The sequence below is a fragment of the Diabrotica virgifera genome, chromosome 8 (genome assembly GCF_917563875.1).
Source record: "Diabrotica virgifera virgifera chromosome 8, PGI_DIABVI_V3a".
In the NCBI taxonomy this organism is placed as follows: Eukaryota; Metazoa; Arthropoda; class Insecta; order Coleoptera; family Chrysomelidae; genus Diabrotica; species Diabrotica virgifera.
The window spans coordinates 170,172,096-170,316,274 of NC_065450.1; the positions used below are offsets into that span (position 1 = coordinate 170,172,096).

General features: G+C 31.4%; 1 protein-coding gene and 1 long non-coding RNA gene across 2 annotated transcripts; one reads left to right on the forward strand and one right to left on the reverse strand.

Annotated features, from left to right (window-relative positions):
• The first annotated feature begins 7,589 nt into the window (after positions 1–7,589).
• On the forward strand, positions 7,590–74,511 carry LOC126889882 (uncharacterized). The gene is made up of 3 exons (XM_050658588.1): positions 7,590–7,761; positions 10,597–14,251; positions 73,249–74,511. The coding sequence occupies exons 2-3, from the start codon at positions 10,705–10,707 to the stop codon at positions 73,308–73,310; spliced, it is 3,609 nt and encodes a 1,202-aa protein (XP_050514545.1). The 5' UTR covers positions 7,590–7,761; positions 10,597–10,704; the 3' UTR covers positions 73,311–74,511.
• Positions 50,998–52,665, reverse strand: LOC126889887 (uncharacterized). Its single transcript, XR_007700205.1, has 2 exons — positions 52,150–52,665; positions 50,998–51,402 (listed from the first exon to the last, which is right to left on the reverse strand). It is a non-coding gene; the product is annotated as an uncharacterized LOC126889887 (long non-coding RNA).
• Positions 74,512–144,179: the final 69,668 nt, after the last annotated feature.

The following is a 144,179-nucleotide window of genomic DNA, read 5'->3' on the forward strand; positions in this document are numbered from 1 at the left end:
TTTGTGTTTTTAACGTTAAAAGATACACTTGTAGTAAGTTTATCTAAAAAAAGTCTACAACTGGAAAAAATATGTAGTTTTCTTTTCTTGTAAATAAATTAATCTATTATAACATAACAAAAGCAAGTTAAAGACATTTAATAAGGCGTTAGTTAGATGGCTCTACTCCAGTTACTTAAGAGCAAAAAAAGAATGAAGGTTTGCTCCATGGGAAGTCGAGAAAATGCATTTTTTTAACGTATACCGATTTTGAACTTTGATATTACATTTTCTCCAACCTAATTTTTGATTGGAATTTTGCTATTTTTGGCAATTTTTTACCGTAATATCGATAGTTTTTATTATAATAATATATGTTATGAGTATTTTAAAGATATGAAAATTGGTGTGAAGAAAGAAGATAAAAATAAAAAGGTGATGGTGTAAAAATTATGATCATATTATTTATATCTTTGCCGTAAATGCCGGTCAACTTTGACCGGTTGTATCTCAGGAACCATTCATCACAATGAAACGTTTTTTCTTTTAATAGAAGCGTCCTGCCGCTTTTTTTCCAGTACCGTTTTCATTATTTAATTTAATTTAATATTTCCCGAGATATTCTATTTGTTTATAAGCCAAAAAATTGTTTATAATTTTAAAATATTCCTGAGGCCGCTTAAATAGTCCAATTTTAATTCTGTAAAGTACGTTAGATAGGTGCAGTGTCTTTTTATACAAAAATCATAGGTATTATTATGTATCACAATTATTTTGGTTATTAGAGCGATCGTACATTTTTAATTAACAATTCAATTGTTGCTAAATGTTTATTCAATTTTCATCGGCTTCTGGAATTCGTAGCACACTATCTGTGGACTTTGCATACCTATATTATTAATATATACAATCATAAGATTCGATTCCAGCAATGAAATTGCTGGTAAATAACTTTTCCCAAAAATGGTCTATTCTCCGATAATCTGCTCAGACTAGTATGTGTCCTAAAAGTTTTGGCATAAAATTCATTGACTTTAATTTTATCAAAAACAAAATAATATCAAGTTGCTTTTGGAAACAAAAGCATGTTTACATTGTCTACTGTCAGTTAACATTTATTTATTTTGAAGTTTTCGCTTTAAGATGTAGTATAAATTAGAAATAAGAAAAAGTATCTACAACTTTTTTGACAGATACTCAAAGCTGATATCTGTCGAATAATTCAGAAGATAAACAATTCACGGAGAACCATTCATAGAACAATAACGAAGTGCAAGCAGGGAATACCATGGCTGAATCTACCAAAATGTGGAAAACCATTAGCGTACTGATAGATCCGTGGGCCCTGGTTCCAGTTGGGGTGCGGGCCCCCCGCCCAATAAAAACACACATTGTATATCAAAAGTTTTTAATAAACATTAAATATAAATCATCATATATTTATAAAAAATTCAAACTAATTTAAAACAATTAATTGGCCAACTAAGTTGGCCACTGAACTTCAATATATGTGTTTTTTTATCAAAATTTTCAACTATGAATTTTATCAAAAAAATGTATAGAATATTTTTTGCTTAGAATCAACGTTTTTATCAACTTTTACGGTCAAAATATAATTAAAAATTTCCTCCCCCGAGATGGGGCGGCAACCATCCCCATGGTAAAAGCGCCTTTCGGCATCATATAGATTTTAATCCTTGGACTATCCACTACCTATTCTCAAATTTTGGAAGGCGAAATATTACCTTGCTAGAAAATTTACGTAAGTCGTACAACACAACAACTACAAATCTTTTTAGAGCAGTAGTACCGATTTAGTGTGCAAGTACAGATTGCCATGATGGTCGCCAACATCCAAAACGGATAGTCACTACAAGAAAAAAAGTTTTGTATTGTATAATAAGAAGTAACATTATTATGATTATATTTATATAACAATGAAAAAATTAAAAATATAGTTATATATTTCATATATTATGTATCATTTTTGTAATATTAATTCTTCAGAAATGAGATTTCACATATAAAAGTTTATCAAGAAAAAAAATACAGTGGTAAATAGACTGTATATTATAAGGGTAATATTATTAAATTGTTTTCGGTCAAAATTTAATACAAGTTACGTAAAAATTTTCCGAGCTCGCGGATTTGAAGCGAGCCGGGCGATTTGCAAAATTCGGCCGCTCGCAAAAGAACCGATTTTAAAAATAATTTTTAATAATTAAATGTAACTATATTTTATAATAATTTTTATTTTAAGATAACATAAGTCTTTCTTTAGTCAATGACTGTAAAATAATTTCTTAATTTTTATAAATAAATGCACTACGATTTAAGAAAAAAGAAACAATTATCTCGGCTTCAGTTGGTTGTAGAAAATTTTTATTTTTTTAAAAATCTTCGTTTCGTCTTCAGCAACAATAGTCTGTAAGTTAGACACTCATAGGATGTACAGGGCCGCTTCAGCTCTAAATGTTTTTAACGAAATTTGCCCCCTTATTTTCAAACCCAACATTTAGCTCGGCTTCAGTCGGTCGTAGAAATTTTTAATTTTTTTATAAATCTTTATTTTGTCTTCAGCAACAATAATCTGTAAGTTAAAAACTCATACGATGTACAGGGCCGCTTCAGCTCTAAATATTTTTAACGAAATTTGCCCCCTTATTTTCAAACCCAAAAATTAGAGGTTTAAAAATGTTTTACGCATTTATTTACATCAGAATATGAAAACATAACTCTTTAGAAGGAGGTTGGATGTTTCACCAACTCTGCGATTTTTTTTTCAAAAAGTTATAGCCTTCGACATTTGACCTCTTGGGATAAACAATTTATAATATCTGAGCAACAAATTCGTTAATCCGGACTTATAATTTTTTTTTTATGTTTGAAATTGAAAGATCTTCATTTTAAAGCTTTAAAATATAAAAAAATTATTTGTACAATAAATAACGCAATTGTAAAAAACGACCATTTTGGACTTTCGCAGGCTGTTTTGCAATAACCAATAAACGAAATTAAACTTACCATAGCTCAAGTTGTAGGTTTTTTAATTTGCTACAACTTCCTATTAAAAAGTTTTTCTCTAGAACCAATATCCTAAGCTGCAAAATTAAAAATCTTTAAAAATTGCAAATTTAACAAATGAAAATCGCAATAAAAAAAAGCTCACAATATTTTTGGTCACATTTTAGTATAAGTTATTCCTGGCATCGTCCTTTACAACACTTGATAGGTTTCAAAAATTCCTGAATTATATCCTGAAATCGACCTATTTTTCACCCACAGCCTGGAGTATTAGAGTACCTATCAAGTGAACTCCAGATGAAATTGATAGCATCACATCTAAGCAAGTTATGATGAAAATAAGAGAACCCTTTTGAATTTTTTAGGAAAAAGTGAAAAATAAAACATACGCAATTTCTATAAAAATTAAAATTTATAGTGTGCAATATACCACTTCTTTAACTTTAACATTAGTAATACCCTTAAACATTTTGACTGGTTTAGACAGCATATTTAAAAAAACAATGATTTAAAAAATCAGAATTTTTAAAATTTTCGTAAATTAAAATTTTCTTTTGATGTTAACTCCAAAAATGACACGTAAAAAATGATAAAAACCAAATTTTAATTTTTTCTTTAGCAAATATTTTACCATTTTTTAATATTTTTGTAGAACAAAAAATAACCGAGATAGAAACGTTTAAAACGTATATAAACCATGCAACAGGGGCCCGTTAATCTTTTATCATTAAAAAAATAAGGGATATAAAAGATTAAGTTTAATACCATTTTATAACCTTTGAAACTACCTTTTAAGCGGTTTTTAGCTAAACTTGATATAAAAATTAATGGAGTTATTCTAAAAAAAAAACAACATTTCTTGGAAAAATTTTTAAAGCATAAATTTTGAAAAATTTTTGGAGCATAAATTTTAATTATATCAACTTCTCCGGGAACTCATTTGATAGACATTTCTGAGTACTTTAACAAGTGTTTAGTAAGTTTATGTCATAAAATACACTAAGGGCCGGTTGTTCGAACGCTAATCAACAATGATCATTATTAAATATTTAATTACTGTCACCAAAACTGTCAATGTCAACTTTTTTTGGGTTGCTGAAAACATAATTAATTACAATTATGAGATTTATTATTAATTATGTTAATAATTATTGTTATATTAATTGATTATAGTCTCAGAATTGTAATTAATTATGTTTTGACAACCCAAACAAAGTTGACATTGACAGTAATTAATTATTTGATAATGATCATTGTTGATTAGCGTTCGAACAACCGGCCCTAAGGGCCGGTTGTTCGAACGCTAATCAACAATGATCATTATCAAATAATTAATTACTGTCAATGTCAACTTTGTTTGGGTTGTTAAAAAGTCTGTGGAGTCTATAATCAATTAATATAACAATAATTATTAACATAATTAATAATAAATCTCATAATTGTAATTAATTATGTTTTCAGCAACCCAAACAAAGTTGACATTGACAGTTTTGGTGACAGTAATTAAATATTTGATAATGATCATTGTTGATTAGCGTTCGAACAACCGGCCCTAAGAATCAAAATTAACGCACCAGCTTAAAAATGGGACATTTTTGATGTCTCGTATTTCCTAAACCTGTTATCCGATTTGAATGATATTTTAGGGTGTTATAGTGTTGTTCTTCAGGAATATCGATATAATAATATTACTGCTAAAAAGGTAAGTGTCATTGTATACCGGGTATAAAAATGATAGTGTGTTTTTTCCTCATAGTTTGGAACACCGTGTGGAATATTCTAGCGTATATAAAATATTTAAATTAAAACTCAACTGTAGCCTTAGGTATTCTTAACATTTTGCTTTTCGATTCATTCGCTTATGTGGGACAATAAAAAAGTTCGGTACTTTAACAAATGTTATTCATCAATACAGGGTGTTTCTAAATAAGTGCGACAAACTTTAAGGGGTAATTCTGCATGAAAAAATAATGACCGTTTGCTTTATAAATATATGTCCACTAATGCTTCGTTTCCGAGATAAGGGATGTTGAATTTTTTCTTACAAACTGACGATTTATTTATTGCTCTAAAACCGGTTGAGATATGCAAATAAAATTCAGTATGTTTTAAGAGGTAGTTATTGCGCTCTTTTTGACATACAATTAAGAATTTTATATTCACCATTGGCGTGCGTACGGGTCATATTACCCGGTCATATTACCCGTATGCATGCCAATGGTGAATATAAAATTATTAATTGTATGCCAAAAAATGCGCAATATTTACCTCTTAAAACCTACCAAATTTCATTTGTATATCTCAACCGGTTTTAAAACAATAAATAAATCGTCAGTTTGTAAGAAAAAATTCAACATCCTTCAAAATTCAAACATAAGCGAATGAATCGAAAAGCATAATGTTAAGAAAGCCTAAGTCTATAGTTGAGTTTTAATTTCAATATTTTATATACGCCACAATATTCCACAGAGTGTTCCAAACTTTGAGGAAAAAACACACTATCATTGTTACACCCGGTATACAATGGCACTTATCTGTTTAGCAACAATATAACCACATCGATATTCTTGAAAAGTAAAGCTATAACATATTAAAAAAATCACTAAAATCGGACAACAGGTTTAGCAAATACAAGACATCAAAATGTCCCATTTGTAAGGTGGTGCGTTAATTTTGATGCTTAGTGTACATTGTTTTCCCGTTATTTAAGCTTGAATACTTAGAATTAAATACTCGCCGAAAAAAATATATATTCAATCACCTATCCTATAACTCGCTTTTAATTAATTCTAAAACGTTTTTCAAGTAAGGAATCTATTTGATCTTTTATTCAATTTTGGTAATCATAACTTTTTTGGCAAAACTAAAGTGAACTTTACATTACATGATTTATTATGTGATATGTCATATGATTTGGTCATGGAGTGAAATCTACATGTTTACACTGTGTGATTTGTCATATGATTTTGTCATAAGCATTGTGTTTTATCATAAGCATTGTCATGCGGCTCGTCATGAGCCAAATCATATTATGATAAAGCACATGATAAATCATGTAGTGTAAAGTCGACTTTATAGTTTTTGAATTGTTTATGGTAGGGGAGCAAAGTATGCTAAATGTGCAGTCACTCGAGCGCTTTGGGGACCTATTGGGTTGTGATTATTAGGTCCTAAAACCAAAAAAAGTTAAGTAAAGTTTTTCATTTTAGTGGGCGCTTGCCATTTTTTAATTTAATTTTCCATTTCCAACAATCGTTTTCTCCGATTATAGCGCCATCTATCCATGATTCGAAAAACGTTTCGAATAAAAGTTGCTTATTTTTACGTAAATAATCCAAATCGGCAATAAAAATTTGGGGCTCCTATTTAAGATTTTAAAGTAACCCCCCACCCACCTACTTGGGGGGTCGTGTTTGGTATCATTCGATAGATTTTTCAAAAATATTGAATAAGTGTATTTTGCAGTTTTTCGATCTGATGTTTATTTTGCGAAATATCGCGGGATTTGTATTTAAAATTTTTAATTTACATCCCCACCCCTCTCCGTGGGGGGTAATGTTTGGTATCATTCGATAGATTTTTAAAAAATATTGAAAACGTAGTTTTTAGTTTTTCGATCTGACGTTCATTTCGCGAAATATTCGCTTTTAATTTGTGAAAGTTTTTGACTCACCCATTTCCTTACGCCCCGCTCAAGTCGTCAGATTTTTTAAATATACACTCGTTTGCATGTACTTAACTTACCTTATCTTAATCTGACAATTTCGAGTATTTTTAAGGATGGATTTTTTTTTCGGGCCCCCCTTAACGAACTCCCCTGTGTTAAGAGACAATATATGGTAGAGGTACATCTACAGGGTACCAGGTTTCTCCCCATATGATAATCTGACGCGCTCGAGTAACTGCAAAAATCCCCGCTTGGGCTCCCCTACCATTATGAAAAAGCGCTTTACACCATGCATTTTTTTTCAAGAAAAATTCAAATATTTGGTCTTTAATAACTCAAAAAGTGTTGATTTATTTTAATGACTTGATATAACAAACTTTGCTTATAATTTATCCCTCTATAGATTTGAGGGGCTATTTTTAATAAAATAATTTTCACCCACGAGAAGGTGTGGCATCCACCCACAGGGTGAAAAGGCTAGTCGGAACCATGTCACTTTTGTTTCTTGAGGTATCCTCTAACTACTTGCCAATTTTCATGCAAATCGATGGAGGTTCAACGAAATATGAGGTGAAAACCTTTAGTGCCTGCACTAATTTTCCCCTTTCACCCCTTATTGCTGCTTCCTGTATCCACTGAGGTGTCAGCCTGCAAGGGATCATAATTATCAATCTAGAATGGACGCATTTCACAGGATAAACTCCATATTACTTATGACGATGATTTTTGGGCTCAAGCGCTTAGTCTATAAGCTTGTCCTCCGAAAGAAACAAAGACTTGATTTCCCTTACATTAGTGTCAATATCTCTAATAAACACAAAAATCAAAAAATGGGCGGCATTTCATCATGTCTTTTGTAACTTATCAGGTTTATCATTCTTATCAATAGACATAAATACATACATATCAATAAATATATAAGTAGGTATATACACAAGATTGGCGCAAAATATATTAGCTTATGCATAATTTTGTAAGACGTTAATAATGTTGAAATTACACAGGTAAAACAAGAAGAATTTTAAAAATAGCAAAATAATTTAAACTTGTGTTCAAATATTTGCGTTCTGTCTGACATTATCGACGTAAAGGTATGTATTAATATCTAATTATGTTCTTTAATGATTTCTTCCTGGATTGATCCAACATTTAAAATTAATTCTTCGTTTTATCTAAAGAGTGTTCTTGGTGATCGGCTATTTAGTTGCATTGTCTTCATTTATAAATTGAAAGTAAATACACTGAACCAAACTTATATGGAATCATCTGATATTTTTTATTATTTTAAGCGAAATAATGCTAAATTAAATTTTCTTCCATCGCACCTTTCAGGAGCCTAACGCCTAACTACAGTTTATAGAACCAAATCAACATACCTACGAGCTATTAAAGTTGGTTGGATAAAAATTAATGGATTTTTTACCGATCATAATGTCTTCCCAGAACATGACAACTTCCTTTTTAAATTTGTCAACAGATCTGGCAGTTTCCGTTCTTGCTTGTCTTCCTCGCCCTCTGAAGTACACGAATTCATTAATCATCTGATTTTACACATCCTACTTTCGTTTGAAAATAGCACACTTTTCCAATTTCCAATGTTCCAGTTTTGGTTATGCTTTGTACAAAGGGTTATGTTTTAACAAAGTCACCAAAATTTTTCTCTGCACAACATACCTAAAATGCATTTAATAATAAGCTTAAAAAGTAATAAATGATAAAAAAATTTTTGAGCTCATATACGGGGTTTTTGGTAAAGAATGGGTTATAGCTTAACCTTAGCTTCCTCCGAGGCTTCTACAATTTGCAAGCCATAACGGATGCTGAGACTAAGGAAGATGAGGGAATTTTACAATTTATAATTCGCGTCCCATCTGATGGGACATCAGTGATTCTCAGTTTGGGTTTAGGCAAGGTTTGGGAACAAGAGAAGCAATAGTAGCAACACAGGTGTTGGTCCAAAATTGTTACGATCAGAGGAAGGACGTATTCCTTTGCTTTCTAGACTACGAGAAAGCGTTTGATCGTGTCCAACATCACAAGTTAATGCAGATCCTCAAGAAGCTTGATATAGACCAAAAAGACATAAGATGCATTGAAAACTTGTACTGGTATCAGGCAGCACAATTAAAAATAGACAATTCTATATCCAAATCCATACATATAAGAAGGGGTGTTCGGCAGGGATGTGTGCTTTCCCCTCTTTTATTTAACATTTATTCGGAAGCCATATTTCAAGAGTCTTTGGAAGATGCAGAGATGGGAATCAAAGTGAATGGAGTATTAATCAACAACATACGATATGCTGATGATGCTGTCTTAATTTGCGACAACATAGCAGATCTTCAACAACTTGTCACTATAATCGGAGAATACAGTAAGCGAATGGGATTAGAGATTAATACCAAAAAGACCAAATTCATGATCATCTCCAGAAACTTGGATGCATTTGAAAACTCCACCATAACACTGAATACTAAGTCCATTGAGAGAGTGAGCAAATTCAAATACCTAGGAACGTGGCTTTTTGAAGACTGGGCATCGGACAGGGAAGTAAAATGTCGCATTGAGCAAGCTCGACAAGCTTTCGTAAAATTCAGGAAGGTACTGAGCTGCTCAGAGTTCGACCTTACACTGAGACTAAGGTTTACTAAATGCTACGTGTGGTCGGTGCTGCTATATGGCATAGAGGGCTGGACACTCAAAACGAAGGATATAAACAGATTAGAAGCCTTCGAAATGTGGCTTTATCGCCGTATCCTAAAGATACCATGGACGGCGAAAGTCACAAATGTGGATGTCCTTAAAAGAATCAACCAAGAACGTCAGCTTTTCGAAAACATCAAGAAAAGAAAAACGGCGTATTTGGGTCACATCATGCGAAACGAAAAATACCAGTTCCTTCAACTTATAATCCAGGGTAAAATTGAAGGCAAGAGAGGAATAGGACGCAAGAAAATGTCCTGGCTCCGAAACATAAGGCAATGGACAGGGATTACCGACATACAATCACTGATCCACATTGCAAGAAACAGAGAGTTAATGGAAAATGTGATCGCCAACATCCATTAGTGGATTTGCATTTGAAGAAGAAGTCCCATCTGCTCAGCGCGGTAAAGTTCCAACGAGAATAGTTCCCTTCCTAGTTGGGTCAGAGAGAGCCGCATATATGCCTCCTGATGAGAGACTAATAAGTTTCTAAACCGGTAGAGATGCTTGCTGCACTCTTTGATTGAACTGGAATAATGTTGCGGCTACAGTTTCGTGTTGCAACGAAATTGAAAATGGTTATTTATTTTTATTTTCCCTACTTTTGATCGCTGCTCTCCTATTAAATTTAAAATCTAAGGCAATTTTTTAGTGTTAAGATATGCAAAATATAGCATCTACTATCTTAAATTTTCTTTTGCTACTTTTTCTAATTCGAACGGTGTCTGTTTCACAATAAATAATTTAATAATCTACATAATATGTTAAAATAAATAGAATTCTTTATTAAACAAATAAAACTTCAAATATACCTACATATAACATCACAATTTTTATTCCCTAAAAACAAATAATCTCTATCAAACACGGTATTGTTGGCTGTTACTCGCCAACTTCCCTCTCTTGAACTTGCCCAAAGATTTCTTAATCAATGCATTTCAGTACATCCTTTCCATTAGTTTCCTATTAGCAATAATTGAGCAAGAAGGTATTATGATAGTGCGTACTTTAGAAATTATTCCTTGTATCGGCATCATTTAGTTTACTGTTATCGCGACCTGACGATGCTTTGCATGTTGTAGAAAGCGAAACCATGTATTTTTATAAAGCGTTCATTTATTCTTATAAAATATACAATCACTTGGTAAGAAGGAAAAAATAATATGATGAGTTTAAATAAATATTTTAATGTTGTTTAGAAAAATTTATTATGGTTTCAGAAATTCACGTTTGGAGGATGGATTACTATACGTAATTTCTATTAATGCTATAAAAAAAAAACGTATTTATTTTATTGAAAATAAAACGATGTAAACTTATAGCTGACAATGAAAAATATGACACAATATCCGAAACTACAAGGTGGGACTGGAAATCACGGTGGTGAATATCAAATAAATTTGTTAACTTATTTTTTACTAAAGGGTTATATCAACAACAAAACAAAATTTAGGCTCTCTACTGAAAATCTACATGCAGAAGGTTTTGATGATGTTGTATATGAAACTTCAAATATGGATCTTCTGATCCAAGCCAAACATCACTTATACAAGACATTCGACCTGTGTCATATAGATCCTCGTAATAAGCTTAACGGCCTTTACAAATATTTTAAATTTTGTGAAAAAACGGAAAATTTTAAGAAGTTTTCAAATGTTAAGCATCTTATATTAGCTACAAATGGAACATTCTTGGGAAAACCGAAACTAATAGAAGAACTTATTGTTAAAAGACAATCTGCCGATAGTCAAAACTATATATTTAATACATTTGATGGAATTGATGAATATTACAATTTTAATAATAATACAGAAAACTTCGATGAGACTTTTAAATATTTTCTAGAAAAATTGATTCTTATTAATATATCTGACGACCATCTAAAAAATAAAATTCAAAAATTTGTTAAAAAAATTATATATATCGACGATGAACATACGAAGGATTTTATAAGGTTTTTGCACGACGAAATCAAAAATTGGTTAAATCAGACCAAAGGAGAATATTTTACTTTTGTCGATGTTGAAAGAATTATAGCGGATTATAATACAGAAAATTATATTGACCATATAAAAAGTAAGTTTAATTGGAATTTTAAAACACATGACGAAACAGAAAACCCCACATCATCAATTATGACCAAAATCCAAGGGAAAAAGAAAGTTTGCTATGAAATTAAACGCAAGGAATATTACGGAATTCATGTCTTAAAAATTTTAGCATGCCATGAAAAGAAAAAAGTAATAGTGGGGAATCCAGGGAATTTATTAAACAGTCAAAAATCTATTATTCCTGCTTTCACTACAAACGCTCCTGAATTCCTAATTATACCTTTGTTTGAACAAGTACCTGAGGATACTAAACATGATTTAGAAGCCATGTTAAAAAGTATATCTGTCAAAGATTACAAGACTGTCATATTTATTACCCACAACAGAAATATTATCAGTCAATTTAAGCCAGACCATACTATTGATGAACCTATTAAATTTGATGATTTTGACTCTGAAAGCCAAACAAGAATTCTTTTCAAAGAACTCGATTTCCAAGGTAGCAACTTAGAATTAAGAGAACTTTTAGAACACCATTGTCTTAAAAATATGCAAGATGAAGATACCCTAATAGAGATATTATCTGATAAGAAATTTAAAATACTTTCTTACGATGATACAAAAATCACAAATTTTTATATACCAAGAATTATCTGTTTTCCTTATTCAGACCAAACTGAAGAAAATTTCGCTAAGTGGGTAGTAAACGAACCAAATAATAAATTACTTATTATTGCTGATGAACCAGGAATGGGAAAATCCACCATTCTGTCAAATTTGAAAAATAGTCTAATAGCAAATCACAAATATTGGTTTCTAAAAATAAACTTAAATATGTGCCAAGGTATTTTAAACAAATATAAACATTGCAAGGATACCGAATATGACATGAAACGATTTCTGTGTGATATCAAACAACTAACGTGCCATTTTGATAAAATGCTTTTTGGTATGTACAAGATAATCATCATATTCGACGGTTTTGATGACGTTAGTCCTGACTATGACGAAGTTGTATTAAACCTAGTAAAACACTGTTTAAACGCTTCAAATATTAAACGAATAATAGTCACAACTAGAAATAACTGTCAACATATCTTCAATTTGCCAAATTCAGTTGTTTGCTCATTACAACCATTGAACAAAGACGAACAGTCCAAATTTCTACTTAATTATTGGTGCGGTCAACTAACTATAGAAAATACACAAACAAACATACAAAAATGTAGCGACTTTGTAGAGGAAATTATTACAAAAATGTCTGAAAACTTAAGATATTGTTTTGTTAACACTTTCCTTAGCAATCCCTTGCACTGTAGTTTAGTAGCTAAAATTTTTGAAAAAGATTGCTGGAACTATATTAACACGGGAGCATTTGATACAACTGCTCTTGTTGAACTCAATATAACGCAATTATATACTAAATTTATCAACACAATCAAAGAGGAATACATGAAGAAGAATGATTGTAACGGTAATATTACTTTAATGCGATCAATGGAATCTTCCTTTAACATGGCAATACAATATCATGGGAAATGCGCCTTACAGTTTCTTTTTCCCGAACATGACGTACATCGAGATTTTAGAATTCCTCCATACTCCTTTAGTGTTCATGATCACGATATAAGTAATAGAATAGGAATTTTGAACACTAGTGAAGCATCATTTAGCTTTATACATAAAACATTTGCTGAATATTTTGTTGCTGAGCATCTAACTCATGTAATCAACAAAAGCTCTGACGACAATAATTTTTTGAAGATTTTAATTACTGAAGTGTTACTGAAACCAAAGTTTGCAGCGGTACAAATATTTATGGAGGGAATGTTGAAAGGGAAAGTACTGTCAGATGAAATATATAAAGCATTTGGTAGTGAATTAACTGGGGCTTTACAAAGTGAGAACGATTTGAACCTTATGGCTATTAATAGATGTTACACTTTATTAGAAATTTTATTAAAGGCATGCGACTGTTTCGAAAAAATTATTACAAAATATTTAATTTGGTCATTATTAGATGATATTAATTTAGTAAAACTATTATTAAAAAAAGGAGTTTGTGTACTCCAAGTTAACCAGGATAAACAAACCTTACTTCACAAAGCAATATTATCAAATAATGAAACAGTAGCACTTTATTTGATTGATTTTGGTTTGGACATTAACCATAAGGATTTTTTGGGTAATAGTCCACTACACTACGCCGTTGAAAGTAAGAATCTAAATATTGTAAATAAGTTACTCTCTAATAGCAAAATAAACAAAAATTCCCGAAATCATAACGAAGAAACTGCATGTCATATAGCGGCTCGAGAAAATCTTATCGAAATACAATCTTGCTTAATTAGTGCAAACGTTGATATAGACACTTTAGACATAAACAATCGGACACCTTTTCTTACTGCCATTATACATAGACATTTTGAATTTGCAAAAGTGTTATTTAATTATATCAGAATCGAAATAACTTCCACAGAGGAGTCTAGCGTAGCCGATGATGCACTGCTTTATACCATCCAAAATGATGCTGTTGATTTCCTAAAGTTTTTGCTAGAAAAAGGATATCCCATCAATAAAAGAGACAATGAAGGTGTTACACCTTTGATACTGGCTTGTCGTTACAGAAGTTTGGGTTGTGCTGATCATTTACTCGATTCTGGATGTGACGTCACCCTAAAGGATAAAAATGGAAAAAATGTTTTCCACTACGTAACGAATAATATAATTTGTTTGGAAGATTGTTTATTTATAAAGAAACTAATTAAAGTATATAAAAGCTCGCTAAGGAACTTGCTGCCAGCAATGGATTCAGAGCAGACAGGTGAGTACCTATTTACATATTGTATGTTGATAGAATCAGCAGATTTCTTAAAAGGGGGTAGGCGCAAAATCTTGGTCCAATGCTATTTAAATGCATTAATTTTTTTCGAATCCTGAGAAAACTAACAAACATTTTTGACAAATTTAAACGCGTAATGAAATATTACATTGTTACCGAGGGCCGAAAGTCCCTACAAACTTTTATAATATTTATTTTAATAATGGTAGGGAGCCCAAGCAGTGATTTTTGCAGTTACTCGAGCGCGTTAGAGTGTCACATGGGAAGAAATCTTAAATCCTGTTAATGTACCTCTACCATATATTGGCTCTTAATACAAGGGAAGGGGGATCCGAAAAAATCTATCCTTAGAAAAACTTGAAATCGTCAGATTAAGATAAGGTAAGTTAAGTACACGCAAAGGAGTGTCTATTTAAAAATCTGACGATTTAAGTGGGGCGTAAGGAAATGGGCGAGTCACAAAGTTTCACTAAAAAGCGAATATTTCGCGAAATTAACGTCAGATCGAAAACCTAATAAATACGTTTTCAATATTTTGAAACTACAAAAATACAAAAATACACGTATTCAATATTTTTGAAAAATCTATCAAGTGGCACCAAACACAACCCCCCACGGAGGTGGGTTGGGGGTCACATTAAAATCCTTAGGTTAATCCTTAGGTTAATCTCAGGTTTAAAATAGGAGCCCCCAATTTTTATTGCAGATTTGGATTCTTTATGTAAAAATAAGCAACTTTTATTCGAGAATTTTTTTCGAATTATGAATATGGCTATATAATCGGAAAAAACGATTGTTGGAAATGAAAAATTAAATTAAAAATTGGAAAGTCCCCCAGTCTATGGAAAACTTAACTTTTTTTGGTTTTAGGACCTACTCTTCACAACCCAATCGCTCGAGTAACTTCAAATTTAGCATACTTACCTCCCCTACTATAAGTTACAGGAGTGAAAAAAAAAGAGAAAATTTAGTGAAATTTTTAATTACAAATATTTCATTAAAAAGAAACTTTTGTTTATTCTAAGGGACTTTCGGCTCTCGGTAATAATCTAACAATGTAATCTTTCATTCTGCCTTTAAATTTTTCAAAAATATTTATTTGCTTTCTCAGGATTCGAAACAAATGAATGCATTTAAATAGCATTGGACCAAGATTTTATGCCTCTCTGTAAAGAGATCTTTATTATTAGTGTAGTCATTGGAGTTTTTATTTACGGGAAAAATCAAACAAGATAGAAATTTTATAATTTCATTAAGAAATGCATAATAAACAACACCAAAAAGTTCTACTCAAAAAGTGGGTGCTTAATTTTTTATTAAACAAATGAACTGCGAAATTAGTTGTTTTTTGAATACCTACGAAAATATAAATTTTAGAAAAAAACTGACTTGACCATTGAAAAATTCAGAAAATTTTACAGAAAAAATCTTTTATAAAGCTTTTTTTAAAACTAAATCTTTAGCTTCTATAATTTTTTATTTATAACGCTCAATTCACCCCTTCCACAAACATTGGCGCACTGTATGGCATCGTTCGTCGGAGCGCGCGATTGTGTTAATTTAATATAATTTTTTAACTAATTGATCAAATTAAATTTTACAAATTGGAAATGAAAGAAAAACATTAAAGCTATCTGATAGTTATAATACAAAGAAAAATAAATTATGTGCATATGTACCGGGTGTCCCAATAAGAATGGCTCTTGGCCATATCTCAGGAACAGTTTATAGTACAGCTTTGAGAAAAAAAAATATAACAAAAGTTGTCTTGGGAAAAGCCTGGAAATTATTTTCGTAATTATGGGTCCACCGCTAGAGGGCGTAATTGAATAACAAAAATTTAAAAACTAAAAATAAAAAATAAAAATGTATACCATTTTTATTTAGTTGCGCACTAGCACACTAGTTTCCCTTAACTTAGTTTACTGGTGACAGTAACAATTATATTTAAAATTTACACGTTTCTAAAGATATATCGAGATAGAAAAAGGTATCGACATGCGGTTTTCGCTATTCTATTGCTAATTTATTATAATTTTATAATACAAAATTAAAAATGCATACTTGTATTTAATATTTTCCAAAGAAAACTAGATTTCTGAAAAAAATTAAATAACGCCTCCTAGCTGGCATATTATTTATTAGGCTGGTTCGAAATTATAACTGTTACATTGATGAAAAAAGTCTGTTTTCAACAAGACCAATATTGAAAAATTTGATTTAGCAGAACCGGACTTACAGCCATTTTTCATAATAAGGTTCCCACTCCCCCACCTTTTATTTGCAAAGGTAGACTTAAACTTGTGAAATCAAATATGCGCAGAATTTTATGAAGAATACCATGATCGAAATTGCAGTGCCCCTTCATTAGGAAAATTTTGTAAAATTTAGATTTTTTAAAAGGTAAGGTAAAGTTTACCTTTAAAACTTTACCTTTCAATTGCCAGATGACGCTAGTCACCTAATCCATTCACGTCAGTTGCGGTGTGGGGATAAACTCTCGTTGTTGTTCACTTAGTATGAAGCAGCAGGCCTACGTCTCTCCGATGAGACTCCAATAAGAGTCGAAAATCGTCGATTCAGAGTGCTGGACTGCGCTCCGTATTTTAAGTGAAAAATAAGATTGTTTTGCCTTCGCATTGCAACTGAATAAAAATGGTATACATTTTTATTTTTTATTTTTATTTTTAGATTTTTTAATTTTTGATATTCAATTACGCCCTCTAACGGTGGACCCACAATAATAAAAATAATTTCCAAGCTTTTCCCGAGGCAACTTTTGTTATAACAATTATTTTCTCAAAGCTGTACTATAAACGGTTCCTGAGATATGGCCGAGAGCCATTCTTATTGGGACACCCGGTACAGTGAGGACGGAAAGTGGGACTTACAAGAATTTTGTTTAAAAATGATTTAAAAATATGTTATTAATACAATTTTATCTATAACACTCTCAACTTTTGACAACTTACTTTTCAAACATCTAAATGTTTTTTTTCAAACAGCTAAATGATGTTTCATAAAAAAATCTTAAAAATTTAATTTAAATGATACGACCGACGACGTCTCAAAAATAGTAATTTTTAAAAACTTAGTAGTTTTCAAAATAGTGCTTCATCGAATATTTCGTAGTTTTCATTACTCAAGTTTAAATCGATATATCACAATTTTATAGCTGTTTTGTTAAGGCTTAGGGCCGGTTGTTCGCACGGTTATTAGACTTTATTACGGTTGTCTTGTCCGACGGTGGTGGGGAGACTTATATTTTTGACTTTACGTCACAAGAGTTTACATTCCCATATTTTTAAATTATTTTCGATCATTGAATGTGTGTTATTGTGTATATATGTGTATTATTTGTGTTATTATGAAATAATAAGACAAATAGTACACATTTTATCTTATACCGGGTGGCGAATCGTAAAAAGGGCCATAGGAAACCCAATGTAAAGTTCTGAATTGTTGAATTCCTGCTTCCCTAATTATTCTACATCAAAAGTCATGAGAGAATACTTGTAGAGAATTAAAATCTGTATTAAAATCAAAAGTTAAAATTGTTCTACGATTTAAATGCATTCCAAAATTTTGAAAAATATGATACATTTGCCACAATAGGTATGCGTGTAAAAGTAAGGCCACACGTTACTATTTAACTGACAGTTCTCACACCATTGACTGAATAAAAAAACCTTTATTATTAATCCTTTCTCCGCAACTGAGGGTATCTTATCAACTGTATTGTTTTACTTTATCGTACTATATACGTAGTATAGTATAATAGATAAAGTTATAGGATCGTGCAAAAAAATTTTTTTCAGATTTCACTTTTTTTCGACGTTTTGAGTCCCCCTTGACATTTCCAAATTCAAAATGGCGGCCAACATGGCCGACCGCCCACCCGACACATTTCCCTACCTATCTAAAAACTTGTTTAAGATAAGTTTAATTTGAAAAAGTCGTTATATAGCCTAAAGATGGGGCTATAAGAAGAATGTTATCGTTTTTCAGAAAAAGTTACGGGTTGCCTATATTTAAGGGGTCAAAATTTGACATAAATTTGAACTAGATTTTCTCAAAAATGGCTTCAAGGAATTTTTTTATTTTTTGACATATTTTTGACATCCTATCGTTAAATTGAATGACATTAGTCAGATTTCTTAACTCCCCATAGGAGAAGAGTTATGAATTTTTTATAAAAAAATATTCGAGTGCCCGTAACTTCCTTCTTAATAGAAACTAAAATTTGAAATTTTGCAGACATATATGGTACTTTATTATCTATTATCACAATAAATTTTACCAAAAATATGGCTTCCGGTTGAACCGGAAATAAATAATAAATCTTAATTTTTTAGATGTATATTTTTAAATATTTTGAAAGAATGCAAAATTACCTTTCCAATGGCATAAAATTCATTGCTGTAGCTCAAAAACTAAAAAAGTTACGCTAAATAGAAATTTTGCTATAATCTTATGTGTGTCCTCTCTCACGCGATCATAGGAGAGCATTATTGTAGGGCAGTCAATGAGGGTATTTGGCTCCGAATTCCATCCTACTACATTGATGTACTTGATATTTTCACAGTAAGTAGGGAATAGCTCAAGAAACAAAATCTACCCTATATACTATGGCGCTTTTATCTTGGGGCGGTTCCCACTTCTTCAAGGGGGTGGAAAATTTGTTGGTCAAAATAAGCACGGAAGTGGCTAAAGAACCTATTTCTAAGCAAAAACTGGTCTATATTTTTTTTGAGAACTCAATACTTTTTGAGTTATGCGTAGTTGAAAATTGGCCATTTTCATTGAAAAATGACACCTTTTCGGACGGATTTTTTGTGAATACCTTAAAAACTATGCATCGAACTAAAAACACTATATAAAACATTTTTTAGATTATAAATAATAAAGAGATTCGTTCCTTCGTAAATGTTCTATTTATAATACAAAAAGCGATATGGTAGGTGAAAATAGTTTGTTTTTTGGTGCATGCTCAAATTGGTGTATTCAACTTGAAATAACAGAGGAACGGTAGGTTTTAGGTGTATGATGCTACCAACACCTTTTGTAGTGTTTGAAAAGGCCTTTAAAACGAGCACCGTTAAATGCCGGTTACATACAAATTAAGCGAGATATGGTGCAAAAAAAATATACGACTAATGTACTTTAAGGAAAAATGAAAAGTATATACATTTAACTCCCCATCCACCATAATTTAAATGCATTGTTTTTCTTTTGCAATACCTTTTAATATAGTGTTATTTCTACTTTCAAAAAGTTGAACGGATTTAAAATGAATGGTTTTTGTAAAAAATGTGATCAAATTATAAAATGAATTTTTAATTTTTCTTAAAAATCTTCCTTTTTCTCCATGTAATTCGAAAATAAAAATATTTCACCCCTGAGAAGTGGTGGGAACCGCCCCCATGATAAAAGCGCCATAGTATATAGGATAGACTTTGAATTAGGAGATTGGGCTACTCCCAAAATTTCATTAAAATCCATGCAGTAGGATAGAATTTGAAGATAATATCTTGTTCTTAATATCGCGCATTGACTAGCGTAATCGAAATAGAATGAAATGCAAATATTGTAAACTATTAATTTCTCAGAAAAATGAACTAATTTGAAATGAAAGTATGACTATAATATTCTATTGATGCAATAATCTATACATCTATAGTGTATCCCCGAAATATGGCATCGAACATTTTCTCAAATGCAGGAATTAATGATGCGTGGAACCATAAAATACTTTCAAGTACAGAAAGTGTTTCTAAAATATCAAAATAACGAGTAACTTTGTTATTTTTATAGAATGCCAGTATCTAGTACCATAACGATAATAGATCGGTACGATAAAGTTCTCGGGCGGCCCTTCCGTCCAGCGTTTTTAAACAATAGATGATAAAATAAAAATATTGACAGTTCAAAAATGTGAAGATTATTGCATTGTGTGTGGCCTAAGTTTGGGCTGAAAATTAAAATGTATTACATTTTTACAAAATTTTGGAATATGTTTAATTACGTAGACCAATTTTAACAGTTAATTCCAATACAGATTTCAATCCTCTTCAAATAGTTTCTAATGTCTTTTGATGTAAAATAATTATTAGGGAAGCTGGAATTCAAAAGTTCAGAATTTTACATTGAGTTAATGCAAAACTTTGACGCATGTCAAAATTCTCAATGTGTTTTAATTGTATTCATTTTTTTCGAACCCTGAGAAAACTAATAAATATTTTTGAAAAATTTAAACTCAGAATGAAAGACTACATTATTACCGAGGGCTGAAAGTCCCTGAAAACTTCTATAATGTTTATTTTAATAAGTTACAGGGCTGAAAATAAAAGAGAAGTGTGATATTTAATTTCAAATATTTCATTCAATAGAATCTGCTTGTTTATTCTAAGAGGCTTTCCGCCCTCGGTAATAATGTAATCTTGCATCCTGCGTTTAAATTTTTCTAAAATACTTGGTTTTCTCAGGATTCGAAAAAAATCATATTACGATTCAAATGACAGTAAACTCTCGTGACGTAATCCCACCCTTAATGTTCATTGGTTAGTCGATTAGGCAACCGTAGTAATGTCTAAGAACCGTGGGTTGTTCGAACGCTAATTAACATTAATCACTATCAAATATTTAATTACTGTCACAACTGTCAATGTCAACTTTGGTTGGGCTGCTGAAAACATAGTTAATTATAAATATGAGATTAGTTAGTCAATTAACATAACAATTATTAACATAATTGATTAACTAATTTCATAATTGTCATCAATAATTATGTTTTCGGCAACCCAACCAAAGTTGACATTGACAGTAATTAAATATTTGATAGTGATCAATTTTGATTAGCGTTCGAACAACCGGCCCTTAATATATAGTCTTTAAATTGAACTAAATTATTTTCTATAGAAATGAAATAAAAAACTTCTTTTTAAGAAAATTAAGAAAGATAAAAAATGTATAGTCCAGGGCGCATCTGTTTTGAGATGGACGTTGAGAGGTGACTCAAATTTTTTTGCAGAAATTGCTTGAAAATAGCTCAAATAATAATAATTGAGTTATCCTCCCACTCAAAAAGGTCCGGAACATTGTTTAAATAATCAAAATGTCAAAAAATTAAGGAAAAATTAGAATTTTTTCTTCGTTTTTTGATTATAACTTTAAAACTATTCATTTCTGAGAAAAGTTCTACTAACATAAAAGTTGCGTAATTAAATTTCATATAATATAGAATTAGTTATAAATTTAAAAAATTGTCACCCTTGTTGCAAAATAGCAATAAATGCAAAAAAACGATCAAAAAACAAGTATTTGCATTTTACGTTTTTCAACCATTTATGCTACACTTAGGACCTTAATATTTTACCCAGAAAAACTTTATGATATAGTAAAACAACACTGTACATTTCATTAAGACCGGTTTAATAGATTTTACAAAATAAATTTTGAAATCCAGCTTTCGCAGAAAAAATTCATTTTTTTAAAATGTTGCAGGACTGAAAATAAAGCGGATAGCAAGTTGAATTTTTTTTGCTTATAGAAGTGTACTGTATCTTTCATTTGCAATTTGCAAAATTAAAATTGGTTAATTACCACGGCGTCAGGAAATTTTTTAAATAAACATTAATTTTTGGTGCTACGCGCAGGACAGCGGTGTTCGATTCACACAAGTTGATTTCCACCAAAATTTCTACCAATCTTTATCTAATATATTATTTTCTTACTCTATATTCTGTTGTATTTTGCATATATGTTTAAAAATAATAAACTTTTATTCTCTAAGTTAAAATATGAACAAAGAAAATTTTTGCTAAAAAAAGTGTTATTTCAAAGGATAGAGTATGTGTTTTTATTTTGCAATAAACAAATTTATTTATTTATATCGAAATGTAATAAAAATTAAAATGTATCAATCATTATAAAGGTCATTGGAATGCCCAATCAGAGCAAACTATCCGCTGTCCTGCGCGTAGTACCAATAATTATTATTTATTTAAAAAAATTCCTGACGCCGTGGTAGTTAATCGATTTTAATTTTGCAAATTGCAAATGAAAGGTGCAGTACACTTCTATATGCAAAAAAAAATTCAACTTGTTATCTGCTTTATTTTCAGTCCTGTAACATTTTGAAAAAATGAATTTTTTTTGCGAAAGCTGGATTGCAAAATTTATTTTGCAAAATTTATTAAACTGATCTTAATTAAATTTATAGTATTGTTTTATTGTATTATTAACTTTTTCTGGATAAAATATGAAGGTCCTAAGTGTAGCATAAATGGTTGAAAAACGTAAAATGCGAATACTTGTTTTTGTATGGTTTTTTCGCAATTATTGCTATTTTGCAACAAGGGTGACTATTTTTTAAATTTTTAACTAATTCTATATTGTAGGAAATTTAATTACGCAACTTTTATATCAGTACAACTTTTCTCTAAAATGAATACTTTTAAAGTTATAATCAAAAAACGAAGAAAAAAATCGAATTTTTCCTTCATTTTTTGACATTTTGATTATTTAAACAATGTTCCGGACCTTTTTGAGAGGGAGGATAACTCAAATATTATTATTTGAGATATTTTCAAGCAATTTCTGTAAAAAAATTTGAGTCACCTCTCAACGTCCAAATGTACTAATATTTTTACAGATGCGCCCTGGTCTAGTATTACAAAACCCGAAACATATGAGTAAAAAATGTTCTACGATCGTTTAATAACATGCTTATTATTCACTATTTTTGAATAGATAATAACACCCATTACTTTACCCGTGAGTAATAGTTCATTACTAAAGGGTCATTACTAACGGGCTGAAGTTAGGTTCAAGTGGTGCATGTTTAGGTTCAAGTGGTGCATGTCGCTTTTAATATATTATGGTTTGTTTTTAAACAAGGAGGAGTCAACTAAAAATACAGATTCACACCCAACAAAGTCACTACAAAAATCACCAAATACATCTTCTTTTTGTTTGATCATGTCGGCCTTAGACGGTAATTCATAAATATTATATTATACTAATACGTCCCTAAAGAGTTCTAAAAACAACTGCTTTTTATATAAAAGCAGACTAAAAATACAAAAATTAAAGGAATAACGCAGAAAACGCAAAAAATCGCCGATATAACTTATTTAATCTATGAAATGCCAATAGTGTCAAAATTTCATAAATGTCAATGGTGTCAAAATTTCATAACTGTGGAGTAAACTTGCCTGAGGTTGACTCAATTACAAACAAGCATTAAAGCGCGGTAAATTTGAATTAATCCTCCTGGTTTAAAAACAGAGCAGAGTCCTTAGTCTTATATACATAAACTGCTAATAAAATTACTTAAACATTAATTTAAATAAATAATTATTAACTTCCAGAATTGTTTAACCTTTAACTACCCGCGAATGATAATATAACATAACTACACGCGTGGCGTACTTTATACGCCACAAGAAAATACACTTAAAAACAGCGGATTTGTTTATATTATTTTTTTTTTAAAATACACTTTTTAGTTGTTTGTTATAATACTCTGGGCTAATTAGCAAAATACAAGGAAAAGTTATTTACCAGCTATTTTATTGCTGGAATCGAATCTTATGATTGTATTTATTAATAATATAGGTATGCAAAGTCCGCAGATAGTGTGCTACTTTTTTTATAAACAAAATGGCGACCGAAAATCGTGTTTTTTTCAATTTTTGCTCTATAACTCCAAAGATTTTAACTTTACACCAAAAACACTCAAATAAAAATTCACCGCAATTAAATTATGCATAGAAACGTGTTTCTCCCGATTCACTTCGATGAAAACTTTCCCCGGAAAAAGCGGGTTATTCCAACAAAATCTTTAATTTTCAACTAAAATTTTAGATAAGTAATTGTTAATCAATAATTAAATAACTTGGTAATGTAAAAGCTCCTTTCGTATAGATTATAATTCCAGAAGCTGATGGAAATTGAATGAACAGTTTAGCAACAATTGAATTGTTAATTAAAAATTTACGGTCGCCATAATACCAACAATAATTATGATGCATAAGAATAACTATGATTTTTTCATAACAAGACACTATACCTATCTAATGTACTTTACAGAATTGAAATTCGACTATTTAAGCGGCCTCAGGAATATTTTAAAATTATAAACAATTTTTAGGCTTATAAACAAATAGAATATCTCGGGAAATATTAAACTAAATTAAATCATGAAAACGGTATTCAAAAAACAGTGGCAGGATGCTTCTTTTAAAAGAAAAAACGTTTAATTGTGATGAGTGGTTCCTGAGATACAACCGGTCAAAGTTGACCGGAATTTACGGCAAAGATATAAAAAATAGGATCATAATTTTTAAACCATCACCTTTTTATTTTTGTCCTCTTTCTCCACACCAATTTTCATATCTTTAAAATACTCATAACATATATTATTATAATAAAAACTATCGATAATACGTGTGAAAATTGCCAAAAATAGCAAAATTCCAATCAAAAATTAGGTTGGAGCAAATGTAACCCTCAAAGTTCAAAATCGGTATACGTTAAAAAAATGCATTTTCTCGGCTTCCCATGGAGCAATTTCCTTCATTCTTTTTTTGTTCCCTAATAACTCGAGTAGAGCCATCGAACTAATGCATTTATAAATGTCAAACTTGCTTTTGTCTTGTTATAATAGATTTATTTATTTATAAGAACAGAAAACTACATATTTTTTCCAGTTGTAAGCTTTTTTTTTTAGATAAACTTACTACAAGTGTACCTTTTAAAGTTAAAAACATAAATATTCTCATTTGAATGCTGCATAATTATTTAAACAATTTTTATTTAAACAAATTAAAATTTTGTGTTATAATAAATAAATTAATTTATTATAACAAAACAAAAGCAAGTTTGATATTTAATAATACATTTTTTCGATGACTCTACTCGAGTTACTTGGGAACAAAAAAAGAATGAAGAAAATTGCTGCATGGAAAGCCGAGAAAATGCATCTTTAACGTATACTGATTTTGAACTTTGAGGGATACATTTTCTCCAACCTAATTTTTGATTGGAATTTTGCTATTTTTGTCAATTTTCACACGTATTATCGATAGTTTTTATTATAATAATATATGGTATGAGTACTTTAAAGATATGAAAATTGGTGTGGAGAAAGGACAAAAATAAAAAGGTGATGGTTTAAAAATTATGATCCTATTTTTTATATCTTTGCCGTAAATTCCGGTCAACTTTGACCGGTTGTATCTCAGGAGCCACTCGTCATTATTAAACGTTTTTTCTTTTAAAAGAAGCGTCCTGCCGCTGCTTTTCGAATACCGTTTTCACAATTTAATTTAGTTTAATATTTCCCGAGATATTCTATTTGTTTATAAGCCTAAAAATTGTTTATAATTTTAAAATATTCCTGAGGCCGCCTAAATAGTCCAATTTCAATTCTGTAAAGTACATTAGATAGGTATAGTGTCTTTTTATGAAAAAATTATAGTTATTCTTATGCATCGTAATTATTGTCGTTATTATAGCGACCGTAATTTTTTAATTAACAATTCAATTGTTGCTAAACTGTTCATTCAATTTCCATCGGCTTCTGGAATTATAATCTATACGAAAAGAGCTTTTACATTACTAAGATATTTAATTATTAATTAACAATTACTTATCTAAAATTTTAGTTGAAAATTAATGATTTTGTTGGAAAAACCCGCTTTTTCCGGGGAAAGTTTTCATCGAAGTGAATCGGGAAAAACACGTCTCTATGCAGAATTTAATTGCGGTGAATTTTTATTTGAGTGCTTTTGGTGTAAAGTTAAAATCTTTGGAGTTATAGAGTAAAAATTGAAAAAAACACGATTTTCGGTCGCCATTTTGTTTATAAAAAAGTAGCACACTATCTGCGGACTTTGCATACCTATATTATTAATATATACAATAATAAGATTCCATTCCAGCAATAAAATTGCTGGTAAATAACTTTTCCCAAAAATGGCCTATTCTCCGATAATCAGCCCAGACTATAAACCATATTCGGCATAATAGCCCAATAAATGACCGTTTTGGAGTGTAAATTTCAGGAGCAACTCCGAATTGCATGAAAATTTGGATTTCGGTTCTACTTACCCTCCACTTCAAAGTTGAATTTGTGCCGTTGGTTGCTTTTACCTGGGGGGCGACAGGCACCCCTTCTCGCGAGGTGAAAAACGCGTGTTTAAAATAAGCCAGGAAATGGATAAACTGACAGATTATAAGCAACTTTCGTTCTATAAAGTTTTTTACGTAAGTCAATACTTTTCGAGTTATTCGCGATTGAAAATGTTGATTTTACGACAAAAAAAAAATACGTTTTCAGACGGTTTTTCGCAAATAACTCAAAAAGTAAATATTTTATCGAAAAAAGTATTCCTATCGAAACTGTAGCTTATAAAAAAACGAAAAAAATGTTGTATCAGTAAAGTCTATAAATTGAGTAAAAGCAAAGCTGTAGCTCATGTTAAATACGTTCTTATTCGTCTAATTCCAAATAAAATAATTCAACGCGAAATCACCGAAAAATTAAGCACTTTTCGGGAAAAGCTTATTAACATTTTTAAAGCATCTAAAAAAAGCTTTATATTTGTGTTTTACAAAATTTTCTGAAACACTAAAAAGAAGTTGGCCCCTTTTTTTGGTAAAAAAATCGTGAAAACCTCTATTTATCACCCTAAATAAAATTAATCGTTAACGCTTTACCATCTATTTTAACTATATGTGTATTGTTTATATGATCTATAACTTTGATTGGTTTAAAGTGCATATTTTTGAAAAAAATTGGTTTTATGGTAAAAAAATTTTCTAAAATTTTTGAAAATTTCCTTTTTTCAAAATAACTGAGAAAGTATTAGTGATAAGAAAAATCTTAAAGAGTAAAGAAATGTAGGTTTTGCTATTATAAATATGATAGTTTTATTTTGTTTTTCCGTGAGACAAGAATTGGTTAAGATATGGCTGTTCAAAATTTTCATACACTCGTGATTATATTGACCCGTTCAAGCTTTTTCAACTATAACCCTTTCAAAAATAAGCACTTTAAACCGGCGAGACTGACAGATCATATAAAAAATAGATAAGTAAGTAAATTGTTTGTAAAGCGGTAGCGATTAATTTCATTTGGGGAGCTAAACACGGGGGGATTTTCATGATTTGTTTACCAAAAAAAAAAGAGGGCCGCTCGTTATTTTGAGCGTAACTCGCTTATTTTTAATGCTAGAAACTTTTGTAAACAATTAAAATAAAGCATTCTATAAACACTTTAAAAAAGTTCGAAAGGGTTTTAACGAAAAGTGCTTAATTTTTCGGTGATTTCACCTAGAAATATTCGATTTGGAATTAGACGAATAAGAGCGTATTTTCATGAGCAACAACTTTGTTTTTACTTGATTGATAGACTTTACACCATTTGATACACCATTTTTTTCGTTTTTTTATAAGCTACACTTTTGCTAAGAATATCTTTTTTGATTAAATATTTACTTTTTGAGTTATTTGCGAAAAACCGTCTGAAAACGTAGTTTTTTTTGTCGAAAAATACACATTTTTAATCGCAGATAACTCGAAAAGTATCGACTTACATAAAAAACATTATATAACAAAAAATGCTTAAAATCAGTCAGTTTATCCATTTCCGGTCTTATCTTGAACGTATGTTTTTTTCACCCCCTAGAAGGGGTGACTGTCACCCCCCAAGTAAAAGCAACCAACGGTACAATTTCAACTTTGAAGTGGAGGGTAAGTAGAACCTAAATCCAAATTTTCATGCAATTCGGAGTTGCCCCTGAAAATTACACGATATCGCCGTATTTCCCGTTCATTTACTGGGCTATAAGTGAATACTTGGAGTTCCTTTTCAGTCAATTGAGATTTATAACTGGAATCTGATTCCATGATAAATAAAATTACTAATAAAAATTTTTTTGAAATGTTATTTTTTACATAGAAAAATATTGCTTATAAAGAAAAATATATTTTTTGCCATAATGACTAAAAAGAAATTAAACGATGTACTTTTATTACTACTTATATTACTACAGGGTGAGTCATGAGGAATTGGACATACTCCTACCTCGTATAGAGGCCAAAAGTGGGGCATAACAAATGACCATTAAAAAGTGTCTGCTCCCGTTGTTTAAAAATATACAGCGCGAGTTTCGCATTTTGACAGACATTTGTATTCGTCATAATTTTTGAACGGTCAGATCGATGTGTCTCTTATTTTGGTCAATCGTTACACTATTACCATCTAATCACCTGATTTATTCAAACTAGAAAAAAATCAAGTCCGGCTTAAAAAAATTAGGTTTGTTTGGGTCCTAGAAAAAAATTTCACCCTGTATACGCTTTTTAAAAACTTTAATATGAATTTTACAAATTAGACAAATAGGCAATTAAGATAGCATATTTATTTTTTCCCCACAAGATTACTTAATTTTTTATAAAAAAAAATCAAATTTGACTATGAATTAAAAGTTTGGTAAAGTGAACCATAGATTAAAAAAAAATAACTTTTATTACAAAAATTAATCTTTTTTTAAACAAATATTTAATATATGTTACCACCCATTCATTTGATTTATTAAAACTAGAAAAAAATCAGGTCCGGCTTTAAAAAATTAGTTCGTTTGTGTCTTAGAAAAAATTTCACCCTGTATACGCCTTTTGAAAACTCTAATATGAATTTTACAAATTAGACAAATAGGCAATTAAAATTGCCTGTTTCTCTAATTTTACCATAAAAATAAAAAAAATTTAACAACGTTTTTCTTAAAATTAAAAGTTTCACCATTATTTTTTCTGTAACACATCCAGATCTAAAACTCCCCATAACACTTCTCTTTGGACTCTATAGTTTAACATAGACGTAATCAAATAGAAAAATTTTAAATTTTTTCATTTAATTTTTGCGATTTATCTTTGCAATTCACGAATCTTTAAAAATTCATAACTTTTAGGAGAAGAAGACTGAAAGTCTATAACAATTTTCGTTCAAAATTTTCTGAAAAAAAATATTAAAATGGAACTGAGTTGTAGCGAGTTAAACAACCGTGATTTCATTTTTTTTTTCATTTTTAGGTTGAAATTCCGATTTTGACAAATTTGATTTAAAAAAAAAATAAGTAATCGTGTGGGGAAAACTAAATATGCCATTTTAATTGCCTATTTGTCTAATTTGTAAAATTCATATTAGAGTTTTCAAAAAGCGTATACAGGGTGAAATTTTTTCTAAGACCCAAACGAACTAATTTTTTAACTCCGGGCCTGATTTTTTTCTAGTTTGAATAAAACAGTTGATTGGGTGGTAACATTAATTAAATATTTATTTAAAAACATTAATTTTTGTAATAAAAGTTAATTTTTTTAAATCTATGGTTTATTTTACCCAACTTTAAATTCATAGTTAAATTTGATTTTTTTATAAAAAATTAAGTAATCGTGTGGGGAAAAATAAATATGCCATTTTAATTGCCTATTGGTCTAATTTGTAAAATTCATATTAGAGCTTTCAAAAAAAGGGTATACAGGGTGAAATTTTTTCTAAGACCCAAACGAACTAATTTTTTAACTCCGGGCCTGATTTTTTCTAGTTTGAATAAATCAGTTGATTGAGTGGTAACATAAATTAAATATTTGTTCAAAAAAAATAATTTTTGTAATAAAAGTTTTTTTTTTTAAATCTATGGTTCATTTTACCAAACTTTTAATTATTCCTAGTTAAATTTGATTTTTTATAAAAAATTAAGTAATCGTGTGTAATTTGTAAAATTCATATTAGAGTTTTCAAAAAGCGTATACAGGGTGAAATTTTTTCTAAGACCCAAACGAACAAATTTTTTAAAGCCGGACCTGAATTTTTTTTAGTTTGAATAAATCAGTTGATTGGGTGGTAACATAAATTAATTATTTATTTAAAAAACATTAATTTTTGTAATAAAAGTTAATTTTTTTAAATCTATGGTTCACTTTACCAAACTTTTAATTTATAGTCAAATTTGATTTTTTTTATAAAAAATTAAGTAATCGCGTGGGAAAAAATAAATATGCCATTTTAATTGACTATTTGTCTAATTTGTAAAATTCATATTAGAGTTTTCAAAAAGCGTATACAGGGTAATTTCTAGGACCCAAACGAACTAATTTTTTAAAGCCGGACCTGATTTTTGCTAGTTTGAATAAATCAGTTGATTAGGTGGTAATAGTGTAACGATTGACCAAAATAAGAGACACATCGATATGACCGTTCAAAAATTATGACGAATAAAAATTTCTGTCAAAATGCGAAACTCGCCCTGTATATTATTAAACAATGGGAGCAGACACTTCTTAATGGTCATTTGTTATTCCCCATAGGAGCCTTTGTACGAGGTAGGAGTATGTACATTTCCTCATGACTCACCCTGTATAATCGTGGCGTATATTGTCCCCCAGCGGAAACAACAAATAATAAACTGTAAATTACTATCTTCCCAGAACGCCGATTATAACGAAACTAAAACCAATTTGTAAAGCACATTCCAGTGATAGGTTAGAGAGATAAACCAGGTCAAAAATTAAAGTTTTAAATATATTTGCAGTAGAATTCTTATATCTGGCGTACAAAATGCGCCAGCGCGTGTAGTTAAAGGTTAAAGGATTTTAACTGTAATAATGGGTCAATATATTTTTTATTAAATCTGACCTCATTTCTGTTGTTATTCTGTGTAGATGGCCGTGTTATAGTTGTTTTATATCAACTTCTCGTCATCCTGTATGTTTTTTAATAGTCTGGGCTAATTATCGGAGAATAGGCCATTTTTGGGAAAAGTTATTTACCAGCAATTTTATTGCTGAAATCGAAGCTTATGGTTATATATATTAATAATATAGGCTACTTTTTTTATAAACAAAATGGCGCCCGAAAATCGTGTTTTTTCAATTATTGCTCTATAACTCCGAAGATTTTAACTTTACAAAAAAAAACACTCAAATAAAAATTCACCGCAATTAAATTCTACATAGAGATATGTTTTTTCCGATCTGCTCCGACGAAAATTTTCCTCGGAAAATCCGGGTTTTCCCAACAAAATCTTTAATTTTCAAATAAAGTTTTAGATAAGTAATTATCTACCAATAATTAAATAATTTGGTGACTTAAAAGCCCCCTTGGTTTGGATTATAGTTCCAGAAGCTGGTGAAAATTAAACGAATATTTTAGCAACAATTCAATTGTTAGTTAATAATTTACGGTCGCAATAATAACCAAAATAATTATGATACACTGATCAAACTTTGAAATCTTATAAAGATGGGATGCCTATTTAACATTTTGTCGACAAAATGTAATTTTTTTATTTTTTTGCATAATCTTTAAATGTTAAAAAAATAGTTATTAACAAATTAACGTTTATCAGAAAGTTTTTACTATATTCTAATTTAAAAAAATAGTTATAATGCGTATTTCAAATATCTTGAAAATTAATGTTTTAAAACTTTTTTACAACCATTTGCAGAAAAGTTATGAAACAGCAAAATAAACATACGATTACTGCGTTTTTTATAATTTTTTTTAATTCTTTCAAAGCGTAAAAGTGAGTTTAAATTACAAGCTAATTACTAACAAAAAATATCGATTATTAGTTTAATGGTTATTATTTAATTAAAGAGTATAAATATATTTTTTTGTAATTTACTCGCGCGAAAGTAGACTAATACAGTACCGTAGCCATGTATTATGTATTATACCCGTCCACATACACAACTCGCGCGAGTTTAAAGCGTGTCAGTCGCTTCGAGTGAACATCTCCGGCTCTGTATCAAGCCTACTTTCGCGCTAAAAATTACAAAAAAAAGTATATTTAATCTTTAATTAAAATAGAACCATTGAACTAATGTTTGATATTCTTTGTGAGTAATTAGATCGTACCACAGACTCACTTTTAAGCTTTGAAACAATTAAAACAAATTATAAACAACGGAGAAATCATATATTTACTTTGCTGTTTCATAACTTTTTTGCACATGGTTGGAAAATTTTTTTGAAGCATTCATTTTCAAGACCTTTGAAATACGCATTTTAAGTATTTTTTAAAATTAGAATATAATAAACAATTTCTGAGAAATGTTAATTTGTTTATAACTATTTTTTTAAACATTTAAAGATTATGCAAAAAAATAAAAAATTTATATCTTGTCGACAAAATATTAAATAGGCATCACATCTTTATAATCTTTCTAAGTTTGAACAATGTCTCATGATTATTTTGGTTTTTATTGCGACTGTAAATTGTTAATTAACAATTGAATTGTTGCTAAAATATTCGTTTAGTTTTCACTGGCTTCTGCAGTTATAATCTATACCAAGAAAGCTTTTATTTTACCAAGTTATTTAATAATTAGTAAATGATTACTTGCCCAAAAAATTTATTTGAAAATTCGAGATTTTGTTGGGAAAACCCACATTTTCCGAGGAAAATTTTCGTCGGAGCAAATCGGGAAAAACATGCCTATATGTAGAATTAAATTGGGGTGAATTTTTATTTGAGTGTTTTTGGTGTAAATTTAAAATCTTCGGAGTTATAGACCAATAATTGAAAAAAAAACACGATTTGGGGGCGCCATTTTTTTAATAAAAAAAGTAGCACACTATCTGCGGACTTTGCATACCTATATTATTAATATATAGGATCATAATATTCGATTCCAGCAATGAAATTTCTGGTAAATAACCTTTCTTTGTAATTTACTAATTAGACCAGCGTATTATAACTATTTTTTTTCAAAATTTAATAATTATCCAAAAAAACGAAAAATTTATATTTTGTCGATAAAATATTAAATAAGCATCTCATCTTTATAATCTTTATAAGTTTGATCAATGTATCATGATTATTTTGGTTATTATTGCGATCGTAATTTGTTAATTAACAATTGCATTGTTGCTAAAATATTCGTTTAATTTTCACAGGCTTCTGGAATTACAATCTATACCAAGAAAGCTTTGATGTCACTAAGTTATTTAATTATTGATTAATAATTACTTACCTAAAACTTTATTTGAAAATTAGATTTTTTGTTGGGAAAACTCGCATTTTCCGAGGAAAATTTTCGTTGGAGCAACTCGGGAAAAACCTATCTCTATGCAGAATTTAATTGCGGTGAATTTTTATTTGATTGTTTTTGTTGTAATGTTAAAATGGAGTTATAGATCAATAATTGAAAAAAATACGATTTGTCGGCGCCATTTTGTTTATAAAAAAAGTAGCACACTATCTGCGGACTTTGCATACCTATATTATTAATATATAGGATCTTATAATTCGATTCAAGCAATAAAATTGCTGGTAAATAACTTTTCCAAGAATTTTGCTAGTTAGCCCAGAGTATAAGTTTTTGTTAAACTCAAATACAAACTAAGGTCCTTTACATTTTCACAATTAAGATTCATAATTCTTTCCGGCGAGGTTGAGCCTTAACTTTTCAGCTTTTCAACTTCATGAAAATTTATTCATGCAAAACTGAGGTTTTCTTTGCTTTCGGTTCCTATTTTTGCGTTTTGTGGTGTGGTTTGGGACATTTATTAAATGTCAGGTAATTTATTGTATGGAGCTATGCTCGCTCAAGAGCGGAATCGGAAAAATGATGTCAAATATTCTCGGTTAAGAGTACCCGATTATCCGGAAATGAAAATGAGAATAAATGTGTTATTTTTTCGCGAAAACTCCGCGCTGTTATTGAAATAGGCGCGACTATACAGTAGGGTGGAACGAAAGGATAGGAAAAAAAATTTCTTTCATAGAACTTTCTAATAGCACTCAAAAGTTGCCTTATCATGTCTCCAATAAAACTACAAAATATTTTTGTTTTAGGTTTACATCTTGAGGCGCCGCAAGAGCTTTGAAAAATAGGTTTTTAACAAAAAAAATACAGAAAAATTCAAATATTTTATATATGTAACCAGGTGCCGTAGCTAACATTTCATAGTCAAATATTCTTCTAATAACAGTTAACATTGCTATCATTGCTATATGTACACAATTGCTATAAGATTTCTTTAGTTACGATATTCATCTTGATACTTACATAAAATGGTTTTTTGTCTCAAATTTGGGCATAATCTTTTGGAAAGCAATCTTTGCTCTAACAAAGTCATTTTTGCTTTGAGACCACAGACACTAAGACATGACTCAGTCACGAGCTTTATGACTCTTTTCACTGCCTTTGTATGACAGGGAAAACACGGAAAATCCACACACTGCACCTGACAACTAGGGTCTCTTGCTTCACTTATTTACTTTTTTAAGTCCTCGTCAGTTATATGTTTTGTCATAGGAGGCTCCGTAATTTCTTCTTCCGTTCAGTTAATTCTATCTATATCAGTGTAGTCATTGGCATTAAAGTTAAGCTTCGGCACAACAAACTTCCTTACACCGTTTATGAGTTCCGATCTTGCCTTCAAAAATCGCCGCAGACCTAGCTCCCTTATGTGTTTTCTCTTGTCACATTACATGGAGAGAAGCACATTTTCTCGGTGAGAGAAATAACTATTCCTTTGAATTACTGGATCAATTATTTGGAGATGTTCCTTAAAAATATAACGTGAATATTTGATGACTCTCCATAGATGTTTTGACCCATTTTCATGAAATGGCCCATTTTCATAAAATGTTTTCAGCTTGATATGAAACCAGACTGAGGCATACACCTTCATCACATACATAGTTAGATACAGTTTTCAGATTATTTGAAGGATTCTCTGTTGCAACATATAACCGAACAAGGCGATTGGCTAACATAAGCCATCGTGAATAAGCTAATTTCCCATGGGTTTTTAAAGAAAGATCAGAAGGGCATACACCACTGGGGATTGCTTTGCACATTTCAAGTAAATATTTTTGATCTGTGCTTAGATTATCCTTAATCTCTAGAATAGGGAGGTTGTTTTGTATAGGAACGAAATTAACCACGCATGAATCTGGTTACAGATTTCAAGTTCTTTGCCTAAAAGTCCTCCAAATTCATTAGGACCTTTCGTTTTTCCATCCAATGTACAAAACAAATGATGGAAAGGCAATTATTCATTGGTACAGAACAAACAAATCAGCCACTTCAGCGTTTTATTTAGGTTTTTTTTTCTATAAAAGCAATTCCACCATTGTTAATACCGGTGTTAATGGCAGTTCCATCAAATCCGACAGCTGTTATATTGGAAATGTTCAAAGGATTGTCCTCTTGAAAATGCTTCATTATCTTTTATAGCTTCACCTGTTCCGGAAGCCGAAGTTATATACCCCAGCAAGGATGATCCAGGTACCTCTACTATTGAAATTTACTCTTCTACTATAGTCCGAATGTTAAATTCTATTAAGGAATGAAATAAATATTTCCCATAAAATATTTCTTTAAATGTGGAAGTTCAAACTTTGCCAGTTTTAGTAAAAGTAAACATTGGATTTTTGTAAGTTAAAACTAAAATTATCTTGGAAGAGTAGTTTTAGAGTGTGTATTTATCATTTAAAATAGGAATTAAGACATTACAATAGCTATTTTTTACCAAACCAAAATCATCAAAATTTGCAAAATTTAACTGAAAATTCTAACTTTCAACCCTTTTGCGGCACCTCTAAAAATAAAATCATTTTTTTCGTTCCACCCTACTATACAGTGATGAACACGCTGATAACCGGCAAAATAGCTTAAAAGGTGGAAAACATAATAAATTACGAAACAAAAAGAGATGAAACTAGTGGAGGTGAAAATTATCGTTATAAACGTATAGGGCTTTTCATCGATTGTCATTTGTTTCGAGCTTCTGTCATGTGTCACATAATATTAATATATCATAAGTCTTTGTTTTGTATAATTTCTATATACCAATAACGTAAGATGTAGATATATTAATATTATGTGACACATGACACAAGCTCTAAACAAATGGCTGTGAATGAAAAGCCCTATTAATTAACATTACATTACATAGTTTTTCATCTTTAGACGTCTGTGACAGGAGTATTTTATAAAATTCTACTGTCACAGTGACAGTTGTCATACTCCTCTGATACGTCTAAAGGTGGAAAACTATGTAATGTAATGGTTTTTTAGACGTTTATAACGATAATTTCCACCTCCACCAGTTTCATCTCTTTCTGTTTTGCAATGTATTATGTTTTCCATCTTTTGAGCTATTTTGCCGGTTATTAGCGCGCTCATCACCGTATACACCGTATACATCAAAGAACAATCTTACCCGAAAAAATAAAGGAAGTTTTACAAACCATTTTACAACCATTTTACAAACTTGGGAAATACCCCTTTCTCGGGGGTGAAAAAATATACATTCAAAATAAGTCCTGAATTGGATAAAATGACTAATTCTAAGCAACTTTTGTTCTATAGAAATTTTTCACTTAGTCAATACTTTTCGAGTTATTTGCGAATGAATATGTTAATATAGCTTATAAAAACGTGACAACAATAGTGTATATGCTACCGGCCAAACCCGATTTCAGGACAAACTAGTTTGGCTGTCCTAAAGGCGTTAGGATAAACTAGTATGGCCTAGGCCAAACTAGTTTGTCCTATCGCGCGTAGGCCAAACTAGTTTCTCCTAGGACAAACTAGTTTATCCTGATATAAATACACACACTTCAGGCCAAACTAGTTTGGCCTAGGCCAAACCAGTTTATCCTGATATAAAGACAGACACTTCAGGCCAAACTAGTTTCGGCTAGATTTCGGAGGTTTCGTTAGATGCAGCTGCAATAAAAACTGCTCCACAAATAGATGTAACTGCAAGAAGGCCGTAATACTCTGCAATTCGAAGTGCCACCCCAAAGTTCTTCATGTAAACATAAATAATAATTTTAATAATTGACCTATAATTATTGATTTTATAAAAAATACTTATTATTTGTTTTAATATTATTGTTTGTTTGTTACGAATAATTATAATTTTAATAAAAATGTTCATTTTTCCAAAAACAAAGTAATTTATTCAATTACTTCTTACAATTACAATTACAATTCACTTCTTATTCGCTTTTTCCAATTATGAGTTTGCCGTTTTCGTCTTCCATAGCGCTCTATTCTCCCAGTCGCCATCTCTGAGGTCTCTATCTACCATAGCATTTCCTATGTAAGTTTTTCATCTCACAGCAGGTCTTTCTCTCCGTCTTCATCCCTGCGGGTCCCAGTCCAGTAATATTTTCGGCCACCTGTGCTCGGGCATTCTTTGTACATGCCCGTACCATTTCAGGCTCTATTTATACTACCACAACTTTTTTGTAATTGAGCATTCTACTTCTATTCTGTTTCATATTTCCTCTGTTCTTATTCTATCCTACCTGGTAATTTGTAGATACCTTCTCATAAACTCCAATTCAACTGTTCGTATTTTATTTCGTATTATTGTTGTCACTGGCCATTCTGCCGCTCTTGTAGGGTAATTTTCAGCACTATACCCTGAAAAATCTTTTTTGTTTTCTTTAGTTAGAGTGTTCTTCCATATCACTCCATGGAGTGCTTTCGTGGCTTGTTTTTCCTGCACTATTTACATGTCTATATCTTTCATACAAGTGACATGTCGGTTTATATCCGCTACCCTAAATACTTAAAAATCTTACAACTCTTAATAGTGTCTTCTAAACTTACGTTTAAACCAACAACCAATCTGTAATCAATTACTTTCGACTAGATTAAATTGGTTTAGACTAGGCTAACCTAGTTTATCCTGATATAAAAACATAAATTACTTCAGGATAAACTACAGTACAGACTTGATACTCCCACGTTTTGCAATCCGACACGCTCGGTAGTCCGACGCACCTCCCGTCAAGGTCGCCGCCGTGTCTGCTTGTACTGAAACCTGCCGCGACATGAATGAAATGTATTAGCTTCCATATTTCTTTTAATAAACATGTTTTAGTTAGCGGAAATGGATGTTTCATTATTAATCTGGGTAGCATTTTACTCATAAAATTTAAGAATATTGTAGGCTACTGCTAGCAAAACAATGCCAAATAATTAACACTTTCAGTAATCCGGACACTTTTGATAATCCGACACCCCTTTGGTCCTATCCCTATCGGATTATCAAGGGACAACTGTAGTTTGGTCTAGACCTCAAAGATGGCAACTGGGAGAATGGTACCCCGTCAAAATAGCCCCGTCAAAAAAGCTCCGACAAAATAGCCCCGACATAATATCCCGCACACAAAATAGCTCCGACAAAATAGCCTGAAGACAAAATAGCCGCGGAATAATAGCCCGCCGACAAAATAGCCCCGACAAAATAGCCCCGACAAAATAGCCCCGAAAAAAAAGCACCCTTCAGAATTCATCACGAAATAATTCCTTAAAAAATTTTTTTTCGGAAATGGTAATTATCCTATATTCAGATGTTTATCTTAACCACATTAAATAAAAATTGTCTTTTCGGAGAACTTGAGTCCTGTCTTTCCTGCCTCTTGGAAGTTTGAACATTTAAGTCAAGCGAAAATCAATGTTAATTTATGATATAAACATTTTTTTCTGTTTTCGGATAAAAGTAAAATGCATTTTAAATTAAATAAATTAAATACATTCTTCCTTTTGTCAAATAATTTAAATTAAAAAAAAGTTTTTGGACACCTTGTATAAATAATTATGTAATTGTTTATAAGAGGCTGTTTTAGCCGGAGCTATTTTAGCCGGGGCTGTTTTGACCGGGGCTATTTTGTGTGCGATCTATTTTGTCGGGGCTATTTTGTGTGCGGGCTATTTTGTCGAGGCTATTTTGTGTTGGGGCTATTTTGACGGGGCTTTTTTGACGGGGCTGTTTTGACCGGGCTATTTTGACGGGTCACGGGGAGGGTAGAGTGCCATGGAAGCCGAAAACGGCAAACTCATAATGGGAAAAAGCCAAGAAGAAGAAAGTAATTCAGCGAACTAGTACGGCTTAATATAAATAATAAATTGAATAAATTAATTTTTTCTTGGAAAAATAATAGTTTTTTTTAATTATAATTATTCGTAACAAACAAACAATAATATTGAAACAAATAATAAGTATTTTTTATAAAATCAATAATTATAGCTTAACTATTACTTAAAATCATTATTTATTTCTACATGGAGAACTTTTGTGGCACTTCGAATTGCAGAGTATCATGGCTTTCTTGCAGTTACATCTATTTGTAGAGCAGCTGAATCTAACGAAACCTCCGAAATCTAGGCGAAACTAGTTTGGCCTGAAGTGTGCGTCTTTATATCAGGATAAACTAGTTTGGTTTAGGGCAGTCCTTACAGTAGGGATCCTGGCCTATACAGAAAAATGCAGGCGGGTGTGGGGTAATACTGCACTTTGGTTGCATTGGTGGTGTATTGGCTAAACGTGCAGGGCAGGGTATGGTGCTGATAGAAAAGGCATTCAGACATCAAATATCCAAAAATCTTTTCAGGCCATAATAATGAAAAGACCTTCTCCAAACCCAATAAAAACATACTGAAATGATGGCATCTCCTGAGGTAAAATGTTCCGGAAGTAAAATGAGCCTCCGTTCGGATCTCCGGGTGAGGACTATCTCAAGGGGAATACCATTACAGGTTAGAAAAATCAGGATAGGGTCTTGGAATCTTAGTCTTACAGGTAAGAGTCTGGAGTTAGTGGATGCGCTCAAACGAAGAAGAGTTCAAATTGCTTGTATTTAAGAAACTAGGTGGAAAGGGCGAAAGAACTAGGTGATGGATATAAATTGTGGTATGTAGGAAGTAGTAACACTAGAAATGGAGTTGGTATAATTGCTGATAGTGAAATGAAAGATAACGTAGTAGAAGTTGTAAGAACGGGTGATAGAATGATGTCAGTGAAATTTGTTATTGATAAAGAGGTATTGAATGTTGTGTGTGTGTGTGTATGCTCCTCAAACAGGTCTGGGTGAGAATGAAAGAAGAGCTTTCTATGACCAATTAGGAGACGTACTGAGTGATATTCCAGCAGAGGAGAAAGTTATAATAGAAGGTGATTTCAATGCACATGTAGGCCAAGCCAAGACAGGATATGAAACAATACATGGGGGATTAGGCTTTGGAACTAGAAATGAAGCTGGAGACGACATGCTAGAATTAGCAACAGCATTGGATATGGCGATTGTTAACACATTCTTTAAAAAGAGAGAAACTCAACTTATTACCTACAAAAGTGGACAACATCAATCCCAAATAGACTACTTCATGATAAGAAAAGAAGACATACGTGAATGCAAGGACTGCAAGGTAATAATTAGTGAGACAGCAAGCCAACAACATAAGCTGCTTGTTCTGGACATCGAAGTAAAAAGCAAAACTAAACAAAAATATCGGAGAGGACCACAAAAAATCAAGTGGTGGATGCTAAAAGATGAGAAGGAAGGTCTATTTAGGGAAATAATAGTAGAAAAAATATGTTGGAGCATGAAAGGAAGCCTAACACAATTTGGAGAAAATGGCCAATATTATTAGAGAGACGGCTATTGAAATACTTGGGAAAACGTCAGGAAAGAAGTTTGAGGATAAAGAGACTTGGTGGTGGTCAAATGAAGTACAAGGAAAAATAAAAGAGAAGGGAAAATTATATAAAACCTGACAAGAAACCAGATCGGACGTAGATCTTCAAAACTGTATGGTCGCCAAAAAGGAAGCGAAAGTAGCAGTAGCAAAAGCTAAAGCAAAAGCGTATTCAAACCTATACGATCAACTTGATACCAGGGAAGGCGAAACAAAGATATATAAAATAGCCAAACAGAGAGCAAAGAAAGCAAGCGATTTTAATCAGATTAGATGTATCCGAGATGAAAATAATAAAATACTAATTCACGAAAAGGATGTCAAAAAGAGATGGAGAAAGTATTTTGACAGTTTATTAAATGAAGAATTTGACAGACAGCCTGTGGAGTTAACGGAGACAGTAACAGCAATGGTTACCAGAATAACAAACGAGGAAGTGGCTCAAGCGCTTCAAAAAATAAAGAAAGGAAAAGCAGTGGGACCAGATGATATTCCTGGGGAAGTATGGAGAGCATTGGGAGAGACAGGAATAAGTTGGTTAGCAGGTCTATTTAATGGAAGTTGCACAAATGCCAGACGAATGGAGAAGCAGTATATTAGTACCTGTCTACAAAAACAAGGGAGACATACAACAATGCACAAACTACAGGGCTATAAAACTACTTAGCCACACCATGAAAATATGGGAGGGAGTAATTGATAGACGGATACGTGAAGAAACCGCAATATCCGATAATCAATTTGGCTTTATGCAGGGCAGATCAACAACAGATGCAATTTTTATTGTAAGGCAACTGATGTAAAAATACAGGAATAAAGAGACCAACGCCCATATGGTATTCATTGATCTTGAGAAAGCATATGATAGAGTTCCTCGAGAGATTCTGTAGTGGGCACTCAATAAGAAAGGAGTCCCTGGCGAATATGTAAAGATTGTGAGAGATATGTATGAGGGAGTAACGACTAGTGTTAGGACAGGTGTGGGAGAGACTGATAAATTTCAGGTGAAAGTAGGATTGCACCAAGGCTCGGTGCTTAGTCCTTATTTATTCTCATTAGTTTTGGACCAGATAACTGCGGAACTACAGGGTAGTATTCCATGGTGCCTAATGTATGCTGATGATGTAGTGTTAATAGGAAATAGTGAAAGAGACTTAGAACAAAAACTGGAACAGTGGAGACAAGCTTTGGAGGAAAAAGGTTTAAAACTTAGTAGGACAAAAACAGAGTATTTGGAATGTTCACTTAAAGATGGAGTTGCTACAAATAAAATGGTATCTTTGGATGGTGAGATGATTGTGAAAAGCAATAGTTTTAAGTACCTGGGATCGGTATTACAGAGTAATGGAGAAATAGATGAAGATGTATACAGTAGAACTAGGGCTGGATGGATGAAGTGGAATGAAGCGAGTGGTGTGTTGTGTGACAGAAAAATTCCAATGAAGCTGAAGGGAAAATTCTATAAAACAGCCATACGACCGGCTATGATGCACGGAACTGAATGTTGGGCAGTGAAAAAGAAAGAGGAACAACGAATGCATGTGGCGGAAATGAGAATGCTTAGATGGATGAATGGAGTGACAAAGAAGGATAAAATTAGAAATGAGTATATTAGGGGAAGTCTAGGTGTGGCACCAATTGATGCCAAAATGAGAGAGCATAGGTTAAGATGGTTTGGTCATGTTAAACGTCGAGACGTTAATCACCCAATACGAAGAATAGCTGAAGTGCAGATTCCTGGAAGGAGTAGGAGAGGAAGACCAAAGAAATCCTGGGGAGACGATAAGGCAGGATATGTTGGTAAAGGGGATTAACATTGCTATGACCCAAGATAGAGTTGTGTGGAGAAATGCAATTAGGGAAGCCGACCCCGCATAGGGATAAGACAAAGAGAGAATGATGAAACTAGTTTGGACTAGGCCAAACTAGTTTATCCTGAAGTGTGTATTTATATCAGCATAAACTAGTTTAGCCTAGACAAACTAGTTTGGCCTACGCGCGATAGGACAAACTAGTTTATCCTAACCCTCTTAGGACAAACTAGTTTGGCATAGGCCAAATTAGTTTGGCCAGAAATCGGGTTTGGCCGATAACATAATTAAAGTGAAAAGAACTATGTATTTAGATTTAAAATGGAAAAAAATTGTTTACTGTATAGGTAATTATCAATATTTCTCGAAATTGATAATTGAAAAGAAAGTTGGAATTTTAATATCTTCATTTCAATACGAGTATATGTGGGAGAGTTTCTCCGAAAGTAATTAGGATTGTCGGAACAAATTTGAGGGTGACTGTTGTTTGTCAAATGGAAAAGTCAATGTTCTGATTCTTGGAATGTGGAAGGGGAAAATATGGATTGAATGATTGAGAGAGGTTGAAAAATTATTCATTGTGTTGTTGGCAGCGAGAAAGAGCGGTCTCGACGTGTTAAGTGCAGAGATAGTTAGCATATATCAGTGGCTGGTTGATAGTGGAGAATAGTGTTGAAAAGTGAAACGAGAGACAGATCAAATCGAGACGAAATACCTCTTTGATTCTGTATTATTGTGAGAAGGAGAGCAGAGAATTTTTGGAGTTTTGTTTGAATCGAGAACGGGTCAAAGAGACACGGTTTGTTGGAGAATAGTGCTGGTATGCTGATAGTTTTGAAGCTGGACAACGGAGAGAGGCTTTGATGAGTAGCCTTTAACATAATCAACGAGGGAGAGCTGTTTGGGGTCACGAGAAGACATCCGAGTGAGGGAAGCAAAAAGGTCAGTCAATTTATGTGAAAGAGATTTTTATGTTCGGGAAATAGATTTTTGAGTAAAAAGCATATGAATTAAAATTCCAATATTTCAAAATATAAATAGTAAATATAGGTAATCTTGCGAAGACATAAATTTGTTTGGTTTAGTTTGTTTTACCAAAATCATCGGGAACAAACCGATAAATTGTTTTTTTTTGTAACGATAATAAATTTAAGTAGTATAAATTTCATTCGGACATCTGTGTCCACAGGTTTTTAGATTCGATAGATTTCATAGTATTAATTTGATAAATAAAAGACAATTCTGTATTTTTATTTTAATATTTTGCTTTATTTCTTTTCCCTATTTTATCCCGATTAGGATCAACTCAGAGATACTGAACCCACGAGCGAAGATAAGTATAACGTGAGATAATTTGGATTTTTTTTTAATAGTATAAAAAACACCCTGAGATTTTTTATTCAATTTTGATGTATGATTTGCGACAATTAAATAATTAATCAAATAAATAATAATTAATATAAATTAAATAAGAAGCAGATCACAACAACATGGCGAGCCAACGTTAGGGCCTTAAAGTATCTCTGGTTGTGAATTTGAAGGGAATAGGAAACGGAAAAACAGGTGAAGGAAAATTTATTTGCCCGTCGGAAAAAGTTGATATATTAAAAATTTTTGAAATATTTGTGTGACATAATTTTTTATCTAGGTACAATTTTTACATATTTATTTTATTTTTGATTGATTTGAGATTTGAGATATTTAAAAATTTGTGGGATAAATTGATTATATTTGGGGAGAGAAAAATTTTCGTCTCGACAGCATACAAGGTATTTTCGAATTTCATATTAGGCGGGGATAAATTTTAACTACATGTCGATAACAACCAGAAGCAAAAGCAAAGAAAACAAAAAACAAGAAGAACATTTGGAACAAGAAGAACTTATAGAACAAGAAGACATTTTCGAAACAACAATCATGGCATCAGAAAATCAGGAATTATCAGGAATAGATAAATTATTACAACTGATGCAACTCCATTCACAAAGAATGGAACAGAAAATGGATGAAACACAACAAAAACTGGATGACAATCAAAGAGAAACAAAACTAGCAATGGATAAAAATCAGGAGGAAACAAAACAAGCAATGGATAAAAATCAGGAAGAAACATCAAAGAAAATGGATAAAGTGGATCAAAAAATGGATGAAACACAACAAAAAATGGATGAAACACAACAAAAAATAGATGAAACAAAAAGAATAATGCAAGAAAATCAGAAGGAAACAAAACAAGCCATAGAAGAGAACAACAAGAAAATGGAGGAACGCATAGAAAAGTATGAAATGAGAATGAAGGATCACATGAAAGAACAAGAAATGAAAATTCAAGATAAAATGGAGGAGTTAACAAATTGCCAGAAAAAGGAACTAGAAAATTTGGAGAATAAGTTGGAAAACAAATTTGAAAATGCTTTACAAGAAGACAAGAAAGAAATAGAAGAAAGATGCCGAAATAATGAAAAACTAATTGATGATATCAGAAAACAACAAAATTTCGGAGAAAGAAGGGAAACGATTATCCATAGTACAGAGGATGTGAAAATAAGATTTGGCGGGGATGTAAAAAAATTACACCCAGTAATTTTCATAAACAATTTGAAAAAGAAAATACGACACATCGGTAACTTCGAGACAGCCAAAGTAACGATAAGGAACCATCTTAAAGATGAGGCAAGTTTATGGTTCGATAGCAAAGAAGAAGAATTGGACAATTGGCATAAATTCGAACAAAAGTTCCTGAGTTATTTCTGGGGAAAAATACAACAGCTAGAAATAAACAAGGAATTGCAAAATGGGAGGTACCATGAAAGAATGGGTATTTCAGAGAAAACATATGCACTACAATTATATAATAATGCAAAACATCTACAGTACAATTATTCGTCCGAACAGCTAGTAGAACTGATAGCCAGACATTTTGAAGATACTTTAGAAGATCACATAACTTTACAAAACTACAAAGATATCGACAGTTTGTGCCAATTCTTACAAATACGAGAAGCAAAAATGAGAGAAAGAGAAATAAGAAGATCGCAAGATAATTATAGACAACGCGAAAATCGAGACTATAGAGATAGAAGACAGAACTTTAGGAGAGATTATACAAGAAGAGAAAACGAAAATAGAGACAACGGAAGAGGAGACTATGAACAAAGAAATCGGCAATGGAACGAAGACAGATATCGAGAAAACCAGAATAGAAATAACACCCGCACAAATCAAGAGGACAGAAATGATAATAGAAGGAATCAACAGGAAAATCGTGGAAACTGATACGGGTCCGACAGACAAAGAGAAAACAGAAGAGCGGTAAACAACACGCAATTATATGAATATGAGGATGAGAGACAAAGCGACGGAAGAAGAAGCGAAGAAGAACAGCAAGCGTCTTTTCACGAAAGCGCTCACTAAAAACAAAAGAGCAAACAGGAATTTTTTGTCACCCGAAGGAATTTATTAAATTAGCAGGAAATAATGATAAAGGAAGTGGATCTAATTTAAAATTGGTAGATGGTTTTAAAAATGAGAAACCGATTAAAATTATGATTGATACTGGTTCAGAAATTACTTTGATTAACAGGAAAGTAATAGAAGAGGTTGATTTGACGAATTTGATTTACAAAATTCCCAGGGTAAATTTAGTGGGCGCAAATAAATGTACTTTGGCAACAATAAATGAAGGAATACGAATAAGGGTTCGATTGGGGAAGAAATTTTATGCACTACAATGTGTTATAATGCCAAACATGGTGCATGATATGATCGTAGGAGTGGATGAATTGTCAGAAAAACATGTGGTGATAGATTTAAAAAATAACACGATGAAAATTACAGATGGAAAAGAAGAAGGACCTAACATTCTGGAAATGGACAAGGAACATGAGAAACGGAAAAAGGATAATGCAGACAAAAAACAAACGGTGGAAATGAATTTGGCAATTAAGCAAGGACAGAAAAAGAAGAAAAGAAAGAAGGAGAAGATAAGTAAAAACAATGAAGCTCGGGATTCCTCGAAAAAAGAGATGAGCCCAGAAGAAGAAAAAGAAGAAAAAAGATCGACAAATGAAAATGAAGCTTGGGATTCCTCAAAAGAAGAGATGAGCCCAACAGAAGAAAAAGAAGAAGAAAGATTGACACAAGAAAATGAAGATTGGGATTCCTCGAAAAAAGAGATGAGCCCAGAAGAAAAAGAGATCAGATTAGAAAAAGAGAACGAAAAAGATATCATGGAAACTGTGGTATTTGACGAAGAAGTATGCAAAATGGAGGACGCAGAATACACAATAAACATGTGTAAAGAATCGGAGGAGAAAGAAATAAAATTGATATGTGGAGAAGAAAAGGAGAAGGAACTGCGTGAAATATTGAGGGAGTATGAAAATTTAATAAATGAAGAAAACAGAGTAGCCAAAAAGTATGAACATTCATTTGAGGTGAAAGATTTAGGAAATTTTCGATCGAAAACTTACCCCATCCCATATAAGTACCGACAGGAGGTGAAAGGAGAAATCAATGAAATGTTAGAAAATCAAATCATAGAGAGATGTGACTCTCCGTATATCAACCCAATCGTGATTGTTAAAAAAAGCAGTGGAGAATTGAGACTATGTTTGGATGCCCGGAATATAAATCAACACACGGTATCTCAATATGAGTCACCTCTCAACATCGAGGCTATTTTTGGGAGAATTACAGTATCACATATTTTTTCTAAAATTGACTTAAAACATAGTTTTTGGTTGATACCTTTAGCAGAAAAATGTAGAAACTACACCGCTTTTTCGATCGATGGTATTGTGTACCGATTTAAAGTAGTGCCTTTTGGGTTACAAAGTGCTTGTGCAGCACTGGTAAGAGCTCTGCATACAATATTAAACAGGTATGAAGATTTTATAGTACACTACATTGACGACTTACTAATCTTTTCACCAGATAAATCGAGTCATTTAAAACACATAAAAATTATATTAGAAGAGCTGGACAAGGCCGGATTAAAATTGAATATTGAAAAATGTCAATTTTTTCAAAAAGAAGTGACATATTTGGGTTTTAAATTGGAAACAAAAACAGTTAGTTTAGCCGAGGACCGGATAAAACTCATAGATGAATACCCAAGGCCAACGAATTTAAAAACATTGAGAGGTTTTCTTGGTACGATCAACTATTTCAAAAAACTAATTCCTGATTTAAGCCAAAAGGAGATTCCATTGATAAAATTACTGAAAAAAGGTGTTAAATGGAGTTGGAAAGAAGAACAAGAGAAAGCTTTCCAAATATTAAAAGAAGAATTCTCGAAAGGAACTAAAATATATCATCCCATGTACAATTTACCTTTCATATTACGAACTGATGCGTCCATCCAAAAATTCGCGGGAGTTTTGTCGCAGATACAGAACAATCAAGAAGTGCCAATTTGTTTTATTTCCCGGGTGACAAAAACACACGAAAGAAAATACAGTGTGACTGAATTAGAGTTTGCTAGCGTACTTTTTTGTATAAATAAGTTAAGGTTTTATCTATTGGGAGCAAAATTTACAATTGAAACAGATCACGCAGCTTTAGTGCATATCATGAAAAATCGACTGGTTAACAATCGTATACATCGAGGAATTTTGTTGCTGCAGGAGTATGATTTTGAGTTTCGATACATAAAAGGAAAAGACAACATTATAGCCGACGCTCTCACACGTGATGAAGACACTGGAAAAAAGGAAGGAATTGTTTTTCAGGTGGGACTAAATATCTTGACACAAGAGGAAGGTTTATTTTCGTTAAACGAAATAAGAATAAATCAAGAAGAACTGGAGGAAAAAGAAAAAAGAAGAGCGGAGAGAGAAAATGACATATTTTTCAAAAGAATCGATGGAAAAGAACTATATTTGGTAACACAGACATTGGCAGAGAGGATCATACAAAAATTACACAATGACAATGGGCATATAGGTAGCAGGAAGGTTTGGCTGGTTTTTCGAGAAAACTATATCTGCCGAAAGGATTACCGGATTGCCAAAGAAGTGACCCAAAAATGCGAAACATGTCAAAAATATAAGAGCAGAAATTTCAGAAATGAAAATATTGCTAAAAATATTGTATCCCGTAAAAAATTGGATATTGTGGCAATAGATATGTTAAGTGATCTGATAATGACCACGCAAAGGAACAAGCATATTTTTGTGATGGTTGATATTTTTTCAAAATACGTAAAGTTATACAGTTGCCGTACAACAAAGGGGGAAGAAATAATGAGAAAGATTGACAATTTTATAGCCACCGTAGGAACACCAAGAAGAATTCTTTTAGACAATGCGACGTATTTCCGGGAGAGATTAAATGTCCAGCAAACGACGGCACTGTTGCCAGATTTACCTTTTTCCTTTTAGCGGGAATTTTAAAATTAGTCTAATGCCTCTTTGGTTTTAAGAGAGAGTTCTGTATTCTTAAATTTATAACCTTACTTTTACAAGTAATTAGGATTATTTTATTTACATGTAAATATTGAAACAAGTATTGTACTGTGTCATAATTTAAAAGTCATGTTGCAGTATTTTGAAAAAAAAATGAAGCTCAAAAGAAATATACTTATACAGTACAAATTATTTTTTAATGGGAATGGAAATTTACGATTTCAAAGGTGAAAATGTGTTGGGATAGTATAGATGGACACTTTTTTATTTTAGTATTAAGTGGTTACATAATTATTCAGAATATTAATAAAATTACTAGTAATTTGAATTAGTTTTAATATGTATTATAATAGTATTAATTCTCATCATGTATCTGGCTAAACAGCTAAGTGCTAAAGCCGCAAAATAAAAAAAAATTGAAAAAACATTCTTAGTGGCCTAGCACCTTTACTTTGCCTGGGGGCGAGGCGAGTTAATAAATTCTATTTTCTTATTGCAGTCATTTTGTGACGGCTTAAGAAGTTACATAAATGATGTCCTTAGGCTGTGAAATTTTAACCGTAGAAAGACATCTCTATGACTTGTATTTACATGATATAGGGCTTTTCACTCAGTCATTTGTTTCGAGCTTCTGTCATGTGTTGTCTAATATTAATATATCTATGTCATATGTTATTGATATTGCCAATGATACAAACTAAAGACGTATGACGTAGATATATTAATATTATGTGACGCTTGACCAAAGCTCGAAACAAATGACAATCGATGAAAAAGCCCTATTCAATAGCGCATTTCATTCACAGTCATTTGTTTCGAGCTTCTGTCATGTGTCACATAATATTAATATATCTACGTCGTATGTTATTGGTATATACCAATGATACAAACCAAAGACGTATGACGTAGATACATTAATATTATGTGACTCATGACAGAAGCTCGAAACAAATGACAATCGATGAAAAGCCCTATTGGCGTCTGCATATCAGGATCCGGTAATACTATATTATTTATCTATGATCAGGATATTGCTGGGTGTACACAAGTAAACAACACTTTTTTGATTAAAAGGTTTATTTCATTAAATCAAAACTTACATGGATACAATTTAAATAAGATATTTTTTCTATTTAAGGCAATATAATATAAGATATATATTTTAGTATAACTCTCCTACATTAACAAGCTTTAACACATTCAGTGGCCATGAAGTATGGGTAGCATCACGAAGGTTTTACGGAAGGTACTGACGACACATAAGTTATGTGAGTAGTACTGTGTAACTAAATAAATGATTTAAGTATGTGGTACCAGCCAAGTAGAGCTTGTTCGAGATGGGTACCAAACATGTTAATCTGGTCATGCACAGAGACTTGTACTATATTATGTTATATCTCATATTGCTCACTCATTACTTCTGGAGTGAACAATATGAGATGTAATATTATGAGATATACCTATTATATATTATGGTATAGAGTATAGCTCTCCATGAGTGCCAAGTTTTAAACTTAACTGATAACAACTAATGGATACCCTTTTATCCAAAATTTTATGAAAATTTTGAATGGTCATATTGGTATTAATTCCACAACCCCTTCCTATAACAATAGGCCCATTGTTGGATGTTATTGCAGTAGTTCTACTGGAAATACTTACTAAAATTGTATGTATCTGCATCACTTAGAAGTCTACCCAAAAAGCTATTAATACTCTCTAAACCATCATTAATACATCTTGTATATATAATAGGATTTTTTTCAGAATCAGATATTTTATTAAGATTTACTTACCATGCTCTATCTATGTGCCAGGCACTTAACAGTCTATTAGGAGCAATACCCATTACATTTGACGAGGCATTGTAAAAGGTGTCATATGAAAACATTTGACTATACATATAATACCAACACAGACATGTATTTAAAAAAATTGGTAAATAAAAGTAGGTATCTTTTCTATTTGAAAATAAGAAAGCAGTACAAAATCCATTCCCAAATTCATCTTTTACTAATACTGTCATAAGTTCAAAGTCATAGGAATTGAGCCCATGAGTTCCATCGATTGCGATAAAGGATTTGCCAAACTTAATTAACATTTCCTTTTGGCACAGTATTAAGGAAAATAAGACAAAAATCATAAATGTTAAATTCAGAATGAATATCCATTAGTATGCCCTGTTGTTTGTAAAATAATATTGGAAAAAATAAATAATCTGTAAGCATTCAACCCAAAAATAAACACTGGTTGCATCATCATTGTACATATACCCATCTTTCAAATCAATGCCATAAGAGAGTTTAATGTTTGTGATATCTCTTCTTGTAAGTAAATTAATTCTTTTTAATTTGCCTCCTATGCTATTATGCTATCCTGGACAGTCTGAAGTTTACTAAAAAAGTAAAATATAGGTATAGGAGAATCAAACACACTAGTTTGAAATTGTAAACTGTAGTAAATATTCATGAGTATAGGCGGGTTGACATTACTAGTGAATAACGAACGTGGCTCACGCTTACGTATTTTGCCCGTGCTATTGTTAGATATTTTATTATCTATTTTCAAACTCAAGCAGTACATTTGTATTTATGCAATGGCTCACGCTTACATATTTTGCCCGTGCTATTGTTAGATATTTTATTATCTATTTTCAAACCCAAGCAGTACATTTGTATTTATGCAATGCATAGATACAAATGTACTGCTCGAGTTTGAAAATAGATAATAAAATATCTAACAATAGCAGGGGCAAAATACGTAAGCGTGAGCCACATTCGTTATTCACTAGTAATGTCAACCTGCCTTAATATTTAAAAAGTGGTTTAGTGGTAACATTCTTGTTTTAAATTATATTGTGTATATCGACGGCGGAAAGGCAGGACCTCATAACTGAAAAAATTGTATAAAATGAGTTACTTCGGTTTTCGCTTTAGAATAAGTGTATCAGCACCTATTAAACAGCTTTTAGAGCTGGGAAAGCCTTTTGGAAGCCTTCCGGAAACTTTCCCAGCTGTAATCGCTGTTTAATAGCTGCCAATAAACTTATTCTAAAGCGAAAACTGAAGTAACTCATGTTATAAAAAATTTTCAGTTACAAAGTTTTGCCTTTCCGCTGTCGATATGCAAATATTTTACTTACATTTTTGAAGAAAGTCTCAAAATAAACTTTGAAGAGATATTTATCTGATTTTGGTATTTATGTAAGTGCTCTATATCATCCTCATGCCCATAATGTGTTTTAAAACAGTTTCATTATTTTTAGATACTATTATTCGACTAGTACACCAAATAGACATTTTGCAGGATCCTTGGGATTTTAAAGCTCATTCTCTATCTTGTTTTGAAAAATAATTTTTTGAGGATCACATACATATACATTCATAATAAGATGTTTCATGTTCTTGTACTCTTGTTCTCTGTTCTCTTCCTGTGCCATCCATACAGTACAAATCTAAAAAAAACAACATAACAGGTGATTACATGGGCAGTTATACTACTTACAGCTTACTTTGTATCTAATCTATTATCTAGTTTATTAGTATTTAGATTACTCTATTAGTATCTACCTACATAAAACTATCTTTGAAATCTAAATTTTTGATATCAACATCAACCTTAATACTTAAAAAATAAATAATAATGTGGAAGTTACACGTACCTAGGTACCTAAAAGTTTTTGAATTGCAATTTTATCAACTGGAAAAGACTTCCAACATAATGAGTTTTAAATTATGACAAAGCCACAATATTTATTGTTTCAATTTACATGTAAATAAAATAATCTTAATCACTTGTAAAAGTAAGGTTAAGATTTTTGACTTGAGAAAACAGAACTGTCAAATTTAAAACCAAACTGCTGTAAAATTTTAAAATTCCCGCTAAAAGGAATCTGGCAACATTGCCGTCGTTTGCTGGACATTTAATCTCTCCCCGTATTTCCGGAGTGAGCGTTTCAAGGGACAGCTTCAAGACAGGGGAATAGGGACAAATTTCGTCAGTATCCGACATCCTCAAAGTAATCCTTCAGAGCGTTTTATACAGGAGACTACGAAATTCCTTCGCATTGCTGCAAATGGACAACATAGACGATGGGACAGGAAAGTGGCAGAAATAGAAAACTACTTAAACACGATTCCAAGTACGGTGACAAAAGAGACTCCGGAATATATCATGAAGGGTGTCATGCCATTACGGCCATGGGAAGAACCTGAGCAGAGGGAATACCAAGGAGTCTTGGAAATTGTGCAGAGGAGGCTGCAGCGCAGTAATGAAAAATATCTCCAAAGACAAAATCATAATAGGAGACGACGCCCAGTGACTTTTCAGAAGGGAGAAAAGATGCTGGTAAGGGCATTACGAGTATCAAATCTCACTGGGGACGTTTGCGCAAAACTAATGCCTATTTTCGAGGGTCCATACATCGTGCACAATGAAAATGGAATAAACAGTTATGTACTGAGGCATGTGGATTCAGAAAAGATACGAGGAGTTTACAATATCCATGATGTGTACAAATACCACGAATAAAGACAAATGCATAAAATTTAAGGTAGGATAAGAGAATTAGGTTAGGATAATATGATAAAAAGAGAAAAGTGTTGTTGTCGAGAGAAAATCAAATTTTTTTTTGTTGCACTTAATAATACGAATTTTATCTCAAAACAAGGCGGGGATCTTATTGTGTTTGCATTTTATCAATCAAAGGCAAAATAAAAAAATTAAATTAAATTTTTTTTAAATAACGCGGGCACATAAATTTGATACACCCTGTATATTGAGCTGTTTTAAAATTTATTAGAATTTAGTGAATGTAAATAGATTTCTCTTTTAATGAGCTTTCAGCGGAACCATTAAAGACTTTTGTGAATAATTAAAGTGAAAAGAACTATGTATTTAGATTTAAAATGGAAAAAAATTGTTTACTGTATAGGTAATTATCAATATTTCTCGAAATTGATAATTGAAAAGAAAGTTGGAATTTTAATATCTTCATTTCAATACGAGTATATGTGGGAGAGTTTCTCCGAAAGTAATTAGGATTGTCGGAACAAATTTGAGGGTGACTGTTGTTTGTCAAATGGAAAAGTCAATGTTCTGATTCTTGGAATGTGGAAGGGGAAAGATGGATTGAATGATTGAGAGAGGTTGAAAAATTATTCATTGTGTTGTTGGCAGCGAGAAAGAGCGGTCTCGACGTGTTAAGTGCAGAGATAGTTAGCATATATCAGTGGCTGGTTGATAGTGGAGAATAGTGTTGAAAAGTGAAATGAGAGACAGATCAAATCGATACGAAATACCTCTTTGATTCTGTATTATTGTGAGAAGGAGAGCAGAGAATTTTTGGAGTTTTGTTTGAATCGATGATAGTAAATATAGGTAATCTTGCGAAGACATAAATTTGTTTGGTTTAGTTTGTTTTACCAAAATCATCGGGAACAAACCGATAAATTGTTTTTTTTTGTAACGATAATAAATTTAAGTAGTATAAATTTCATTCGGACATCTGTGTCCACAGGTTTTTAGATTCGATAGATTTCATAGTATTAATTTGATAAATAAAAGACAATTCTGTATTTTTATTTTAATATTTTGCTTTATTTCTTTTCCCTATTTTATCCCGATTAGGATCAACTCAGAGATACTGAACCCACGAGAGAAGATAAGTATAACGTGAGATAATTTGGATTTTTTTTTAATAGTATAAAAAACACCCTGAGATTTTTTATTCAATTTTGATGTATGATTTGCGACAATTAAATAATTAATCAAATAAATAATAATTAATATAAATTAAATAAGAAGCAGATCACAACAATATATATATATATATATATATATATATATATATATATATGTTACAGTGAAAGTTGACGTTTCAGGGAAGGTTAACCTTTACTAGTCACGGTCGACTCTCGCTGGGCATCTTAGTGAAAGTTGAATTCTGAAATAACAAGATCAACTTTCACTAGTGAAGGTTGACCATTCTTAGTGAACGTCAACCTCCCCTACAGCAGTCTAGGGAAAGTTACACAGACGTACAAACAAGATCAACATCCACTAGTGAAGGTTGACAATTCCTATAGTGAATGACAACCTCCTCTACAACAGTCTAGGGAAAGTTAGAGAGAAATAAAAGACTAATCTTAAATCACGTATACTTTTATAACAAAAGTAAATTTAGAATTTGAAAGATGAACAAATAAGAACAAAATAAAACGTGAAACTATAGTCTACAATTTAAAGACTATAATAGAGACGAAAATACTATAGTCAACAATAATAAAATTATTTGTTGCAACATGATAATGCTTTATGGCATTTGGAATTGCATAAAACATTGTTTTTTATGCAGTAACACTTCTTTGTTTGGCACTTCTTGTTACAACTGCACTTAAAAAATCCTTGCCCACTTCCGGTTGACTGAGTAGTAGCAACTGTTCGTAAAGTAAGTGTCTTTTCCATTGGAATTTCATCTTCTTTTATAATGTTTACTGGACAAGTATTAAACTGGGATCTGCAAATAAAAAGATACTTGCAGGCTTAAATGTAAAATTACTAATTATTATACTATGCGGTATTAAATACGTTCAAACAAGTTAAACTTCATAAAAGTATTAAAAATGTAAACTAAATTGACGACAGGTCAAGGTCGTTCGCCCGCCGTGCACATCCGCCAGATGTTCAACATTCCCTAGGCTGATTCCGTGAAGGTTCACCTTCCCTAGTGAAAGCTGATATATATTTTCTACTATCAACATTCACTGGTCATTTCAGTGAAGGTCGACAATCACTAGCGACGGTACACCTTGACTAATATTCAGCTTTCACTGTAACATATATATATATAGATATATATATATATATATATATATATATATAACAATTTTGAGTTTCGGTGGGTTGGAGTCAATAAAAGGGCTACTAGAAGACTATTTTTTAATTACTCAAGCTTTCGAATGTGTTTACATTCATTTTCAAGAGCTAAAAAGTAACTGATAAAGTGGAACAAAGATCATGTAAAAATACAACTTACCAGATAAATCTAGATTGGTAATTAAACTTGCTTACATAAATAAATACAAATAAGAGAAAAAATGTTAATAATCATCAAATGAATTCTTCCCAGACTGAATATTATAAAATAACTGCCAAAAGATTTAAATTTTTTGAATTTTGAATTTGAAATATAGATATTAAAATGAATTTTCAAAATTTTTAAGTCAATGTCAGTGAAAAAGTATGTCAAACATAGACAAGTAGCTAAAATTGGGATATATTTAACTATATTACTGACATGATAATTTATTAAAAAAAAGAAGATGTAAATAAGTAAAAGAAAAGAAAAAAAAAATTAAAAATTATTTTCGTAGTTTACAGAAGCACAAACGAATGTAACAGGATACGAAAAAAAAAATTTTACATGTTATGGTGCTATGAATAAATTATAAAGAAATTATGTAGTTATAAATTTTACTTAAATTCTGAATTTCTGATCTTTTATTTAAACTATGATCACTTCTGCTTATAGATACCATTTCTAAAAAAGTCCTTTTGAATTTATTATCTTCATTGCACAAAATTTGAATGTTGTCAAAGTCCATTACATGGTCTTTTTTAATCACATGTTCTGCCAAAGCACATGACGGTTTTTTTATTCTGCAATCGCTTTTGTGAGAAATAACGCGATTGGACAAATTCCTCCCAGTCTCGCCAATATATACAGCCTCACATTGAGTACAATTAATTCTGTATACTACATTAATTTTCTCTAATTTATCTATGGGATATTTTGTCTTAGAATACAGAGATGAAATAGTTTTGATGTTTTTCGTTGTTATTTTTATATTGTCAATGGCCTTTAAAATTTTAGTTAACTTAGGTGTTAATGATGGTATGTAGGGGAGTGAATGATAATAGATGACTTGATTAACAGAAGCAGAGTTTTGAGATCTCACAACAGATGGTGTCAGATTATTAACATGAACCATGTTGGAAAAAAGCATCCTGTGTAGCATGTGTGGAGGATAAGAGTTCTCAATCAAAATAGTTTTTAATACTAGAAGATCTTCTTGCAGGTAATCTGGATGAGATAGTCTTGTGACACGTTTTTTTAAACCAGTTATAAGGTTCATTTTCATTTTGTTAGGATGATGTGAGTAATAACTTATAAACCTATTACTGCACATGGGTTTTCTGAACCATCTAGTTTTTAAAATATTGTTTATAGTTCTAACAATTCTCATGTCAAGAAATGGTAGAGAATTATCAACCTCTTCCTCAACTGTGAATTTTATGTGTTCATTATGGCTGTTAAAAATGTTGATGGTTTCATAAATTTTATCTATGGGAAGTGCTAAAACCAAATCATCCACATATCTCTTAATGAAAGGAATAAAAAAATTGCAATTATTAACGCAATCAATAATGACATCATCCATGACATAGCTACTCAGAATGGGTGAAAGACTAGAACCCATAGGGCTACCAAAAATTTGTTTGTAGAAAACACCATTAAAAATGAAAATATTTGAGTCAAAAACAAAGTTGATGAGTGATTTGAAATGCAATAAGTCAATAGTAGTGTGTTGTGAAATCTCATTCCAATGCTTTTCTACACTGTTTATGATTAAGTCTAAAGGCAAATTGGTGAAAAGGGATGTTACATCAAAACTAACTAACATGTAATCGGGTGGTAATTGAAAATTATTGATAAAAGAACTGAAGTCAAATGAATCTTTAATGTGCATGTTGTTATTAACATTATAAGAATTAGTTAAGATGTCAGTGAGGAGCTGTGCTATTTGTCCATTGGGAGTGTCTATAGATGACACAATCGGTCTCATAGATAAAGTGGGTTTGTGTATTTTAGGTAGAGCATAGAAACGTGGAGCAATAGAATTGTATACTTTAAGTTCCTTTGCTCTTTTGTTGTCTATAAATTTCTTTTTGTGCAATTCAGATACTAAATTATTAGCTTTCTGTTGTAGTGTACAAACAGGACTCCTTCTAAGTTTAGTGTAATACTTAGAATCATTTAATAGTTCTCCAGTTTTTTGAAAGTAATCCTCTTTCCACATCGCAACAGTTACGTTACCTTTATCGCTTTTGACAATATAAATCTCAGGATGGTTTTTAAGAAATTGTTTGGTTTGTATATAATATTTATTTAAAAAATGATCTGTTAATTCTTTATGTAAGAAGTTAGTAATAACATTTGTACATTTAGATCTAACAATATCCTTTTGACAATTATTGAGTGGTCTGATCGTTGACTCAATATCAGCAAGTAAATGTGGAACTCTAATATCTGATTTAGATGGACATAATGAAAACTTAGGTCCCAGTGCTAAAAGTTTTTTTACTTCAAAAGGAAACTCAATAGAAGTTAAATTCTTAAACCATTTCTCCTGAAATTGTATCTTATCAAAAGCTTCAATTTTTAAGTTATTAAATTTATTAATTTGTGTTCTTTTAATTTGATGAAAATGTGTGTTATATCTGATCCTCTGTCTACGATTAAATTCATTGAAAGTATGAAAATTTAAAACATTATAAGCTTTAGAACGCAATTGATTTAATTCTTTTTCAAAAAAGTAAATATCAGCAAAAGTGATCTTAATCTCCATATTAATAATATTTTTTTGAAAACCTGTTACATAATCTTTGGGCATTATGGTGAATATTTCCAGTACGGTGATGTAGGACGGAATTGACATTAATAAGGCTATCTGTAACATGTCTAGGGAAACATCCATTGGATTTACATTTAAGCAAAAAATTCCTCTGATTGTGTAAAGCAGCAAGTTTGATGGTAATTCTGGTCCACTCTTTCAGAACTCTGACTGTGGATTGCCCATAATCGTTTCGGATGTCATCGAAAAAACCCATATTCTTCTACTTAAAGTAAAGAAAAAAGAAGTACTTTGTTGACTTGTTTGGATAAAACAATTTTGAGTTTCGGTGGGTTGGAGTCAATAAAAGGGCTACTAGAAATGTTATGGACAAACTTCTGATAGAATGGACTGTAATATATTATATTAAAAACTTCTTGTATTCAGCTAAAAAATTAATTACAAATTGTTAAAAAATGTGATTTTATATTATGACAATCAATCTAATAATTTTAATGACAATCTATATATATATATATATATATATATATATATATATATATATATATATATATATATATATAATTTTGAGTTTCGGTGGGTTGGAGTCAATAAAAGGGCTACTAGAAGACTATTTTTTAATTACTCAAGCTTTCGAATGTGTTTACATTCATTTTCAAGAGCTAAAAAGTAACTGATAAAGTGGAACAAAGATCATGTAAAAATACAACTTACCAGATAAATCTAGATTGGTAATTAAACTTGCTTACATAAATAAATACAAATAAGAGAAAAAATGTTAATAATCATCAAATGAATTCTTCCCAGACTGAATATTATAAAATAACTGCCAAAAGATTTAAATTTTTTGAATTTTGAATTTGAAATATAGATATTAAAATGAATTTTCAAAATTTTTAAGTCAATGTCAGTGAAAAAGTATGTCAAACATCGACAAGTAGCTAAAATTGGGATATATTTAACTATATTACTGACATGATAATTTATTAAAAAAAAAGAAGATGTAAATAAGTAGAAGAAAAGAAAAAAAAAATTAAAAATTATTTTCGTAGTTTACAGAAGCACAAACGAATGTAACAGGATACGAAAAAAAAATTTTTACATGTTATGGTGCTATGAATAAATTATAAAGAAATTATGTAGTTATAAATTTTACTTAAATTCTGAATTTCTGATCTTTTATTTAAACTATGATCACTTCTGCTTATAGATACCATTTCTAAAAAAGTCCTTTTGAATTTATTATCTTCATTGCACAAAATTTGAATGTTGTCAAAGTCCATTACATGGTCTTTTTCAATCACATGTTCTGCCAAAGCACATGACGGTTTTTTTATTCTGCAATCGCTTTTGTGAGAAATAACGCGATTGGACAAATTCCTCCCAGTCTCGCCAATATATACAGCCTCACATTGAGTACAATTAATTCTGTATACTACATTAATTTTCTCTAATTTATCTATGGGATATTTTGTCTTAGAATACAGAGATGAAATAGTTTTGATGTTTTTCGTTGTTATTTTTATATTGTCAATGGCCTTTAAAATTTTAGTTAACTTAGGTGTTAATGATGGTATGTAGGGGAGTGAATGATAATAGATGACTTGATTAACAGAAGCAGAGTTTTGAGATCTCACAACAGATGGTGTCAGATTATTAACATGAACCATGTTGGAAAAAAGCATCCTGTGTAGCATGTGTGGAGGATAAGAGTTCTCAATCAAAATAGTTTTTAATACTAGAAGATCTTCTTGCAGGTAATCTGGATGAGATAGTCTTGTGACACGTATTTTTACATGATCTTTGTTCCACTTTATCAGTTACTTTTTAGCTCTTGAAAATGAATGTAAACACATTCGAAAGCTTGAGTAATTAAAAAATAGTCTTCTAGTAGCCCTTTTATTGACTCCAACCCACCGAAACTCAAAATTGTTTTATCCAAACAAGTCAACAAAGTACTTCTTTTTTCTTTACTTTATATATATATATATATATATATATATATATATATATATATATATATATATATGTAATGATATTTATAGGAATAAGGACAGCTGTGTTGCTCTAGAATAAAGTATTTTATTAAAACATGTTTTAATACAACATTTACAATATTTACCTAGAATAAAGAAACGACATTTAATGTCAATATTCCCAATCTATGATTATTTCTACAAATAAGTGAAAATAAAAGTTTCATAAATGCTTGACATTTCATAAATGACCACGTCTGTCAATCCAATCTCTTCTCAGCTAGTGACGGTTCGGCAGGCCAGGAGTGTGTTCCGAATTTCTAACGTTGGCTGACTGCGTTCCAATTTGAAATTCCAATTTGAGATGACATCTTGGAGCACAGCAATATTAAAATGATGAAAGTATAATATGTAGTTTCATTACATCATCCTTCCCAAAGGTGAAAATATTCAAATATTTTCGTTACCATCTTCATCTTGACCTTCTTCCTGTATAGGGAATGGAACCAGCTTCGAGATATGGAATAGATTAGAGTCTGACTTCTTCCGATTCATATTTACTTTATAAATGGAATTTGATAGTTTTTCTGTTATTTCATATGGTCCAATTTTTAATTCGTCCAATTTTTTTCGGTTTAACCTGTTTCCATTTTCGACAAACACCAAATCACCTATGTTGAAGTCCACATGTTTACGGTTCTTGTCATAAATTTGTTTATTATATTTGTGAGATCTTTTCGTTCTTTCTAAAGCAAGATTTTTGTTTCTTATCCAATCTTTTTCTGAATCTACTTCTTTCAGTTCAGATGGCAGTGTTGTTACTTTTTTGCCATACATTAAATATGATGGTGAGAAACCAGTTACAGTATGTTCGGTATCATTGTATTTGCCCACACATTCTTGTGCTATTGTTGTCCAAGCTTTTTTTTCTTTTGTCTCGTTAATTCTACACCTAATTTTATTAACCAGGGTTTGATTTAGTCTCTCATTGAGACCATTAGAAAAAGGAGAGTTAGCAGCAGTGAATATTAGTTTCGTAGACTTTTTCTCTAAAAACTTTTTAAAATCATTTGAATTTATTCCTGGATATTGGTCTGATAGAATCATTTCGATTTGATCATTTTCTGGAATACTATTTACAAGTTTAATGAAATCATTTGCAGTTTGAGTTTTCGATGTCAATATATATGCATATCGTGTGAAGTGGTCTACTAGAATATGTAAATATTTTTTTGTAGAACGGGAACCTCCAAAACCTCCTACTGTGTCTATACTGACAATGCTGAAAGGCTTTGTGGCTGGTCCCAAATGTGACATTAATCCGAATTTTTCTAATCCCCTTGATTTATTTCTAATGCATACTGAGCATTTTTGGCAGGTTTCTCTAATGTTTTTTGTTAAGTTTTTTGCTGTATAATATGTTCCAATCATATTATGCATTTGTTTCACTCCTATGTGACACAAGTTTCTATGAACGTTTTTTAAAAATTCTCTACTAAAGTCTTCAGTCAAAAGGATTTTTTCTCTTCCTTTTATATTTTTGTAATAAACATTATGTTTATTTATTAATTTATACTTATTTTCCTGTATGTCTCTATTTTTTTCTTGATCTTCCAGTATATCTTGGATAGTTATTGAATTTACAATTTTTAACTGTTCCTCAGTATTTTTATCTGGGCCTAGGACAGGATTTCTGCTAAGGCAATCAGCTTCTAAGTTATGTTTCCCAGGACAATATTTAACATCAAAATCATATTGTGATAAATAATATGTTAGATCTCCTAGTTCCTCATCAGTCCTAGATTTTATATTCATATTTTCTAATGGTTTATGATCAGAAAAAACAGTAAATTTCTTACCAATTAAGTAATGTTGCCAATACCTAACACATTCTTTAATGGCCAAACACTCCAAGTATATGGCCTTTTTTCTTTTTTGAACTTCATTTAATTTTTTTGAAAAATAAGCCACTGGTTTTTCTTCTTTGTTTTCCTGTGGTTGTTTTAATACCCCTGCTACTCCCAATAAGCTGGCATCAGTATAAATATGTATTGGTAGATTTGGATCAAATATAGTTAATACAGGTTGAGTTAACAATATGTTTTTTAATTTGTCAAACGAATTTTGGCATTCTGTAGTCCAAATAAATGGTTGTCCTTTTCTCAACAGGTTGTGTAATGGGTTCAATGTTATTGCAATGTTTGGCACATATTTGTGGTAAAAATTTATCTTTCCTAGAAATTGTCTTACATGTTTTTGTGTTCTAGGTATTGGAAATTCCTTTATTGAAATTAAGTTGTCCTTCAGTGGTCGTACACTATTATTTTGTATTATATGACCCAAGTATTTTACAGATTCCGCAGCAAATGTGCATTTTGTAAGCTTTAATCTGAATCCTTCACTTTTGATAGCTGTAAATAGTTGTGTTAGATGTCTGATATGTTCTGAGAATGATTTTGAAAAAACTAGTATGTCATCTATGTAGCTCACTGCAAAGTCAGCAAGTTTGTGTTTTCTTATTATATTACACATTATTCGCTGAAATATAGCTGGGGATGTTTTCAGCCCAAATGGTAAACAAGTCCACTGAAAATGTCCCTCTTGTGTAACAAATCCTGTTTTGTATCTATCTGTAATACGCATAGGAATTGACCAAAATGCAGAATTGATATCAAGGGTTGAGAAAAATTTACAGTTTCTCGTCTTTTGCATTAAATCTTCAATATGAGGAAATGGTTGTGATTGTGGCACAACAATTTTATTCAGGTCTCTAAAATCAATGCATAATCGTGATTTTGTATTTTCCTCTCTCTTGTAAGCTAATGTAACTGGTGCTGCGAAGGGGCTGTATGATTCTTCGATTAGCTTTTTGTCTAATAGCATTGCAATTTGCTTTTCAATTTCCTTTCTATCCTCAATTGAGTTTCTATATGGCCTTCTGCTGCAATATTTTTCTTCTAATAAATCAATGTGTGCTTCATAATCCTTTACTGTTCCTACATCATACTTATCTTTGGCAAATATGGATTTGTTTTCATTTATTAATTCATCTATTCTTAATTGTTGATAGCGATCTAAATGTTTTACATAAATTTCAAAAATTTGATTTTCAAAGTGTTCATTAAAATTTATTAAATGTTTATTTCCCATTTCATTTGACATATCAGATACCTTTGAATTATCATTTGTTTCCTTAGAAGCAAATATTATTTCTTCATTAATTTCCTTAGAAATTTTAGCATTTGTTTGAAAAGTTTTTTCTATTTCCTTAGAAATAGTATCTATATGTATAGGTGGTTTTTGACTTATTTTCAGGTTTTCATCTTGACATAAATAAAAATTTTTTATAGTCTAAACCAATTAGAAAATCATAATCAAAATTATCCTTGTCAATCACAAAGACTTCAGTTTCTTTTTCTACGTCAAAAATTTTTATACTTAATTTGACCATTCCATTTGTTTTTTTAAGGCCATTAATAGTTTTTAAATTAGTACCTCTAGGATTAATTAGTCTTTCATTATTTATTTTCAACAATTTTGAATTTATTAATGAGACATTTGAACCTGAATCATATATTCCAAAAATCTCAAAATTGCTATTCAGTACTAATTTTACTTTTATTAATGGCAACACTAGCAGTTTTTTTGATTTTCATTTTGTAGTTCACATTCTATTTCTGAGTTGTTGATAAGTTGAATTTGACTATCTTTGTCATTGTGATTATCTTTTGCCTTATACCAACATGCTGATTCTAAGTGGTAACGTGTTCCTTTTTTAAGCTTTTCACAAATACTGCATATGTGTTTTTGTTCTTTGTATAATCTTTGGCTGGTTTTGTATTGTTTTTCTTCAACTTTTTCTTTAAAATCTAAGAATACTTTCTGTCTTTTACCTTGCTTGTTTACCAAGTATTCATTCTTGTTCAACTCACTAAATAGATGAGTAGTTGAAATCAATGAATATTTATCAAGTTTATTCATTATGTCGTCTGGCAAACCTAATACAATAAGGTTTATTAATGTGTCATTGTCGATTGTTTTATTTACTTCCAATAATAATCTTTCTTTTTTTGTTGCATATTCTATAAGAGAACCACTTTGATATTTGAATGTGAATGCGTATTTGATTTGAGACCAACCTTTCTTTTCATATGCATCACAAAAGTTTGTTTTCCAAATTTTCCAATCTGATTGTACTGTGTATTTAATTATCATGCTACTGTACCAATCTAAACATTGTTTTTCAAGTAAGTATTTTAATGACTCTATTTTCTGTTCATCATCTATGATTTCAAATCGTTCGCACTCTCTCTCAAAGTCTTCCATCCACTGACAAGCATTCGGTATTTTTATAGAAAATTTTTCAATCAAAAAACTTTCAGTTACTCTGCTTAAATTTTTTATTGATGGTATTTCTTTTTCATAAGTAGCAACTACAGATTGTGTTTTCTCATCTAAATACTGTTCCCCAAATTGTAAATTCTCACCATCATCTAAATATATCTTTCTCATTTCAATATCTAATGGTACCCATAAATTTCTTTTTTGACCTCTTTTTTTCAAAGAATTTTTTACTTTCATAAATACATTAGATTTCGCTAGGTATGTATGTTTATTTACCTGCTTGAATTCTTCTGGGAGCTCAAAAACACGTCCATCTGGAGTTTCAATTGCTGTTATACATATTTCATTCGTTTTTCCATCTGCGGATCCCTGTATTGTAAACTGGAACTTTAATTTCTCCATTTTTTTGACTAGTAATGTCGTTTTGTAATGATATTTATAGGAATAAGGACAGCTGTGTTGCTCTAGAATAAAGTATTTTATTAAAACATGTTTTAATACAACATTTACAATATTTACCTAGAATAAAGAAACGACATTTAATGTCAATATTCTCAATCTATGATTATTTCTACAAATAAGTGAAAATAATTGATGGATTCGACCGTTACTTGATGGAAGTTCATTTTATCTAACAATAAAAAACTGAAAACGTTTGTTTTCTATACTTCCACAAAATTTATTATATCTAAGTGACTACAGCTGTTTCGGCGGAGTGCCTTTCTCAAGTAATATAGTTTACAATGTGTTTGCCTTTTTAATCTTCAACTGAAGAGGTTAAGGAGTGGGGAGCTGTTTGTCTCGAGTTGGTCATTCAGAATTATATCTGTATTTTTCAGTTTATTAATTTCCATAGATTCTAAAAAAGATAGCTTAAGGCCTTTATTTTGAATATGTAGAATTTTAAACTCTTCATTGAAAGAATGATTATGATCTAGAAGGTGAAGTGCGTATGTAGAAGTGTCTGTTTTTCTATTGTTGAATGCCCTTTTGTGTTCTGCTATCCGTTTGTCAAAAGTTCTGCCAGTTTGACCGATGTACGTTTTCGGACAGTCACCACAAGTTAGTTTGTACACACCACTCTGTAGTTGCTTTCTCTTTCGGCTTTTATTGTTCTTAATATATTTGCTTAAGTTGTTGTTAGTTCTGAAAGCTGGTGTTATTCCTTTCTTTTTTATGTATCTGGCTATTGTTGTTGTTATCTTGCCAGTATATGTGAGAGAGCAGAAGGTACTGGGTTCTTTCTGTGGTGGTGGATACACTAATTTCAGGGCTTTCTTATGGAGTTTTTGGTTTAAAATTTTGTTAACTGTTTGTTCGTTATAGCCGTTGTTTACTGCTATTTGTTTAATGATGTTTAGTTCTATTTCGAAGTTATTTTTTGTCATGGGAATTTCTGTCAGTCTATGTATCATGCTATGGTAGGCTGCTAATTTGTGTTGTGTAGGATGGGATGATGAATTGTGTATAGTTGTGTCAGTATGGGTAGGTTTATGATATATGGAGAACTCATGTTTGTTGTGTAGTCTGGAAATCGTTACATCTAGAAAGTTTATAGAGTTATTCTGTTCTGTTTCTACTGTAAACTCAATATTATTATGAAGTGAATTAATATATGATAGAAATTGGTCAAGTTGTCTGTTAGTTCCTGTAAAGCATACTAGTATATCATCCACGTATCTCCACCAATATAAGAACTGTTTAAATACGGGATGATTAGAAATTGTTGTTTCAAGTTGGTTCATAAATATATCTGATAGCAATGGGCTTAGAGGATTACCCATAATAAGTCCTGCACTGTTGTTTGTGTATATTTGATTATTGAATTCAAAATAGTCTTGATTTATGCAAATTTCAAGAAGGTGTAAAATTTCAGATGCAATGATCGGATTTGTACTATTATGGTCTAAAAGATTCTTAACTAAAACAAAAGTTTCTGTAGGAGGAACACTAGGAAAAAGATTTTTTACGTCAAATGAAATTAGTCTGGAGTTTTTGGGCAATTGAAAATGTTGTATTTTATTAACTAGTTCTAGTGTATTTTTTACGGTGAAAATAATTTTTTCACCGTAAAAAATACACTAGAACTAGTTAATAAAATACAACATTTTCAATTGCCCAAAAACTCCAGACTAATTTCATTTGACGTAAAAAATCTTTTTCCTAGTGTTCCTCCTACAGAAACTTTTGTTTTAGTTAAGAATCTTTTAGACCATAATAGTACAAATCCGATCATTGCATCTGAAATTTTACACCTTCTTGAAATTTGCATAAATCAAGACTATTTTGAATTCAATAATCAAATATACACAAACAACAGTGCAGGACTTATTATGGGTAATCCTCTAAGCCCATTGCTATCAGATATATTTATGAACCAACTTGAAACAACAATTTCTAATCATCCCGTATTTAAACAGTTCTTATATTGGTGGAGATACGTGGATGATATACTAGTATGCTTTACAGGAACTAACAGACAACTTGACCAATTTCTATCATATATTAATTCACTTCATAATAATATTGAGTTTACAGTAGAAACAGAACAGAATAACTCTATAAACTTTCTAGATGTAACGATTTCCAGACTACACAACAAACATGAGTTCTCCATATATCATAAACCTACCCATACTGACACAACTATACACAATTCATCATCCCATCCTACACAACACAAATTAGCAGCCTACCATAGCATGATACATAGACTGACAGAAATTCCCATGACAAAAAATAACTTCGAAATAGAACTAAACATCATTAAACAAATAGCAGTAAACAACGGCTATAACGAACAAACAGTTAACAAAATTTTAAACCAAAAACTCCATAAGAAAGCCCTGAAATTAGTGTATCCACCACCACAGAAAGAACCCAGTACCTTCTGCTCTCTCACATATACTGGCAAGATAACAACAACAATAGCCAGATACATAAAAAAGAAAGGAATAACACCAGCTTTCAGAACTAACAACAACTTAAGCAAATATATTAAGAACAATAAAAGCCGAAAGAGAAAGCAACTACAGAGTGGTGTGTACAAACTAACTTGTGGTGACTGTCCGAAAACGTACATCGGTCAAACTGGCAGAACTTTTGACAAACGGATAGCAGAACACAAAAGGGCATTCAACAATAGAAAAACAGACACTTCTACATACGCACTTCACCTTCTAGATCATAATCATTCTTTCAATGAAGAGTTTAAAATTCTACATATTCAAAATAAAGGCCTTAAGCTATCTTTTTTAGAATCTATGGAAATTAATAAACTGAAAAATACAGATATAATTCTGAATGACCAACTCGAGACAAACAGCTCCCCACTCCTTAACCTCTTCAGTTGAAGATTAAAAAGGCAAACACATTGTAAACTATATTACTTGAGAAAGGCACTCCGCCGAAACAGCTGTAGTCACTTAGATATAATAAATTTTGTGGAAGTATAGAAAACAAACGTTTTCAGTTTTTTATTGTTAAATAAGTGAAAATAAAAGTTTCATAAATGCTTGACATTTCATAAATGACCACGTCTGTCAATCCAATCTCTTCTCAGCTAGTGACGGTTCGGCAGGCCAGGAGTGTGTTCCGAATTTCTAACGTTGGCTGACTGCGTTCCAATTTGAAATTCCAATTTGAGATGACATCTTGGAGCACAGCAATATTAAAATGATGAAAGTATAATATGTAGTTTCATTACATATATATATATATATATATATATATATATATATATATATATATATATATATATATATATATATAATATCGCCGGTCCGGAATAACAATGACGTAATTGCAAAAAGCCACATTTCTCAGGAGAGCAAAAAAACGATTTTTAAATATTTAAAATAGGGATTCAATGAGAAGTAATCTTCCAGGAGCATCGATATGGCGTTTATGGTTAAAATGATGGCTTTTATTTTTATAACTAATGGTTCGAATTTCATTATCTTAATGTAATCCCCCTATTTCAACCCTTTTTACAGTTGCGTCATTTTTCATTTAAAATTTTTTAAATATTTAAAATGGCTATTAAATAAAGAATAAACATCCGGAGCATCGGTATGGCGTTTATTTTTACAATGATGGCTTTTAGTTTCATCCCGATTGGTTTGAATTTCATTATCTCAATTTAATCCCCCCATTTTCAACCGCATCTACAGTTGCGTCATTCTTGATCTGAAAATTTGTCTGTACAAAAAAACTATTTTTACATATTTTCTATGCCGTTTATTCTTACAGCGATGGCTCTTATTTTCATCCCCATTGGTCCGAATTTCATTTTCTTAATTTAGTCCCTACATTTTCAACCCTATTTACAGTTACGTCATTCTTTATCTGAAACAAGGTCTAAAATGGTGCGTATTTGAATAACGACGCAACTACCCTGTGGTGGCTCAGCACATAGTTACAGTTCTGTCGCTTTTGTATCATCTGTACACAGTATTTTAGAAGTTAATTACGCAATAGACAGGAATTGACAAAATTTGCAGTGACGTCATTCTTATTCCGGACCGGCGATATGAAGTCTGTAGACCCAGTAGAAGCAGTTGTAGCTAATGAAAAGTAAGTTCTTATTCGTCAAATCCCAAATAGAATATTTCACCGTGAAATAACAAAAAAAAACGGATCATAAGGTCGATCTCTGCGGGGTGCAAACTCCGCTTTAGCTTTACGTAATACATGGGACTTCACCAATACTACGTTTCGTACACAGATTTTTTAAAGTGTTTAAAAAAAGATTTATTGAAGTGAAAACTTCTTTAGGGACGTTGTGCGATTTTTTTGGATAGGGGAAAAGCATTGAATTCGCGACCGTCATCGCGACCGTCATTGCGACCGTCATCGCTTATGCTATATATTATTTGTATGTACATAATATATAAATTGTATAGAAGTATTCGCGACCGTCATAGCGACCGTCATCTTTTCAGCGAAATAAATTTTGTACGTATCTATAGTATGTGCATGTATACATAAATGGTATAGAAGTACATATTTAAATTTAAAATAAATGTAAAACAATTTTTGGATGGGGAAAAAGGATTTATTACGAGACCGTCATCGCGACCGTCATCGCGACAGTCACCTCTTCGACGAAATAAATTTTGTACGTTTACTTATTGAAGTAAAAACTTCTTTAGGGACGTTGTGCACTTTTTGGATGGGAAAATGTATTAAATTGGCGACCGTCATCGCTTCGAAGAAATAAATTTTTGAAGTGAAAACTTCTTGAGAGACATTGTGAATTGTGCACTTTTTGGATGGGGAAAAATATTAAATTAGCGACCGGCATCGCTTCGACGAAATAAATTTTTAAAGTGAAAATTTCTTTAGGGACGTCGTGCACTTTATAGATGGGAAAACAGTATTGAATTAGCGACCGTCATCGCGACCGTCACCGCTTCGAAGAAATAAATGTTTTAAGTGAAAACTTCTTGAGAGATGTTGTGCACTTTTTGGATGGGTTAAAAGTATTAAATTAGCGACCATCATCACTTCGACGAAATAAATTTTTGAAGTGAGAACTTCTTTAGGGACGTTGTGCACTTTTTGGATGGGGAAAAAGTATTAAATTAGCGACCGTCATCGCGACTATCATCGCTTCGATGAAATAAATATTTGAAGTGAAAACTTCTTGAGGGACGTTATGTACTTTTTTGATGGGGAAAAATATTAAATTAGGAAACTTCATCGCTTCGACGAAATAAATTTATGAAATGAAAATTTCTTTAGGGACGTTGTGCACTTCTTGGATGGAGAAAAATATTGAATTTGCGACCGTCATCACTTCGCTGAAATAAATTTTGTACGTATATAAATTATGTGTATGTATACATAAATATAGCACTTCTTTTTTATGGGGAAAAAGCATTGAGCTCGTAATTTATTTACTATAAGAAGTTTTCACTTCTGTCGGCACTCCCACGAGTGCGTCCATTTTTTTTTGATATTTACAAAAACTCCTAACATTAAAAGTAAGTGAGTTACGCTTAAAATATTGTTTTCCCCTTTTATTTTTTGGTAAAAAGAATCGCGAAAATCACCCCTTAATTAGCATCCCAAATAAAATTAAACGTTCCTGTTTCACAAGTTACTTTATTACTTTATTAAAGCGTGACTTTCGCGATTCTTTTTACCAAAAAATCAAAGGGATCAACAATATTTTGAGAGTAACTCACTTACTTTTAACGTTACAAGTTTTATTAAAATACGAATATTAATCTTTTTTTAAACACTTTAATTTTATAATGAGCTTTCCCCGAAAAGTGCTCCGTTTTTTGGTTATTTCACGTTGAAATATTCGATTTGGAATTTGACGAATAAGAATCTACTTTTAATAGCCTCCTTTAAATTGTCATTTTCTTCCGACATAGAAACGTCAACTCTACTTTGTTTTCGTTTAACGCAACTAAACGTCAACATAAAATTGAAATGTCAGATAAACAAATTTTATTTATTTATGTTAATGTAATGTTAAATTTTACAGTCACTATTTCCAAGGAAAACTGTTTATTTTGTATTTATTTATTTTTATTAGATATCAAATCTATATTATACGAGGTATGTCAAAAAATATGAAGTTCGATCAAGATTAAATTATCTTTATTTTTCACAATATTGAAAAGTGTTATTATAAAAAGTTGTTTGGAGTTAAAAACTATGTTCTAATATGCAATTATTACTTGCACAGCCTTCTAAAGATAAAAAAAATATTTGAAAATTTTTCTCAAATTACGGATACCAATGTCATTTTAATTCATAACTCTTTTATTATTAATTTTACAAAGAAAAGCTATTCCTCATAAAAAGATCTGCTTGGTCTAAAATCTAAGATGCAATCATCATATTATAGAATTTTATCAATTTTATTCGAGGTATGTCAAAAAATATGAATTTCGTTCGAGAGTAGAGTACCTTTTTAGTTCACAATATTTAAATTAGGATATAATTACATATTAAAACATAGCATTTAATACTAAACAACTTTTCATAATAGAAATTTTCCATATTATGAATTTAAATACGTAAATAAACAAAGTTTTCATTATGGTAATGCTCACATTTTCAGCTTGTTTTTTAATCAAATTGCAAAAATCAATATTTTTGGCCCGGACAATTTTTTTGTAAGTTTTTTGGACCATTCTGGATAAAAAGGTCTCGTATAATTTTTCTCTAAAGTTGATCATTTTCGAGTTATAAGCAATTTAAAATTGAAAAAAACGAAAAATGGCGATTTTCAAGGCTTAATAACTCGGTTAAAAGTTATTCTTATGAAAGTCAGAAAGTGACTAAATAAAAGCTTAATGCCCCCCCTACAAGATCCTGAAGAAATTTTTGTCATTATTTTATTACTAAGCTGTTATTCTTAAGTAAAAATATTGGGCGCCATGCACATGGTAGCCGGCCGTAAATGCTGAGTGCGAGAGAGATGCCACTCCGGTAATCCAATTGTGCATCTTACTTGTACTCACATTTACGGACGCCTACCACGTGTATGGCGCTCATTATTATTACTTAAAAATAACAGCTTAGTAATAAAATAATGACAAACATTTCTTTTCACGTGGGCGACTTCTTGAACCTTATTCTGGGATGTCTCACGAATGTAATTATGCAAAAAAATCTCTGGAAATATTTTTCCCAACGGACCCGCAGTTTTCGCCTTGTCTACTACTACGTTGTCGGTAACGAAATCATTCAGCATGATATCTCTTTAGAATCCATCAAAGATGCATCGTTTTAGAGTCAACTATAGTGAAAGAGTGTCAGTGGCTAAAACGTCTACTGCCATCCGACCTATCTACATCACACATACTTTAGTTCAGTTTTTAAGGCAAATGTTTATACATTCATACAAACAATGCTTAACTTAGGTTTAGATACATTTAAAGGAAATTTTTAATTGAATTGTTAGGTACTCCACATGTCATCAGCTTCATTGTCATAAAAGCCGCTTATTGTCTTATAGGCAGATTGAAGATCTCTTTTTTGTTTTGGCATAAATCCTTTAATTGATATTATCTATTTGTAAGAGTGGATACTTCTTTCGCTTATAGTCTTACACCGTTTATAATTCCTACGCATATTTTATTACTTCTTACAATATTTTTTATTAATTTTTATTTATAGCAATACTTTTAGCACTATAGTTTATCTTGTAAGACTTGTTTCATTTCCTTATTTTTATTTTATCAATTATCAACAACACAATAAAAGATATTTTAAAAACATATCTATCTAAACCGTTATAATTTAGTAATATTTTTTTTTCAGAACAAACACAACAAACCAGATACTACCAGGAAAGTACAAATAATGAAATTAGGATAAGTTAAGTATTTATTGAGATCAACAAACACATTTAATTTTCTATTCGATACACTTAATTTTGCCTGCTGACAATGTAATTGCAAAATACTGACATATTTTGTAAACACTGATGACAAATGAATGGATTGAAAAGAAAAGTAGGTACTTTGTGTCATAAGTCATAACATTTATAAATTGTTACATTTAAATATTTACTTACATTAAGTTGTTATATTGTATCACAGCTCTGAACCAAAACATTCAGCTGAACAATAGATGTTTTACACAGTTATAAAGTTGTTTTCTTTTTAATCCATTCACTCAATAAAATAATCATAAAAAGCTGCTGTCTATTAATTGTCACGTAGTTTTGAAAAGTTTTTTGTTACAACAGAACATGCATGTTGCATCGGTGGTTCAGTGGTTCAGTAAGAAAATACATGAAACAAGCTTATTAACTAAAACAACGAGTCATAGATCCGAAAATCGAAAGACTTCTTACATTGAAACCAAAATTCTGGGGCAACCTAGATCCGCGCAACCAAATTAAAAAAGAGACATAATTTATTAGTAATAAATTTTGCAAAAAACACAAACACAAAATACAATTTTTTTGAAACAATTAAAAACTAGGGGGAAATGCAGTTTTTGTTTTTATTTTATTCAGAGTTGGACCATTATCTCCAGATAGTTATTTCTGCTTCTCAGGCATTATCAATGGAGCTATGCAGTCACAACTCTGAACCAAACACCAACAGACTGCCTTATTTAAGGGAAATGACCGCGAATGCAATAAATCCACCTTTGAGACGCAAATCAGCGACATCTCTCGTAAAACGAGGAAGACGAAAAGTCTCAGATACAAAGTTTACTGCCATTAATAAAATAATAAACAATATTTTGAAACTAACACTTTTCGTTAAAATAATCTGCTTTCTGGTTGCATCTGGCAAAAACTACTTTGGTATGTAAATGTAACAATGTAACAAATAAAGAAAGAAACATAATTTATCAGTAATAAAGTGTACAAAAAAGCACAAACAGAAAAAACAACATTTTTGAAAAAATTAAAAGCTACTTGTTATAAAATATTTAATTACATAAGGTGTTCAAAATGACCTCCTAACAAATTTATGCATGCCTGAAAACGGTCAGTGAATGAGTTAGTTACACTACGAAGCATTTGTACATTAACACTTCGAAATACACTCTGTATTCTATTATTCATCTGATCCCTTGTTGTTGAAGATATTTTATAAAATTAATTTTTAACGTTACCTCAAAAAATTAGTCCATTTTATTAAATTCTGGTGATCTGGGTGGCCACGCTACTGGTCCATTTCTTCCACTCCATCTATCAGAAAACCGATCGTCAAGTTCACCTTGAATCAATGCATTATGGTGAACAGAATCACCGTCATGAAACAACATTTTTTCACGTATACGTGGAACGTCTTCCAACAATATGGACAGTTGATTCCCCAAAAAATCTAAATACATTTCACCATTTAGATTTTCTTCAACAAAATATGGCCCCACGACATAGTTACCAACAATACCTCACCACACGTTCAACGACCACGTAGTTTGACTGTGTGCCACAACGTGGTATGGATTAGTCGTGGCATAATAATGAAAGTTATGCCCATTAAGAGTAAACAGTAGCGATCAACAGGTAGCAACAAAATATAACTTCGGGATTTAGTATCATAAACTTTGGCAACAGTGCTATTCTTTGACATTATCTAAGATTAATATTTTGACAATATCATAGTCGCGCTAAATGGAAGTAATAGAAAACGATTTTATTATTAATGAATAGATATTTATAAAAATAAACCAAAATGGGTGAAAATTTTATGTTAAGATAGGTATTTAGAAAGGTATTTGCATGAAATATCTAATAATAAAACAATAATAAATAATCATTTTTTGTTGTGACGCGAAACAAATTTCGATTTTCGCATAATTTTGGCACGGTTTTTAATGAACTTTTTCTTGGAAGGTTTCACTTTATTTTTCGTTTGATTTACTTTTTCCATTTTGTTAAACTATTGATAATATTTTTAGAATAAAAAATCCTACTAAAACTGTATATACTCGCATTAGAATTCGAAACATTTTTACGTAAAATATACTTACCTACCTACATATAACTAAAACTCACAATTAAGAACAATCTATTCTTTCAAAGAGGCCAACAACTTATATAACAACAACAAATATACCTATAATAAATTAACTATCAATAAACACTATACTACTTTCCTATGAAACAACAAAAACGAATTCTTAAATTAACACACTACTGCACTGAACAGATATCGATAAAGATGACAGAGTTATAATATGTTCGATTTCTTGTTAGAAATAAACAATTTCAGTAGTTCCAAGATTACAGAAAATCTAGCCATGGGATAAAAAAGTTTATTTGAAGAAAGTTTATTTTTTTTTCTTCTTAATGGCGGTACAGGTTCCTTCTTTCAATATTTTATTTAGTTATAGAGTAATTTCCACGTACTAACATATTTCTGAAATTGGGCTGTGTACCACCATTATTTATTATATTACGAATGAGTGTGCCAAATATCTCGACAAAATATTCAAAATTAGAGCCGCAATCTTGGAACGCGTTTGTTGCTACCTGTTGATCGCTACTGTAGCCTCTTAACTGAACCATTTTTATTAAACGTAGCTTCACCTCCAAATACCTAGTACATTATCAATGAAATCTCTCTGTTGATTGATTCACATTTACAAAATAATATTTTCTTTTCAAAATCGTCCTGAATTAATTTTTGGTGCAATTAAATGCGGTAAAGGTTCATTCTGTTTTTTGCAAAATTTCTTTATACAGAGTAGTAGGTTAGTTCTTTTTCTTTCGAAATATTTCGAATACTGGTATGTGGATTTTCAGTAACTGCCAGCAACACATTTATTTCGTTTTTATCTGTTCCAGTACTTTTTGTTCTTCCGTGTTTTTCATACATAACTGAACCAGTGCGGTTAAACCGATCCTTCAATCTTTCAAAGCTTGCTGATTTAGGTTGTCGTCTTTCAGGGAATCGTTCATGATAAATTCTCTGCTAATAACGCATTTTTATTGCCCTCCTCCAATATTCAGATCAGATCTACCATTTCATCAACAGTAAAATTCATCTTAATTATTTAATAACGCAATACCCATACAATTAAGATAAACTGTCAGCTTACAATACACAAAAAATTTTGTTATGGTGAGCTGTCAGTTTTACACAATTCAGTCATGGCTTACTTAAAATTTGAAAAAATTTAGACACCTACATAATTAATAATTTGCTCTGAAAAATGAAAATATCTCGAAAACTAATAAATTTAAACATAGGTTATATTATAATAAAAATTAAAGTACGGTAATAGTACTTTTCGATAGTGACATAAAATACAGGGTGTTCCATTTAAAATTACTGAAAAAATAATGTACTTGTGTTTTGACTCACCTTGCATTCGATATAAAGAAAATTAGCAATATCAATAATTTTTGCAAATTTTGACAATAAATAAAAAAATACGGCATCAATAAACCATTGCTGTTGTGCTTATTTTTATATATACAAGGGGAGTTGAACTTGTTCCCATTTTCATAGAAAATTGGTTATAACTTTTGTAAATACCCTGTACAACATAACAAACCTTTATATTTTTGTGATGGGAAATTAAGAAGATTTCGAATATAAAATAAAATACACGGTGTTCCATTTAAAAAACATAAGTTTGGTCTGCCACTATGTTATCGAGCACCCTGTAACATTCTAACTAATTTTATAATATGAAGCTTAAACTTGGATACAATAACAAATATAGTGGCATTTTGAACGTTAATATAGAATCAATTACTACTTTATTGTGCTTACCATATTCTGGCAGCTTATAATGTTAACTATTTAAAAAGAAAAACAAATGATAAAAAGAAAGTGTGTGTACTTTGTACGCACGTAAGAAGTTATACTTCTATTATATGATTTCAACGAAATAAATGTACTTTAAACAGTTTATTTGTATATTATTTAAATATTAAACTAATTTTAATAATTACCACTTTCAAATTTTTTTTATTAAAACAATACCAAAAATTAAAAAAAAAAGGAATATGAATTGTCCGGATTTGAACGCGGTACCTTTAGATCTCTAGTCGAACGCTCTACCAATGACCTACCACGGCTCTGTTTAGATCGCTTCTCCAAAACCAAATTAAAATGGAAAAGTATTAACTCTTAAAACTGGAAACTTAAAAAGGAACGTTTATTTATTTATTACATTTGTACACCTTTTATTCTGTGCTTTTGCAAGAATATGAGGATTCTAAAACTTGCCTTCCATAATACGTCAACTTATCTAGGCAAAAATCCATAGCGAACTGATTTCTAGTACTCATATTATACATGAGTACAGGCAGATTACAATCGAATCATACAAGCCCGAAGAGCTATAGCATGTCTAAACGGAGTTCTATGGAGTAAATAAATATCAAAGAAAAGAAAATGGAACATATATGAGACAATGGTTAAAACTAGCCTACTTTATGGAGCCGAGACATGGAGAATAACCGAGAAATATAAGAAAAAGGTCGAAGCCACGGAAATGGATGCCATCAGAAGATCGATGAGAATATCAAGAGCCGAAAGAATAAGGAATGAAGTAATAAAACAACAAATGGGTGTAGAGGGCACTATAGTTGAGGATATTGAAAGAAAACAGCTCATATGGTATGGGCATGTGAGCTGAATGGGGGACGAAAGATTGCCAAAAAAACTATGATGTGGCAACCCCCAGAGAAGAAAAAACGAGGACGACCACCACAGAGCTGGAATCTGGGAGTTAGGAAAGCGATTAGCGCACGAAATCTAAATGAAGACCTAACTCAGGACAGAATACAGTGGCGTTTGGGAGTCGGACAACGTAGTAAGACGTTATAAAACCGAATATATATATATATATATATATATATATATATATATATATATATATATATATATATATATATATATATATATATATATATATATATATATATATATATCTATAACAAGGAGAGGTTAACGCGAGTTAGTAGATATCGGCATGGCTCGCAACAATGAAAATACAAAATATGCATAAGATGGAATGCAACCACAGACACGTGTTTCTGACTTATTAGTCGTCATCAGTATGGTATAGCCAAACAGGAGCAACGCACCCAATTTGTGGCTGTAATGTTAGAAGACCCTCAGGATTCGAGAGCAACAACCAACACATCCACGGAGGAAGCTACAGCTACCTGAGGAAAGTAATGCCAAACGTCTAAAACGTTTTAAAATCAAACAAGGAGAGGTTAACGCGAGTTAGTAGATATCGGCATGGCTCGCAACAATGAAAATACAAAATATGCATAAGATGGAATGCAACCACAGACACGTGTTTCTGACTTATTAGTCGTCATCAGTATGGTATAGCCAAACAGGAGCAACGCACCCAATTTGTGGCTGTAATGTTAGAAGACCCTCAGGATTCGAGAGCAACAACCAACACATCCATGGAGGAAGCTACAGCTACCTGAGGAAAGTAATGCCAAACGTCTAAAACGTTTTAAAATCAAACAAGGAGAGGTTAACGCGAGTTAGTAGATATCCTTGTTTGATTTTAAAACGTTTTAGACGTTTGGCATTACTTTTCTCAGGTAGCTGTAGCTTCCTCCATGGATGTGTTGGTTGTTGCTCTCGAATCCTGAGGGTCTTCTAACATTACAGCCACAAATTGGGTGCGTTGCTCCTGTTTGGCTATACCATACTGATGACGACTAATAAGTCAGAAACACGTGTCTGTGGTTGCATTCCATCTTATGCATATTTTGTATTTTCATTGTTATTTTGTATTTTCATATTGATATCTATTAACTCGCGCTAACCTCTCCTTGTTTGATTGTTTAAAACGTTCTAAACGTTTGGCATTCCTTGCCTCAGGTAGCTGTAGCTTCCTCCGTGGATTTGTTAGTTGTTGCTCTCGAATCCTGAGGGTCTTCTAACATTACAGCCACAAATTGGTTGCATTGCTCCTGTTTAGCTATATCATACTGATGACGACTAATAAGTCAGAAACACGTGTCTACGGTTGCATTCCATCTTGTGCATATTTTGTTTTTCATACTTATTGCGAGCCATGCCGATATCTATTAACTCGCGCTAACCTCTCCTTGTTTGATTGTTTAAAACGTTCTAAACGTTTGGCATTCCTTGCCTCAGGTAGCTGTAGCTTCCTCCGTGGATTTGTTAGTTGTTGCTCTCGAATCCTGAGGGTCTTCTAACATTACAGCCACAAATTGGTTGCATTGCTCCTGTTTAGCTATATCATACTGATGACGACTAATAAGTCAGAAACACGTGTCTATGGTTGCATTCCATCTTGTGCATATTTTGTTTTTCATACTTATTGCGAGCCATGCCGATATCTATTAACTCGTGCTAACCTCTCTTTGTTTATATATATATATATATATATATATATATATATATATATATATATATATATATATATATATATATATATATATATATATATATATATATATATATATATAGTTTGAATATGATTCTTGAACCTTAATATATTTTTTAATTTGGGTTTCTTGGGCTTAGGTTCACAAAGAAAAAGAGATGGCTATGATGTTATGTCATATCATTTAATCGACGTTTCGACAGGAATATCCTTGCCTTTTTCAAGATCATTACGTGACTAAAAAACATTTCGTCAAAGATACAATACCAAAATTTAAGAAAACATTTTGACTTACCCTGCATGTAAAGTTGGCAGTGAACAATAACAATAATAGACGTCACAAAATAAAACAATGTTAAAAACATAGGGACAGACCCACTAGTAGATACGTTTAAAATTTAGGTACTGTGTCGAATTATTGTGATGTTATATCGATGTTTCAAATATCAATCAATTAAATACCTAGTTGCTTCCGCATCATAGGCGTGCTGAAATTTCTTTTGTATTATATTTTAAATTAGATTATAATATAATTTGTTCAGATGTTTGATGTCCCTTTTGTCATTAATAGCATGGTTGTTCTTTTTTATTTCTATAGACTCTAGGAGCTCCCTCTTTTTCTTGTTGTGTTCAGTTTTTAAGATTTTGGTGTTGTCAAAATCGAATTTATGTTTTTTCTCGTTTTCATGTTTTGTGAGGGCCGTTGAGTTTTTTTTATCATATTTGTGAGAACGTATTCTTGAGTTGAGTAGCTGGCTGGTTTGTCCAATGTATACCCCATCGCAATCTGAGCAAGGGATTTCATATACTACATGCGATTTTTTTGATTGAGGAGTTTTTGTTTTTAGTTGTGTGAAATTCCTTTTCAATAGATTGTACCCTTTATGAGCAACTGTGATGTTGTGTTTAGATAGGAGATTTGCAAGCTGTTCTGATAACCCTTTTATATACGGAAGAGACATATAATTCTTCCTTACCTTGTTAGTTTTATTGTTATTCTGGTTGTTGTAGAAAGTATGTAGTCGCGACTTAAAAGTGTTTTCAATGAGATGATGGGGGTAAGAATTAAGCGTCAATGCTGTTTTTGCCTTTTTTATGGCCTGAGGTCTGTTTGTGGGGTCGGACAATCTGATGGCTCTATCAGCTAGGCCAATAACTACTGATTTCTTTTGGGACAGAGGATGATGTGAGTTGAAATTCAGATATCTCGATGACCAGGTTTTTTTAGTGTACCATGAAGTGGTTATGATACTATTTTCTCTATGTAAAGTCAGGTCCAGAAAGTTGATTTGACAATTTTTTTCTATTTCTAATGTAAATTTGAGTTTTGGGTGGAAGTTATTAAATTCGTTCAATAAAATATCTAGTTTATCCTCTGGTGCTGCAGTCAAACAGTCATCTATATAACGATAGAAAAAAGGAATATCGAAATCTATTTTATTTAGGACAATTTCTTCTAGGTGCTCTAAAACTAGTTGAGCGATAGCACTAGATATGCTAGCACCCATAGCACATCCATCTGTTTGTTGGAAGAACTTGTTTTTATATATAAAGTATGTTGAGTTTAATGTTGTTTCAACTGCTAAAAGAAATTCTTCTAGTGGAATGTCCGTAAATATTTTGATTTCATTCCATTTTTGCTTAATAATATCTTTCGCCAAAGCTATTGGAATATTGGTGTATAAAGATACGACATCGAGCGAAACTAATTTGTACTCTTTAGGTAAATGTGTATTTTTGAGTTTTGATTTCAGGTGATCAGCATCTTTTAAATAGTGTGGATTTTTATTAATTACATTAGAAATGATGTTCTTCAAATATTTTGAGAGGTTTTCAAAAGGGGACTGAATACATGAGACAATAGGACGTAGAGGCATATCTTCTTTGTGTGTTTTGGGCAGACCGTATATTTTTGGAGCAACAGCATTATGTATTTTGAGGAAGTTAGCGGTATTTGGTGAGATGTAGCACTTTTTTTCCCATCTGTCGACTAATTCGTTATTTCTTTTTTGAAATATGTTTGTGGGGTCATTTTTCATTTCACGATATGTTGTTGTGTCATTTAAAAGTGAATCCATTTTGCTGTCATAGTCGTTGGACTCCATAATAACAGTCTTGTTTGTTTTGTCAGGTTTCAGGACAATTAAATTTGGGTTTTCGTTTAAAAAAGCTTTTGTTCTTTTTATTTTTTTATGCAGTGTTTTATCTTCAAACTGATATTTGTTTTTGTTTTTAAAATTTGTTAAAATATTGCAACATTTGGTTCTAATGTCATTCTGTACATTTGTACTTAAGTTAGAGATGGAACTCTCAATTGAACAGATAATTTCGGATGTTGGAATATCATTTTTATTGCGGATGGGAACTGCAAAATTATCTCCTAAACTTAAGTACAAATGTACAGAATGACATTAGAACCAAATGTTGCAATATTTTAACAAATTTTAAAAACAAAAACAAATATCAGTTTGAAGATAAAACACTGCATAAAAAAATAAAAAGAACAAAAGCTTTTTTAAACGAAAACCCAAATTTAATTGTCCTGAAACCTGACAAAACAAACAAGACTGTTATTATGGAGTCCAACGACTATGACAGCAAAATGGATTCACTTTTAAATGACACAACAACATATCGTGAAATGAAAAATGACCCCACAAACATATTTCAAAAAAGAAATAACGAATTAGTCGACAGATGGGAAAAAAAGTGCTACATCTCACCAAATACCGCTAACTTCCTCAAAATACATAATGCTGTTGCTCCAAAAATATACGGTCTGCCCAAAACACACAAAGAAGATATGCCTCTACGTCCTATTGTCTCATGTATTCAGTCCCCTTTTGAAAACCTCTCAAAATATTTGAAGAACATCATTTCTAATGTAATTAATAAAAATCCACACTATTTAAAAGATGCTGATCACCTGAAATCAAAACTCAAAAATACACATTTACCTAAAGAGTACAAATTAGTTTCGCTCGATGTCGTATCTTTATACACCAATATTCCAATAGCTTTGGCGAAAGATATTATTAAGCAAAAATGGAATGAAATCAAAATATTTACGGACATTCCACTAGAAGAATTTCTTTTAGCAGTTGAAACAACATTAAACTCAACATACTTTATATATAAAAACAAGTTCTTCCAACAAACAGATGGATGTGCTATGGGTGCTAGCATATCTAGTGCTATCGCTCAACTAGTTTTAGAGCACCTAGAAGAAATTGTCCTAAATAAAATAGATTTCGATATTCCTTTTTTCTATCGTTATATAGATGACTGTTTGACTGCAGCACCAGAGGATAAACTAGATATTTTATTAAACGAATTTAATAACTTCCACCCAAAACTCAAATTTACATTAGAAATAGAAAAAAATTGTCAAATCAACTTTCTGGACCTGACTTTACATAGAGAAAATAGTATCATAACCACTTCATGGTACACTAAAAAAACCTGGTCATCGAGATATCTGAATTTCAACTCACATCATCCTCTGTCCCAAAAGAAATCAGTAGTTATTGGCCTAGCTGATAGAGCCATCAGATTGTCCGACCCCACAAACAGACCTCAGGCCATAAAAAAGGCAAAAACAGCATTGACGCTTAATTCTTACCCCCATCATCTCATTGAAATCACTTTTAAGTCGCGACTACATACTTTCTACAACAACCAGAATAACAATAAAACTAACAAGGTAAGGAAGAATTATATGTCTCTTCCGTATATAAAAGGGTTATCAGAACAGCTTGCAAATCTCCTATCTAAACACAACATCACAGTTGCTCATAAAGGGTACAATCTATTGAAAAGGAATTTCACACAACTAAAAACAAAAACTCCTCAATCAAAAAAATCGCATGTAGTATATGAAATCCCTTGCTCAGATTGCGATGGGGTATACATTGGACAAACCAGCCAGCTACTCAACTCAAGAATACGTTCTCACAAATATGATAAAAAAAACTCAACGGCCCTCACAAAACATGAAAACGAGAAAAAACATAAATTCGATTTTGACAACACCAAAATCTTAAAAACTGAACACAACAAGAAAAAGAGGGAGCTCCTAGAGTCTATAGAAATAAAAAAGAACAACCATGCTATTAATGACAAAAGGGACATCAAACATCTGAACAAATTATATTATAATCTAATTTAAAATATAATACAAAAGAAATTTCAGCACGCCTATGATGCGGAAGCAACTAGGTATTTAATTGATTGATATTTGAAACATCGATATAACATCACAATAATTCGACACAGTACCTAAATTTTAAACGTATCTACTAGTGGGTCTGTCCCTATGTTTTTAACATTGTTTTATTTTGTGACGTCTATTATTGTTATTGTTCACTGCCAACTTTACATGCAGGGTAAGTCAAAATGTTTTCTTAAATTTTGGTATTGTATCTTTGACGAAATGTTTTTTAGTCACGTAATGATCTTGAAAAAGGCAAGGATATTCCTGTCGAAACGTCGATTAAATGATATGACATAACATCATAGCCATCTCTTTTTCTTTGTGAACCTAAGCCCAAGAAACCCAAATTAAAATATATATATATATATATATATATATATATATATATATATATATATATATATATATATATATATATATATATATATATATATATATATATACAGGCAGATTACGAAAGACAGTTGAGATTTAATTTCAATACAGAGCAATAATACACTTCGCCTGTACGTATTTCATCCTTATAAAATCCTCAAAGCGAACTCGTAGTAAAAGCGAAATTACACGGTCACTTTTACCTTTCAATTTGGATGAAGCAACCAAATTGATCCACGTAAACATAAAAGAGAATCTTCAATGTCAGTGAATGTTGTTTTTCAATGGCATTGAAAGAATTGAACATGCTCAATATTTTCACTTTTAGCGTTCAATGTAATGAGCATGTAATGATGGCTATTACTCACGATGATGAGCGAGTGTCGTAATTCATAAGAGTGAGTAACAGCCATTACATGACAGTGGAATACTATACTTTTTCTGCGACATTTTTTTATTTTATTTTTCATAAGAAAAAATATTTTATATAACTATGGCAACACTGTTAGAATAATAGAAATGTCATTAGTGTCGTGGCATATAATGGCGGTGGCTTTTAAAAATAAGATATATTTTAAGGCAATTACATAAAAAAGCACGTTTGCTCCTAATAAAAATCTATTGTACAATCAACAGTAAGTGAAACATAATTCATTGGTATAAATTTCATATCCCTAAACCCTTTTTCAGAACTAGTAACCATTATTTATGTTTACTTTTTAATAACGTCAATCTTAAAATGTCAAATGTAGAAATTTAAACGTAAAAAATATACTGATCAATTGTTACAGTTAAAAATCCTTTAAACATTTTTCGAAGGTAATTGTTGATACAGTACGTAAATCGTTCAGCTGGACATAGGGAACATACATTGTACATATTTAGATACATAAATACATACATTGTATTATATTGAGATAATTGTGACAACTGAGCTCTCTCGATGACAATATGGCTATTAATATTAAGGGTCATTAACCCATTGACATCTTCGGAGTACGGAGATTATTCGACTTACTTAGATTACGATGATGGGTCAAGCGTGACCCATTCTCATTTTATTTATAAGGATGTTTTAAATAGTCAGTATTATCAAACAGTATCTTTAATTCAACAAAAAACAAACAAAATCCTAAATTATTGTATTTAAATTTTTTAAGATGGTTACCCATGGGCATAATATACTAGTTCGCTCCGGCGCGGCGGCCAGATTTTAATACCTTACAGAAAACGGGCATAGGTTTTGCTCCGGCCATATATTTGAATACAGTGGAACCTCGATAAGTCGGATTAATCGAGACTGCGGCCGATCCGAGTTATCGAAAATCTGAGTTATCCGGAGAATATGGTAAAAATTAATAAAACACGGTATACTTACACATAAACTCCATTATAATTGCAAAAACATGAAATACATAAAATATGCACAATACATCTAAATTACGTACAGTTGTATACAGTATTGTTTATTTCTTGGTAAAAAACTTGGTCAAAGTGAAAAAATGTTTGTTTTGTCTGATGAAAATCGGTTCGGGTTAGCCGGACTTCCGGATTATCGGAGGCCGACTTATCGGAGTTCCACTGTACGTATACCCGTAAACAGAGACGGCTGCGATTTACGTGTACCTACAAACATATTGAAAATATTCTTCGAAATCCGAAGACCGGGTCAGGACTGACCCGGCATCATAGATGTTACGTAGAGGAAAAACTGTAATTTGCATGTTCACGAATTATATACGAAAAAATAGATTGAAACAAATAAGGAGAACTTACGATCAATCGGATTTGTAAAAAAATTATTTCATAAAATATTAAGAAATAAGTGAATTTCGGGTCACGCTTGACCCAGTCTTCGTACTCCGAAGGTTAAGCGTAGACTCAGCATACTCACCAAAAAAGCGTAACGCGTAAACAGCATGGAGACAGTCGATCGGTGGTCTATCTATCTCTTTTAACCAAACTATCCCGCTCATGTGACTGACAAAGATGGCTAGACCACTCAATCCTATGTCGACGTTACATCTCGATGCATTGAGTGGCATATCCTTAGCCAAGTCTATCCTTTTACATGTCCCTGCACTACCCTCAAAATTGACAACTCATTTCGACTGACACAAATAAACGTCAAAATATGACAATGTAGTAGCTAAATATTTTTGGCCTAAGGGAATGAAAAAACTGTTTAGTTTTGAAATTTGTTTTTAAATAAAAAATATTTTAAAAATTAAACTAAAATTATTAACTCATTAATCATAAGCTTTGTTTTTGATCTATTTATGGACAGCCTTGCTCAAAACTCACTCATTCTCTTCGTTCTAACAGCTCTATTGCTTCAGAAGCTTCAACTAATACAGGTTAGAGCAGTTGCCACAATTCTCTCACTGTATATTTCCTATGTCCAGCTTAACGATTTACGTACTATATAAATTACAATGATTATTTTAATAAATAAAGTTTGAGTAATTTTATTTGCTAATAATAAATAGGTATATTAAACGTGTCGACTATTACTCACGGGTAAAGTAATGAGTGTTATTATCTATTCAAAAATAGTGAATAATGTGCATATTCTTAAACGGTCGTAGAAAAACAATATTATTATTGTTGTTATGCAACAGTATACAATTTGTATTAAGAGCGCAGGCGCAAATATTTCACGGCTATCCCTACTTTTTTTTAGACCGCACATTACGTGTAGTAAAATTCTCACTGTATGGAGAATAGTTAGTGAGAATAGTTGACAATTACATTGTCATCGTTAACTTGGATGGACTTTGAATGTTCTTGGATAACTGTTACTTGGTTAATGGCGTAAATTATTAATTCAGTAAATTAATATGATTATTTTTTCACTAACTATGTATTCAGTGATTACAACAATGATTTATATACTATACAATAAAAACTAATACTCGAGAAAAGGGAAAAATTAATTTTTTTATAATATGTATATTTTTACCATAAATATACATTCTCTGCATAAATAATAAACAATAAATAATTTTTATTAAAAAAAAAAAGTTTTCAATCTAATAGCACATAAAACAACATCCAAAAATGTAATTCTACATCCTACCAGACTGAAAACAATGGGAACCTTCTCTGGTAACACCTCCGAGGCTTCTACAATTTGCAAGCCATAACGGATGCTCAGACTAAGGAAGATGAGGGAATTTTACAATTTATAATTCACGTCCCATCTGCTCAGCGCGGTAAAGTTCCAACGAGAATGGTTCCCTTCGTACTCCAATCGGAGTAAACATGTAAATCAAAAATGAATAACCATTTTCAATTTCATTGAAATACGAAACTACAGCCGCCTCATTATTCCAGTTTAATCAGAGAGTACAGCAAGCACCTCTACCGGTTTCGAAACTTATTAGTCTCTCATCAGGAGGCACATATGCTGCTCTCTCTGACCCAACTAGGACAAACTCCGGCGTGCAGTCACGGATTGCAACGAACGAAATGGCAGGGATGCCCTAGCGGCAACTGCTATAAAAAAACTGTAGTTTCGTGTTTCAACGACATTGAAAATGGTTATTCATTTTTAACTTTTTATAAATTTCATGTTTTATATCAATTATTTATCAAACTTACTATCAATATTATTTAATAAACAACTCAAAATATTCCTGAAGCCTGTCAAACATTTAGTAGCCTTGTTTGTCACTGTCTTGTCACCACATTCTGTTCGACTGAGTGCGTTGTATGACAAAGATAGCCAATGTTCGATTTGAAAAGTATCACCACGGACATGGTGTTAACTTTTTTCATATCCTGAAAAAACTAATAAATATTTAAAAAAAATTTAAACGCAGAATTAAATAATAAATTATTACTGAGGGCCGAAAGTTCCTTAGAATAAATAAAAAGTTTTTTGTGAATGAGATATTTTCGACACAAATGAATGCATATAAATATCATTGGAGCCGAAAGTTTGCACCTATCTCCCTAAAGTCGGTGTCTCATTAAAACACACATTCTGTTGGAAATCCCATAAAATTGATTTGGTTGTTTAAATAGTTCGAAATGATATCCCTTTTTACCCTTGTCGACGCCTGTGTTGTTCCTTGCTAGCATGTTACCTAAATTCTCATGTGTCGCGAAGAAGAGGATCGAACGCTTACCGCTTGAAATCCAAAAATTCTTCCCCTATGATATAAGGAAGAGATGCCTTCAGAACTCGAATGTGTACACACGCGAAATAGTGTTGACTTCGTCGTTGATGTCCTGATTGTAAGTTTTTACCATTTATTTGTTATTACCTATATATCTCCTTTGTTTAGTTTTTTGAAATATTTACCAACCAATTAATTTGAATTTGTGTATAATATTATTTTATTGCGCTTATGGAGAACTCCCACGTTTCTCTCAATATTAGCTATCAGAAGGTATAAACGCTCATTAACAGGTGTTGTAATTAGTGTTTATTGCTTGTTTTTTATTTAATTAATTGTCTCGTACAGTACCTACTATTAGTAGACATACACATTCTGATATTATTTTTAAATTTTTCCTACTTTCATTTAATGGGTATAATATTACATTTTTTGACATATTTTATAAATTTCGATCCCTACATTTTTAATATTACAGGTAGTCATAAAAGGTGTCCATATTTTTAGCCCAACAGTATATTATTAATAATCTAATTTTATGTTATGGTTTGGCACCGTTTTATAAATCTAGAGCAAATGATTTGGTTTATAATATACATTAATTTTAACATATTACGTGGCTTAAGGCAAAATATTCAATTAATCAAAATTTGTAAAATTATATTTGACGATCTAATTGGTTCATGATATGCACATTTTATCATGGATTGTTTAAAAACAAGTGTATTAATATCACTAATGAAAGGTGATTTAATGGACGAAGGTTGATTGAGTACAGGGAGTGTCTCAGTCAATTAAATATAATATATTTTACAGTAAAGAGTAATGCCAGCTACTTCTTTGAACCCCTCTTCTATTTAACTCATACCATATATCAGTCATGTATGAGTATCAACTCATATCATATATCAGTCCGCCAGAAAGCCAAGCGGGAGTAGTGTTGCCCAAAATCGGTCTTGGTCTTGCAGTCTTGTTTTTGTTCTTGGGTTTTCGCAAGACCAAGACCAAGACCGCCTAATTTAAGCAAGACCAAGACCAAGACCAAGATTTACCGTGCAAGACCGTGTACATTATAGTGTAAAAATAAAATATTTTGTACAATCTTTCCCAGCAGCCGAATTCTTCGCTCTGAAATTATTAGTCCAGATATTGAGAATAGTCGTCTTCTAATCATAACATAACATTCCTGCATCGCGACGCGACGCCTATAGTAATATCGAATATCGTATACAAACTTTTTAAAAATGTGTCACCTTAGCTAATAGAAAATAGTATGGCGTACGGCAAAAGTATGGCGTATGGCAAACTTTAATGGGTAATTCTGCACAAAAAAGTAATGAAAGTTTGCTTCATAAACGTTTACTTTATAAATGCTTCGTTTTCCAAATAGGGAGTATTGAAATTTTTCTTACAAACTGACGATTTATTTATTGCTCTAAAACCGGTTGAAATATGCAAATGAAATTTTGTGGGTTTTGAGAGGTAGTTTTAACTGTAGTTAGTTAGAACATAGGCAGGTATCACTTAGATCGTGGGTTCAAACCCCACCCGGTGTCAACTGTTTAGGTATTTATTAATTTGCCTAGTCTTTACTATGGCTATAATATTCAAGTTTAAAATGTACCTCTCTGTTACGTTGTTCTAAGATATGCAACGGGCTAATGGGCAACTGCGAGACTTGCAAGACCAAGACCAAGACCAAGACTGTCTAAGTCTCGTCTTGGTCTTGCATTTGGCAACACTAAGCGGGAGGCGGCCGACTTCACGTCGCTTCACTGCGAGGTATGTGAATTTTATTCTGACCCGGTGAACAGAAATATAAAAAAGACTAACGCAGCAGTTTAAAATTCTACCAAATCTGAGACTGAGACTGGAATACGCTGGAATCTGATCGGCCTATGGGGAAGCAGTACGGCAAAGGATGCAAGGGCTTAATACTCCCCATAGATCCATACCGGAAGGGCGTTGATGCCTAATATATCGGTTTATAGGTATATAATATACAGTGCAAATGAAAGGAATAAATTTGATATTTCATAAGCTGTCGACTTTAAGGCAAACTCATAAAACACGTCGATTTTAATTTTTAAATTATGTTTTTTTTTACTTATACATATATCATACTAGTGACGTCATCATCTGGGCGTGATAACGTAATCGATGAATTTTTAAATTAGAATAGGGGCCCTGGTCTAGCTCATTTAAAAGGCTATTCAATTCTTTATTCAGTAATATAAACACTAATATAATAATTATTTTTATACAGGTTTTCCAAAAAAAAATTTAAACTAAATAAATTAACATAAAAAGAAATATGTATCAAATTTATTAAATCAAAATAAATTTTACTGCTCTCAGAAAACAGACAAAAATGTTTATTTGACAAATAACTTTAAGTTTATTTTACTATATGACACACTTTTCTCACAATAAAACACTGAAAACTTTTGTTTTCTATACTTCCACAAAATTTATTATTTACAACTATGTGACTACAGCTGTTTCGACAGAGTGCCTTCCTCAAGTGATATAATTTACAATGTGTTTGCCTTTTTAAGTCTCTAACTGAAGAGGTTGAGGAGTGGGGAGCTGTTTGTCTCGAGTTGGTTATTCAGAATTATATCTGTATTTTTTCAGTTTATTAATTTCCATAGATTCTAAAAAAGATAGCTTAAGGCTTTTATTTTGGATATGCAGAATTTGAAACTCTTCATTGAAAGAATGATTATGATCTAGAAGGTGAAGTGCGTATGTAGAAGTGTCTGTTTTTCTATTGTTGAAAGCCCTTTTGTGTTCTGCTATCCGTTTGTAAAAGTTCTGCCAGTTTGACCGATGTACGTTTTCGGACAGTCACCACAAGTTAGTTTGTACACACCACTCTGTAGTTGCTTTCTTTTTCGGCTTCTATTGTTCTGAATATATTTGCTTAAGTTGTTGTTAGTTCTGAAAGCTGGTATTATTCCTTTCTTTTTTATGTATCTGGCTATTTTTTTTGTTATCTTGCCAGTATATGTGAGAGGAGAGAGCAGAAGGTACTGGGTTCTTTCTGTAGTGGTGGATACACTAATTTCAGGGCTTTCTTATGGAGTTTTTGATTTAAAATTTTGTTAACTGTATGTTCGTTATAGCCGATGTTTACTGCTATTTGTTTAATGATGTTTAGTTCTATCTCGAAGTTATTTTGTGTCATGGGAATTTCTGTCAGTCTATGTATCATGCTATGGTAGGCTGCTAATTTGTGTTGTGTAGGATGGGATGATGAATTGTGTATAGTTGTGTCAGTATGGGTAGGTTTATGATATACGGAGAACTTATGTTTGTTGTGTAGTCTGGTAATCGTTACATCTAGAAAGTTTATGGAATTATTCTGTTCTGTTTCTATTGTAAACTCAATATTACTATGAAGTGAGTTAATGTATGATAGAAATTGTTCAAGTTGTCTGTTAGTTCCTGTAAAGCATACTAGTATATCATCCACGTATCTCCACCAATATAAGAAATGTTTAAATACGGGATGTTTAGAAATTGTTGTTTCAAGTTGGTTCATAAATATATCTGATAGTAATGGGCTTAGAGGATTACCCATAATAAGTCCTGCACTGTTGTTTGTGTATATTTGATTATTGAATTCAAAATAGTCTTGATTTATGCAAATTTCAAGGAGGTGTAAAATTTCAGATGTAATGATCGGATTTGTACTATTAGGGTCTAAAAGATTTTTAACGAAAACAAAAGTTTCTTTAGGAGGAACACTAGGAAAAAGATTTTTTAAGTCAAATGAAATTAGTCTGGAGTTGTTGGGCAATTGAAAATGTTTTATTTTATTAACTAAGGGTTATTCTAGGGTATTTTTTACGGTAAATTTAGCTGATTATTTCATTCATAGGAGATTCTGACCAATAGAAAGCTACAGAAATCTGAATTAAATCGATAATTTTTGATAATCTCCCGTCGTTAAGTATATTACGTCAGATGCCCTTCGTTGCTACGAAAAAATACATTCAGTGACATTAATGACAATTAATGTTTTAAAAATTATAAAAGTGATGACTTCAATCGTCAAATATTTATAAAAACTGTGTGTTTAATGGTACTTACATAAATAAATTACAATAAAATTTTGGTTTTGAACAGTTTTATTCATGAAATAATCGCAACAAATTGCACTCGACCTCTGAAATTAATATAGAATTTTTGCTCTCGTGACACTTTGATATACTTTCACTCGCCTTCGGCTCGTGAAATTAAAACTGTCAAAGTGTCACTCGAGAAAAATTCAATAATTTCAGAGCTCTTGTGCAATTACTACTGAAAATTTATTGTATTCTGTTATATTATCTGACAGTTTTTTTGAAAGTTTATATGACGGAGCTGTATAAAAAGAAACTACAGGCCTTATTGGGTGGTCAGGTTTGTGTAGTTTAATAAAAGAGTATAATTTAGGAGGTTGTAGGTTCATAATATTAAGGTATTTCTGTTCTGTTGGATTTAGTATTGATTTTGAATTTTCAATTTCTAGTTTAATTTGTTTTTGGTATTTTTTTGTGGGATCTTTGTTTAGTGGTGTACTGTTTTGGTTAGTTAAAAATTCTATTGTTTTGTTATTATAGTCTCTTTTGTCGATAGCAATAGTAGTGTTACCTTTGTCTGCTTTTGTAAATATTATGTCATGTTTTATTGATTTACACTTTTCGTTCAGCCATTCCAGTATGTTTGTCAGACTTTGTAGAGTTGAAGTAAATATGACAGGGTCATCGGCATATCTTATATTATTAAGGATTTCACCATTTGTGATCATCCCATCCTAGCGAACGTACATACGAGTGCGGTTTGCCAGCGGTTACGTCGCGTTTTACATGTTTCACCTGATCTCACCCTAAAGCCGCCTTTCAAGTTCCAGGAAAAACAGGTAAAACGAGGTGTAACCAGCTGACAAACCGCCCACATATGTACAAACCGTTACACTCTCCTAAAGCTTCTTGGGAGACTGTTTCGCGATTATATTAAACAGCAGTAGTGACAATACACTGCTCTGTCTTACACCTTTAAGAATTTCTATTTCTTCCTACATTTGATCCTCAATTCTTATTTTCACTTTCTGGTTCTAGTAGAGGTTTGTCTGATGTCGCGGCTGTCAATGTTTTTCAGTAGTTGTAAGATATTAATTAGTTAATCCTGTTGGACCTTGCCAAATGCTTTTCGAAATCAATAAAAGATGTGTAAATGTCTTGGTTTTTTTATAATATGTCAATTGTTTTATCGTCAAAACTGCTTTTTTGAAAATATTCTTCTTTAGCGGCGAATCGATTGAGGGTAAAATTTGATTGATCCGCGCGCATGCGCACACCGATAGTATGGTATTAGTTGTTATACGGGCTCTGATTGGGTGTTGAAATTTTGAAATGATCTGTCAATAAGTGTTCAATATGGAGGTTATCGGTAAACAAAAATATTGTATAATACAGTAGAACCCCTCTAATCCGCCCTCGGATGATCCGACGCTCCGGGTAATCCGACCTGCCCGCATGCCCCGGCAAATTCCTTCAGTGCCTGCTCGCAATTCTTTCAGTGATATTTCGAACCTTGTGGTGTGTACATATGTTTTCAAAATGTCCGCGAAACGTAAACACATTACTTAGTCCTGTCGCCAGGGGGGGTACAACGGCCTCCTTAATTCAGATGGACTTACCCAAGTTTTTTTTATATATTTTGACCCGTAGAATACGAATTTTTTGGGTAACAGTTGATCCGGATGTCGATAAGATTGTTATAGACAAAGAACTTGAGGAATGACATAACAGTGATTTCTCGCAAAACAAAACATATTTTTGTATTTTTTGGGTCATTTTAAGCAAAAAATATTCCTACAAGTTTTTTCGTAGAATGCATAGTTTTCGAGATAACCGCGGTTGAACTTTCAAAAAATCGAAAAATTGCAATTTTTGAACCCGAATAACTTTTGATTAAAAAATAAAGTAGCAATTCTGCTTACCGCATTTGAAAGTTTAAGTCAAATTATATCGGTTTTGATTATTTGCATTGCTAAAAATTAATTTTTTTATTGTTAAATTGATCTATAAACACATAGGTTTCCCGTGCCTAATACATGCGTTTTAACGCATGCTACGTAGAAATTGCCTCGCTTGCACTTGTAGCTACTCTACCTACTCGTTCGATTTTAAATGAGAAATCATAGAAAACATCACTCACATACTAGGTGTTTACTACAGTTTACAGCTTTGTTTAACAATAAAATAATAAATTTTTAGCAATGCAAATAATCAAAACCGATATAATTTGACTTAAACTTTCGAATGCGGTAAGCAGAATTGCTACTTTATTTTTTAATCAAAAGTTATTCGGGTTTAAAATTTACAATTTTTCGATTTTTTGAAAGTTCAACCGCGGTTATCTCGAAAACTATGCATTCTACGAAAAAACTTGTAGGAATATTTTTTGCTTAAAATGACCCAAAAAATACAAAAAGATGTTTTGTTTTGCGAGAAATCGCTGTTATGTAATTCCTCAAGTTCTTTGTCTATAACAATCTTATCGACATCCGGATCAACTGTTACCCAAAAAATTCGTATTCTGCGGGTCAAAATATATAAAAAAAACTTGGGTAAGTCCATCTGAATTAAGGAGGCCGTTGTACCCCCCCTGGCGACAGGACTAACTCTTTCGTTAAGTGAAAAACTTGCAGTGCTTCAAAGGCTGGATAAAGGTGAATCACTACAAAAAATTGCCAAGGAACTGAACGTAGGCGTGACAACAATTAAGGATTGGAGAAAAAATCGGAAAGACATTGAATCATATACAATGACGATAGATGGAGAAAACACTCTTAAGAATCGAAAAACATTGAAAAAGCCTAAACTTGAACTGCTTGATAGTGCATTATGGATGTGGTTCAGCCAAGAAAGAAGGAAGGGAACTCCGATATCTGGCCCAATCATAAAAGAAAAGGCAATAATTTTGCACAAAAAACTAGAAGTCGGAAGTGAGTTTAAAGCTAGTGAAGGCTGGATTGATCGCTGGAAAACCCGTCATGGTATCCGGTTTATCTCAATTTGTGGTGAAAAATTATCTGCTGATGCTGAGGCGGCTAACGAGTTTTCGGTGAAGTTTCAAGAAATCGTAAAAGAAAATGAACTGTTACCTTGCCAAGTCTATAACATAGACGAGACAGGCCTAAATTACAAAATGCTTCCCAGTAAAACCTTAAGTGCGCCAAATGAAACCGTAGCGGGAACGAAACTCTTAAAATATAGGTTAACTGTTACTCCTTGTAGCAATGCCGATGGTACACACAAGCTTTCCCTGTTTGTTATAGGCAAATCTAAGAAGCCCAGGGCTTTCAAAAACATCAATTTATCATCATTGCCGGTTTATTACCGCAATCAAAAATCTGCTTGGATGGACTGCAATATTTTCAAATCGTGGATTTTTGACGAGTTTGTGCCATGTGTTGAGAAGGATTTGAAAAAGAAAAATCTTAGAAAAATCCGAAGGATATGACATTTTTCAAGCCATGAAATCCTTCAACATTAAAGATGCTATCTATACAATGGCTGAGTCATGGGCAGAACTGAATCCTGACACGCTAAGAAAATCTTGGCGTAAGCTTTGGCCAGAAGTTATGACCGAAATTGACCAGATCGAAGATGAGCAAAACGACATGCAGGAAATCGTTAAAAATCTTTAAACCCTGAATAATTCAATCCCTGCTGGTGAAGTTGAAGAGTGGATTGAACAAGGCGACAAAAACTGCGAAACCAGTGAAGTGCTGAATGATGACGGCATTGTTGCCGCGGTTTTGGAACATGATGATGATGAAAACGTGAACTCAGAATCCGACAGTGATGTTGACGAGCCTCCTGTCCAGATTTCACACACCGATGCCAAGAATGCATTTGAAATCGGCCTTCAGTACATAGAGCAGAATCCAGCATCAACACCGATGGACATCTTGTGGATCAAAAATTGGAGAAACATTGCAACTAAGTCCAGAATTTCGTCTCGTGAACAGAAATCTATCACTGACTTTTTTTCCAAGTAGACTACTAATTTTTTCAGTACATATGTACCTTTTTTTTGCAATTACATAATTTAATAAATACATAACAAAGAATTCTGGCATTTTAATGCAATATAATTATGTACATATGTATGGTTATTATATCACTGAAGAGAATAATACAGGCTTTTTTTCTTGTACAGACGTATTTAATGACTTTTTCTGATAATCCGACCTTTTTTGCGTTCCGACCATACTCCTAGTCCCGAGGGTGACGGATTAGAGGGGTTCTACTGTATTAGTTTTTATTGATCTGTGGACAGAAATAAAATCAAATTTATAATTATAGTGACTTTTTAAATAGTTTTGAAAAGCCGCAGGTACGTAATTCTAAATGTATCAGTTGGAAATACCTAATAGTTTCAATACCTATCTATTTGGAAAATGTAAACAAAATAATGTAGTTACCTATTAGTAGGCAATGCTTTAATTTACATAATCTGATTACGAACAAACTTTCTACAAATCTTCATCTCATATATCGTTTTCTTACTCTATATTTTGTTGTATTTTATTTCGACAAAAATCAAACTAATAATTTTATTAAATTCATATAAATTTATGGTGTAAACGTTTAGTTTGTGTATATTCCCACATGACGTATACGAAAGTTTGGTGTAGTTTGAAATGGCGTCAACTTTCGTACGGAGCGGTAGACGTGAAGTGGGTTCAAGCCCCAAGCAAGTTATTATTTTTTTATTTTTTTATAGATTTTATGATTGTAAGTATATTATTATATAATTTTTGAAGATATTCTTCTTTTTTGAAAGTGGTAGATAAGAAAGTTTTAGTTTGATTTTTAAATAAAATAAGTTCAAATAACCTTTTAATTATATTTACTTCGTTTAAATTACCTATTATATAATAGAAGAATATCTTCTTACGTGCGTACAAAGTACACACACATTCTTTTTTATATGTCAATGTTACTACCATATGGTCAGAGTTGCATTATACTCCCGCCATACTTTATATACAGTAATGTTTATTGAAAACCCTGTACCTATGTTAATTATTCTAATTAATATAAAATTATTAATTACTAATTACCATAGTTATGTATTTACATAACCTTTTATTCATATCAAATCAAATATGTTTCCAAATGAGAATTACTTGAAATTAAATTTAGCATTATGCAAACAATTTATTTTATAAATAAACGCTATAACAATAAAGGTGTATGAGTCAGCCAAACGACATATAGTTATTCAAATCAGCTAAATACTAAATATGTACACATATAACATATACAATAAGGATTTAATGATATACATATATTGTAAAATACATTTAGTCCAGGGCGCATCTATTTTGAGATGGATGTTGAGAGGTGACTCATATTTTTTTGCAGATATTGCTTGGAAATAACTCATATAATAATAATTGAGTTATCCTCCCACTCAAAAAGGTCCGGACCATTGCTTAAATAATCAATATGTCAAAAAATGAAGGAAAAATTCGATTTTTTCTTCGTTTTTCGATTATAACTTTAAAAGTATTAATTTCGAGAAAAGTTGTACTTACATAAATGTTGCGCAATTAAATTTCCTCCAAGATAGGATTGCTCGAAAAATTTAAAATATTGTCACCCTTGTTGCAAAATAGCAATAATTGCGAAAAAACCCTAAAAATAATAACTCAAAAGATTGTAACTTTACACCAAAAACACCCAAATAAAAAATCACCGTAATTAAATTCTGCATAGAGACCATAGAAAATTTTCACCGCGTTTGAACCGTGCAGTCACGCCGGGATTTGTAATGGTTGGGTCAGAGAGAGCAGCATATGTGCCTCCTCATGAGAGACTAATAAGTTTAGAAACCGGTAGAGGTGCTTGCTGCACTCTCTGATTAAACTGGAATAATGATGCGGCTTTAGTTTCGTTTTGCAACGAAATTGAAAATGGTTATTCATTTTTGATTTACATATTTACTCTGATTGGAGTACGAAGGGAACCATTCTCGTTGGAACTTTACCGCGCTGAGCAGATGGGACGTGAATTATAAATTGTAAAATTCCCTCATCTTCCTTATTCTCAGCATCCGTATGGCTTGCAAATTGTAGAAGCCTCGGAGGTGTAACCAGAGAAGGTTCCCATTGTTTTCAGTCTGGTGGGATGTAGAGTTGTAGAGTAACATTACGTTCTTTTATTATATGCAATTAGAGTGAAAATTTAGTCGTTTACAATAGATATAGTTTAGAATTACTAGAAAATTACTAACAAGTATTAACGAATTGGTTGCCAAACGATATAACTGACACTTGTTTGGAGGCCAAGGGATATAAGCGTACTCATATCCAATGGCTGCCAAATGATAAACAAACTATTTTCAGGATAAAAGTGAAATATCCATAGATGTCACTACTGGTTTTTAAATTCACTTGTATCCTTTGTACACAACATTAAAATGGGTGTTGACTATCTATTACTGTATTTTTTTGTGAATTTGATGGCCTTGGCCGAGCCAATTAGCCAGTCATTTTGTTATTTAATATTACTGTAATTATCTCCAACTTGACCAAAATTGCACTTATACCCCTTGACTTTTAAACGCCTCATATTATTTTCTTACTCTATATTTTATTGTATTTTAACCCTTTAGTACTAACATCTTAAATCAATGGCGTAAACACTAACTAACCGCCTGACAGACGGGTTTCACATTTTATTGGTTATTTTTCTTTTGTTAAATATTATAATGCAAAAAAATATTTCGATGACTTACTGAAAGTATTACTTATCTAAAAAACACAGTAATTGATCTAGTTTTTCTGTATTTATTAAAATACAAAACATTATAACAAGAATGGAAGGATTGTTTGTGTGACTTTTTATTCCTGAAAAAAAGTGGGATAAAAATGAAACCAATTAAAGAATCTTGATAAAAATTTATAATCGAGTTAAACAAAGAGTAGTAAACATGAAAATAAAAAAAAATGTGTGTGTACTTTGTACGCACGTAAGAAGTTATACTTCTATTATATAATTTTAACGAAGTAATTGTATTCTATTTAAATATTAAACTAACTTTGTTATCTACCACTTTCAAAAAATTTTTATTAAAACAACTAAAAAAAAATGAATAGTAGGGGATTGGAACCCGGGACGTTTCGAACTCTGACCGAACGCTCAACAACTAGACCACCGAGGTCATGTGATTGAGTACGTTTCGGATATAATTATGAGTGCAGCTGATCTCACTACTACCAACTTTGTTAAATTTCGAAACAGTAATTTCACTTTTATTTAATAATGGTACGGCAAACAATCCTCATTTTTTAATATGTTATTCCTTACAAAAATACCTTTAATTTAAGCACAAATAATTAAAAATCGTAAATTTGGGTCAAAAGTTATTAACTTTTTAAGAATTCCCATAAGAGCCCATGTTAAAACTTAACTTTGACCCTTAATAGTAATTAAACGGCACGGTAAAACATTTTTAAAAAAATCAAGTCTTAGTTTTTTGAAGTAAACTATAACATACTAAAATTTCATGCAAATCCTTAATTCTTTGCCGAAGGTGTAGAACGTCATTAAACTTGTGATATTTTGAAAATTGATCAAATTATTTTAATTTTGAATTGAAATGATTTAAGTGCACTTTACATCAACAATAAATTGAACAAGAAATCGACAAAGTTATTCAAGGCCAAATTTGACGAGTACAAAATGTATGGTTTGTAAAAGAAAATGAAGGAATTTGATGAAATAGAACAATTGGATATGTTTTATTTTGTCAAATTTCTTTATTTTCTTTTTATTCACGGCAAAATTGGATGTAGAATTGTGTTTTGTATAAGCCAAATTTGACCTTGAATAACTTGTTGTCAATTTCTTATTCAATTATTGTTGATGTAAAGTGGACTTTAGAATTGAAAAAAAATACAACAAAACATATACTTAGTAAGAAAACAATATATTAGGTGAATATTGATGGTAATCAAATTATATAAATAAAAGTATTACATTATTATATACTATGTATTTTGGCAGATCAAACAGGTAGGTTTATACCCATGATACATTAACAATTATTACGTACCTGTTGCTTTTAAAAACTATTTAAAAGTCACTACAATATTATAAACTGTTTTATTTCTGTCCTCACAACAATAAAACTAATATATTATACATTTGTTTACCTTTACCTTTTCCTCCAAACCGCAGCTGTCCTACAGCTGCCATATTGGATAATTTTTGACATGTCATTTGAACATCCAATCAGAACAAATTTATAATGCGCGTATGCGCCTGGGTGATGCGTATGCGCCTGGTTTTAACATATAAAAATTCACCCTCATCGCGCGTAAAGAAGTATAACTTCAAAAAAATTTAAAAAATATTAAAACAAAAAAAAAACTGACAGGCACTAAAGTTTGTACAGTGTAGCAATGGTAGTCAGTGGCAACATTTTCATCACAAATTGATCCCACTTCGCTTACGTCGTCTTCTACCTCATCAAGTCATTTCAAAAGAGTTTCCTCATAGTCTTTATCCCCTTATTTGAACTTTTTGACGAACTGGGGCACATTATGTTTAATGACGAACTGGGCACAAACACTAACTCCGTCTATTAGACGGAAATCACACTTTGAGTCTAAATATCTTTCGAATAACAACCTGCAGCAAATTGCCGAATTCATTACTAGTAAATAACAACCCAACTTGAAAAGTCGTAAACGGATGACTTTCAAATTTTTCTAGGAAGGGAAATATCCCACTTTCAACAAACGATGCCGTCTAAGAGACGGTGTGTTAGTACTTAAGGGTATTTTAATTCCACAAAAATCAAACTAATTTGATTATTGTTTGTGAAATATTGTTTAAACAATTGCATATGTTTAAAAATAATAAACTTATATTCTCTAAGTTAAAGTATATGAACAAAGAAAGTTTTTGCTAAAAAAACTTCTATTTCAAAGGATGTATACAATTTATGTGTTTTTATTTTGCAATAAACAAATTTATTTATTTATATCGAAATGTAATAAAAATTAAAATGTATCAATCATTATCAAAGGTCATTGGAATGATCAATCAGAGCAAACTATCCGCTGTCCTGCGCGTAGCACAAATAATGATTGTTTATTTAAAAAAATCCTGACGACGTGGTAGTTAATCGATTTTAATTTTGCAAATTGCAAAAATGAAAGGTATAGTCGGTTCGCTAAACTCAGACGCAACTGGCTAGATATTTTAGTCGATAATTTTTTTGTTTTTTGCCAATTTTGCAAAAATTGGCAAAATTACTAACTATTTAGTGATTATTAACTATTTAGTAATTATTTTTTGCCAATTTTACTAAAATTGGGATAATTACCGACTAAAATATCTAGAAAGTTGCGTCTGAGTTTAGCGAACAGACTATACAGTACACTTCTATACGCAAAAAAAATTCAACTTGCTATCTGCTTTAGTTTCAGTCCTGTAACATTTTGAAAAAATGAATTGTTTTTGCGAAAGCTGCATTGCCAAATTTATTTTGCAAAATCTATTGAACCCATCTTAATGAAATGTACAGTGTTATTTTACTGTATAATAAAGTTTTTCTGGGTGAAATATTAAGGTCCTAAGTGTAGTATAAATGGTTGATAAACATAAAATACGAATACTTGCTTTTGTATGTTTTTTCGCAATTATTGCTATTTTCCAACAAGGATGACTATTTTTTAAATTTTTAACCAATTCTATATTGTAGGAAATTTAATTACGCAACTTTTATGTCAGTACTAATATTTGTACTATTTGTAATAAATGTACTAATATTTTTACAGATGCGCCCTGGTCTAATTACCCCAGACTGTGGGTGAAAAAACGTGATATAATTCAGGAATTTTTGAAACCTATCAGGTGTTGTAAAGGATGACGCCAGGAATAACTTCTACTAAAATGTAACCAAAAATATTGTGCGCTTTTTTTTTAATTGCGATTTTCATTTGTTAAATTTGCAATTTTTATTGATTTTTAATTTTGTAGCTTAGGATATTGATTTTAGAGAAAAAGTTTTAAATAGAAAGTTGTAGTAAATTAAAAAAACCTACAATTTGAGCTGTGGTAAGTTTAATTTCGTTAATTAGTTATTGCAAAACAGCCTGCGAAAAGTCCAAAATGGCCGTTTTTTACAATTGCATTATTTATTGTACAAATAATTTTTTTATTTTTTAAAGCTTTAAAATGAAGATCTTTCAATTCCAAACATAAAAAAAATTGTAAAGCCAGATTAACGAATTTGTTGCTTAGATATTATAAATTGTTTATCCCAAGAGGTAAAATGTCGAAGGCTATAACTTTTTGAAAAAAAAAATCGTAGAAAGTTGGTGAAACATCCAATCTCCTTCGAAAGAGTTATGTTTTCATATTCTGATGTAAATAAATGCGTAAAACATTTTTAAACCTCTATTTTGTGGATTTGAAAATAAGGGGGCAAATTTCGTTATAAACATTTAGAGCTGAAGCGGCCCTGTACATCCTATGAGTTTTTAACTTACATATTATTGTTCCTGAAGATGAAACGAAGGTTTATAAAAAATAGAACATTTCTACTACCAACTGAAGCCGAGATAATTTTTGGGTTTGCAAATAAGGGGGCCAATTTCGTTAAAAACATTTAGAGCTGAAGCGGCCCTGTATATCCTATGAGTTTCTAACTTACAGATTATTGTTGCTAAAGACGAAACGAAGATTTATAAAAAAATTAAAATTTTCTACAACCAACTGAAGCCGAGATAATTGTTTTTTTTTCTTAAAGCATAGTGCCTTTATTTATAACAATTAAGAAATTATTTTACAGTCATTGACTAAAGAAAGACTTATGTTATCTTAAAATAAAAATTATTATAAAATATAATTATATTTAATTAATAAAAATTATTTTTTAAATCGGTGCTTTTGCAAGCGGCCGAATTTTGCAAATCGCCCGGCTCGCTTCAAATCCGCGCGCTCCGAAAATTTTTACGTAACTTGTATTAAATGACAGAAAACAATTTAATAATATTACCATTATAATATACAGTCTATTTACCACTGTATTTGTTTTTCTTTATAAACATTTATATGTGCAATCCAAAAAGAATAGTCACTACAAGAAGAAAAAGTTTTATGTATATTATAGTAAGAAGTAACATTATTATTATTATATTTATATAACAATGAAAAAATTAAAAATATAGTTATATATTTCATATATATTTATCATTTTTGTAATATTATTTCTTCAGAAATGAAATTTCACATATAAAAGTTTATCAAGAAAAACAAATAGAGTGGTAACTAGATTGTATATTATAACGGTAATATTATTAAATTGTTTTCTGTCAAAATTTAATACAAGTTATGTGAAAATTTTCCGACCGCGCGGATTTGAAGCGAGCCGGCGATTTGCAAAATTCAGCCGCTCGCAAAAGCACCGATTTTAAAAATAATTTTTAATAATTAAATGTAATTATATTTTATAATAATTTTTATTTTAAGATAATATAAGTCTTTCTTTAGTCAATACTGTAAAATAATTTCTTAATTGTTATAAATAAAGGCACTACCACTTAAGAAAAAAAAAAAAAAAACAATTATCTCGGCTTCAGTTGATTGTAGAAAATTTTTATTTTTTTATAAATCTTCGTTTTGTCTTCAGCAACAATAATCTGTAAGTTAGAAACTCCTAGGATGTACAGGGCCGCTACAGCTCTAAATGTTTATAACGAAATTTGCCCCCTTATTTGCAAACCCAAAAATTATCTCGGCTTCAGTTGGTCGTAGAAATTTTTTATTTTTTTTATAAATCTTTGTTTCATCTTTAGCAACAATAATCTGTAAGTTAAAAACTCAAAGGATGTACAGGGCCGCTTCAGCTCTAAATGTTTATAACGAAATTTGCCCCCTTATTTTCAAACCCAAAAATTAGAGGTTTAAAAATGTTTTACGTATTTATTTACATCAGAATATGAAAATATAAATCTTTCGAAGAAGATTGGATGTTTCATTAACTTTCTACAATTTTTTTTTCAAAAAGTTATTGCCTTCGACATTTGACCTCTTGTGATAAACAATTTATAATATCTAAGCAACAAATTCGTTAATCTGGCTTTACAATTTTTTTTATGTTTGGAATTGAAAGGTCTTCATTCTAAAGCTTTAAAAAATAAAAAAAATTATTTGTACAATAAATAATGCAATTGTAAAAAACGGCCATATAGGACTTTTCGCAGGCTGTTTTGCAATAACCAATTAACGAAATTAAACTTACCATAGCTGAAATTGTAGGTTTTTTAATTTACTACAACTTTTTCTTTAAAACTTTTTCTCTAAAATCAATATCCTAAGCTACAAAATTAAAAATCAATAAAAATTGCAAATTTAACAAATAAAAATCGCAATTAAAAAAGAAAGCGCACAATATTTTTGGTTACATTTTAGTAGAAGTTATTCCTGGCTTCGTCCTTTACAACACCTGATAGGTTTCAAAAATTCCTTAATTATATCCTGAAATCGACCTATTTTTCACACACAGCCTGGGGTAAATACCTTTAGCCTCTCATCACATGTCCGAGATATTGCAATTTCCTTTCTTTTATTGTGTTTTCAATTTCCCTCTGTGAGCTCGCTAATAACCGCCAAAGCAAAATATGAAAAACATAATACATTGTGAAGTAAAAAGGGGTGAAAATAATAGAGGTGGAAATTATCGATATAGACTTACAAATTAACATTACATTACATAGTTTCCCACCTTATGCGTGTTGTCGCCAATCCTTTTTAATACCTACTCGGAAGAGATCTTGAAAAAGCTCTTGAGGGTGTAGCAGCTGCAATAAATGTAAATGAAGTTCCCATTAACAACATTAGATATGCAGTTTCATCTTTGCTGAAAATAATGGGGATCTTTAGAGGCTGGTGACCAGAATAGCGAAGTTTGGACAAGAATACGGCCTAACAATGAACGTCAAGAAGACAAAGTTTATGAGTATATCGAAAACTCAAAGAAATAACGAGATTCACTTCATAACCGGATCCAATATCGAACGAGTTCTCCAATATGCATACCTTGAAACAATGATCAACTTCACAGGAGATTCCTTACAGGAAATCAAAATCAGAATAGAAAAAAATAAAGCAAATTTTAACAAAATGAGAGCAGTGTTCTGAACAAGAGATTTGACGTTAGAGCTAAGAGTTAGATTCGTTTTCTCGACTTTTCTCGACTGTTTTATGTAATGGAAGCTTGGACCTTGAATGCTGCATCAATGAAAAAACTAGAATCGTTCGAGCTGTGGGTGTACAACATTCTAAAAATATCGTGGACAGAACACATCACAAACAAGGAGGTTCTAAAAAAGGTGAATAAAGAAATGGAAATCTCAAATACCACCAAACCAAAAAAAATCGAACATCTTGGACATATTACACGTGGAGAGAGATACATCTTGCTCCAATTGATTATGCAGGGAAACATTCAAGAAAAAAGAAGCATAGCAAAATATCGTGGCTGCGCAACTTGAGAGAATGGTACGGATGAACATCAAATGAACTTTTCAGAGCAACCGTCCGTAAAAACTGAATAGCTGTGGTGATTGCTGACATCCGTCACAGAGATGGCACTTAAAGAAGAAGAAAATTGATAATTTGTCAACTTTACTAGTTTAATCTCTTTTTATATTACAACGTATTATGTTTCCGTCTTTTGCGTTATTTTGCCGGTTCTTAGTACACGGGAGTGGATTTTATTCTAAATGCATATTGCATGCATATTTCGCATATTTGAGAACTTTACTTAATTTTGCATATTTTTAAAGAAACATGCATATTTTGTGCCTATTTAAAAACATTTAAGTCCAAAAAAAATTTTAATTTTTTAATTCGACACAAAATATTTCCCCGCCCAGGCTGTCCTATCTATTAATTCGAGAACTACCTGAAGAGAAATGGCTCATTCACTGCCTTTTCATCTTTTCTTAAAAAATACCCGATCGTTACACCAAGTACTTATAGTGCTTATAGTACGGCGTTATAAAATGATTGTAGGATGTTAAAATGATGAAGGATGGTTTACCGGAAATCCGAATTTTATTTACTTTTATTATATTTAGTACAATTTGTATCCCAATTTAATAGCTATAATTCTGGTGATTCTTTTAAATCCTCTATAGGCTATTGATTATGTTCAAAATAAGAGAGCTAAAAGGAACTACAACGTTAACGAGATTTTATTGTCGCATGTGGTCAATGGACATCTAAATTTAAAAAAACCGCGGAGTGCTACCATTTAGATGGGTGCGTTTTTGAGAAAGGGGTGAATTAGTCCCTAGGCACAGGGCGATTTAGGGTGAGGTCTATGCACTTTTGGTACAAACACGTTTACAGGAAAATTGTTCCAGGTTAAATTTACTATCAAAATATCACATTCTAAAGTCATGAATCATTTATTTTACAAAAATATATTCAAAAGAAAGGCAAGAAAAAATCACGAAAGATAGCAATTTTGTTTTTTGCCCCATAACTTTTTTCCAAAGGGATATAGGTATAGGCATTGCTTCAGTTAAAAATAACTTCCATCCTTTCTCTTTAAAATGCCGTTAGGTAGAAGTCTCTAGGATTTACAGTTTCCGAAATAGTATTTTTCAAAATTTGCCGCTCACAGCATTTTTGGCCATTTTCCACATTATCTCGCAAACATTGTTCTGTAACTTTTTTATACGAATCTCTAGATATAGGCAATGGCACATTTAGTGAAAAGAGAAGTCAATTTCCTTTAAATTGGTCTTTAAATTGGTCTATTCTATAAGGTTATACGACTATTATTAAGCAAGTTATGCTTTTTCAAGATTTTATACTTTTAATGATTTTTGATATTTTTTATGATTATGTTTTAACTTTCTCATTATGACTTTTTTTCTTGTATATTTAGTTCTATACATTGTGGAATAAAAAAGCTTATTTTCTTTACTTTAAAATGGTGTATTGCAAAAAATTCTATGACTCTTTTTAAACAAGATATCCTTAGGATATCCAAGAGTATCCGAAATTTGGAAAAAACTTTAAAAATTTTTATTTTTTCAATCAGAAGGATATAATTGCATATTATAACATAATTTTTAATTCCAAATACCTTTTCTTAATAACACTTCGATATTGTGAAATATAAAATTACTTTACTCTTGAGTGAAGTTCATATTTTTTAATATACCTCGTACACTATTGATAAAATTTTATATCTGATGATTGCATATTAGGTTTTAGACTATACAGAGCATTTTATAAAAAATATTTTTTTTTTATAAAGTTAACAATAAAACAGTTCCATATGGTTCCAACTTAGTGGGACCTATTGCATGTGTATATGTCACATTCTGAAAAATCATATCTTGTTTAAAAATAGTCCCAATATTTTTTACATTACACCATTTTAAAGTAAAGAAAATAAGCTTTCTTTCTTACTGCACGATTTATATACTTAAATATACAATAAAAAAATTATATTAAGAAATTTAAAAATAATCGTAAAATATATCAAAAATCATTAAAGTATAAAATTTTGAAAAACCATATCTTGCTTAAAAATAGTCAAACAGCCTTCTACAATAGACCATTTTAAAGGTAATTGAGTTTTCTTCCTAGTAAATGTAACATTTCATATACCTAAAGCTGCGTAGAAAAAATTTACAGAACAATGTTTGCGAATTCACAAGGAAAATGGCCCAAAATCGCCGTGAGTGGCGAACTTTGAAAAATCATATTATGGAAGCTATAAATCACAGAGACTTCTACTAAACGTCATTTTATATAGAAAGGATGGAAATTTGTTTCCTGTGAAGCAATGCCTATACCTATATCTCCGTGGAAAAAAGTTATGGGACAAAAAGCCAAATTGCTATCTTTCGTGTTTTTTTCTTGCTTTTCATTTGAATATATTTTTGTAAAAAAAAATATTTTTGACTTTAAGATGTGATATTTCGATAGTAAATTTAACCTGAAACAATTTTCCTGCAGACGTGTTTGTACCAAAAGTGCATAGAACTCACCCTAATTCGCCATGTGCCTAGGGACTAATTCACCCCTTTCTCAAAAACGCACCCCTTTAAATGGTAGCACTCCGCGTTTTTTTAATATTTAGAGGTCCATCGGCTATATGAAACAATAAAACCCCGTTAACGTTGTAGTTCTTTCTAAAATAGATAATCGATAGCCTACTATTAGAGGAGTACATTATTGTTTAATAAACAATAATGTTTATTAAACATTATTGTTTATTAAACATTATTGTTTATTAAACTATTAGTTCATTTTTAAACATTTATAAATCATTTTTAAACAAAATTCATATAAGCTTCATTTTCAGCCCACACCGTACTTATGCCCATACATTTTATTTATTTTTATTATAACCATAAGATAGCCTGAATGTTCTTCCTTCATGTCCAATTTGTAAAATTTCATTTGATTAATTTGTCAAAGAATTATTGTATTAAAGTAACTCAACCGTGCACTTCGTCGAACGCTAGTTTACAGTGCGCCAATGTTTGTGAAAAGGGCGACTTTAGCGTTATAAATAAAAAATTATAGAAGCTTTTGATTTAATTTTAGAAAAATCTTTATGTAAGGTTTTTTTCGTAAAGTTTTTTGAATATTTCAATGGTTAAATCAGTTTTTTCTAAGATTTATATTTTCGGAGTTATTTAAAAAACAACTAATATCGCAGTTCATTTGTTGAATAAAAAATAAAGCACCCTCTTCTGGAGTAGAACTTTTTGATATGTTGTTTACTAAACATTTCTTAATCAAATTGCAAAAAGTTCGATCTTGTTTGATTTGTTCCTAAGTCGAAATCTCTATTGACTCCATTCAACCTGCTAAAGAGTTTTTTAATCACAAAAAGTTAAATTATTTCCAAATATATTATTTAAAAGGGGTGGAATAAATTCAAATATCATTATATACCACCCTTCAAATGTAGCTAGGAGCACTTAGTCAAAAATATAGACAAAGCCTACTTCAGACTCAATTTCCGAGAGCATAAACTATCAGCCGGGAGCTTTTAAATTCAAGTCAGCTCCAATGTAGAGCATATATATCGTATGTTTCTATATGTTGCTTGCGGTCGTGTTGTTGATCCTTCAGACGACTCTGTGCTCAACAAATCCTAAGGATTATGGAACGCTCCTTCAACTATCCTGGCACTGCTCCAAATAGATAGGATATAGGGATAAAGAAGGTTATGTACGTGGTATTCGGTTACTGTTCTCGAATGCCGACTGAGTATTCAATTTCAGTTTTGCTTGTCAATCATATACAGGAAGTCTCCAAAATATCTTATTTTTTTTAATGCGTAACCTGATAACGAAATAACAACAAAAGAAAAAGGCGACAAAAGTAAATACACTGATGAGTAGGGAGCGGATCTGTATGCGATCAATTTTGATGAAATATGCGCATATATATGCAGTAAAAAATTACGAAATGTACACAAGATATTCACAAAAATTCAAAAAATGCGCATTTCGAGAAACCACAAATTTTCTGTTCTATTTTATTCTGGGAGGTTCTTTTATAGGGGGGCGGCAATCTTATTTATTATCTTTCAAATAAAATCATTATATTTTATATATGAAATTTATTCACATTTTTTACAAAAACTGATACCCATAGTTACCTATTTAAAATAAAACAACAATATCACTATATAGGTACCTATGTATATTTTCGATTATAATTCACTACAATGTGTTTTTCCAAATTTTTTACGAGGAAACATTTTCTTTGGTCAGATGAAATATTTTTATAACTTGAAAAACTCCTTTCAACATCAACAGAAGCAATTGGGGCGTATTTAAAATAACTTGTTACAGCCGAAAATTCTGCATCAAAATCAATTTCAAAATTTCCATTAAAAATTTCGCATAATTATGTCCTCCAAAGTTTTAAAGCCGTTTAAAGACGGGATCTGATCTAAGGCATGAATATTTCAATTTCTGTAACAAAATCGTAAAAAAGGTGTAAATTCTCTTAACAATAGTAGGGGAGTGCAATTAGAACGAAAATATGCATTGTTTCGGAAAAATTCAAACAAGCTTATATTTTTCTAAAACTTTTTTTGTTAGTTTATATACTTGTTAAAGTAAAAAGTTCTACTCGCAGATTTGGCCGCTAATTGTTTATTAATTGTTTAAACAGTAACAATTGTTTCGTATAAATAATTTTAAAAATATCGTTAAATTCATCATTTTACCTTTACTTTGATCAAATATGTTTCTATTTTGTTATTGATTATGCTGAATCCGAATATGGCGTTGCAATTTGAAAATTCTTTTACAGAAGCTCTTATACAGTATGTATGCGTAGCTAGGAACCACATGGAAAACTCTTTTATTATAAATTTTACAAAAAAAAAGTTATTCTTCATAAAATGCTCTGGATAGTCAAAAATCTAAAACTTAACCATCAGATATCAAATTATCGAGTACCTAATAGTCTAAGATCCGATAAAAGGTCAAACTGCACCGATCTGTTTAATGGAAAAAAATTATTTTATATGTAAATTAGTATGTTCAACATTATAAAAAACAAGGGGTGCCTGATATAATCCTGTTCTGACTATAATTAATTAATAATTAAAAAATGATTTTTTTTTATAAATTTGACTGACGTGTTTAACAAAAAAAAATTAACACTATCGGTAAGTGCAAAGCCCATAGGATATGTAAAAATAGGGATGCCTGTAAAAAGCCTGTTCTAAATGGGGGTTGCCTAATTTTTAAAATTTTACAACGTCTACTTATGAATAATTGAACATGTGTAAAACTTTGTTCTTACTAAATTACGAAAAAAAGTTATTCCTTATAAAAAGTTCTGCATGATGTAAATCCTATGATTCAACCATCAGATGTCAAATTTTGTCAATCTTATACGAGTTATGTCAAAAAATGTTAATTTCGGTCAAGAGTGATTTCGACCTTTCGAAAAATTACATTAGATTAATTAAAAAAAACTGTAAACATTAAATATTGAAATATATATTATTATAATATATTTTTCAATACAAGTCCTAAAATCGGTCAGGAAGTTAGACATTTTTGACAACTTTTTTGAAAGGAACGTTCGATATTTCCATATATTTAGCTGTTGCCTGGAAACGAAAATTATCTGTATGGAAATCTTATTTCCTTACAGGAATTTCCTGTAGGGAATAGTATACTGTACAACAAATGGGAAAAAACGACATATTTCTCACGAGCGCAGACATTTGTTGGCACGAGCCGAGTAACTAGGCGAGGGCCGCAAATCAAGCGAGGGAGAAATATGTAATTTTTTCATGTGTTGTACACTGTACTTTTTCTATGGATGCGGTTTTGTCAAGAGTTCAAACTTCAAAATTTAATAGTTTAGGTGCTTTTAGGTATATTATATGCATAAATTGAAATAAAATCATCGCATTTCCGACTTACTGTAGCCTTATTTCTTTAATTGTAAGTTCAACTTCCTTCTCTTTATCTATTCTTCTCAGTACTTCATTGTCCGTAACTCTATCTACCCAGGAAACCCTAACATTTCTTCTATAGGTCCACATTTCAAAGGCGTTAAGTCGTCTCATTGTCTCCACATTTAACGTCCATGGTCCATAACTTATGGTTTTGAATAATAAAATTCTTGTACTGAATAATAGTATATTACTTTATGAAGCGGAGAAGCATGACTTTTCTTGACGCGCCCGATATTACGCGCCGAACGAAGTGAGGCGCGTAATAGAGGACAAATCAAGAAAAGTCGCTTCTTTGCCGAATAAAGTATACTATTTTTTCTTCAAACGTAGCAATTTTAACCATAAATAGTACAATTCATACGCTATTTTTACTCGAAATTAACTGTGACAACTATCAAAGTCGTCTAGATGTTAGAAATTAAAATAATTCAGTCGTCGGTGGGATTTGCGTCTCCCTGGTTACAGTTGTTTGACAGTTGTTTGCAATTATTAAAGACAGCTTATTTTTGTTGCAACCGCAAGCGCAAATTTAGTGCGAAAATGCAAAACCTAAACGAAATTGAGTCCGCGGCTAATGATGCAGTAGCACGTTTGGGGCCCTCCAAGTCCGGAATAAAGTATCGGTTAGCGTACAAGCACTTCCAAGAGTGGTGCGATACAAAAGGAGTACGGCAAGTTGCCGAAGACGTTTTACTGGCATATTTTAATATAATGTTTCAATTTTGAAATTGAAACTTTTAATTATTTTGAAACATTTATTAAACATTTTAAAATTACTTTTAATATTACTATAAATAAAAATGATGTTTAATTGTTGTTAATGATATTTTTGTTTTGTTGCTTTGTGACATGTTTCATATTGTTGCCATGACAACATTTTTCCCTCCGCCGTAAAGAAATGAAAAAAAAAACTGCTGCCGGCGGAGACATCAAACTTTGACAGGATCAAGTTAGATAAGTAATGTCATCATTATTTGACGTTTGAAGGAAAAATATCTTTATTAATTATTTTTTATTTTTTAATTTGAAATTTTTGACAACTGACATTGTTCATTTATATTTACATCCTTGAAAAAGATAAACGTTTCAAGTAACTATGTGGTGCTTTCTGGTTGTAATTTATAACGATATTTAAATGCTTAATTTATAATGAATAATATATGAGCCCACTTATAAATAACCGGCAAAATAACGCAAAAGATGGAAAATATATTAAGTTGTAAGATAAAAGGGATGAACCTAGTGGAGGTGTTAAATTTAGCGATAGTAACTTATAGACTGACATTATATTGATTGTTTCCCACCTTTAGACGTATCGGATGAGTTTGAGAAATGCCACTCTCACAGTGACAGTTTTAGTTGACATACTCCTCTGATACGTCTAAAGGTGGGAAAAAATCAATATAATGTCAATCTATAAGTTACTGTTTTGTTCTTGTTCTGTTTTTACTAGTTTTGTTCCCTTCTATCTCACAATCTAATATGTTTTCCATTCTTTGCGCTATTTTGCCGGTTATTAGCACGCTCATCACTGTATACATATATTGCGAGTTTTTGGCAGTGATTTTCCCTTTTTGCCAATTTTGCACAGTTTGCCCATTTTGCCAATGAATTTCGCTTAAGAGATTTTTTATACCTTTATATAATATTTCAGAATTTTTCAAATTATAAGGATATTCTTCTATATTGCAACAATATATTTAATACTGATTAACTTTTCTCCGGAGCGAAATTCAAAATTTTTATATATACTTCGTATAAAATATATAAAATTGATGATCGCTGCACCTTAGGTTTTAGACAATTCAAAGCTATTTATAAACAATTGCTTTTTTTGCAAAATTGATAATAAAAGGGTTATCCTACGTGTAAGAAATAAAAATGAAGTTTAGAATCTAATTTCAGAAAAATTTATATATATCAATCGGTTTTATCAGTCAACATCTTGCGACGTTGTCCGATGCCTAATTTCCATGACACTCTATCATCCCATTGGCCCTCTCTAAGATCTCTTGCGCTCATCGCCTTCGTTACTCCATCTCTCCAAGATTTCTTGGGTCTTCCTCTCTTTCTGCGGTTTGGTGGTACCCATTGCATAATTATTTTAGGGAGTCTTGAGTTATCCATCCTCTGGACGTGTCCGTACCATATCAGCTGCTTTCTTTCTATGTCTGTTGTTAGAGAGCCGTCAACCCCCATTCGCTGTCTTATCTCATCATTACGTATTCTCTCTCTGCGTGACACTCCTACTGATCTTCTAAAAGCGTCCATTTCTACTGCCTCCAGTTTTCTTCTGTTGTTTTCGGTTATCCGCCAAGTTTCTGCTCCGTACAATAGACTGCTTTTAATAAGAGATTCGTAGATATTGTGTTTTCTTCTTTTTCCTATTTCATGATTCCACAGTACGCTGTTTAGACAACCTATTGTTTTTCTGGATTGTGTTATTCTTCTCTTTATTTCTTCATCATCTTTCCCCGTTGTGTCAAAAACGATTCCTAGATATGTGTAATGGTCGCAGGGCATGATGACTTCATTATTTTCTAATGTGATGTTCGATAGTTCGGTACCTATTGGCAGGCATTTTGTTTTTTCTGTATTAATTTCTTGTCCTCACTTTCTATATTCTTCTTGTAATTTCCTTGCCATGTACTCTAAATCATCTTTATCGTTTGCTATAACAACCTGGTCATCAGAAAACTGCAATGTATATAAGCAAATCTCTCCAAGGTCTACGCCCATGCCTCTGAATTTTCGTTTCCACTCTTTCAATGCTTTTGCAACATATATTTTAAATAAGGTCGGTGATACACAACACCCCTGACGTAGACCTTTATTAACCAGGAAGCTTTGCGATAATCTGTTTCCAGTTTTTATTTGTGATGTTGACCCTTCATACAAATTCCTTAAGGCTTTTATTAAGGTGACACTAATATTCGTCTGTCGTAACACGTTCCAGAGTTTGTTTACAGGAACTGTATCGTACGCCTTCTGCAAGTCAATAAACATGAGGTGGGTTTCTTGATTTGTGCTTAATTTTTTTTCTATTAGTTGTTTGAGGCAGAAGATATTATCAGTACAGCTTCTTCCTGTTCGAAAACCGGATTGTTCTTCTTCCTCTTGGTCTTTGTACTCCTTCTCAATGCGGTCTCTAATTATTCGTCCATACAAACGGCTGAATGTACTAGTCACTGATATCCCTCTATAGTTTTCACATTTAAGCTTATCTCCTTTCTTATGGATCGACGAAATATAAGCAATTTTCCACTCGTCGGGTACGGGAGAACCATTTATAAATTGATTTATGCACCAAGTGACGGTTTCAAACAATTTTTTTGATCCACATTTTATTAGTGGACCAGAACTAATAAAATGTGGATCACAAAAATTTACAAATTTTTTTTTTAATTATAATGATGTAATTCCGTACTAAAACATATTTTTTGATTATTTATACCGTTTTATAATAACAATTTTCGAAAGGGCGAAGTCACTCTTGGCCGAAATTAACATTTTTTGACATAACTCGTATAAGATTGACAAAATTTGACATCTGGATGGTTGAATCATAGGATTTACATCATGCAGAACTTTTTATAAAGAATAACTTTTTTTCGTAAAATTAGTAATAACAAAGTTTTACACATGTTCAATCATCCATAAGTAGACGTTGTAAAATTTTAAAAATTAGTCAACCCCCATTTAGAACAGGCTTTTTACAGGCACCCCTATTTTTACATATCCTATAGGCTTTGCACTTACCGATAGTGTTAATTTTTTTTTTGTTAAACACGTCAGTCAAATTTATAAAAAAAATCATTTTTTAATTATTAATTAATTATAGTCAGAACAGGATTATATCAGGCACCCCTTGTTTTTTATAATGTTAAACATACTAATTTACATATAAAATAATTTTTTTCCATTAAAGAGATCGGTGCAGTTCGACCTTATATCGTATCCTCTACTATAATCCTTTTCTGAACCCCATCTGTGTACCTCTTACTAATATCCGACTCCACTTTTGATAAACTGGGTTGTGGATGATTTTTAGAAATATTTTTAGTAGATTGCTCATTAAAGATATTGTTCGATGTTCTGAACATTCTTTTGCATTGGATTTCTTTGGCAGTGTAACGAATGTAGACAACAGCCACTCTTGAGATACAATACCAGTATTGTGTACTGTGTTAAATAAGTGCAATATTATACCTATTGATTCATCATTCAAGAGCTTTAGCAATTCAGTAGGAACCTCATCAGGTCCATTTGCCTTTCCAATATTCCAATTGCCGGAATAATATGCTCTAGGATTTTCTTAATAATATGTCATCTCCTCTAAGAAGATTGGCAACCATCATGGCAATTCACACTTTCGATACCGCTGCTCTAAAGAGATCAGCAAAAGTGCAGTCAAACCATGCTCTCAAACTGTTTAACCATGAGATGCGTCTTCTTCCACGACTCCTTCTGCCCTGTATTCTTCCTTATATTATTAATTGCAACAAGTGATAACACTCGCCCCACAAAACATGTCCCAGATATTGCCTTACGATAGGTCTTTTCGACCTACCTGATAACCTACCCGTTTGCGTACCTGATAAAAAGCATATGGGAAACAGAAAGAATGCCAGGAGAATGGACCAGAGCAAGGATACGCCGCATACATAAAAATAGTCCAAGTAATGAAGCTTAAAATAGGACAAAACCTCGCAATTTTTACAGAATGGATCGATTTGTTGGAAAATTTGAAAATAAGTAGTGGATAGTTTAAGTATCAAAATCTATATGATGCCGAAAGGCGCTTTTTCCATGGGGGTGGTTGCCACCCCATGTCGGGGGTGGAATTTTTTTATTATATTTTGACCACAAAAGCTGGTAAAATCGTTCATTCTAAGCAAAAAACGTTCTATGCATTTTCTTGATAAAATTGATAGTTTTCGATTTATTCGCAATCGAAAGTGTTAGTTTTATATCGAAAAAATCAATGTTTTTAATAAGTTTTCTGCTATAACTCCGTTATCGTCGTTTTATCAAAACAACTTTACTAAACAAATATGTACCTTTTAAAAAATTAAACAAAACCGTTTTTTTAAATTTTCTTTAAGACCAATAGTAATCGAGCTATACTTTATTATAGGTTGGCTATTCTTCGTCAAATGCTAAATATTGTAGTTTCAAAGTCAAAAGACGGGAAAACTATGCATTTTTTGAGGACAACTTGTTCTAACTAATTTAAAGTATTTAAAAATGTCTATCTCCAGAAATAAAAATAAGTCTCTAGCTTAACAATAAAGTGACTTTAATAGAATATCAGTATAATGATAATTAAAAGAATATCAGTCACCATTTTTTTCAGCAAAAAAGTGTTCGGAAGCAACCCCCTAATCACCACCCTAATTGAAATTAGTCATGGACCTAATTAATTTGGTCTTTTTTATTTATGTATTATTAATAGGTTCTAGAAGTTTGATCGGTTTAGAATGATTAGTTTAAAAAAAATGGAGTTAAAAGCGAATAAAGAATTTTTGTAGTTTTGGAAAAAAATGGCTTTTTCTTCAGAATATCAAGATTAACATCAGATATAAGAAAAAATGTCTGTTATGAAATTGTAGCCTATGTAGTTCCCAAGAATTTGGTTTGCAAAAATTTCTTCAAAAATTGAGTGAGCTATTGACAATTAAAACTTGTAATAACATGCAAAAACCACCTTTACCAACCCTTTCAAATTCACCTCTTTTTGCGACTGACGATTTTAAAAAGATTTAATATTAATAGGCTTATAGACCCTGTAAAAACCTACAAAATTCTTTTTTGCCAAACTTTCTAAAGTAAAAAAAAAGTTACGGTTAAAAATCAATATATTTTTTTGAAATACAAAAAGGGGGAAACCAATTGGAAGTATAATAATGTAAGTTAGCAGTGTTTTTAGTCATTGGCCTTATTCATTCTTATTTATTTGATGATTAGTTTTTTTTATATTGTCTTATTTAATGATTAGTTTTTAAAAAAGTGAAGTTGAAAGCGAATAACGAATTTTTGTAGTTTGGTAAAAATGCCATTTTCTTCAGAATAGAAAGATTAGCATCAGAGATACGAAAAAATGTATTAATATAAAATTGTAGGTTATTTAATTCCCAAGAACTTGGTTTTAAAAAATTTGTTCTACGACAAAAATTGAGGAAATCGTAAATGCGTATATCGAAAAACATTGATTTTTTCGATATAAAACAAAAACTTTCGACAGCGAGTAAATCGAAAACTATTAATTTTATCAAAAAAATGTATAGAACATTATTTGCTTAGAATTAATGTTTTTACTTTTGCGGTCAAAATATAATAAAAAACTTCCACCCCCGACATGGGGTGGCAACCACCCCCATGGTAAAAGCGCCTTTCGGCATCATATAGATTTTGATCCTTGGACTATCCACTACTTATTCTCAAATTTTCAAGCAAATTGATCCATTCTGTAAAAATTGCGAGGTGAAAAGCTTCGGTTCCTGGCCTAAAAAGGTGACAAAATGAGATGTGAAAATTATAGAGCTATCGCGTTGCTAGAAGTCGTTTACAAAATCTTGACAAACATCATAAGAAAAAAGCTAAATCCATACACGGAAAAGATATTGGGCGAATATCAGGCAGGATTCAGAAGCAATAGGTCGACGACAGACCAAAATATTTGCGTTAAAAGAAATCCAGACTACGTGCTACGAACATAAAATAGCAGTATACGTCCTCTTCGTCGACGTTAAGTAGGCCTACGATACGGTAAAGCAGCAACAGATGTATGAACTAATGAAAGAGATGGGCCTACCAAGTAAAATCGTCAAAATGGTAAAGATGACTATGGATAACACCACAAACGAAATAGCATGGAAGGGGCATAAATCAAATAATTTTGAAACTAAGGAAGGATTAAGAGAAGGAGAACCACTATCAACGACTCTTGTTAATGTAATACTGGAAGGAATAATTAGAAAAACTAAAATAAACACACAGGAAACGATTTTTAAAAATGGCCACCAATGTATTGCATTCGCAGATGATCTAACATTATTATTGACAAGTAAGAAAGATCTAACAAAATTAATGAGCAATATTTTTATATTGAGGTGTGTGGTTCGATTAAGTAAAAGTCATTATAAAGTGCTCCGTCTTTAAAACCAATTTTATGTAAGAACCAGTGAAACAAATTGTGAGGTGAGTTTCGCAACTATCAACGTATTTACCATTCATCACCTGGGATTACTAAGTTTTCTGTTTTAAAGACGTAGAAAGTATTACATACAAATAAACAAGGCAAAACTAACCTAAAACCACAAATTTTAAAAGATATCGCACTGGTTTTTTGTACGCTATTGATAATAATTAAGGGCCGGTATTTCAATAGCTACTTAAGCTTTTGCTTAGCTAAGCCTGTGTCAAAAGTTAAGGAGAAGCTTAAGCTGGGTGCCGTATTTCCATCATTCTCTTAACTCAACTGATGCTCAGCTGTAAAGTTAATTGGTTTGGTACCTCTGAATACGTCAAAGTGCCAGAGCTAACTGTTCTGAGGTAAAAACCACTACTGTTGACATTTAATTTTATCTTGTCATCTGTATCAATGTTATTTTTACTTCACTAATTTTGTGTACATGGTACATGTGTTTTTAGTTTATTGTCTATATTTTCTCTGGTTATATTTTTATTGTTATTTTGCATAAGCAATAGATCTGTCTTTGTAATTTTGTTTATTGGATATATTCCTTAAAATGTCAAATTGGAATGTAAGTTTATTTTTGTAAAATAAATATTCCTACCAAGCATTGTAGAAATAAACAATTTTCATGTGCCTACACCTTCCAAAAGTAGTAAGAATTTTAATAATCTTTATTAAGATTAATAAATTAATATTATTATTTAATAATCCAATAATAACGTTATTACTTAAAAGTTGGTTTTCAAAACAAATCAATAATTAATAATCTATAGAAATAACCTCAAAAAAACAGAAAACAAATTTTAAGCAAAGGCTTAAACCAACTCCCGCGCGAGCTTAAAATTATTTGGTTTAAGCCTAGGCTTAAGCCTCAAATTGAAGTGGAAATACAGGCATCTAAGCTTAAGCAAAGGCTTAAAGTAAGCTTTGGCTTAAGTGAGGAAGGAAATACCGGCCCTTAGGGCCGGTATTTCAATAGCTACTTAAGCTTTTGCTTAGCTAAGCCTGTGTCAAAAGTTAAGGAGAAGCTTAAGCCGGGTGCCGTATTTCCATCATTTCCTTAACTAAACTGATGCTCAACTGCAAAGTTAATTGGTTTGGTACCTCTGAATACGTCAAAATACCAAAACTAACTGTTCTGAGGTAAAAACCACTACTGTTGACGTTTAATTTTATCTTGTCATCGGTATCAATGTCATTTACTTCACTTAATTTTGTGTACATGGTGCATGTGTTGTTAGTTTATTTTATTGCCGATATTTTCTCTGGTTATATTGTTATTGTTATTTTGCATAAGCAATAGATCCGTCTTTGTATTTTTGTTTATTGGATATATTCCTTAAAATATCAAATTCGAATGTAAGTTTATTTTTGTAAAATAAATATACCTACCAAGCATTGGGTCTATTGAACAAAAAGAAATATTTGCTTTTACTTCCTCGTATTTAAGTATTTACTTAATAGTAATTAAATAAAGCATTACAGAAATGACTTTATTCAATTAAAATTAAGTAAATACTTAAATATTTGTAAGTAAAAGCAAATACTTCTTTTTATTCAATAGACCCATTGTAGAAATAAATAATTTTCATGTGCCTACACCTTCCAAAAGTAGTAAGAATTTTAATAATCGTTATTACGATTAATAAATTAATATATTAATAGATTATTTAATAATCTAATAATAACGTTATTACTCAAAAGTTGGTTTTCAAAATAACTCTCTAATTAATAATCTATAGATATAACCTCAAAAAACAGAAAACAAATTTTAAGCAAAGGCTTAAACCAACTCCCGCGCGAGCTTAAAATTATTTGGTTTAAGCCTAGGCTTAAGCCTCAAATTGAAGTGGAAATACAGGCATCTAAGCTTAAGCAAAGGCTTAAAGTAAGCTTTGGCTTAAGTGAGGTTGGAAATACCGGCCCTTAGTATAATATAAAGCGTTCCATACACGTAAAATTGATCAAATACAATAATAATATGCCTGATAGTCAAGATCGTAAATTTATGAAATTAAAAGAGTTTATCAAGGAAGAAAACAAGAGATTATCTGAACATTTCACATCTAGCCTTAAACAGGAAGTTGTCTCCTTAAAAAAAGATATTGATGAACTGAAAGTTGAGAAAGAAAAACAAACCATTAAAGTTGAAGGACTGGAAACTGAAAATGCAGAACAAAAAAATCAAATTGAGCGAATTGAAAATAAACTAAGAAAAAATATTATTGTTATTTTCGGCTTAACTGTACAAAAGTCGACACTTCTTGAGGATATCATCCAAGAGTTGAATCAGAGACTGGAAATAAATTTAGTAAATTCAGATAACAGTGGGTTCAATATCTTTGGTAAAAATCCAACAAAAAAATCAGTATTGGTAGAATTCGCAACATATTCAGCAAAAATTATTGTTCTAAAAAAGTGCAAATGTCTAAAAGGTACAACGGTGTTCATCGCTGAAGATCTAACCCCATCTCAACAAGCAGTAAGAAAGGAATTATTAAAATACCAATCTGAACTCAGGTTGTCAGGTAAAACGGTGAAGTTGAAAGGAAATAGGCTTATAGTTGATGGACAATCATTAACACTGGAAAAACTGTCGGACTTTATTATTACTAACAAGACTGCTGAAGAAACCGACACATTATTGGATGAAACCAGAAGAACAAATCGTTACCCCACTAGAGCAACATCTTCAAAAAATTTAATTTTTTTAACTGTATATTGTACATTTTTTTTTCAGCTTTTTTTTTGTTTCTAGAATAGCTTAATTTATTAGGTAGTAATAAATAAATAACCTTTTCTTTTTGCTATATTATATACGTTCTCGATCAATTTAGCGGATGAACAAAAAAAATAATTAAAATGTATTTAGCGAATTAATTTAATTGTTTTTTTAAGGGTATATAAAAATTTGTATTTTTGGTGGTCAAAATTAGCATTGAAGCTTAATTGCAGAGCTAAACTTACAAAAACTGTGTTCATTTTCTTTTCCTTTTGTCAGTATTGCAGTTTTTTTACTTTTTAATTTATTAGTTAGTCTTAGTTTAGTAAGAATTAGTAATTAATGGGCCAAAATAATGAGATAAATTTAAGGATAGCACACGTGAACATAAGGTCACTAACTAATGAATTTCAGCACAATGTTGACATTGTAAAACAGGGCGCTTTTAATATAATTGCAGTGACAAAAACATGGCTTAACAACAACGTACTAGATAATAGTATAGCTTTGAAAGGTTTTAGGTTTTTCAGGAAGGACAGAAATTCCAGTGGTGAAGGTATTATGATATATTTTGCAGATAACTTAAATGTTGAATTATTAAATATTGATTCAGTTTTAAACAATGGTGTAGAGTTTTTATGCTTAAAAAAAGTTAAAAAACAAAATAATTGGTTTGGGTGCTTTTTACCGGCCCCCCAAAGAAAATAACCAAAAATGCATTGAAATAATTGAAGATTTCCTAAACAGGTTAATTTCAGAATGTAACGAGGTTATCTGCCTTGGTGATCTTAATGCAAATTTACTAAATATTGCAAACCCTGTTGGTCAAATTTTTGAGAGCTATGCCTTAACGCAGGTAATTAATGAACCGACTACGGTAACTTAGCGCAGTGCTACATTACTAGATCCAATTTTCGTAACATGTCCTAGTCAGATTTTCAAAAGCGGTATTGTCGACTGTAGCTTAGTATCTTGTATTTTGTGAATTAAATATAAAAATCAAAAAATGAAACCAAAAATCATTAGTAATAAGGATAATAGCAAATTTAATCAAGAAAAATTTGAACATGATTTAAAACAATTTCCTTGGTTTTTATTTTTGCAGTCTACAGATATCGATGAAAAAATTGAACTTTTAAATACTTTTCTTCTGCAGTGCATTTACTACCATGCCCCAATCAAAACAACATGAACAACAAAAAATAAATCACCGTGGTTAACTGAAGAAATTAAAGATTCAATGAAATGGAGGGATCGCGCTTACAGTTTGTACAAAGCATCTAGGTCTGATGAACATTGGTCTCAGTATAGAGCTCTTTGTAATAGTACACTAGCGGCAATTCGCAAGAGAAAAAAATCTTACATCACTCAAGTGGTGAACGAAAACAAACCAAATTCAAAAAGAGTATGGTCTTTGTTGAATGACGCCAATTTAATTAATAAAAATGTTGTGGATATTTCTGAGCATTTAAGTGACGTAAACAAAATAAATCAGTACTTTTTGTCAGTTAATAAAATTGATCACAACACTGAAAATCGACAAGACTATTATTCCTCTAACAAATACAGTCAATCGTTGAATTTCTCTTTTAAAATAGCTACCACAGATCAAATAGCAAAAGCGATATCGGAGATAAAATCTAATGCTAGCGGAATTGATCAAATTAATATTAATTCAATAAAAAATTGTTGCCCCTTCATAATACCGTATATAACTCACTTAATCAATGTATGTATTGAATGCAATTATTTTCATTCTAGCTGGAAATGTGTCCTAGTAAAACCGTTGCCTAAAATTCAAAATCCTATGGAGTATTCTGGTCTACGTCCTATAACGATGCTACCAGTTCTTTCGAAAATTTAAAAAAAAAATCTATATGAATAAATATTTACTTATATTGTAAACAACTCAATTATAAATCAAAAACAGTCAGGCTTTCGTCCCTCCCACAGTACTATATCAGCATTAGCCCAGGTTACGGACGACATTTTTCGAAGTTGGGATGAAGATGACATTGGTGCAATAGTGCTTTTAGATTTTTCCAAAGTATTTGACAAAATATGTCATAAATTGCTTTTGACCAAATTTAAGTTTTATGAGTTTGGTGAAACTGCACTATTGCTAATAAAATCTTATCTTTGTGACCGTCGTCAAATAGTAAAAAATAATGAATGTTGTTCAAATTCTTGTTTCGTTCCTACCGGAGTGCCTCAGGGATCTATATTGGGACCTTTATTTTTTCTAATATACACTGCGGACATTTTAAACCAGATTTCGACAGACTTTCATGCCTACGCTGATAATATCGGGCTTTACATTCCACTTGCAAAAAATAACATGCGCGAATGTCTTCAAAACTTGCAGTTGTGTGTGGATGAACTTTATGATATGTCGCTTAAACACAACCTAACTTTAAATCCAAAGAAATGTGTAACTTTATTCTTTGGACTGATAAAAACTTGTCAACATTAAACAAAGTTAAGTTTTCTATTAATAATGAAAATCTAGAAATGAAGTTGGAAGCAAAATATCTTGGACTTTATTTGGACTCTAAAATAACTTTTCAACCACAAGTAAATCAAGTTATAAAGAAATGTTTTTCAAACTTAAAACTGATTTATTCCAATAGAAAAATGTTAAACTTTAAAATGAGAAAAACACTTTGTGAATCCTTAGTGTTATCGCATCTTGCTTATTGTAATTTTATATATGGTCCTTGTCTAACAGTTAATAATGTCAAAAGATTACAAATAATACAAAATTCTTGCTGCAGATTGGTGCAGGGTATTCGGAAATATCATAGAATATCCCATAAAATAAAAGAACTTAATTGGCTTAATATTACTAACCAATACAAGCTGCAAAATTTGGTGTTTACTCATAAAGTGATCCAGACAGGTAAACCAAGTTACATAAAAGATAAGATTATATTTAGAGAACAATTTCATACATTTCCACGCACCATTCGCTTTCCTGAAACACTTGCCCTTCCTCGGTTTAGAACATCCATGTTTAAAAAATCTTTTAGCTATACAATAATTAAGGCCTACAATTTTCTACCAACAAAGTTTAAAAATATTAAAAACTCCAAAAAGTTTAAAACCGAAGTGAAAATGTTCTTAATAAACTCACAATAATTGCGTTTAATAAAACAATCTGCTGCATCCATTCAGTAATCTGTAATTTCAGTCCATATAATAAGTTGCTGTCCTTTGTTCTTTCCTCCTCTCTTGCTCATATTTTAAAAAAATTTTTTTGCCCAGTAATTTTCTAATCTTTTCTTTTTATGCTTGTTTTTTTCCTCTAATTTTTTATAAAAATGTTTTCTTTCTTATGTATTTAAATTTATTCTATATATTTATTTTAGTGCCATTTAATTGAATCACTTGTGTAATTTAATTTAGCAGCAAATTAGTGAGTTAAGTGTAAGAGTAGTCTAGGCTAAACTTCGCTCATTATTTTGTATGTATTGTTATGATCTGCTTTCTATTACTTTTATATTAATTATTATTTATTTGATCAATTATTTAATTAACGCAAATCATACATAAAAATATTAAGAAAAAACCTCAGGGTGCCTTTTGTCAAAAAAAAAATAATTAAATTCTCTTAGGTTATACTTATCCTTTCTCGTGGCTTCAGTATCTCTTAGTTGATCCTTATCGGGATAAAATAGGAAAAGGAAATAAATAGAAAAATCATAAATAAACACATACAAATACCTTTATTATCAAAAGCAATGCTCTATAAATTTATCAATTAAATCCTGTGGGCATAACTGTCTAAAAGAAACTTTTACCATATAAATTTAATCGAATTCAAACAAATATTTATCGCTTTGTTTTTGATACCCTTAATAAAAAACAAGCTATACAAACAAATTTGGTATTCGCAAATTACTTATACTTCCTATTAAATTTTTTAAATATTGGAATCTTAAATGCATATGCTTTTACGTAAAAAAAAATTAACTTCTGATTATAAAGAAAATCTATCACATAGGTTATTGACTGACCTTTTTGATTCACACACAATCATGTCTCTTCTTGACCCAAACAGCTCCTCCTTGTTGATTATGTTAGGCTACCAATCAAAGCCCTCTCCGTTCTCAGCAAAAATCCAGCAGCATACCAGCAACTATTTCTCCAAAACACAAGCCAGGCCTCTTTTTGCCAGTACTCGTTCAATAAACTCCAAAACTCTCTCCTCTCTTTCTCTCAACAATAATCTCCTGAGACCCAAGTATCTTTTTTACTTGGTGCCACAAATAATTTTAATAATGATGGATACTCTCTTGGACTTTACAGAATCAAAGAGGTGTTTCTTCTCGATTTGATTTGTCTCTCGTTCCACTTTTCAGCTACTCTCACCACCAAAACAAAACACTAGTACTTGCTTCTGAACTACTCACGAAAACTTTTGACTGCTCTTTTCGGATGCCGGTAACACAATAATCCCTCTTTCCAAAACTATCTGAAAATTCAACCTTCTCTCGTTCCCATTCCAAATTCCCAAAGCAATAAGAGACATTTCTTCTTCCCCATTCTTTTTTCATTCGAAACACCCACTCATACTTTCAAAAAATATTCCTACCATCATAATAATTACTTTCGGGAACTTCTACAAATTTACTCGGGGTTAAACAAAAAGTAATTAAAATTCCAAACTTTCTTTACCTTAATTTTCTAAGAACTAATTACCTATGGCTTCTACCTTTCCCGTAATAAACAATCGGTTTAAAATAATAATCCTAAATAACTTTCACTTCACTTTTATTTACAAATGTTTTTAATATTCTTCATGGAAAAATTCATTAAGGAGAAACCACCTTGCGTGAAAGCTAACTTCTAATAAATATTTACAAATTAATATACAGGGTGAATCAAATTTATGTGCCCGCGTTATATTAAAAAAAAATAAATTTTTATTCTATCTTTGATTGCCAAATTGATACACAATAACATTCCCGCCTTGTTTTGAGATAAAATCGTTATTAATAAGTACAACAAAAAAATGATTTCCTCTCGACAACAACACTTTTCTATTATGTCAAAATATTGAGTCCCACCTGAAAAACAATTGCTTCATTTTTCCCAGTGTCTGTACTTAGGTGGGATAGGGTACGAGTTCGATCGAAAATTTCCTAAGTCTTTAACCTCAAATGAATGTTCATACTTTTTGGCTACTGTGTTTTCTTCTTTTATTAAATTTTCATACTCTCTCAATATTACACGCAGTTCCTTCTCCTTTTCTTCTCCACATATCAATTTTCTTTCGTTTTCTTCCGATTCTTTACACATGTTTATTGTGTATTCTGCCTTCTCCATTTTGCATACTTTTTCTTCAAATACCACAGTTTCAATGGTATCTCTTTCGCCTTCTTTTTCTATTCTGATCTCTTCTTCTTCTGGGCTCATCTCTTCTTTTGAGGAATCCCAAGCTTCATTTTTTTGTGTCAATCTTTTTTCTTCTTTTTCTTCTTCTGGGCTCATCTCTTCTTTTGAGGAATCCCAAGCTTCATTTTCTTTTGTCAATCTTTTTTCTTCTTCTTCTTCTTTTTCTTCTTCTGGGCTCATCTCTTCTTTTGAGGAATCCCAAGCTTCATTTTCTTTTGTCAATCTTTTTTCTTCTTCTCCTTCTTTTTCTTCTTCTGGGCTCATCTCTTCTTTTGAGGAATATCAACTTCATTTTCTTTTGTCACTCTTTTTTCTTATTTTCCTTCTTCTGGGCTCATCTCTTTTTTCGAGGGTTCCCAGGCTTCATTGTTTTTATTTATCTTCTGCTACTTTCCCCTCTTTCTTTTCTGTCCTTGCTTCATTGCCAAATTCATTTCCACCGTTTGTTTTTTGTCTAAATTATCCTTTTTCCGTTTCTCATGTTCCTTGTCCATTTCCAGAATGTCCTGTTCTTCTTCTTTTTCCTCTGTTATTTTCATCGTGTTATTTTTGAAATCTATCACCACATGTTTTTCTGACAATTCATCCACTGCTACGATCATATCATGTATCATGTTCGGCATTACAACACATTGTAGTGCATAAAATTTCTTCCCCAATCGTACCCTTATTCGTATTCCTTCATTTATTGTTGCCAAAGTCCGTTTATTTGCGCCCACTAAATTTACCCTGGGAATTTTGTAGATTAAATTCATTAAATCAACCTCTTCTCTTAATTTCCTCTTAATCAATGTAATTTCCGAACCAGTATCAATCATAATTTTAATCGGTTTCTCATTGATAAAACCATCTACAAATTTTAAATTTACTCCACTTCTTTTATTATTATTTCCTGCCAATTTAATAAATTCCTTCAGGTGACAAAAAATTCCTGTTTGTTCTTTTGTGTTTAGTGAGCGCCTTCGTGAAAAAACGCTTGCTGTTCTTCTTCGCTTCTTCTTTCGTCGCGTTGTCTCTCATCCTCATATTCGCCTATTTGCGTATTGTTTACCGCTCTTCTATTTTCATTTCTGTCTTCTTGATATGTGCGGGTGTTATTTCTATTTTGGTTCTCTCGATATCTGTCTTCGTTCCATTGCCGATTTCTTTGTTCATAGTTTCCTCTTCTATTGTCTCTGTTTTCGTTTTTACTCCTCGGAATAAATTCTCTTCTTGTATAATCTCTCCTAAAGTTTTGTCTTCTATCTCTATAGTCTTGATTTTCGCGTTGTCTATAATTTTCTTGCGATCTTCTTATTTCTCTTTCTCTCATTTTTGCTTTTCGTATTTGTAAGAATTGGCACAAACTGTCGATATCTTTGTAGTTTTGTAAAGTTATGTGATCTTCTAAGGTATCTTCAAAATGTCTGGCTATCAGTTCTACTATCTGTTCGGACGATTAATTGTACTGTAGGTGTTTTGCATTGTTGTATAATTGTAGTGCATATGTTTTTTTTGAAATACCCATTCTATCATGGTACCTCCCATTTTGCAACTCCTTGTTTATTTCTATCTGTTGTATTTTTCCCCAGAAATAATTCAGGAACTTTTGTTCGAATCTATGCCAATTGTCCAATTCATCTTCTTTGCTATCAAACCATAAACTCGCCTCATCTTTAAGATGGTTCCTTATCGTTTCTTTGGCTGTTTCGAAGTTACTGATGTATCGTACTTTTTTTTTTTTAATTATTTATGAAAATTACTGGGTGTAATTTTTTTACATCCCCGCCAAATCTTATTTTCACATCCTCTGTACTATGGATAATCGTTTCCCTTCTTTCTCCGGAACTTTGTGGGTTCCTCATTTCCTCCATTTTTCTTTCTATTTCTCGCCTGTCTTCTTGTAATGCATTTTCAAACTTATTTACAAATTTTCTAGTTCCTTCTTCTGGCAATTTGTTAACTCCTCCATTTTATTTTGAATTTTCGTTTCTTGTTCTTTCATTTCGTTTTTCATTGTTGTCAAACAAACTTTAATTTTCTTTTCATACTTTTCTATGCGTTCCTCTATTTTCTTATTGTTCTCTTCTATTGCTTGTTTTGTTTCCTGTTGATTGTCATCCATTTTTGACCCATTTTTTGTTGTGTTTCATCTATGGCTCGTTTTGTTTCTTCCTGCGTTTTATCCATTTTATCCATTGTCCTTTTTGCTTCATCCATTTTTTGTGATTGTATTTGCATCAGTTGTAATAATTTTTCTATATCTGACAATTCCTGTTTTTCTGATGCCATGATTGTTGTTTCGAAAATGTCTTCTTGTTCTATATGTTCTTCTTGTTCCAAATGTTCCTCTTGTTATTTGTTTTCTTTGCTTTTGATTCTGGTGGTCGGCATGTAGTTAAAATTTTCTCCCCGCCTGATACGAAATTCGAAAATACCTTGTATGCTGTAGAGACGAAAATTTTTCTCTCCCCAAATATAATCAATTTATCACACAAATTTTCAAATTTATCAAAATTCAAATCAATCAAAAATAAAATAAATATGTAAAATTGTACCTAGATAAAAAAAATAACTCAAACAAAATATTTCATAAATTGAAAATATATCAACTTTTTCCGACGGGCAAATAAATTTTCCTTCACCTGTTTTTCCTTTTCCTATCCTTTCAAATTCACAACCAGAGATACTTTAATGCTCCACGTTGGGCGCCATGTTGTTATGATATGCTTTCTATTACTTTTATATTAATTATTATTTATTTGATCAATTATTTAATTAACGCAAATCATACATAAAAATATTAAGAAAAAATCTCAGGGTGCCTTTTGTAAAAAAAAAAAAATAATTAAATTCTCTTAGGTTATACTTATCCTTTCTCGTGGCTTCAGTATCTCTTAGTTGATCCTTATCGGGATAAAATAGGAAAAGTAAATAAATAGAAAAATCATAAATAAACACATACAGATACCTTTATTATCAAAAGCAATGCTTTATAAATTTATCAATTAAATCCTGTGGGCATAACTGTCCAAAAGAAACTTTTACCATATAAATTTAATCGTATTCAAACAAATATTTATCGCTTTGTTTTTGATACCCTTAATAAAAAACAAGCTACACAAACAAATTTGGTATTCGCAAATTACTTATACTTCCTATTAAATTTTTTAAATATTGGAATCTTAAATTCATATGCTTTTACGTAAAAAAAACTAACTTCTGATTATAAAGAAAATCTATCACATAGGTTATTGACTGACCTTTTTGATTCACACACAATGATGTCTCCTGTTGACCCAAACAGCTCCTCCTTGTTGATTATGTTGGGCTACCAATCAAAGCCCTCTCCGTTCTCAGCAAAAATCTAGCAGCATACCAGCAACTATTTCTCCAAAACACAAGCGAGGCCTCTTTTTGCCAGCACTCGTTCAATAAACTCCAAAACTGTCTCCTCTCTTTCTCTCAACAATAATCTCCTGAGACCCAAGAATCTTTTTTACTTGGTGTCACAAATAATTTTTCGGATGCCGGTAACACAATAATCCCTCTTTCCAAAACTATCCGAAAATTCAACCTTCTCTCCTTCCCATTCTAAATTGCCAAACCAATTAGAGACATTTCTTCTTCCCCATTCTATTTTCATTCGAACCACCCACTCATACTTTCAAAAAATATTCCTACCATTATAATAATTACTTTCGGGAAATTCTACAAATTTACTCGGGGTTAAACAAAAAGCGATTAAAATTCCAAACTTTATTTACCTTAATTTTCTAAGAACTAATTACCTATGGCTTCTACCTTTCCCGTAATAAGCAATCGGTTTAAAATAATAATCCTAAATAACTTTCACTTCACTTTTATTTACAAATGTTTTTAATATTCTTCATGGAAGAATTCATTAAGGAGAAACCACCTTGCGTGAAAGCTAACTTCTAATAAATATTTACAAATCAATATACAGGGTGTATCAAATTTATGTGCCCGCGTTATATTAAAAAAAATTAAATTTTTATTCTATCTTTGATTGCCAAATTGATACACAATGGTATATTATTTTTGTTTCTAATAAAGACATCTATGACCTGCTAAAAAATCAGAAATAGACCTTTTAGGAAGATGGGAGAGGAAAATACAAAGAGCAATATATGGAGGCGTGAAAATAGATGGTCAATGGAGACGAAGAAATAATTAGGAACTGGGAGAACTATATAATGAAGCAAAAATAAAGACGTCGATCAAAGCACAGAAAATCCGATACTTAGGACACATTAAAAGAATGAGAAAGGAAAGAATGCCAAAAATGATTCTATCACGTAAACCAATACAAAAAGAAGCATAGGTAGACCCAGAAGGATATGGAAGGACAGCATATATGAAGACTTACAAAAAAGTAATATTGTAAACTGGAAAGAAAAAGCTTTGGACAGAAAACAATGGAAGGAAGGGGTGAAGAAATGTATGGAAAGACTATAAGGAATATTAAGTGTAGCATTAAGTGTTTTATATAATCAAATGTAATATTGTGTATAATAGATATAGCATTAATAATGGATATAGCATTATATAGATATGTAATTGTAAAGAAAAATTAAATATTTCAGCCCTAGGCCGTCAAGGCCTGTTGAGCTTAATAAGTAAATAATAAATACGTCTTTTCAAATATTGGATAAAGGCTGGAAGAGCAGGGGAATGAAATTGCAAAATGGGCTTCCGCAAGGTTCGGTGCTTGGCCTAACCCTCTTCAATATGTATATGTTTAACATCCTTCCAACAATGGCAAATAAATATCCATTTGCTGATGACTTAGCACTCTATAGCAAATTATGCAAAAATACAAAGATGGCGCTGGACAGGTCACCTTATAAGAATGGATAACGACAGAACACCTAGTAGAACGCTTAGCGGAACTATGGTGGGACGTCGGCCAGTAGGAAGACCAAGTAAGATGTGGATAGACCGAAGTGAGAACCGAAGCTAAAGAGATATTGAGGTTGGACAACTGGAGGAGAGCAGCCAGAGACAGAGATACTTGGAGGCGGATGCTGGGGGAGGCCAGGGCCCGACTTGGGTTATCGCGTCATAGGAGAGAGAGATGGCTTAGCACTAGCTACCCGCCATAACACATTAGAAGGCGCAAGTAACATATTGACAGAAGATTTGATAGTTCTCGGTAAATACTTCAGTGACTGGAGACTTATTCCAAATAGGAAAACAAACGGAGGTTGCCTGCTTCTATGTGAATAACAAGCAAGCAAAAAACGAGCCTGAATTTTAATAACATTTTTAATAACAACATACTATGTTTTAACCAAAACCTAGCCGAAATATCTGGGCATCACAATAGGTAAAACGCTGTCATTCAAAAAACATCTAGAAAACACTGCCACCAAAATATATGCTCTATAAATAATATCATACACCATTTATACGGAACATCCTGGGGAGCAAATACCGTAACTATCAGAACATCATCTCTAAGTCTGGTCTGCTCAGTTGCCGAATACTGCGCTCCAGTGTTGCTGAATGGCAGAAGAATCTTTAGGGAGGTTCAATAGTAGTGTAAATTTAAAGTCTTTACTGAATTCCGCTGTTGCGTTAGCCGTAATTTTGATTTTAGACGGGAACCGTTTTTGCTCAACATCTCCGCCATTTTCAACCTCTCGACAAAAAGTATGACAACTAAAACTGTTGAAAATGTGTTTTGTATAATTTCTTTCATTACAATTTTTTTCGTGCGGTCGATATTTTTAGAGTTATGGGGGAACATAATAACTGTCATTATTTTCCCCCAAAACTCTGAAAATATCGACCGTACGAAAAAATTTGTAAGAACAGAAATTATATAAAATCACATTTTAAACAATTTTAGTTGTTATACTTTTTGTCGAGAAGTTGAAAATGGCGGAGATATTGAGCAAAAACGGTTCCCGTTTAAAATCAAAATGATGGCTAACGCAACGGCAGAATTCAGTCAAGATTTTAAATTTACACTACTATTGACCCTCTCTAAACATTCTTCTTCTCCTTCAGGTTCCATCTCTGCTACGGAGGTTGGCAATGATCATAGATATTTTCATTTTTGATGCAGTAGCTCTAAATAGTTGTTTTGAGCTGCATCTAAACCATTCTCTTGGGTTCTTCAGCCATGAAATTCGTCTTCTTCCGATACTTCTTCTGCCATCTATCTTTCCTTGCATTATGAGTCGCAGGATGCTATACTTATCGCCCCGCATCACATGTCCGAGATACTGTAGCTTTCTTTCTTTAATTTTAGTTCAACTTCCTTCTCTTTACCTATTCTCAGTACTTCATTGTTCGTAAATCTATCTACCCATGAAACCCTCATAATTCTTCTATATATCCACATTTCAAAGGCGTTAAGTCGTCTTATTGTCTCTAGATTTAACGTCCATAATTCCACTCCATAGTACACTGTATACGTAACATTTTGCTAGGCGTACTATAAGAGCTACTCTTAAATATTTGCTTAATAGGATCTTTTCCATTTTTATAAAATTAGAACGTGCTTTTTCGATTCTGACTTTGATATCTGCTGTTTAGTCATTATTTTCTGTCATAAGTGTTCCTAGGTAAGTGTACTTTTTTACTCTTTCGATATGCTGGACCTAAAGATTAGAAAAATAAAGTTTGGGGTAGCTCGGCATGGAAGGTTAGGCCTGTTATTCGTCTAACTCGACTAGACTATCCCTGCTATCTTTGATCTTTACCACATACGGAAATTTTTGTAAGGAAAAAAGTTGGGCGTCTCGTCAAAATGAAGCTACTCACGAAAAATTAGCTTGTTAGTAGTAAATGGTAAAAATAGACCTGGGATTCCTGACTATTAATAATGAACGTAGCAAATATTACTTTACTTAATCAGCAGACCCATTGGTACCTTTAGGTGTTGGGCCGTTTATAATTCTTCTTCTTTCTTCTTTTTGCCCTTTAATTCGTCCAATTTTGAAAATAGGCTTCCCCCAGTTTCCTTCATTCGCTTCTGTTTAGTGATTTCTGTTTCCAGTGCGTTCCTCCTATCTTTTTAATATCGTCTCCCCATCTCATCTGGGGTCGTCCTCTTGCTCTCTTTCCTGTCCCTGGTCTCCATTGTTGTGTCGTGGTATTCCACCTATTGTCCTTTTTTCTAGCGTTATGATCTGCGAAGCTTTATTTTAGCCTGGCTATATGTTGTCCTGCGTCTTTGACTTTTTTTTTATTTCTTACCCAGTTGTTTTGCTTTTTGTCTGTCAATTTTACTCCTAACATTGCTCTCTCCATGGCTCTTTGTGTCCTCATTATTTTATGCATGTTTGCCTTGGTCAAGGTCCATGTTTGGCATGCGTATGTGAGAATTGGGAGTATGCACTGGTCAAACACTCTTGTTTTTAAGAATTGTTGTATTTTTTTATTCTTTAGGACCCATTTTAATTTTCCAAAACCCGCCCAGGCTAATCTGGCCCTTCTTTTTACCTCAGCTGTTTGGTTTTCCTTATTTATCTTTATCATCTGTCCCAAATATATATAATCATTAACCGCTTCCATTGTGGTGTCGTTTAGTATTACGTTTCTCTTATCTTGTGTGTTTGTCATTGTTTTTGTTTTGACAAAATTCATTTTTAGACCTATTTGTTCGGATTCATTTGCTAGTTCGGTTAGCATGGTTTGTAGTTCTTCAAAAGTTGATGCTATGACTACTACATCGTCTGCATATCTTAGGTGGTTTAGTTTCTTTCCATTTATGTTTATTCCCATGTTTGTCCATTCCACTGTCTTGAAAACATCTTCCAGTGCTAATGTAAATAGTTTAGGAGAAATAACATCTCCCTGTCGCACTCCTCTGTTAATTGGTATGGGTTTTGTGGTTTCTTCCAATTGTACTGTCATTGTTGCTTTCTTATATATTTATATGATGTATTAGCATTCTGCATCTGGAATCTATTCTACAGTTGTTTATAGCTTTTTCTATTGCTCACATTTCTACGCTGTCAAATGCTTTTTCGTAGTCAACGAACGCTAAGTGCAGATTTAATTCCAATCAGAACGACCGTTTATAATACAATTTATTAATTAAAATATTTTACAATCTTCTGAGGTGTCCTAGCTCTTAACGAACTCTCTCCATTCCTTCCTATTGGATGCCTTCTGTGTTGCTTCCTGCCAAGTCTTACCCTTACTCTGCAGTATCTGCGAGATGTCACTGTTCCATTCTTTAATGAGTCTTCCTCTTCTGTTCTTCCCTATTGGTCTTTCGTCCCACACTCTCTTTACTTGTCTATTGTTGTCCACCCGGGTTAGATGTCCGAACCATGCCAATTTTTTCTCCTTGATTCAGTCGAGTATCGGTTTGATTTTGAGTCTTTCCTTTATTTTTACATTTCTGATTCTATCAGTTCTTTTTACTCTGATCGTTCTTCTAAGGTATTTCATCTCTGCTGCCTGAATTCTGCTCTGCTGTCTTTTGTTTAATATCCAATTTTCTGCTCCATATGTCACCGTAGGTCTATATATTGTTTTGTATAGGGTCATCTTGGTCCTTCTTGATATTTCTTTGTTATTAAGGAATCCTCTATTTAGTGCTTGGAATAGTTTTCCTGTGTTTTCCATTCTGATGTAAAGATCGCCCTCGATGTCTCCTTTGTTGTTGATTACTGTTCCTAAGTGTTTGTATGAATTTGTCTGTATTATGTTTTGTTGGTCTATGATTACTTCTATTTGATCTCCCGTCCCTTGTTTTCTTGATATTTTCATTATCTGAGTCTTCTCTTTGTTTACGTTTAAGTTGTATTTGCTTGCTTCTAGGTTCCATTTCTCTAAGTTATATTTCAGTTTTTCTGCTGTTACAGCAATTAATACTACGAGTATGTCGTCTGCAAATATACACATCTCAGCGCTTATCATTCTGTTCCAACCGATGCAGTATTTCTTGAAAATTTTCTTACATTCTTTCACTATCTCATCTATTACATTTATAAATAGCACTGGGCTGAGACTTTCCCCTCGGCTAACTCCTTGAGTTGTTTCAAATGGTTCTGACTGTATATTTAACATTCTTACTGTATTTGTTGTTTTCATGTATATATTTTTGTTGCTTCTATCAGTTCTTCACTTACTTGTTTCTTCTTTAGGCTTTCCCATATATCTTTTCTTTTGACTGAGTCGAGCAAATAGTAACTAAAATATAATTTTTAATTCTTTTTCAAGACCCAGTTTTCCATTCTGTTGTAACTAGCGGTGTTACTAAACAATAGTGCCGATGTTTTCCATAATAATTATATTGTTATAAACTTGACAAACTAATCGATAAGCTGCGAGAAATGTGTCTGAGGAAACTATAACTTGTATTAGTGACAAAGTTTCCAGAACTCACTCCATTGTTTTCATGATATTAGGAAGGAACAACAGCCATTGCCGTTCATTATAAGTTTGCCAATTAATACATGGTATAAATGACATGTATTACGCTTTCTTTTCTCACTGCTTACATGGTAATTGAAAATAATTGTAATTTTAGTGAGTATATAAAGTATATAGTGAGTGTAACAAAAAGGCAGGTCATAAATTAAACCACATATTCTGGGACCAAAAATAATTGTAAAGGGCCTAGCCGGGTGAGATGATGAAAAGTGCCCCCAACTCGATTGGAATTCCATATAGGTCACCGTTTAGCATATATAGTGAAACTACCTTTTTGAAATTTTTAGCCCCCTAGGTGGTCATGTGACCCACCTAGAGCCTAATTAGGGTTTTTATGTTTTTATTTTTTATCTCAGCCGCATCGAGAACTAGCAAAAAACTTTAAATAAAAAGTTGTAAGCTTTAAAAAGTTCAGTCCGAAATTTTTTTTGTAATTTTTGGCGGGAAATTTAAATTTTAGAACGATTTTAAAATTTTAAATGAGTACAAAAAAATAACTAAGACATTCGTTTTCACGAAAAAAATACAGGGTGAGGCAGATAAAGGGCCTATTAGAAATATCTCGAGAACTCAAGGTAAGAAAATTATGAAAATCGGAATACAGGGGTTTTGAGATGTGAACTGTTTAATGAAAATATTTTCGTCTCTTTGCTACTTCCGGTTATACCGGAAGTTGGTTGTAACTTCGTTTTTTTAAATGGGATACTTGTATATTTTTATATTTTTGGATTCTCCTTGATTTCTTCTTTCTTAAAATATAAGTTTTTGTAATATTATACAGGGTAGGTTAAAAGATAATTACGTTTTTTTATTAATTTTGTAGCAAAATTCACACCCTGTAGAATTGTAGTAGTTTGACATAATAAACTCTGTTTATGTTCAAATGATTTTTAATATAGTCTACTATGTTAAGAATTATTGGTATAGTTAAATTTTTCCTTTTTTGTATACAGGGTTGGTCGAAACTCAGAATGAGTATTTTCTGAGTTTTCTTAAATGGAACACCCTGTATTTTAGTATTGTAGTGAAATGTTATTTTACGATACTTATTAATTTCTTAAGCAATCCCTATACCTAACTGCTTCAATTTGTGAGTTATTGGTGATTCAAGCCAAACATTAATTGCAACACAAAATACCTGAAATTTTATTAGGTTGGCCGTAAAAATATTCAATCACAAATAATTTTTCGGAAATAAATACATACTAATCGAGACTGATACTTAAAATTGCCAATAATAGTTGAGCTATCAAAATACCTACGTAGTTAAGATTGTTGGTGCGATTAACAGTTAAGCACAAATTAAAGCAGTTGGGTATAGGGAATGCTTAAGAAATTAAAAAGTACCATAAAATACCATTTCATTACAATACTAAAATATAGTGTGTTCCATTTAAGAAAACTCAAAAATACACATTCCGAGTTTCGACCCACCCTGTATACTAAAATTGAGAATTTAGCTATACTAATAATTGGTAACAATAGTAGACCATATTAAAAATCATTTGAGCATATAAAGGGATTTTGATGTAAAACTACTGCAATTCTACAGGGTGTGAATTTTGTTACGAAATTAATAAAAAAACGTAATTATCTTTTAATCTACCCTGTATAATATTACAAAACCTCATATTTTAAGAAATAAGAAATCGAGGAGAATCCAAAAACGAGGAGAAATCTATAAGGAGACCAAAATATTTTCATTAAATAGTCCACACCTCAAATCCCCTTTACTCCAATTTTCATAATTTTCTTTACTTTAGTTCTCGAGATATTTCTAATAGGCCCTTTATCTGCCTCACCCTATATATAACGTGTATTTTTGCATAATGTTTCACCGTGAATTTTTTCAAATTTTTAAAATTGGTGAAACGTACCTTTAAAAATTAAAAACCGCATTTTTCGGTTTTTTTTTCGTTTTTTGATACAATTTTATACATAATTTTCAAAAAAGGCAACACCGTTACTGGAGTAGGTAAAAAACTGAAAAATAATTGGGGTTTGCTTAATAAAAGTTTTTTGTAACGCCATCCATTTTCAAGATACAGGGCGTGGAAGAAAACAAAATTTTACATATTTTTTACGATTTTGCCGAAAGTACAACATTGTAATAAAACTTGGCGGGTTTTAAGAGGTAGTTATTGTGCATGTTTTGACATACAATTAAGGATTTGATATTCATCATTGGCGCACTTAGGGGTAATGGTCTGAACTTTTCAAAGAAAAAAAGATAGTACGCCACTGACATATTTCAAATTAACAATCATTTTTGAATTCTTCGTTCAATTTGCGATAAAAAAACTATCTTCTCATTTTTTCATACGAAGCGCCGTTTTGCTGCAAAAAATAAAATATATTAACGCTTCCAAAGTATTCCAATTAGTTTTTATAATGGATGTCTGTACGAGTTTATGTACACCTGGTTCCAAAAAAAAACTGATACGACTCTTGACGCATATTTTGTAGAAAATTGAGCAGTGTATTTTGAAGGATAAATACTTAATATTTACATACTGTCAATGTCACTGCCAAATCTTAAAATTTGTCAGATAGCTTATTCTCTTCCTCGGTTATTAGACTTTATTATTAATCTTTATTATTAATACTTTCTCCGCAACTGAGGGTATCTTATCAACTGTATTGTTTTAAACAATAGATGATAAAATAAAAATATTGACAGTTCAAAAATGTGAACATTATTGCATTGTGTGTGGCCTAAGTTTGGGCTGAAAACTGAAATGTATTACATTTTTACAAAATTTTGGAATATGTTTAATTACGTAGACCAATTTTAACAGTTGTTTTCAATACAGATTTCAATCATCTACAAAAATAGTTTCTAATGTCTTTTGATGTCAAATAATTAGGGAAGCTGGAATTCAACAGTTAAGAATTTTACATTGAGTTAATGCAAAATTGTGACGCATGTCAAAATTCTCAATGTATTTTAATGGTATTCATTTTTTATTCGAATCCTGAAAAAACTAATAAATATTTTTGAAAAATTTAAACTCAAAATGAAAGACTACATTATTACCGAGGGCTGAAAGTCCCTGAAAACTTCTATAATATTTATTTTAATAAGTTACAGGGCTGAAAATAAAAAAAGTGTGATATTTAATTTCAAATATTTCATTCAATAGAAACTGCTTGTTTATTCTAAGGGGCTTTCCGCCCTCGGTAATAATGTAATCTTTCATCCTGCGTTTAAATTTTTCTAAAATACTTATTAGTTTTTTCATGAATCAGTTGTTTGTTGTTTGTTTATTTTATTAATTGTCTGTCATAATCAATATAATGTCAGATCAATCAAATACACTGCTCAACATGATCAAATCTTACTAAGAGTCGTATCAGTTTTTTTAGGAACCGGCTGTACATAGTAGAAACTACTATTTAATAGTATTTTATTTCACAGAAGTTCGAATACTTTATAAGGGTTACGATGTTTTATTTTTTGAATAAAAATGGCGCGTCGTATGAAAAAATAGGAAGATAGATTTTTTGTCACAAATTAAACGGAGAATTTAAAAACGATTGTTAATTTGAAATATGTCAGTGGAGTACTATCTTTTTTCTTTAAAAAGTTCAGACCATTACCCCTATGCGCGCCAATGATAAATAAAAAATTCTTAATTGTATGTCAAAAAATGCACAACAACTACCTCTTAAAACTTGCCAAATTTTAATATAATGTTGCCAGTAGTTTCGGCAAAATCGTAAAAAAGGTGTAAAATTTTGTTTTCTTCAACGCCCTGTATCTTGAAAATGGATGGCACTACAAAAAGTTTTTATTAAGCAAACCCAATTATTTTTCAGTTTTTTACCTATTCTAGTGACGGTGTTACCTTTTTGAAAAATATGTATAAAATTGTATCAAAAAACGAAAAAATAACCGAAAAAATGCGATTTTTTTATTTTTAAAGGTGCGTGTCACCAATTTTAAAAATTTGAAAAAATTCAGGGTAAAATATTATGCAAAAATACACGTTATATATTTTTTTCGTGAAAACGAATGTCTTAGTAATTTTTTTATAGTCATTTAAAATTTTAAAATCGTTCTAAAATTTAAATTACCTGCCAAAAATTAAAAAGAAAAATTTTTTCGGACAGAACTTTTTAACGTTTACAACTTTTTTATTTAAAGTTTTTCGCCCAGTTCTCGATGCGGCTGAGATAAAAATAAAAACATAAAAACTCTAATTAGGCTCTAGGTGGGTCACATGACCACCTAGGGGGCTAAAAATTTCAGAAAGTTAGTTTCACTGTATATGCTAAACGTTGACCTATATGGAATTCGAATCGACTTGGGGGCACTTTTCATCATCTTACCCGGCTAGGCCCTTTACTGAGTATATTATGATGAAACAATAAGGCAGGTCCTAAATTAAACCACATATTCTGGGAACAAATATAATTATAATTTGACTGAGTATATACATGGTGTAACAAAAAGGTAGGTCCTAAATTAAACAACATATTCTGGGACCAAAAATAGTTTGATTGAACTTAATTTACCTTAGAACAAACGTGCACGTAAAAAAAGTTACAGCCCATTGAAGTTACAAAATGAAAATCGATTTTTCCAATAAATCGAAAACTATTAGAAATTTTTTATTAACAATGGACATATTATGCCATTTATATGGCAGGAACATCTTAAACAAATAACTGTGCACCTCATAAAAATTTATGGGTGTTTTTTCCCTTAAAGCTTTTGTGTACGTTTCAATTAAATTATTTTTGTGGCACCATTAGTTAAGAGGCTACAGTAGCGCCTCATCAAAACGGAAAACGGGTTCCAATATTGCGGCTTTAATTTTGAATATTTTGTCGAGATATTTGGCACACATATTCGTAATATTGGGACCGTGAAGTTCGGAAAAGCGACACCTATTTCTACGCTCTGTACTTTTATTCGCACTTTTGATTATATTGGCCAATCATATGGTCCTGGTTACTGGATAATTGTCAAGGCCATAGTCCAAAAAAATATTAAGAAGAAAAAATAAGATTTAGGTTATGATATTTAAACGTAAACAATTGTATGTAGTAAATAAAATTAGTTATTAAAATGCAGTACTGCAAGCAAAATACAATTAATTAAATTTACCTTTATATAATAATTGCATATCATATTAATATTGTGGAGCAATATATAATGTTTCTTCTTAAATGAAAAGAGGTATGAAATGTACGTCAATTTGACAATTTCAATTGACAATATGAATTATTTAAGAAAGTTGCACTATTTCTCCGCTATTCGTGCACGATCGTTTCGCGTATCCCTTCCAAGTGCTTGCACACCGCGAATAGCAAAGAATGGCGGTACAGAGCCCAATTTGAGAAATGTGTTAGTATGTGGAAATTACTCTATAACTAAATACAATATTAAAAAAACGAGCCTGTACCGCCATTAAGAAGAGCAAAAAAATAAACTTTCACTTTTACAGTGACATTTTCTCTATGTTGACTAATCAGTTATTTAGTTTAGTCCAGAAAGCCACTGCACATCCGCTAGGCAAAAAAATTCCGATTCGGATTTTTTGCACAATCTTACACAAAAAGGACCCCTTTTAACAAATTTGCATGTTGCCAGGACCAAAAGTGGGTCAAACATTTTTTAAACGTTTTTTTTTGTTTTTTTCCTAAATTTATTTTTTTTGCATGGAACAAAGTTTTTTTTAGGTTTTTTGGATCATTCCAAACAGAAAAGGTCTTTAGTGAAAAAATTGCGAAATCGGCCATTTTTAACCTTCAAAAACTATGTGAAAAACTTAAAATTTGATTATTGCCAAGGTAGATAGATATTCTTTAAACATCGATTGATGAAATCCCGAAGAGTTTTTTGCAATACAGTATTCAAAACTCCTTTGTTTCTTAATTTTACATTTTCATATAAATGTATATAAATATTTTTTTTATAATGTGTATATGTACACATGCAACGGTGGAAAATAGTGTCGCGCACGCGTGCTTAGAAATTAAGAAACAAAGGAGTTTTGAATACTGTATTGCAAAAAACTCTTCGGCATTTCATCAATCGATGTTTAAAGAATATCTATCTATCTTGGCAACATTAAAATTTTAAGTTTTTCACATAGTTTTTGAAGGTTAAAAATGGCCAATTTCGCAATTATTCAATTTTTAATCGCTTATATGTCAAAAACTATCAACTTTAAAGAAAAGTCACTAACGACCTTTTCTGTTTGGAATGATCCAAAAAACCTAAAAAAACTTTGTTCCATGCAAAAAAAAAATAATTTTAGGAAAAAAACAAAAAAAGAACGTTTAAATTATGTTTGACCCATTTTTGGTCCTGGCAACATGCAAATTTGTTAAAAGGGGTCCTTTTTGAGTAAGATTGTGCCAAAAATCCGAATAGGAATATTTTTCCTAGCGCATGCACAGTGGCTGTCCGGAATTAAATAACTGATTAGTCAACATAGAGAAAATGTCACTGTCATTTTGACAAACCTGCGTCAGATTTCTGTTCTGTTATCTGTACCGATATCTGTTCAGTGCAGTAGTGTATTATTTTAAGAATGCTTTATTGTTGATCCATAGGGAAGTAGTGTTTATTTTATAATTAATTTATTATATTTTGTGTAATAGAACAAAGTTGTTGAACTATTTGAAAAAATAGATTATTGTTAATTGTGAATTTTACTTATAGCCCAATAAATGACCGTTATGGAGTGTAATTTCCAGGGGCAACTCCGAATTGCATGAAAATTTGGATTTAGGTTCTACTTACCCTCCACTTCAAAGTTGAATTTGTGCCGTTGGTTGCTTTTACTTGGGTGGTGACATTTACCCCTTCTCGGGGGGTAAAAAACGCGTGTTTAAAATAAGGCCGAAAATGGATAAATTGACTTCTTTTAAGCACCTTTTGTGCTATAAAGTTTTTTACGTAAGACAATACTTTTCGACTTATTCGCGATTTCAAATGTTGATTTTTCTACAAAAAAACTACGTTTTCAGACCGTTTTTCCCAAGTAACTCAAAAAGTAAATATTTTATCGAAAAAAATATTTTTAGCAAAAGTGTAGCCTATAAAAAAACGAAAAAAAATGGTGTACCAGTAAAGTTTACAAATTGAGTAGAAGCAAAGTTGTTGCTCATGAAAAATACGTTCTTATTCGTCTAATTCCAAATCCAATAATTTAACGCGAAATCACCGAAGAAAGAAGCGTTTTTCGGGAAAACCTTATTACCATTTTTAAAGTATCGAAAAAAAGCTTATTATTTGTTTTTTTATAAAAGTTTACAGCATCAAAATAAACGAGTTACACTGAAAAAAAGTTGGCCCCTTTTTTTGGTAAAAAAAATCGTGAAAACCTCCCTCTATTTAGTACCCTAAATGAAATTAATAGTTTGGCTTTACCATCTATTTTAACTGTA

Bases quoted from the DNA above. Each gene is read 5' to 3' on its own strand.
- LOC126889882 (XM_050658588.1), top strand. From the start codon at position 10,705: ATGAAAAATATGACACAATATCCGAAACTACAAGGTGGGACTGGAAAT. The intron at 14,252-73,248 runs GTGAGTACCTAT...TTTTTTTTTCAG, and splicing joins AATGGATTCAGAGCAGACAG to AACAAACACAACAAACCAGA.